The 138,715-nt window shown below is 39.4% G+C and overlaps 9 protein-coding genes across 17 annotated transcripts; 7 read left to right on the top strand and 2 right to left on the bottom strand.

The window, feature by feature from the left end:
* The first annotated feature begins 38,505 nt into the window (after positions 1 to 38,505).
* bdnf (brain-derived neurotrophic factor) lies at positions 38,506 to 52,215 on the top strand. Of its 8 annotated transcripts, XM_047362227.1 has the most exons (3): positions 38,816 to 39,358; positions 40,087 to 40,205; positions 51,167 to 52,215. In XM_047362227.1, the coding sequence occupies exon 3, from the start codon at positions 51,188 to 51,190 to the stop codon at positions 51,992 to 51,994; it is 807 nt and encodes a 268-aa protein (XP_047218183.1). In that variant the 5' UTR covers positions 38,816 to 39,358; positions 40,087 to 40,205; positions 51,167 to 51,187; the 3' UTR covers positions 51,995 to 52,215. The 8 variants fall into 8 exon arrangements, with proteins under 8 accessions (XP_047218186.1, XP_047218183.1, XP_047218180.1 ...); XM_047362230.1 differs by lacking the exons at positions 38,816 to 39,358; positions 40,087 to 40,205 and adding an exon at positions 38,506 to 38,660; XM_047362224.1 differs by lacking the exon at positions 40,087 to 40,205 and having other exon boundaries at positions 38,817 to 39,358.
* Positions 52,216 to 54,801: 2,586 nt separating this feature from the next.
* lin7c (lin-7 homolog C (C. elegans)) lies at positions 54,802 to 63,869 on the top strand. Its single transcript, XM_047363288.1, has 5 exons — positions 54,802 to 55,005; positions 57,204 to 57,322; positions 57,418 to 57,489; positions 57,607 to 57,816; positions 59,533 to 63,869. Exons 1-5 carry the CDS (start codon positions 54,969 to 54,971, stop codon positions 59,698 to 59,700), a joined length of 606 nt encoding a protein of 201 aa, XP_047219244.1. The 5' UTR covers positions 54,802 to 54,968; the 3' UTR covers positions 59,701 to 63,869.
* A 3,879-nt stretch (positions 63,870 to 67,748) lies between these two features.
* LOC124867059 (60S acidic ribosomal protein P2-like) lies at positions 67,749 to 70,208 on the top strand. The gene is made up of 5 exons (XM_047363271.1): positions 67,749 to 67,904; positions 69,103 to 69,226; positions 69,333 to 69,381; positions 69,714 to 69,809; positions 70,092 to 70,208. The coding sequence occupies exons 2-5, from the start codon at positions 69,104 to 69,106 to the stop codon at positions 70,169 to 70,171; spliced, it is 348 nt and encodes a 115-aa protein (XP_047219227.1). The 5' UTR covers positions 67,749 to 67,904; position 69,103; the 3' UTR covers positions 70,172 to 70,208.
* Positions 70,209 to 71,886: 1,678 nt separating this feature from the next.
* Positions 71,887 to 73,370, top strand: fth1a (ferritin, heavy polypeptide 1a). Its single transcript, XM_047363273.1, has 4 exons — positions 71,887 to 71,992; positions 72,362 to 72,508; positions 72,783 to 72,908; positions 72,997 to 73,370. Exons 1-4 carry the CDS (start codon positions 71,891 to 71,893, stop codon positions 73,153 to 73,155), a joined length of 534 nt encoding a protein of 177 aa, XP_047219229.1. The 5' UTR covers positions 71,887 to 71,890; the 3' UTR covers positions 73,156 to 73,370.
* Positions 73,371 to 75,341: 1,971 nt separating this feature from the next.
* mcee (methylmalonyl CoA epimerase) lies at positions 75,342 to 80,505 on the bottom strand. The gene is made up of 3 exons (XM_047363270.1): positions 80,370 to 80,505; positions 79,073 to 79,413; positions 75,342 to 77,063 (listed from the first exon to the last, which is right to left on the bottom strand). The coding sequence occupies exons 1-3, from the start codon at positions 80,395 to 80,397 to the stop codon at positions 76,911 to 76,913; spliced, it is 522 nt and encodes a 173-aa protein (XP_047219226.1). The 5' UTR covers positions 80,398 to 80,505; the 3' UTR covers positions 75,342 to 76,910.
* On the top strand, positions 80,396 to 84,911 carry mphosph10 (M-phase phosphoprotein 10 (U3 small nucleolar ribonucleoprotein)). Its single transcript, XM_047363266.1, has 11 exons — positions 80,396 to 80,577; positions 81,381 to 81,999; positions 82,076 to 82,233; positions 82,322 to 82,487; positions 82,936 to 83,077; positions 83,208 to 83,275; positions 83,368 to 83,505; positions 83,587 to 83,697; positions 83,888 to 83,995; positions 84,082 to 84,312; positions 84,624 to 84,911. Exons 1-11 carry the CDS (start codon positions 80,396 to 80,398, stop codon positions 84,771 to 84,773), a joined length of 2,073 nt encoding a protein of 690 aa, XP_047219222.1. The 3' UTR covers positions 84,774 to 84,911.
* A 1,239-nt stretch (positions 84,912 to 86,150) lies between these two features.
* Positions 86,151 to 92,834, top strand: ist1 (IST1 factor associated with ESCRT-III). 2 transcript variants are annotated; one of them, XM_047363269.1, is made up of 10 exons: positions 86,151 to 86,286; positions 86,793 to 86,893; positions 86,999 to 87,179; positions 87,254 to 87,341; positions 87,557 to 87,640; positions 87,726 to 87,836; positions 87,943 to 88,119; positions 88,911 to 89,009; positions 90,809 to 90,815; positions 91,064 to 92,834. In XM_047363269.1, exons 2-10 carry the CDS (start codon positions 86,806 to 86,808, stop codon positions 91,231 to 91,233), a joined length of 1,005 nt encoding a protein of 334 aa, XP_047219225.1. In that variant the 5' UTR covers positions 86,151 to 86,286; positions 86,793 to 86,805; the 3' UTR covers positions 91,234 to 92,834. The 2 variants fall into 2 exon arrangements, with proteins under 2 accessions (XP_047219225.1, XP_047219224.1); XM_047363268.1 differs by having other exon boundaries at positions 90,770 to 90,815.
* Positions 92,835 to 94,235: 1,401 nt separating this feature from the next.
* Positions 94,236 to 105,910, bottom strand: pkd1l3 (polycystic kidney disease 1-like 3). The gene is made up of 22 exons (XM_047363828.1): positions 105,791 to 105,910; positions 105,623 to 105,648; positions 105,506 to 105,539; positions 105,327 to 105,388; positions 105,156 to 105,218; positions 104,896 to 105,051; positions 104,714 to 104,817; positions 104,520 to 104,643; positions 104,322 to 104,444; positions 103,914 to 104,133; positions 103,652 to 103,833; positions 103,323 to 103,553; positions 103,058 to 103,159; positions 101,751 to 101,929; positions 101,460 to 101,606; positions 101,175 to 101,377; positions 99,140 to 99,327; positions 98,924 to 99,056; positions 98,189 to 98,384; positions 97,884 to 98,103; positions 96,814 to 96,898; positions 94,236 to 95,211 (listed from the first exon to the last, which is right to left on the bottom strand). The coding sequence occupies exons 1-22, from the start codon at positions 105,858 to 105,860 to the stop codon at positions 95,165 to 95,167; spliced, it is 2,895 nt and encodes a 964-aa protein (XP_047219784.1). The 5' UTR covers positions 105,861 to 105,910; the 3' UTR covers positions 94,236 to 95,164.
* Positions 105,911 to 109,894: 3,984 nt separating this feature from the next.
* On the top strand, positions 109,895 to 121,392 carry dhodh (dihydroorotate dehydrogenase). Its single transcript, XM_047362616.1, has 9 exons — positions 109,895 to 110,015; positions 114,114 to 114,326; positions 114,416 to 114,615; positions 114,909 to 114,991; positions 115,340 to 115,527; positions 118,696 to 118,809; positions 120,145 to 120,298; positions 120,383 to 120,542; positions 120,885 to 121,392. Exons 1-9 carry the CDS (start codon positions 109,998 to 110,000, stop codon positions 120,952 to 120,954), a joined length of 1,200 nt encoding a protein of 399 aa, XP_047218572.1. The 5' UTR covers positions 109,895 to 109,997; the 3' UTR covers positions 120,955 to 121,392.
* Positions 121,393 to 138,715: the final 17,323 nt, after the last annotated feature.

Here is a 138,715-nt window from a genome sequence, read left to right as displayed (position 1 = left end):
AGTTTTCATCAACTTATCAGACTAGGCCAGAAACACAAGTGGAGTTCTGCCATGTTCAGTAAATTCCAATCCAAACCAATATTATTTAAAACATTCTTATTTTGACATTAAGTGGTTGTTTATAATTAACTCTATAGTTAATAGGGAAAACTATGGTACATAGTTTTGCAGTACATGACGTGTACAGCAAAACGTGTTAAGCATATTCACAAAAAAAAACAACTTTGACTTGAATTTTAACATGGCAGATGCTCCTTTTTTTTTTTTGTTTTTGGTTTTTTTTCTCGCTTTTAATTTTCTTAATGCCCTCAACCATCTAAGGCCAACCACCCATCCCCACCCCAGAAGGAAACCTACACCCACCATTCGAACAACTCCTAGAGCACATAAGACATTGGACACCCAGGTTGACCCCGTCCCACCCCCACCCCCAGGCCCTCCACCCCCCCAGCAGAATGTGCTCCTTGAAGGAAGGAGCACCTGCAACGAGATGGGACCTACCCGCCAGTTTCGGAGGCCCTTATGCCCACTGATACACCAAAGGTCCCCGAGCCAGGGCCGGGCATGCACCAGCCCAAAACCCCGGCAACATACCCGCCAGGACCCTAGACCCCCAAGGCCCAGCCAGGACCCCAGCCCGGGGGGCGATACGCCCCAGGAACCCCGAGCCCCCAAGCCCACCCAGGAGCAGCACGGGCACCAGGCCAGTGACCTATGTCCGTCGACGAAGGCCCCCCAAAAGCTCCTTTTTGTTTTGCAAGTAGCTGGAAACAATTATTTATTTCGTATCAAAGTGAAGATGCTAAGACAAATATTGTATTGCAGGTAAGACATTGACTTGTAATAGAATCCCACTTGAAAAACTTTACTGTCCTGGAAGCTACAAGTTTAGCACTTCATTGCATTTTTCCCAATATGCTACCTAAAGTGCCTGGAACCTATTGGGTTTTTTGCTGTTTTGTATTTTAATAACTAGCGGCGCACCAACTTATTGCCAAGTGATAGACATTTTCAGGCATTACCCTTGATCAGCTCCGACTGGTGTTCATCAGGGCAAATGTAAAATCTGAATTATTTTCTCTACCAAAAACAAGCGTCAGTACTGAATAACCACTTTTAACAAATGGTATGCTTTTGTTTTTTTGATGCAGTCTGTTTTGAGTCTAGTAAAAATCAGACCAAGGTTAGAGATGCTTTGATGGATGCAGACATGAGAAATAGAAAAAACACTTTTCAATACCAGGGATTTGAATGAGGACATTGAAAAAAGGCTTTCAATCTTTCCCAGGTTCTAAATGTATTTAAATCCAACATCAAGGCAGTCCAGTGCTGCTAATCAAATGTCCTTGACAAAGCATTCGATCAGCAGCAATGGGACCTCCTCTTTAACAGCATGGGTTTTGCCACTTTTCTTCTCTGGTGCATACCAGTGTGTGAAAACAGTGGCAAGAAGGAGAGCCATTAGAAATCAATCTGTGTCACTTGCAAAAAGATCCAAAAGCTCATGTCAGGCTCTGCATGTACTCGTTAACATACTAAATGTTAAAGTTCTTGACAGTACAATAGTAAAAAGTCTGAACAAGTATGGTTTGTTTGTATGAATTTGGAGAAACCCTCTTCTCTCTAAAAACAAAATGCCAGTAAGACTAAGCATATTGGAATCTGAATGGAGCACAAGAAGTTTGAAACAGTGTCCTTTGTGAGTCTAAAGTAAAGATGTCTGACCATACAGCACAGTGCCATGATTGGTTGAAACCAAACGCAGAATGTCAGCACAACTACTGATAAGCACGGTAGTGGAGTGGTGATGATTTCAGCTTGTTTTGCAGCTGTCTGATATGGACACCTATGGGCTGACCATGAACCCTTCTATAAACCAAAGCATTCTATAGTCAAATAAGAAACTATCAGACAACTGGACCCAAAATTGATTTATATAATAGGACGATAATGCCAAATCTGCAAGGAAAATCTACTACACAACATGTTATAAAGGTCCATGCTATATCTAACACCTCCACCTGACTGAAATGCTTTGGAGGGACATACCTGCACACTTCAATCATCTCAGCAATGTCGTGAAGAAGAGTGGACCACAATTTCCCCACAATGGTGTGAGATGTTAAAAAAGGCCTTCCAGAAAATAACTACTTCAAATGACTGGATTTAAACCTGGTTCCATGAGATACTGAATGATTTGGTGTGCTTAATTTTTCTTTTTTCATGTTTCTTCTTTATTAAATAAAGAATCAGGACAGTCTAATGTGTGTTTTTGTACACTTCCAAATGTTTTAGAACCAGATACTTTATAAGGTTCTGGTGCATGAAATTGAGACTAACAGAGAGCACTTTCTTTTAACTATGACTGTAAGGTAAAGAAGAGCTTATAAAACAATATTTGTTTTTTTAATTACTCAACAACAGAAAAGACAAAAACAGCTGAATATAAAAAAAAAAAAATCCTAGAAATTGTCTTAAAAATCATAGTTCGTGCACTCCATTTAAGGAACACCACAGCATAGTTAATATGAATGTACTTGTGGTTCTTTAACGGGCTGTGTGGGACAGCCTCAAACAATAAAGACCGGGAACCGCTGCTGAACACCTCTTCTTATTTCAGCTGCATTTTAAAGTTATTTTGGGCTGTCTTTGTTGCATTTTTAGCCCGATCAAACGCGGTGAATCGCTTGGAACGAGCTCCTGTCAGGACTCTGTACTTAAAAGAAAACTCAAAAAGGAAAACAAAACAACAACAAAAATACCTCGTGGATCTATTATGAGAGTGGGACCTCATTGCTCTGTCTGGAGAGAACGAGACTTGTCACTTTGAATTCAGTCTTGCAACTTTCAGTGGCACAGCGTTCAGTGTGATCTTTATTTTTAGCTCAGGAGCTCAATGCATATATCAGCACTGTACTGCGCAAGCACTGACACCCTCTCATGCTCTCATTCACAAGAATCTCTTCATTGTGTGTGTGTGTGTGTGTGTGTGTGTGTGTGTGTGTGTGTGTGTGTGTGTGTGTCAGAGAGAGAGAGAGGGAGAAAGGGGAGGGAGTGTGTGCGCACACAGGGAGGAAGGTCCTGGCTAAAGTTTATTAACTTTCTCCCAGCCAATAGGGCGCAGTGTGTGTTTATCCTGCTGACCAATGGGACGGGTCGAGGGGTTGGAGGTGGGTGTTGCTTAGCAACTGCAGGTAGAATCTCAGATCATGTCGGACCCATTGTTTTATCTCGGCTCCCTGAGAGACATTGCATGCTATGTGTTGCCATTTGTTAGTTGAAAAAGAAAAACAACAACGAAAAGCACTCCAGTTGAAATGTGTTGCAAAGTTTCTCGCTCAATTTTTGTTTCTGTTAATTTTTTGGTTTTGTTGGAAAGATTAAAGTAACTTTAATGACACTTCAGACTAAATATGGTCCATTAATTCTAACTCTGTTTATGACACAGGGCAACATAACAATTCATTTGTTGTTGCTTTTTCAGGGTAGTTACCTCCATGCAGAGACAATCATGAGTAAGTGCAACCCAAACAAAGATGCTGGACATGTAAAAGAAACATTTAGAACCTGCTAAGATGCCATCACACACAAACCACTGATGCACAATTCCTTACTTGCTCTAACGCTGATTAAGGAAACCTTTGGAGCTGACCTAAATGAAACTCCTCGTGTTTTAATAAATCCAGCATCTGCAAACAGCTTTTTTCAGTTTGACAAATAAGAGCATACACTATGATCTCTCCCACGATGTTCCTCCTTTTCCCCACAGTGTTGCACGTCACAGCTGTGAACTTTTCATCCTCTGTCTAATTAGATGACCTGATATGATAAAGCAATACGTCAGAGGGGAACAAACTGGTGGAGTGTCGACAACTAGTACCCCGTGTTCCTTTTACAACTGCGGGCGTCACTTGTTGGTTCCTGTCTCGCCTCTGTTAGCCAGGAGTTGTTTGTGCACCTGGAAAAAGGTTACAATGTTTCATGTCATTGCACAGATGTTGAAAAATTACAATTTATGCTTAAAATACTGCATTCAGATTTGTTTGGCATGACCCAAAAGAGAACGAATTTTAGGTACATATTGGATGCATCGCAGATCTTTTCCTCGAGCTCCAAAGGGCAACAGAAAATAAAGTGAAAAAATGTCAATTCATAGAAGAGCTGCCTCTGCCTCACATCCTGTCCCATAATGCCCAATGCAAATATTTAAAAGAGGTTTATGGAAATCAAAGGGATCCACCCTGGTTTGGCATGTAAAACAGAGCCGTCAGGATTGTTGTCTGCACCACCAACATTTGTATCAGTAAATCCCCCCCCCACTCCGAGAGGTAAAGGAATAAAAACTATAAAACAAGATTAGCTCGGCTGTCCATCAACCTGCAGTGAGAGCACATACTCTAAGAGATACTTCAGTTCAAAAGGCAGTTTATAGTAGTGACTCTGGACAAGGTAAGCCCTCCTAGCTTCCAGCTTTGGATTTAAATAAGTGCTGACACAATTAGTTGATTAGTCAGAGTGCTTTGATTTTTATAAGCTGTGCGGGATTAATTTCTCACCTGGTTTTGGACATGTATAAAATGCATTGGTATGCTTGTTTATTGTAATTTTAAACTAAATACTTGATTTTCTAATTATTTTTTATATTCATATATTTAAGATGTGCACCCACCTTTGTCAGACGAAAGAAAAAATAACAGGTACTTCTGTAAGGTTGGCTGTTGGTTAAATAAACTTCATAAAAGAGTACACAGATCTCCATTCTGAGTGAACATCAGCAACTTGGTTGGCACAGATATGTCGCTGTAGGCTCATTCCCTAATTTATATTTTGTGCCTATAAACAAATTACTTCCTACCTGTGTACTTAAAGCATGGCACAAGACTCTGTTTTTCATGCTGCTGGTCATTTGGCCCTTTTACCATTTTGTATCTTAGCAGTTTTGGTTGTTTGGAACTCAATTTTTATGATACCAAATGCGGCTGTCTGGGACATTTTGTACCAACCATTTGTCGTTTTGTACTTGCCAGTGGGAACGTTTCATACCCCCATTTGAGAACTGATGATTTTAGGTAATTTTCCATGTTGGTTAAGTTATTGTAAGGAAATAGGACTCATAACACTCCAGCAGACACTGGGTGACAGGCGGGGTATACACTGTGGAAGAAAACCAGAGCACCCAGAGAGAAAAACTGAAGCAGAAAGAGCCCTGGCCAGGATTTGAACCCAGCACTCACTTCTTGCAAGCTAACACTGTGAACCACTATACCACCATTGAGCCCCAAACATGTCTTTTAGATTAATGTTCCAATGTTAACCAAAAACCTTGTTCCCAAATATGTTGGTGGCAATTACCATTTGGAGCTGCTGATCCTGGAGAAATATGACAGATTAGGACTTCTGGATAAATCAAAATAACTAAGAAACCTCATCCTTTGCAGACAATACCTAAAATAAAAAATACTTTAAATTCCCTTGGTCAGGAAAAATATGACAGAATGTTGGTAGAAAACGCTCCCCAGTAGATGACACCATGTCACACCCTAAAACATTCAATACTTAACCTAAATTGCAAAGGTACAATATGTCCAAGAGTTGAAATGAAAGCACCATCTCTGCTCAATTATTTATAAAATGTGGATCAGTTTTTGACATGCTTGGTTTTTACTGTCTTGGATGTGTTTCTTTAAGTCCACCCGCATCTGACTCTGCAATAAGTGTGGAGACAGATGTGGCTGCAAATACCTGGCTCCTGTTATCAATACACAGCTGATTGTTGACAGGGACTTGTGCAGGCGGTGATCGTGGGGGGATGGGTGAGATCTACAGTTTCCTTTACCAGGTAACGTATCCTGTTGTGAAACAACGTGACAGAAAATCAGTACATCTGATGTCTCAACAGTGTTTCTTTGCCCCTCTACATTCTCCTCCAGGAGCTCATCCAAAGCCCACCTCAAACGTAGCGCATGTAGTCGGCGGATGACTCATCCTCGGGAGAAAGGAGCTGTATGGTGCAGGTAGCCTTGCAAATAAACATTTCACGATTTGCAGTGTCTACTCTAGTACTTTGTTGAGTTAAAGTCAGATCTGACAGACTGCAAACGCAAACTCTGTTTTATTCTGCCTCTCCTGGGTTAAAATGCCCCTCTTGTGGTGACTTTTATCACTAAAACACTGAGACAACAGTTGGCAATCCACATTCTTTGTCATTTTGTTTACTGAAACAGAAAATTTGTCATCATTGCAGCAATTGCCATGGAGACAGGGTCAAGTACCAAACCAGCTGCTGTTAAACGCTGCAATCTCATTACCACAACTTCCAGTAATCCAGGAGTGGATGGGTGACTCCTCCTCTCGATGGATGGTTAGGGAGTATTCTCACATTCAAATAATCCTTGATTCCTGGTAGTGTTTTACACCTGATTCCCTTCTGAAAAATGGCTCCCTTCGTCTTAGTTTTCTCCTCAGCATCCTATGATTCTCTGAGTTTTTTGGGGGGTTTTTTCATGATGATTTGCAATTAAATGTTTGCCATTGTGGGCAGTTTTAAACTTTATTGTGGTGTAGCTATAGTGATGCATTGATGCTTTGTTGATTTAACTTGGATTTTATTAGTACATGAGGCAACATTTTATCTTGGTTGTTTAACTTTATGAGCTTTTTGGCCAGAAAGGACAAAACAGTATTTAGTATACATTACTTAAGAGTCCGTGCAGCTTACGACAAAAAATCACAGTAGAGCAAGGTTAAAAGTGCTTGGTCCTTTACAGATTTCTTCTGTTTTTGTTTTTTCGTCACACTTAAATGTTCAAGATCATCAAACTAAATTTAATAACAGCCAAAGATAACTTGAGTAAATACAAAGGGCAGTTTGTGTTCAAACTGACCCTAAGTGAAAATACAATTTTCCCGCCCTAGAATCAAGTAATCATTTGAGAATAACCTACTAGATAACATGAAATGGGCTGTAATCTCAAAACAGAGGTGAACATCCCCATGATACTGCCCTGACGACTCATCCAGGAGGTTACAAACAAACCCAGAACAACATTTTAAACTCTACACACCTTATTTGTCTCAGTTAAGATTAGACTGTATTCTAAACTTAACAGACATATTCTGTGTAATGATGAGACACAATCAGAACTATTTGGAAGTTATGCGTACCATTACATTTGGCTGAAAACCAATACAGTATTTCAGAAAAAGAACAACATGCAGAGAGTTCACTTGTTGGTACTCACAGCAGCCTTTGACACGTTCATTAATTCTGTTCTTTTGTCTGGATTAAACCACTATGTGGTTATGCACTGAAGTGGTTCAATTCCTATCTGACCTATAGATTTTCTCTGTCATGATTAATAATTTTACCTTTTCTAGTGCTCCTCTTTTATGTGGGGTCCCACAAGGCTCTATTCTTGGCTTTCTTCTATTTTTACTTTTTATTGGAGCTATTACACCTCAGCATCTGTTATCCTTCCACTGCTATGCAGATGATCTACAGATCTACATTCTCTGAAGCCAGATTGCAGTAATGCTTTCTATTCTCTAGTGCATGGCATTACTGCTTTAAAACAGTGATTGGGCCAAATTATTTTGTTTTTAAACAAACAAAAAACCTGAATGTATTTGATTTGGTGGCGACATCACTACAGATGTCAGTTTTTTGACTTTTTAATTTAAAGAACAGTGCTAAAAACATAGGGATAATATTTAATTTTACATTTAAAAATCAATTTCACTCAATGGTCAGGAAAAGCTTTTTTCAGCTGCATCTAATGGCCAAAGTTAAGCCTTTATTAAATTGTCCTGATCTGCAAAAGGTCATTCATGCTTTTCTTAGCTCCAGACTCTACTACTGTAATGCTTTCTATGTGTGTGTCTCACAGTCGAGCCTAAATCACCTTCAGCTTGTCCAGAATGTAGCCGCGCGTCTTTTAACTAACACCTCCATACGTGCGCCCATTAACCCTGTTTTATATTATTTAAAATGGCTTCCTGTTCATTTTAGTGTTTATTTAACATTTTTACTGTTCACTTTTAAATCTCTTAAAGGCTTTGCACCTGCTTATTTATCTCAACTTTTAAGTGTTTGTGTGCGTGGTAGGTCCTTCAGGTCTTCTGGTCAGGTTCTATTGGATGTTCCAAGGACTAAGGTTAAACGCTTTGGTGACCAAGCATTTTGGTGGTGGCACCCACGCTCTGGAACCTGCTTCCTTAGGACTGAACGGGGCCATTTAAAAGTAAATTAAAGATTCATTTGTTTAGAAAGGCTTTTAATATTCCGCAGCACATTTCTTTTCAACTGATTTATTGTGTTTTCTGTGATCTTTTTCAGTCTTTTTATGGTTTCATTGTTATATACTTTGGTGTCCTTATTTAAATTTTTTAAAGAGCAGTACAAATCAATGAATGAATGAAGATGGTGGTAGTGTGATGGTCTCAGGCTGCTTTGCTGCTTTTTAAAATGGACAACTTCTGTTTATTGATGGAACTATGACATCTGATCTTTACCAGAAAATCTTAAAGGCGAAAATCCACCCAACACCTTCCAAATTTGGACTCAAACCTAATTGAGATGTTGTGGCATGACCTTAAACAGACAGTTCATGTTAGACAAACCTCCATTGTGGCTGTAATAAAACAACTTAGCAATGAAGAATGGAACAGAACTCCACCACAGCGATGTAGAAGACTAACTTCCAGTTATCGTAAATGGTTGATGAATGTTGTTACTGCTAAAGGTTAACACAACCAAATACTAGGTCTAGAAGGAATTATTTTTACATAAAGAACCAGGTTGGTGTGGACGATTTGTTTCCTTTAACAAATGAAATCATTATTTGAAAACCGTTTTTTGTATTTACTCCAGTTATTTTTGTTCTGATATCAAAATTTGTTTGATTTAATCTTAAAACAGGTAGGGAACAAATAATACGCCTTGATTTTTTTTTCATCTTGAAGTGACTCTCATGCCCCATCGTACCTTTAAATCTTGCATCTATGGTAAATGGACTTAATTAAAATATTTTCTAGCCATACTGACCACTTAAATCACTTTACACATTCACCCTTTCACACTCACAAATGCGCACACATTCATGCACAGATACACACATTAGTAGGCAACTCAGAATTAAGTGCCTTGCCCAGGGGCAAATCAAAACATGACAGGAGGAAGCTGACATCGAACCTGCAACTTTCCAATTGCAAGAAAACAATTCTAGCCAGTGATCTATAGATACCTTATCACAGTTGTCTAATGCTTTGTAATGGCCAGAAAAATGTAATGTACCATTACAACATGACATATATTTTAAATATTTCAAGATTAACAGCAATCACACGTACACTTGCCCACAAAGACAAAAGACTAACTTTTTGACAGCAAGCTGTATGCCTCAAATGTAAAACTTTGGATTTGACTTTAGTTTGGTTTTTAAGTCACAGTCTGATACCTTTTTGGTGTGCTTCAGTCAAAAGTGGCCACTATAGAACTGACTGAAGTTTTAGTTAGATCCTTTTTTACGTTTTATTTTATGTTTATTTTAAGATAGAAATTCCTGTGATTTTGAGTCATGTGCACATTTTAGCAAGAGTGTAAGTGGGGTGTGAAGAGGTTATGTGATTTTCCACATTCCAATTTACAAGACACACATTGCTTTTTTTAACTAAACAAATTCATATTCAGAGGTTCCACTGTGTGTGAGCTAACAGGAAAATTATGGCCAATTTGCCAACAAACAAATCCCTGCTGATTTCACAGAACATGCCTTAAAGTAACATTGTGAGTAGAGTTGTTTTTTGAACACAAACAAAAAACAGCTAGTTCTGTATTTTATTTTATTTTTTTTAACGAAAGCTTAATTTAGCTACAAGCTTTGATAAATGAATATAATGCCTCTTTTCCATTTATGGTTCCAGCACCACACGGCTCCACTTCTCTCGATCTCGCTCTACTCCGCACGAAACCTGTTGTGTTTCCATTGACTCACTGATTGCTGGAGTTATGGCTTGAACCCCCACCTCTAGCTTGTCAGCGACCCTGACGTAGCGGTGTGATGTAGCGGTAGCGGTGGAGCATGCAACCCATATACAGAGGCTTCAGTCCTCAATGCAGCTGTCTTGGGTTAAAGTCCTGACCCTGGAGACCTGTACTGCATGTCTTCCCCTCTCTACACACTGCTTCCCATCTGCTTACTTGACAAAATAAAAGGCGACTCGTATCACAGAAAGAAAAAAATCTTTAATAAAATAGGCTGAGTGAAGTGGATCTGGCCTAAGTAGAGCCCTTGGATGAGGGGCGTAAGTGTTTGGGTGTTCCCCTCTCACATCCAAAGCTTCCCAATGTTCACAGTATGTTTCCATGTGTTTGTGTTGCTGTGTCACCATCCACATATTTGTTTATCCAGTAAAAAAGCAGCAAAGATTTAATGTCAAATCCAACTAATACTTAATGTACTGTAAATTCACAAAATATAGACAGGATTAAAAGAGGAACTTAATCAGGTAATCAGGTTGGTAATAAAATGCAGAGTTTACTTTCATGAAAAAATTCAGTTTTAGAGACATTTACTGTACTGGGTTCCTGTTCCAAAGTTCTGTAACGAGGGTGTCTAGGTGGACCTACCCCGCTCAAGCCTCCAGAACCTCATTAAGGGTTCTCCAGACTTCCTTGTCCCTCCAAGCCTTCAGGGTTACTTTATGGGTACCCGCTTCCTGAGCTTCTTCGTGGGTTCCTTTCACAAGTTCTGGCAAGAGATCAAATCTCCCAAGCCCTGGCCAGGACCCCGTCTTCGCCACCAGTCGCCAAGGTCTCTGAGTCATCGCCCACCTGAACTTTATGCCTGCACGGGAGGACCTCTGGCTTGCCAGCCTGAACCTTGGCTTTTGTTTTCTTGTTTCAAGCCCTCTTTCCATGGCCCCTCTGCCTGGCCAATTTAGCTTGTCTTTTGTTTTTCTGGACTCTTTAGGGGGGCCTCTGTCATGATTTGGAGTTATTTGAGTTTTGTTTTGGGTCTTGCCTCTGATCATGATTGTTTATGTTTTCCAGGTGGTGCTTTAGTTCATTCCTTTAGGTTTGGTCTTTTACTCATTTTGGTTATGGTACATTTTAGTTCTGTTATTTTCAGACTTATCCTTTGGTTTTTTGTCATTGTTTTTCTGTTTAGTTCCAGTCATGTTTGGATTTATCTCTCTGCCACTGCAATCAGCTTTATTCAGGCCACCTGTTTCATGCAGTCATTCTCACTGCTTTCATCTGTGCCATGCTCCATATATACTCTTCTGTTCTGTCCCCTCCTTGCTGAAGAATACTGTTTGCCTTGCCAAGCCAGTTCATGTTTGCTCATGCCAAGCCAAGACTGTCCATGTTCTCGACTGTTGCCATGTCAAACCTACCTATGCTCATGCCTGCATCTTTTATATCTTCCATGCTGCGAGGTTTCCTTTTTGGTTATTTATTAAAATCTTTTTTAACTAACCAAAATGCTCCTGGCTGCCGTTGGGTCCTACTCCTACCTTATTCCGGCTCTTAATGCACATCCCCACTGCTTGTCTGCTTGCGAAACAAGTCATGTATTCTGAAATAGGCCAATTTCCCCTTGTTAGGCTCTGACTGATGATCATGAGGTAGAATACTGAAAAATAATTTTTTCCCTTTTAGTTAAATAAATCAAACTGAAAACTCCCACTTCTTTGGTCTGTAATTGCATTTTAAAATCTTCTTTGATGCACTTTTACTACATATAGTTCCTTGAATTTTGTCATGCTGCAACCACAAACTTCAATTTTGGGGGACCCATAAAGAAACCCTGAAGGCTTGGTTCCATTGTGAGACCTTGAAGGAAACCTTGGAGGAACAAAAAACAGTGACCTTCAAGTCTAACCACAGATTCTCAACTGGATTAAGGTCCGAACTTTGACGAGGTCATTCCAAAACATTAAATGTTCGACTCAGACAAGTTACCCAGTCCCTGCTGTTGAAAAACATCTCCACAGCAAAATGCTGCCACCGCCATGTTTCACTGTGGTCATGGTGTTCTTAGTGTAATGGGATGTGTTGGGAATTCATCAGACATAGCATTTTCCTTGGTGGCCGAAAAGGGAAGTTTTAGTCCAATCTGACCAGAGCCACTTCCTCTATACATTTCAGGAGTTGCCCACATGCCTTTTGGCAAACTCAAAACATGCCTTTGTATTTTTTACACTAAGTAATGACTATTTTCTAGCCAGGCTTCCACAAAGCTCAGCTCTATGGCGTGTACAGCTCTCTGTGGTCCTACGGACAGTATCTGGAGCTCTGCAACTCATTTAGGGTGACCTTTGGTCTCTGTGCTGCCTCTCTGATTAATGCTCTCCTGTCAGTTTTGGTGGGCGGCCCTCTCTTGGATGGTTTGTTTTGGTACCATGTTGTCAGCTTTGAGGCAGCACCACTTTTAATATCATGCCACACATTTTTAATTGGATTTCGGTCTGAGCTTCAACTGAGCCATTCTAATACATAAATATGCTTTGTTCTAAACTATTGTTGCTCTCGCTGTATGCTTCAGATTGTTGTTCTGCCGGACGGTGACTCTTTCGTCAGTTTCAAGTGTTTTGCATCCTCTTATAGGTTTTCTTTCAGGATTACCCTGTATTTAACTCCATCAAACCTCCTTCACTGTCCATCCTGAAGAAAAGCATCCCCAGGGGGATGTGCTGTGTTAGTTATCTGCCTCAAACAGCATTTTATATGTAGGCCAGAAAGTTCAGATCTGACCAAACCAGTTTTTGCCATGGTGGCTGAGTCAATGTTGAACAGGATTTTTTTTTTATCTTTTTCTTTCAACAATAGCTTTTTTTCTGGTCTCTTCCATAAATCTTATACAATACCAATAAAATACATTGACTTTTGTGGTTGTAACATGGCAAAAAGTGGAAATGTCCAGAGAGTATGCATACTTTTATAGGGTGCTGTAAATGAAAATATTCTGTTGGATTCCAAACTATTACCTCTATCAAAGAACCCCACAGCACATTGACTTTATCTATACATGTTGTAGTCCTCAAAGAGATTTGGAATCAGTCAAAACCGCAATCATAAGGTCAGATCTCAAAGAAAACTAGAAATCAGTTTAAACAATTAAAAGCCTGATCGGTGGATCTCCTGCTGGTCTCCAGCCGATGGCAATAGTTATAATGGTTTCACAAGGACAAACTAGAAGGATAAATCCCAGCTCTTGTCTGTTTGCAATGTGCCAACATTCACTTTCACCAAACGTACAGGAATGGACTTTAACATACTCTTCCTAGAGGATCAAGTCAATTGTGACTGTGATCCCTTCTGGCAGGGGGAAACATTGCCTTGCAACCTGTAACACAATGTTAAGGTCTTCTCTGGGGGAATAAATGCCAAAGGGATGTAGACTGTCTGCAGGGGAAGAGTCAGAGCAAAACCAGAGAACCTTCATCTTCCCCAACATCCTTCTTTTTTATCTTATAAGTTAACTTTTTATTCTTGTCTAATTGGATTTGTTTCAAATAAAGTTGGAAACACAACCATGTTACACCTACACAGGTGTTTCCACTTGCTTCACTTGATTAGACCTCCTCTCAGGACTGTGTGGGTGTGTACAGGCTACCTAATTCACATCTGCATCACCATCCCCTTTAGGTTTGTTGCACTAGTTAGGGAAGCACCGGAGTGTGAATTACACTGAGACATTCAGGGAGGATGACTTTTCTGCAGGTTGTGATGCAACTCTCCTACAATAGAAGTAGTGTTTGATATCGTTCCTGTGTTTTAGCTGTTTTAACATGATGTGTATTAGTAGCAGATTACTATAAGGGATATTCAGCCTAACAGTCCATAGGATAAATACCCTATATTATTATTTGTAGTCAGATGTCAGCAACAAAGCATTCTACATATAAAGTGCGAACAAAACAGACCTTCATCATAAGACATTAACACATAGTCACAATGTTAGACATACACGTATACCTGACAACATCACACAGAGGAAGATGTTTCAACCATACAGGGTTTATAGTAGGTCTCTTCTTTACTACCAACAAATCTTTGAATCTTTAAAAAATGTCAGAACTTATCAGTTAATTCAATTTAAGAGTCATTTAATCTAAAAACAAAAAACAAAACAAATATTAAACCGAAATTTCAGAAATAAGCCATGTCTTCTCTTTTCCAGTGATTTAACACATAGATGCAATATTTTTTCCACCTTATTTTTCCACTGTTTATGAGCAGAGACTCTTACAAGTCAAATTTTCAAACAGGTTCGGGAGCTACAGCTACAGTGTTGTTTTTGTAGTATATAGATGTTTTAAATGCAAAGAGATTACAGATCTAGTTTATGTAAGAGATTTTAAAAACATTTTTAAGCTGTGTCTCTACCAGTTTTGCACATATAGTCCTAAGGTTTTGCCAATGCTTTGCAAAGTATCTTAAGCTCAGTCTGACTAGATGAAGGCTGTCTGTGAATATAAGATGTTCAAGTCTTGCCACAGTTTCTCAATTAGATTTAGATCTGGACTTTGACAGAGCAGAACATGATTTTGAAAAATTTTGAAACTTCTAACACATGAATTTACTTTCACCTAAACCATTTTATTTTTGCTCTGGCAGTGTGTTTAGGATTGCTGAACTTTTGCCCCTAATCTTAAGTCCTTTTCCTGCCTCTAACAGGCTTTCTCTCAGGCTTACCCTGGTCCATCCATCTGCAGCTCCTCCAGAGCTACCAAGACACCCTTTGGCTGTTTCTCTAATTAATGATTGTTGTGAGTGACACAAACCCAGGAGGGAGAGGCTAAAACCCAGCAGACACATTTGGACTAGTAGGTGTTCTACTGACCTTGCTCTGTACAGAGACCATTCCTGAGACCACATTTTAAAAGTATTGGTCTTTTTCCAATCTCAAACATGCTACACCTTTTTTCTTAAGACTATTCAAGACCACAGCTGCAACATCCCTTTTACTGCAACTTAGTGTAAAACTACTGGCTGCCTTGGAATACAACCAATTAAGTTTTTTATTTCTACACTGTCAACTATGCCCCTATACCGAGGAAGAGAAGATGCAAACATACGAATGTGCAAATATACAGATGTTTTTCTTTTTGTACATCATGCAGAGAGAAATAACACTGAGTGAGTTATGTCCTCCATCTGTCGCCTCCAGTCACTCTGCCTGGAAGTAATGTTGAGCCAGATGTTTAGCTGGATGTATGTGCTTCTGAGAATTGTTGGGTTTGTGTGTTTAACTTGCTAAAAACTTGTCAGATTTATTAAACTAGTGGCATGTAGTTGTCTGCTTACATACAAGTTTGGGTTCACAAAAATGCTGTGGCAGTGCACATAACTGAAAAAATTAGAGGCACCAGTGCAACCAATTATCCTGGAGCCCTGTGATATGTTAGTTTGCTGATAGGCTGCCACAGGCAGATTTTCTTTAAATGTTTGGAGAAACAACTACATTAGTAATATTGCAGCAATGGTCTTGAAATTGTTTCAAACAGCGTTGGTCTTGGTTTCGGATTTGGTCTTGCCTCCAGAGTCTTGTTCTTGTTTGCTCTTGGTCATGATTTGCTGGTGGTTAGTTGGTCACGACACTAATGGAAGAACTGCATATTCACAAGTAAAATACCTTTTGGGAAAAAGGTGTAAAAATGTATGCTTAAAGGAGAGAAGATGAGGCTCTCAAACCTAAGAACAGTGTACCAGCGGTCAAGCATGGTGGTGGCAGCATTCTGCTGTGGGACTGTTTTGTTTTGTGGGACAATAGGGTGTTCCAGCAGGACAATAATGCCAAACACATACAGGGGTTGGACAATGAAACTGAAACACCTGTCATTTTAGTGTGGGAGGTTTCATGGCTAAATTGGACCAGCCTGGTAGCCAGTCTTCATTGATTGCACATTGCACCAGTAAGAGCAGAGTGTGAAGGTTCAATTAGCAGGGTAAGAGCACAGTTTTGCTCAAAATATTGAAATGCACACAACATTATGGGTGACATGCCAGAGTTCAAAAGAGGACAAATTGTTGGTGCACGTCTTGCTGGCGCATCTGTGACCAAGACAGCAAGTCGTTGTGATGTATCAAGAGCCACGGTATCCAGGGTAATGTCAGCATACCACCAAGAAGGACGAACCACATCCAACAGGATTAACTGTGGATGCAAGAGGAAGCTGTCTGAAAGGGATGTTTGGGTGCTAACCCGAATTGTATCCAAAAAACATAAAACCACGGCTGCGCAAATCACGGCAGAATTAAATGTGCACCTCAACTCTTCTGTTTCCACCAGAACTGTCCGTCAGGAGCTCCACAGGGTCAATATACACGGCCGGGCTGCTATAGCCAAACCTTTGCACCAATACACACAGCAAGACTGGTGAAAGATTGGTTTGATGAACATGAAAGTGAAGTTGAACATCTCCCATGGCCTGCACAGTCACCAGATCTAAATATTATTGAGCCACTTTGGGGTGTTTTGGAGGAGCGAGTCAGGAAACGTTTTCCTCCACCAGTATCACGTAGTGACCTGGCCACTATCCTGCAAGAAGAATGGCTTAAAATCCCTCTGACCACTGTGCAGGACTTGTATATGTCATTCCCAAGACGAATTGATGCTGTATTGGCCGCAAAAGGAGGCCCTACACCATACTAATAAATTATTGTGGTCTAAAACCAGGTGTTTCAGTTTCATTGTCCAACCACTACCAGAGGTAGAAGTTTACCATTTCTACCAAGCAAATGATACGGTCAACTTCAGGCGAGTCAAAAATTACAATAAAAATGCTTTAATATGTATTAAGATGCCATAGGAACACAGTACAAACAAAGAAATTGCACACAATTGCAAGCAAATAGATTTTACCCACTCTTGTTCTCTACTCCATCAAAGCTGAAAACATGTTGCTACTGGAAACATCACACCACAAGTGTTACCTAAATTAGATTTATATTTATTTTCAAATAACTTCAGCTCAAAATTTCAGCTTTAAACACTATACGGAATCTGCTCAGTATTTAGCTGGAAACTAAATCTAAATGTCAGGGGCATTTCCAAGATAACTTGCTTTATCATATTTTTTAATATTAATGATAATTTGAGTTTTTGAATAATTTTCTTATACAGTTAAGATTTTTGTCTATCCTTGGTTCAATAGAAAGACAAAAACTGAAATTGATTGGAAGTGATCTATTTTTTCCTTCATTTGTTGTTTATTGTCACTAAACCTTTTCTTAAACTTGGGCCTTATCAATAGCTAAAGTCCACAAAATTGAACAATATACATTTCTAAATAATGTCATTAAGATCTACAGCAAAAAATGGATGTGTTTGTATCAAAGAGCAAAAAACAGGTTTAGTCTGTAACAAATCACTGTCAAAAGATACAAATTTATAAATTTGTTTTATGAAATTTATTTTTAAATTTTAAGTAAAAAAAGAAAACATCTCAGCTATGTCCCACAAAAGCTCAAGGTTTTGTCACCATTGAGTAGGTAGCTGAGTACGTAGTTTTAAATATAAAAAAGCCTGCAGCTTAGTTGGTTATTTTTACTGTTTTGTAGCCGCTTTGATTTGTGATGTTATGGTTATAAAAAGAAAAAGAAAAAGACTGATGTTCTTGGAAAACACATCCCTCCAAATTAAAACATTCAAGGATTTTATTAAATATATTCATTAATCCTGCCCTTATTATAAAAATTCAAGTTCTTTTTGGCTCAGGTCAAAACTATCTTGAATGTGAAAATGTCTCAATGTAATGATTACCACTGTGGTTCTGCAGTCAATTACAGTATACAAATGACTTTACACAGATCTGTATAAATGTGGTGAACCACCTCAACTTCATAAAATGTTCTTAAAATGTATGAAAATGGCAGCAAAACGTTTAAGAAAAACTTTGAAAGAAAATATTTCCAAAAGTTTTTTTTTTCCTTTTTTGTTTTAACTGATTGAACAGTTATGTTATGACCAAGTATGATTAAACAAAAAAAACTGAATTAGTTTCTCGTAAAAAAAATCCTGCTCAACCTAATACATTTATATTACTGACTGTGTAAATGTGAATAACCTAAAATGGTAAAATTGGTTGTAACTGAAATGTTGAAATGTCTTACCGATAGCTGTCACATTTTCTGTAACAAGTTAAATTTAAAGGACAAAGAGCGCACATTTTTAACTACAAACAGTTTTTATCATTATAATTTCCCAAAAAGTTACCATTTCATCACACTAAACTTGTGATTAACTTTTGCCTGAAGTCTTTGTATGGTTAGGTGCTCTCAGGACAAAATGATAAGTACCCACAGTATACCTCATCAGTATGGATTAGGGGTGTAACAGTACACAGAAATCATGGATCAGTATGTTTTTAGTTCACTTAAATCCAGGGAAACAAATCAAAAGCGACCATTATAGAACTGACTGGAGATTTTTGGTTTAATTCTGTGTGTGGATGGATGGATGGATAATAAATTAATATTGTAGTTGTTTTGATTTTTAGACAATCCTGTATGCAGATGTTCTTGAATGCACCATAAAAGGCAGCTGTTTGGAAATCCCTTCAGGTCAGAGGGGCTCCTCACCACAGTACCATTGAGTTGTCACATCTCATTTGCTGTGCAGCGTTTTGGACTGGTTGAATACTGCAGGCAGCTGGATTTGGACTTCAGCTTATTTTTCTCCAGAACCAGTGATATTTACATTCATCTTAACGTTGTTTCAGGTGACTAATTCAGTTAGGTGCAGAGCAAGCTACAGACGTTATTGCTGTTAAAAAACACTGACATAAAGTTTTATCCACAGTTCTTTCTCCACTGTAGCTGCATGAGATATCTTAAAGTTCCCACACAGCAGAGTTTAGTAATAGCTGGGAGTCCTCTCTGTTTTGTTTTGGTGTCACCACAAAACGTTGCATTGTGCACTTCGTTCTACATAGAAACATTCTGCATGTGTTCAGGTGTAAAACAACACTGCATTTGTTTGGTACATGTGCGTACCAAACCGACAGGGCTGTACCGGATATTTTTAGTACCGTTAAACCCCTAGTATTGTTTTTATTATGTTTTTTTATGTTTTTATTAGGTTTTTATTATGCTTGGCTGTACTCCAGTAACAATACCTATTAGCCATCAATAAACTGCATTTACAAATACTTAAACATTAAACAACTGTTTGATGTTTAATGGTTTTCTGCTGTAATCTTATGAAGCTAATTGTTATGTTGGAGACCATAATGCACATATTTAAGAAATAATATCCAACAAGTAATGACAAGTTTGCAATATTGCAGCCTGGTAGGTAGTTCGGTGGCTAGTCCTCATGTCGAGTTTGAATGGGGTCTCTCTGCGCATGTGGAAGTTTTCTCCAGGTACAGTAGTCTTCCACAGTCCCAAATTATACAGGTTATTTACTTCCATTACAGTTACCACTTTTCCTATCCCTCTTTTTGGTCAGAAAGATCTGCATCTTCTAACTATATTGCTCTTGGATGTTTTCAGAGGTGTGTCCAAGCAGGGATTGGGGAATTTGAACTCATACTGGACATAGTTTCTCTTGCACACCACTTGAGCCACACATCACAATGAATGTACCCCCAGTTAGAGTCTTAGACCAAGTAACTATGTGCTTTGCTATGGATAGATGTTAGATTTATGCAGTTATTGAGCCACTAAATTCAGGGTATATGTTCTGTCCTTCAAACCATAATGTAATCACTTGAGGATTTATTTTTTATTTTACCTCAAGGATGTTCTATGTTTTGAGCTGTAAAGTGACTCTGACTACGCCTCAGCCTCTGGTTTAATTTTTTTGATATTTTCAAGGAGTTCTTTAAAAGGAAATATAATAGTTTAGATGGAGTTTTTTGTAATAGCAGTATTAATCTCACTCAGCAATCAGCTCACAATTCCAGATGGGTGTCAGTTGGCTTGTAGGACATATGTGCAGATGGTTTGATTAATGGTTTGTGCCTTATCTCCACTTGTCCCTAACCTCCTGGAACTCTTTTCATTCAGGCTTTTGGTTGTGGCCAATTTAATATGTTTTCACCGGTAGAAAAAGAGGTTTCACATCGCTCACTGTGCTTTCTTGAGATCCACAAAAGACATATGGACCAGACTTCCATGACCCCCTCAGGAATATTGCATTGGTAAAGATCTGCTCCACTGCTCCATTGCAAGGATGAAAGTCAAACTACTCCTCCTGAATCTAGGGTTTGACTGTAGATTTAAGCCCTCTTTCCAATACCATGGAGTAAACTTCCCCAGGAAACCTGGGAAATGCGATTGCTCAACAATTTGGAACACAACGAACTGGGACCACCATCCTGGTCTGCATCTCCACGGGTGTTGTCTCAGTCCCGCACTCAGCACTGTAGACGTGTTTCAACAACGACAGCCACACACTGTCCAGAGCCTGCAGCATTTTGGGAAGTCTTTTCCACTCCTTGCACCATGTCACTGGGGAGATTTAACTACTTTGGCAACCTCTGCCATGATAATCATCGCCAGGGGCTTGGCATTGTCCACACAATTCTATTGCCTCTCTAAGAGAGGGTAAGAGAAATTCTAGCCCTTTTCCAGGGGTTCCAGAATTCAAAGCTATAAGTGGAGTCTAACCATGTTCAGCTTGTATTGCTCAGCCTCACACACTAGCTACAGCTCCTTACCCACCAATAATATTCCATGTTCCCACAGATAGACTAAGCCAGTAGAAATTAAGATGTCCAGGACCCCAGACTCTCTTACCACCCAGCTTGTATGGGACTCGAGTCAGATGTTCCTCCTTCCAGGTGTTGGACAACCACACTGACAGGAGTTTGTGTAGCTTCTTTGGTCTAAGCCTGGCCGAAACACCCCTACCAACACCATAGGGTGCCCCAGTCTCCCAAGTCCTGGCTAGATTCACTTCTTTCTGTGGTCTGCCAGAAGAAGGAAGTTATTTCCAGTTCAGACAATTATCAATGTGACCAAATCCTCACTCATTTGCTTTCTAAACGTTTTCCCCGAGCAAGTTTTCATTGAAAAGACAAAGCAAAGAATATGTTGACTTCCATCCACATAATATATAAATGGGGTTGAAAAATGAAAGGCGAAATTATCCGCCTAAAAATTTCTAACCAGCTTGATCTTAAATGTGTTTATTCAGGCAAGATTTTGAGAGGATATATGGGCTGAGAAAGTCAAATTTTCAACATGTTTTCTGGTGCATTAAAAGGGACAAATGTACTCATATTCCTACTCGTATTCATCGTCTTCCAATTATCCGGGACCGGGTCGCAGGGGCAGCAGACTCAGCAGAGTCAGCAGATGTCCCTCTCCCCAGACACCTCCTCCAGCTCCTCCGAGGGGAGCCCAAGGCGTTCCCAGGCCAGCCGAGAGACATAGTCCCTCCAGTGTGTCCTGTGCCATCCCCTGGGCCTCCTCCCGGTGGGATGTGCCTGGGACACCTCCTGAGGAAGGCGTCCAGGAGGCATCCGGTATAGATGCCCCAGCCACTTCAACTGGCTCCTCTTGATGAGGAGGAGCAGCGGCTCTACTCCGAGCCCCTCCCAGATGAAGCAGTCATTTCTGCAAAAGGATTCCCGACCAAGTATTGAGTGCATAACTGTACATGATTATTTGAAGGTTGACGTTTTTTGTATTAAAAACACTTTTCTTTTATTGGTCGGATGAAATATGCTAATTTTGTGAGATAGGAATTTTGGGTTTTCATGAGCTGTATGCCACAATCATCCGTATTAAGACAATAAAAGACCTGAAATATTTCAGTTAGTGTGCAATGAATCTAAAATATATGAATGTTAAATTTTCATCATTACATTATGGAAAATAATTAACTTTATCGCAATATGCTAATATTTTGAGAAGGACCTGTATGCGAACCGAACTAATAGCATGAAAGTACATGATTTTAATTTTCAACACAGTCCTCTCCATTACCATGGCGTAGGCCTTACCAGGGAGGCTGAGGAGTGTGATCCCCCTGTAGTTGGAACACACCCTCCGGTCACCCTTCTTATGAAGGGGGACCACCACCCCAGTCTGCCAGTCCAGAGGCACTGTCCCCGACCACAACGCAATGTTGAAGAGGCGTGTCAACCATGACAGCCCCACAACATCCAGAGACTTGAGGTACTCAGGGCGGATCTCATCCACCCCCGAAGCCCTGCCACCGCGGAGCTTTTTAACCACCTCGGTGACTTCAGCCTGGGTGATGAAAGAGTCCCGCCCCGAGTCCCCAGCCTCTGTTTCCACCAGGGAATGTGTGATGGCAGGATTGAGGAGATCCTCGAAGTACTCCTTCCACCGCCCGATAATGTCCTCAGTTTAGGTCAGCAGCTCCCCACCCCCACTGTAAACAGTGTTGGCGAAGCACTGCTGCCCCCCCCCTGAGGCGCCGGATGGTTTGCCATAATTGCTTCAAGGCCAACCGGTAGTCCTTCTCCATGGCCTCACCGAACTCCTCCCAGGCCCGAGTTTTTGCCTCTGCCACAGCCCGGGCCGCGGCACGCTTGGCCTCACGGTACCCATCAGCCGCCTCAGGAGTCCCACAAGCCAACCACAGCCAATAGGACTCCTTCTTCAGCTTGACAGCGTCCCTTACTGCCAGTGTCCACCACCGGGTTCTGGGATTGCCGCCGCGACAGGCACCGCAGACCTTACGGCCGCAGCTACGGGCAGCAGCATCGACAATAGATGTGGAGAACATGGTCCACTTGGACTCTATGTCTCCAACATCCCCCGGAATCTGGTCAAAGCTCCCTCGGAGGTGGGAGTTGAATACATCCCTGGTGGAGGGCTCCGCCAGACGTTCCCAGCAGACCCTCACTATGCGCTTGGGCCTGCCAAGTCTGTCCGGTTTTCTCCTCCTCCAGCGGATCCAACTCACCACCAGGTGGTGATCAGTGGACAGCTCAGCCTCTCTCTTCACTCGAGTGTCCAAAACATGCGGCCGAAGGTCTGATGATACGACAACAAAGTCGATCATTGACCTCCTGCCTAGGGTGTCCTGGTGCCAAGTGCACTGATAGACACCCTTATGTTTGAACATGGTGTTCATTATGGACAATCCGTGACTAGCACTGAAGTCCAATAACAAAGCACCACTCGGATTCAGATCGGGGAGATTCCTCCCGATCACGCCTCTCCAGGTGTCACTGTTGTTTCCCACCTGGGCGTTGAAGTCCCTCAGCAGAATAATGGAGTCCCCAGGAGGGGCACTATCCAGCACCCCTGACAGGGACGCCAAGAAGGCCGGGTACTCCGCACTACCGCTCAGCCCGTAGGCCGAAACGATAGTCAGAGACCTCTCCCCAACCCGAAGGCGCAGGGATGCGACCCTCTTATCCACTGGGGTAAACCCCAATGTGAGACGGCTGAGCTGGGGGGCAACAAGCAAACCCACCCCAGCCCGCCGCCTCTCCCCGTGGGCCACTCCAGACTAGAAGAGAGTCCAGGCCCTCTCGAGGAGATGGGTTTCATACCCCGCGCTGTGCGTGGAGGCGAGCCCAACTATTTCTAGTCGATATCTCTCGACCTCCCGCACAAGCTCAGGCTCCTTCCCCCCCGGCGAGGTGACATTCCACGTCCCTAGAGCCAGCCTAAGCATCCGGGGATCGGGCCGCCGAGGTCTTCACCTTCGTCCGCCGCCCAATCCTCTTTGCACCGATCCCTCACGGTTCCCCCTGCAGGTGGTGGGCCCACTGGAGGATGGCCTCGCGTCTCTCGTTCGAGCTTGGCACAGCCGGGTCCCGCGAGGATCAACCCGGCCACCAGGCGCTCTCCGGCAAGTCCCGACCCCAGGCCTGGCTCCAGGGTGGGACCCGGTCCGCCGTACCGGGCGACGTCACGTGCCTCGATCTACTAGTCCTCATGAAGGATTCTTGAACCGCTCTTTGTCTGACCCATCACCTAGAGCCTGTTTGCCATGGGAGACCCTACCAGGGCCATTTAAGCCCCAGACAACATAGCCTCTAGGATCATTCGAGCACTCAAACCCCTCCACCACGTTAAGGTGGCGGTTCAAGGAGGGAGGGACTAATCTAAGGCAGCCATACAAAAAGCTCATGAACGTCCATTGTTTGGAGGGTATGTTACTGTAAAAGCTAAGCAGACAATATTAGCTCAAAGCTGATGACTGTTTCATGATTCATTTACCATCTTTCATAAACGTTTTAACAAATGTTCCTACTGATAGTTTAAAACTTTAACTTCCAATTATGTTGACTTGAATGTGAGTATTCATGATAGTGCAATGTCAGCCTCGTGCAAACCTTTTCAAACCAAGTGTTTCCATGGATATAGGTCTAGCTGCATGTAGGCTGGATTTCTGCAGCTAGAGTTCAATTAAATTTCCTCCTGCCTACCTTTGGCTTTAGTTTTAAAACGTTAGCAAAAACGATGTATCTGCTTGCATCAAATGAGGACTATTGTGCTTAAAAACAAATCTCAAAGCATTGCCAATGTTTTACTTACCATTTCTCTTCCCACCTTCCGTACTTTTCCTCTGTCAAGTGCACGCAAAGGAGGCACACTTTACCGATGACGTGCAGAGGACGTCTCGGTCAAAAGAAAGGAAACTGTACTAACAGGCAGGCGCATCTCCGGGAGTGAAAATATGGCCCTCAGTCTTTGTCTATTTGACACACATAAACAAACAGTCATGCCTCTATATTTTCACATGCATTCTGTATGCACTAGCATCAGGTCTCTCTTTTTCACCCTTTCTTTCTATCTTGCGTGATTAAAAAACAATATCCAGCTTATAACTGCAAGTTAGGCAGACACCCACACTCATTTGCAGCAAAAGGCAAATGACCCTGGTGATGAGTCATTGCATTCAAGATTTTTATTTTTTATATATTCAACAGGCTGAAGTATTTTGAGGCAGGTTGAAGCTCTGGTTATCTCCTGAGCAAAAAAATCTAAATAAAAAAATGTAAATATGCATATTTATTTACGTAATAGAAAGTATCACTCCAAAGTTGGAACACACCTGCTCAATTGAAATGAAAACAATCAATGTCTTTTTCAACATTTTCGTCAACAGCATTTTAAAAATAAACAAGTAAGACTGAAGCGTAAAAGGAACAGCGTTTTTCTCTCATTTGAATCATCAGAAGACCTTTCTGATTTATTTTGTGACTCCTCTGCAAAGGTCCCCCACACACACTCCATGACAGCAACTTTTTCGTGTACATTCAAATCAGTAAGAAAGAAAAACAATTTTGCCGCTGTTTGAGGGTAATGACAGTGATTTATTTCACCAATACGGGAAAGGCGGAGGCAATGCATGTTTGAAGACATGGCAGGCAAAGCAGATAAATATGTCCTGTCAACAGAGAAATGTTTTTTTCTGTCTGACTATGGTTTATACAAGGCTCTTTGCAAAACAGAGAAGAAAAAAGACAAAAAAAACCCCACAGACTTATTTTGGACATTAGGCCTGAGGGTGCAAGTGTTATCTGGCTGCATCAAGTTTACTTTGTTTAAAAAAAGAAAGAATGGTGGAGCGTTTGGGTTGGAGGGGGGACTGTAACGGGAGTCTTTAACAAGGAGTAAAAGGGGCTGAAAGGATTTTTATCCAGTGATATTATATATCTGTCCTGCTCAGGACAGACAAAAGCACACAGCAAACCACCAGAGAGCAAAGCATGTCATCTGAATAGTATGTCTTCTTTGCAGTGTTGTACATCCAAAGGCTTTGTGCCGCCACATTTAGTCAGTAGAAGGCATAAAGGAGGCAGTTTGTTCGCCCCTGACAAGTGTGCTTTTATTTGCGGCGGCCCTTTGATGTATAGAGAAACTTTGGCTGGGATATCCCTCGCAGACAAATACACGAGAAATCCCACTCCTTTGTATTATCTTTAACAATTCCCTCACCATTCACTCCAAGGCTTTTATTCCTTTTAAGACCTGTATTTTAAACTTTCGGTCTACTGTCTGTCTGTCACCTGTAATACGGTATCTTGTCTGACTTTGGGGGATGGGAGTGTTGTATTTGGGTAGAGATGCTCAGACAGAGAGTAGAATGTTAATAAAAACAATCTGTAAGTTATTAAAACCTCACATTGGTTAAAGATAGGGCAAAAACAATGTGACAAAGGCGGAAAGCGAGATAATCTCAAAAAACCGGCGACATGTGAAGGTGCTCAAAATTTCCACTTAAATAATTTTAAAAATAAAAGGAATTTACCTAAGAGGAATGTTTTTCATGAAAATTGCCAAAAGACGAAAACTGCTGAATGATTCAGAAAATTTGGAAAAAGATTTGTTTACAAAGCCAAAGTCTGAAGACCAAAATTAAATGAATTTGATTTTCATGCCCTCAGGCTGCAATTAATTAAAAGTACTTTATTAAAAGGTGGAAATCAGGCAGTGGTTCTGAGAACATTCCTATAAAAAATTAATAATGGACATTTGATTGTGTTGCAAATGCAAATTATAGTGCTTAGAAAAGTATACAAATATACATCCCAAAATGCTTTAGGTTTTGACTTAATTTAACATGGACGAAGGTGGAGTAGAACTTTATCCTAAAAGCTGAGTGGGCAGTTAAAAATTCAATGTATCTCAGGCTTTTCATTGGCAGACAGCTGAAAATTCAGCTGCAAAGATTGTACAAGATGCATCGTGCATCGTGCATACAATGTATAAAAAGAAATATAAAACTTTTTTCACTATGTGACATTTAATCACACTAGACTATTCATGTTCAGTTTTTGTTTTTGCCATTTTCTATTAATATAACTGAATATTTTTGGGAAAATTTCTTATTTTACTTTCTTTTAACATTCTGAAGTTTCTAATATTTTTCCTCAGTATTTGATAGAATTTCAATTTAAACTGTATGACTTGGGCAGTTTTGAGATCCTTTCAAAGAGTTGACAGTTTTAATTAACAAAATAATACAGTTTCTCAGTTTCAAAATATTTAAATTTGATATCATGGGTCAATTCATTGTGGAAAGACGGATTCTTCATAAAATGAAGAACATTATGGAGAACCCTGAGCATCCTCTTCATGAGACTGTCCTACAACAACAGTCTTCCGTCAGAGGCTTCTTCAGATCTGCTGTAAGACGGAGCGCTACAGGAGATCCTTCCTGCTCACAGCCATCAGCATCTACAACGGTTCTTTGAGGAAACCTTCACAATATGAGCTACAACAACATTTAATTTCCCTTTGGGATTAATAAAGTATTTTTGAATTGAATTGAATTGAATTCACCTAAAATTATTATTAGTATTTTCTGTTTGCGTCTTCAATATACACAATATCTCTGCATTTGCTTTAACAACAGGAGTTTCATTATAAATGCACTAATATTTTTGTTTAATAAAAGTACAAATCTTCCTGTCCCTAGTAGAAACTGTAACAAGATAATGGTACACGAAAACACGAAGCGGTGCATTTGTTTAGCTGAAGAATCACTCTTTGGAATACATTTTATAAATCAATTTAAACACATTTGAGACTTTCCATCTTCATCAACTCTTGTCTTGATGTCTACATGAAGTTAAAATCAATCACCTTCTCTTGAGGGCCAATTATTTACTATAACCAGACCCCAGACTACTTATGTAATTTAGAAATAAAGGATTATATATATTGCATTATCTTCATCAGCATTGCTGTCATAAATGAAATATTTCAGTTGACTGCAGTAGAAAGGTTTTTAATTTTGAGATTTATTGTTTCCTAAGCAAAAATTAAGAAAACACCCTTGAAACAGGGCCAATTTAACTAATATTTTAGAGCTTTTGACCACATCCAGTGATCCTAATTAGTAGGCTTGAAGTGTTAAGGAGCCATCGGGACAACGGCTGTAGTTAGGCCTGTGACCTGATGCTTATCTTTTATATGGTTCATATATAAGATCATAAAACCTAAACCTTTCGATTTCAGGTTAAAACTAGACAAACATCAACAGAAAATAAAAATAAGTGAAAAAAAAAAGAAAAACATTTTAATACAAGCTGGAACCAATCGTCTCCTGTGGAAAATTCCTGTTACGTATTAAAAGAGAAAATAAAAATAATCCTCCAATAACCTGGAGTTTTACAGCATCCTTATTCTTTCTCAAGCTTGGTGACATGATGCAAATCGCTCTTTATTAAGAAACTTAAACAGTGTTTTGCATAATTTTTTACTATTTTGCCTTTTGATTTGTGTCCACGCTTATGGAAATATTTAGGAAGAAAGAAAGAAAGCAAGAAAGAAAGAAAGAAAAAAAAACATTAATTAACCACTCTGGAAGAAAATAGTGACATCAAAGTGTCTATTGTGAGCTTGCAAAATGAAGATTTAAATGTCAGTTAGTCAAGCGAGGAGGAAGATATCAGGATAAATGTATTCTGTGAGCAGTAGCTTGGAGACCTATATGAGCTGCACCCTACCTAGGGATTTAAAAGCTCTCTGTGGCAAACCAGGTCAGGCCGTAGCTCACAACTGTGGTGAAAAGCTGCTTATTATAAAATTCCAATAAAAAATATATATTTCTGGCACCATTCAGACAAATCTAATTCTGCTCCGGTTATAAGTAGTGTTGTTACTCTGATGCACACTGGCATGCATCAGCACCGCCACTTTTCCCAACAGCTGCATCACTAGGAAAGCTAGGTCACGCTATGTAAAGGCCAAACTCATGATTTTTGTGCATAATTTAAAGTTATAAACACCGAATATAAGTCTGAGGGATACTTAAGAAGAGAGAAAAAAGTGAGAAATTCAAAAGGGAGGAAGGTTCTTGAGGTTTGCCAGCATCCAACAACTGAAAAAAATCTTTTGATAAAACAATAAGACACCTTACTCTTACCCTGGATTTTGTTGTGTCACCTCTTAATCAATAAACTGGCTCCCAAAACCTGCTAAATAGCAGTAGTGAAAGGAATCAGCTCAAAGTCTCTATGATAGTTTACCAGTTTTACAGTAAGATGGCTCTCAAAATGTTTTTCCAATGACATCATTGGCCACTCAAATAAGTTAATCTACTGTTAAATTTCCCACAATAATGTTGTTTGACAAGTAACTTCAAGCTGGTGCTACAAATGCAGTGATTGGAAGGGTTAAAATACTGAGATACAATTAGACAGCAGCTGCAATCAAACATTCTTACAATAATTTGTCTCATAAATGACTTGGATAGTGAAAAACAAAATAGGTAATTGCTGCAGCTAACTATCTTATGTGAAATTTTGGGGGAACATTTAGAGAGAACTGTTGCTGATTTATTTAATGTTGTGAACTACAGGCATCTGCAGGCAATTTGTACTGACACAAGACACAAATTGTGAACTATGGTAAGGCACGTTTATTTAAATAACACATTTCAGTAGCAAGTACTGTACATGAAAAAAGTAAAAAGAAACATAATAGGAAAAGTACATTGCAGTGGCATAAAGAAAATTAAATAATTAAAGTGAATAAAAAATGAATAATTCAAAAAAATTAAATAAAATAAAACATTTATGATAAAATGACTGATAAGAAAATGAAAGGAAAGTTGGACTGAAAACTTTAATAATGTTTAGATAGCACAGTCAAAGGCCACTCTAAATAAATAAGTTTTTTATCGTGATTTAAAACAACTTAGAGTTTCAGTGCTTTTACAGTTTTCTGGGAGTCTATTGGTTCTGGTTCTGGTTCTGGTTCTGGTCCTGGTCCTGGGTATGCAGAGTAGATTTGAGCTGACCTGAGAGGTCTGGGTGGTTGATACACTGACAACAAGTCTGAAATGTATTTTGGTACTAACCCATACAGTGATTTAAAGACTAACAAAGGTATTTTAAAATCTATTCTTTGAGATACAGGGAGCCAGTGTAGAACATAGAACTGGTTCTCCACTTTCTTAGTTTTAGTGAGGACAGCAGAGTTCTGGATCAGCTGTAGCTGTCTGATCAACTTTTTAGGCAGACCTGAATACACTGCTGCAGTAATCAATTCTACTAAAGATGAACGCATGAATTCGTTTTTCAAGGTCTTCCTGAAACATTAGTTCTTTAATCCTGGAGATGTTCTTTAGGGGACAGAAGGCCAACCTTGTTACTGTCTTTTGTGCCTCTGAAGGTTTAAGTCTGAGTCCATCACTACACCAAGGTTTCGAGCCTGATTGTTGCTGTTGACCTCAACTCTGGACGTTGTGGATCATTGGGCGGAATCCTTCGAAGACCTTCTCAATCCCACTGGCACATCTTCCACTGAGGAAGCGGAGCCTGAGGAGCTTGGGGCGGCTCTCCAATCTCTGGTGGTGAGGTCACCGAGGTGATTAAAAAGCTCCTCGATGGTAAGGCCCCGGGGGTGGAGTTCCTTAAGGCTCTGGATGTTGTAGGGTTGTGTTGGCTAACGAGATTCTGCAGCATCGTGTGAACATTGGGGGCAGTTCCACTAGATTGGCAGACCAGGGTGGTGGTCCCAATATTCAAAAGGGGGGTGTTCCAACCATAGGGGAGTCACATTCTTAAGCCTCCCTGGTAAGGTCTATTCGGGGGTTCTGGAGAGGAGGGTCCGTCGGATAGTCGAAGCTCGGACTCAGGAAGAGCAGTGTGGGTTTCGTCCTGGCCGTGGAACACTAGACCAGCTCTACACCCTCAGCAGGGTCCTAGAGGGTGCATGGGAGTTTCTCCAACCAGTCTACATGTGCTTTGTGGACTGTGTGGAGAAGGTGTTTGACCGTGTCCCTCTGGGAATCCAGTGGGGGATGCTCCGGGTGTATGGGGTACCAGGCCCTTTGATACGGGCTGTTAGGTCCCTGTATGACCGATGTCAGAGCTTGGTCCGCATTGCCGGCAGTAGGTCAGACTAGGTTCCGGTGACGGTTGGACTCCGCCAAGGATGCCCCTTGTCACCGATTCTGTTCATAACTTTAATGGACAGAATTTCTAGGCGCAGCCAAGGTGTTGAGGGGATCTACTTTGGTGGCCTTAGGATTGCGCCTTTGCTTTTTACAGATTATGTGGTCCTATTGGCTTCATCAGCTCACGATCTACAGCTCTCACTGGAGCAGTTTGCAGCCTAGTGTGAAGCTGCCGGGATGGGAATCAGTACCTCCAAGTCCGAGGCCATGGTCTTGAGCCGGAAAAGGGTAGAGTGCCTTCTCCAGGTCGTGGGGGAGGTCCTGCCTCAAATGGAGGAGTTCAAGTATCTTGGGGTCTTGTTCACGAATGAGGGAAAAATGGAGCGGGAGATAGATAGACAGATTGGTGCTGCGTCAGCAGTGATGCGGCCGCTGTACCGGTTTGTCGTGGTAAAGAGAGAGCTGAGTCAAAAAGCTAAGCTCTTGATTTACCAGTCGTTATACGTTCCTACCTTCATCTATGGTCATGAGCTTTGGGTCAAAAACGAGATCATTGATACAAGCGGCCGAAATGAGTTTCCTTCACAGGGTGTCTGGGCTCTCCCTTAGAGATAGCGTGAGAAGCTCGGTCTTCCGGGAGGGACTCAGAGTAGAGCCGCTGCTTCTCCACAACGAGAGGAGCCCGTTGAGATGGCTCAGGCATCTGGTTAGGATGCCTCCTGGACACCTCCCTGGTGAGGTGTTCCGGGCAATGTATAGCTGTGTGTCATCTGCATAGTTATGATACCTTATGTTATTGTTTATTATAATCTGAGTTAGGGGGAGCATGTAGATATTGAACAGAAGTGACCCTAAAGTGGACCCTTGGGGAACGCCACATGCGATTTTTGTGGTCTCTGATGTAAAGTTACCTACTGACACAAAAAAGTCCCTGTCCTTCAAGTAGGATTTAAACCAATCGAGTGCTGTTCCAGAACGGCTGACCCAGTTTTCCAGGCCCTCTAATAAAATGGAGTGATCAGCAGTGCTGAATGCTGCAGTAAGGTCCAATAATACCAGTACTGTTGTTCTTCCACAGTCTGCATTTATACGGATGTCACTGAACACCTTGACAAGAGCAGTCTCTGTACTGTGGTGAGCTGGAAGCCTGACTGGAAGACATCAAAGCGGTTGGTCGTTGTTAGGAAGTTGTTTAACTGTTGAAACACAGCTTTTTCAATTCAAAACTACAAAAAGGTTTTTGTAGTTTCTTTGGTGAAATTGGGAAATTTTGCCAAAATCAGTTCTAGTTGGAGAAAACTTTGGTACTGGACTTGATATGGATGTGCTGACTGCCCCGCTGATCTTTTGGGTTTTTTCAGTGGAGTTAGCAAATTCGTTGCAGGCCCTGGTAGAGTGGAGTGCAGATGCTACAGTTAAGCTGGTTTGTTGAGCTGTCGACTGTGGCAAATAAGGCACGAGCATTATTAATGTTTTTGCTGATGATCTCAAGGAGGAAAGATTCTCTCGCATTTTTCAGCTGTAAGTTATATCTGTGGAGTCTCTCTTTATACATGTTATAGTGAACCTGGAGTCCAGTCTTTCGCCAGCTGCGTTCAGCTTTTCGACACTCCCTTTTTTCACTTCTGACTGGTGGAGCACGCTTCCACTGAAACTTTTTCTTCCCAGAAACAACCCCTTACTTTCATTGGAGCAACTGAATCAATGATGTTCAAGATTTGTGAATGAAAATTATCTACCAGCTTATCTACAGTGTTACAGGGCAAAGTGGTAAAACAAAGCATTTTGTTAACTTTAAACTTTATGCCCACAAACAACACTTATGGTTGCCTCAGTGATCTGGTTGCAGAATCATTGTTAGAGTTAGAGTGCCATTGCCGTAACACTGACTGTGTTGTGTCCTTGTTCCTCCGGCTTTGGTTGTTCCTTTCCTTGCAGCCAAGATTCCAGTATTTTCATGATCCTGGTGCAAAGTCCCCCTAGTGAATATACTGTTTTAGCAGGTTAGAAGAAATCCATCATCTGTTAATACTATTGCAAAGCTCACCCACATTTCCTCCATTAAGGACCCTTGGGGAAAAGCAAAATTATCACTCCTTCTTTTGTCTATGTTGCCAATAATCATCCATACATTCATTTGATATATTCCTATTACAGCTTTGTTGGGGTTTTTGTCAGGAAAACATTCCACTTTTTGTTAACAGCACTAGACATCCATGCTCTGCGGTACCAGACAGCATGTCATCATCCGTACGTGATTGGATTTCCATTTTAGAGGGGCATGGTATCAGGAGCTATTTTGTATTAAATATGTGACTTTCAAGTGTATTTATCTGCTTTGAAAAACAATAGAAAGGCTTGATTTATGTTTAATAAATATTTTTAGATTTTCTGACTACAAAACAGGGTAGTGTTTGCCCTTTAAATGTAAGGCTGTCCACACAACATAAGATGAAAAGCCAGCATCCTGACCTACTCTGTAGTTTCCTTTCTGGCCATTTGGGATTGTAGCAGCTTGGTGGAGCAGCACTTTGGCAGTGAGCATGGTGTTGCAGCTGAGGGATTTGAACCAACAGTATCCAAGTTAGGAGCCTCCACCTCCTGTGCAGCTATATTTTATATCACAGGGCCAGTAATACAGCTAAAACTCTTGACCCCTCCATTCCTGGGTGCCCATAAGTGCTTAAGCAGATAAAGATTATATTCATCACTCAAACATTTTAGTGTGGGTGTCAGAAAAAGGCTTTTACATAAAACATATTTTTTTCTAAAACAGTTTTGTTTTATTTCTGCATGATATGAATTTTGCAGGGATGTTGGCCTTAACTGACTTTATACTTTTAGTTTGCTTATGCTGGGTTTTAAATAATTTATTCTGCCTGGTGTTTAATGTGGAAACCTATACTGACTTTTTGATCATACACTACAGTGTCTTAAAATAGAAAGATACGTTTTCTTTTTCTTGCAAAAGTAAGAAGAAGTTCAGAGCTTGGGTGTCCAGTTCAGAAATCTATAGTTATGCTTTATCAGTTTGCTGGTTTTCAAAACAATCCCAAACTGTGAATCTCTGAGCTACGTCTACAGTGTGCACAGTCTGCACAACTGTGGAAAAACTTCCACACATCTGTAAGCTATAAGAAATAACCACAACTTTCTCTTTTTATTGTCACACTCAACTCTTTTGTTACATTCCAGGATGTCTGGCTTCTCGGGTAGAGGGATCATGCACAAAGGAATGAATCCAACGACGAAAACCGACAGCACAAATGCAGCCTCAATTGATTGTGTTGTTTCTCTTTTCCACCTAGAGTTCAGAAGACAAACCGGGAGGGAGGGACCAAGATGAAATGTGAACATCCGTGGCGACGTGTGTTACATGCATGTGCTGCACTGAAGGTCAGTGCTTCATGCCTCTCCTGTGCAGTATTTGGCTGAGCGTAAAGGAGCTATCATTTGCAGGCTTGCCGCGCATGCAAAATTTCAGGTCACTACCACTGGGAGCCAATAATGCCTTTGGCTAAGCAACAAGATGCAAATATATCTATTCAAATCCGCACCACTCCATGCACACCGGAGCTTCCACGAACACACACAAACACAATTTCGTCTCAGAACACCAGGCTGCAGAATTAAAATACAATGCATTTGTTTCAGTCATGAATAAGTCACGGTCCTGGGGCAATATTTGATCTGAGACAAGTTTGGATTTTTTTGTCCCTTTTTGCTCACATTAGTTATTGACCAGAAGAGTTTGTACAACAAATTTCAAATTATTTTAACTTTTGTGCTTACCCTCCTTGTTCCTGCAGTAGTTTGGCAGCCTCTCAAGCCCAATGGCAGGCCCCAAGATTGCACGTCTCGCTCAGGCAGCCATAAAGATCCTTGCAGACAGGCTGCATCCTCCTCTTCGGGCTGTTGTGCAGAGGGGAGGTTAGTCAGAGCTAGGAGATCAATGCCTTCATATCTCACACCCAAAGCTACAGATTTTTGCCCCCAGTGCTCTAAAGACAGAGTTTATATAGTCACCTGGTATTTAATGTGTACAAGATGGTGTGGAGAGGACAGATAACTCTGTGCCCAGTCACAAAAAAAAGAAGAAGAAAATAATAACGGATAGAACTCATCAGTGTCACAGCGGTCCCCTTTAGTGTAATTTCAGTCTGCTGAGCTGCTGGGGCAACCCAAATATCATTCACCCTGACACTGTCCGTGACACTATACATAGAACAGCAAAATTAGCACAAATCCAGCGCTCACCATCAGTGTGCAGTGTGGTGCCATTATTTATGGGCTGCATTACTTTCTGAGGACCTGAGCTCTGAGTCATCAGCCGAGCCTGATAATTAATTCCTCACTCCACAGAAATATTATGAAGCAGCTCCACAGAATGACAGATGTACGGAACCGAGCACAATGTCAACAGGGTGACTGCTCTAAGCTACTTTGACAGGACCATCCAGAAAGGCAAGGCCTCTTTATTATTTGTTTTTTTTTTACAACATTAGGCCTTCATCTGAATAGCTCACAATTTTTTATACTTGTTTGACCATCAAAAAAGAGTGAGAAAAGATGCTGGATTTGCTTCTGTGTGAGTTGGACTGTTTGTTGTCTTCCGTCTGCTCTTTGTTTGTCCCAGCGCTCAACTTCCTGTAGATACAAGAGGTAAAGTGTGTGTATGTGTGTGTGGGGAGGGGGGCATACTGACAGTAAGAGATAACCTGCTGCTATTTATAACAGCAGGTACTAGTAAGTGATGACGTGGGGGCACATGTTATCAATATTTATGGAGCAAAGATTAAGACAGAGTAATGATGCACGCAGCCCCGACTGGATCCATTCATGCTTAATAGTTGTCATTACGTCGAGGAGGAGGAAAGCACTTACACAGATTCAAAGTTTTAGTTCATTTTAATGATGATTCCAGAGACCCCATGAGGCCCAGATGTGATTAGCAGATGTAAACAGGGAGAATGTATGACTGCTGTGTTAAAGTGACTTAAACAATGTTTTTTTGTGACAAAAATAATTCATTTTTAGGCTTTCAGATGCAGATTGTTAGCAGAGATTGTGGATCCACCAAAGAAAATGCTTTCTCTGCTGTCCTACATATTTAGAACTAGATACGGTGCCTTGCAGAAATACTAATGATCCAATGCCAAACATTAACGTATTCTATATATGAGGTTTTTATGCAATAGTTCAACAGAAAATAGTACATCACTGCAAAGAGGAAGAAAAACAATAGGTGGTTTAAACTTTTTTTTTTTTTTTACAAATTAATATCTGAAAAGTGTGATAGACTGGATAGATAATATCCGTAAACACCAATTTTCAAATCTTTCTGCATAGTGTATATAGGTCTGGACTTTGACTAGCCCATTCGAGCACATGAATATACTTTGATCTAAACTACTGCATTGTAGCTCTGGCTGGATGTTTAGGGTCATTGATCTGCTGGAAGGTGAATCTCCACTGAAGTTTACAATTTTCTGCAGCCTCCAACATGTTTTCTTTTTCAAGAGTACCTTTTATTTTGCATCCATCTTTCCCCTTACTCACCAGCTTCCTTGTCCCTGATGAAAAAGATATCCCCATGCAGGATGTCACTACCACCATGTGTCTCAGTGGAGATGGTGAGTTCAAGTTGACAGGCTGTTTCATTCTGTTCCTAGGCTGATTCTGTTTTGGTCTCACATGAAGGGAGCACCTTCCTCCACATGTTTGCTGTGTCTCCTACATGGCGTTGTGAGAAAATACAAATGGGACTTCTCATAAATTTCTTCAGCAATGGCTTTCTTCCTGACACTAATCCTAAAATCCAGATGTCTGGGGGGCATATCTAAAAGGTCCAATGTGTGATCTGTCAACTGAGTTGTAAATCTCTGTAGCTCCACCATAGTTACCATTAGCCTCCTGACTGTTTCTCTAATTAATGCTCTTCCTGCCTACCATGTCAGTATAGGTAGATTCCCATATCTTGGTAGGTTGGAGTTGTGTCATATGCTTTATATTTTCAGATAATGGATTTAACAGTGTCTGGACCATGATGTCCTGCTTTGAACCTACCCACAACTTTGTCCCTGACCGGTCCGCTGTGTTCTTTGGTCTTCATTATGCTGTTTGATTACTGATGTTTTCTAACAAACCCCTGTGAAGGAAGGCCTTCACAAAACAGTTGATTTTTTTCTGAGTTTAGATTAAAGGTTGGACCTGTTTAATAATCAGATGACCTATGAAGGCAAAGGTTTCAATGAATTATTTTTAGGTCTATCAGAATAAAAGAGTACAAACAGACAGAATTTTCAGATTTTTGAAAACCATGTAGCATTTTCTTCCCACTTCACACTTTTGTGCTACTTGTTGTTGCCATGTCAAAATATTTAGTTGTAACCAAATGTGAAAATGTTCAAGAAGCATGTCCTGCTCCCTCTGGTAAAATATTGTCCACCGAAACATTTAAAAAGTTCTGAAACTGAGATAAAATAATAAAACAGGTGAAGTGTCTAGTTTCCCATTGGAGGCAAATGCCATGCAAGTCATATGCAGCCCAGGGGATGAAGTGATTGATCTGTGACCTCGTGCTCAGCCATAAGATGATCATTATGGTGAAGAGTGCGGGGGAGGGCATGGATAGTGCAGAAGAAACGAGCATGAGTCAGTAACAATGTCTGCTAAAAAAAAAAAAAAGAAAGAAAAAAGCTGTGGGAGCAGAGGAAGTGCTAACAACATCACAAGTAGGAGCAAGTCAAGTTACCACGTCAGAAAAAAGCAAAAAGGCCTGAGAGTAGGATGATAGTAGGAGCCTGAGATGGTGGTGACGAGAAACATGCATCCTTATCATTGCATCGTATGAGGTGAGGAAAGCGGTCCACACTCAGTGTGTTACTTCTCTCTTATTTTATGTCTCCATCCTTTGATGAGTAGTCCCCCACTAACCCCCCATGTGTGAAAAGCCTACAAGGAGTGACTTCAAGGATAATAGGCTGTGTCACTCCTGTGTCCAACACTTGTTGCAGACAAGGTGGACAAAAATCTTCATATTCTATAACAGGAGATTATCACAAATCAAAAAATATCATGCTAATTTTATCTGATTATGCCATCTTGTGTCTTTGAGGCAGACATGTATTGAAACAAATATTTGGTTTTGCCCAGAATCACCTTTATTTTCCTATAGCAAATTCTGCCACGGATACTGGTGGAAACGAGTTGAGTCAAATATTGTGAAAAGGTAATGTAAAGGCAGGTTTTGAGCCTTTTCAGTCCTCACAGTTTTAAAAAACAAAACAAAAAAAGTGGGTGCCGGAGTGACACATCTGAGCGATTTCTGGTTACCTGGAGCTTTTGATGATCCGTGGGAGAAAGTCCACTACCATTTTGGTGTCATTGTCTCCTGGCAGAAGCAACACCCACATGCAGGTTCCCAATAGCGCAACACCCAGTGCTGCGTGATTTCCATAGACGATAACTAGAGTAATTTATATCAGAAGTATGACACTTATCATACACACGCACAAAAGTTTGGGATGCTGACAAGGAGTCAGGCAAATATCACCTATTACTCATGTTACTTAGTACATTTGGGGCTTCACTTGCGAGCACTGCGCCTCGTCACTGCATAACAATCAGATGGCTGCGTGTTGGCAGTGCAACTGATGGAATTTTACTGAAAACAGATTTCGCCTTTGAACTTCCACATATCCCTGATCGAAAAGTGTCATACCTGATTTTTAAACGTCGTGGCCGGCTCTCCTCTGGGTTATTTTTTTCTGAGGGACGTGGATTAACTTTTGGATTTTTTCCCATATTTGTCCGAAGGAAGGGAAAAAATACGCATAATTCTCCGCAGAAATCGTCAGTGTAAGTATTTGAGACAGAGACGGTGGGGTTGGAGAAAAAAAGAAAGGGGTGGGGGGGGTTGTGCCTTTGAGCAGCAACAAGTTCCTCAAGAACTTGAGACGCAGACATAGGGGCGCTATAAATGCGTGTTTGTTTTGTGAAGGCGACCCTGCTGCGCATTGTCCGTGTTAGAAAAGATCTAAATGTCCACTGCGTATGCGTAATAGGCCCGTGGCCCTTCGCCAAAAAGGGAGTTTACAGTCTGTAAAACAAACAGGCGAATAAGTCAGAAGTTTTATGTCCGTCACTGCTCATCGGTGCTTTAAAAGCACTCGTCGAGCAGTAAGCCCGGAAAAAACTACAGTCTCCCCCATAAAACTTGTGCCGCCGTCGCACATTTCAATCACGTAAGACCCCTAATGGCGTTGTCCGGGCGAGGGTGTTACGTATATCTGTACAAGCTTTTCTGACAAGCCGGGCGGCTTGTTGTTATTTGTGTTAACTGTAGAGCCACCAAGGTGTTGCCTGAGAGAGTTTAAGCACGCCGGTATTGCGAAGGGTTATTAGATTCATAAGTCAGCGAAGTGGTGGGCGATCTACTGAGCACAGCAGAAGTTCTCCTATGATGACTTCAAACAAGACACATTACCTACCAGCATCTGTTGGAGTGAGTGGATATTAAGGCACTTCTATCTCCAGGACAGCGTAGGGGAAAAATGGTGAGTAGCAATGGAAACACAGCAGTAGCAGATGATGATGGTGGTGATCAGGGGATGATTGCAAGTAAATAGTCGTGCTTGGTGTTTAGTCTAGCAGCGCATTGCTGGAAGGGCTGGACTCGGGGGCTACTTGACAAACTCAGCATCGAGAACCCATGTCTGTTGAGGCTGGTGTTGACAGAGCTTGTGTGAAAGAGACTGTGTGGCATTTCTCCGCTCAGGACATGCCGGTTCAGTGAAAAAGGGGTAAGGAAATATTAGATTGGGTCTGCGTGCAATGTGTGGATGTGATCTGGGCTGCGTGTTGGCACTGATGGGGCTTTATGTTTAATGCATGGATGTATGTTCTTTTTGAGTGCGCCGAGATAAATAAGCAACATGTGCTACTTAACTGTGACACTTGTCATATGCCAGGAGGTGAGGGGAAATATCCGGCTCGGCGTCAGAAATGTGGCGCTAAGGGGTGCTTTTGCACTGAAGTAAACCGGTGTTTGTCATAATAGGTGCTGTAATCTGGAAGGAAATGTCCGACCAATATGTGATCAAATATTAACAGGACTGGTTTGGCAAGGGGTGGGAAAATACACGTGACAAGAAGAAGCAGTTTTTTTTTTTTTTGTTTGTTTAAAAAAAGGAGAGAAAAGCTGTTTAAAGTGGGCACTCAAAACAAAAACTATATTATCTTTTCTTGGCCCCTCATAGTTACGCTGGCTGTGCTATGCTTTCAGCACGTTGGACAGAGACACCGGAGTCGTGCATGGACTAACACGCCGAGTGGACGCCAACTCTCTTTCTCTCTTTTCCCAACCCCCCTTTGCCAAACCTGGGATTGTTTTTTCAACTTTTGGTAAGCTCATTCTCAAGGATCCTTTGGTCTGTAAATGGGAAAATAAACGGGATTCTAAAGAGAGAGAAATGTAATAAATAAATAAATAAATAAATAAAAGCAAGGGAGAAAAGAAAGAAACGCTTGCTATTTTTTTCTTTTTTAAAAAGAGATCGTAACTGTATTTTTTGTAGCGCACTGTCAAAGTTGAAATGTTAGGGGCGTCTGGTCTTTTGCACAGCACATTCTCGGTACCTATAAGCCCCCCCACACTGCGTTAAACTTTGGGACATGCAAGTCTTGGTCGCGGAGATCTAACCACGCACATAGTGGTTGTCAGCCCCCTTGTAAAGGTAAGAGCACAATACATTGCTTTCATGTCAGTCTTTATTTATTTCTTCGTTATTCCTGTCGTCTTTGCGGGCTTCATCTCAAATTAAACTCCGGCTTAAAATAAACTACAGCATGCAGCCCTTCGCCTTGCCTTGGCTTGGCTGTGTTAGTAATTGTGGACATGCAGTGACCGAAATAACTCCGAAAATAAGACACGATCCAGGTGACTGAACAAACAAATGAATGAATAAATAATCTCTTATTATTCTCTCTACAAATGGACATTAATTTAAAAACGATCGATGCGAGCAGGGTGGAGGGGAAAAAAAGCAAAAAGGTGGTGGTGGTGGTGGTGTGTGTGTGTGTGTTTAAACTGGGGCTGGTTTTCGTGCAGAAAGGGAGCTTTTCGAAGCGTTTCTGGAGTTCCCGAACACTGCCTGCTGCAACATTATTTGCGTAATCGTTGCGTTGTGCCTAATCATCCTCCCAATATGGGACTTAAGACGCTGCAGTGATCCTTCCAGCACGAAGTGGAGTCAAGATGCAGGTGCATTTCATTCTAACATCTATCTGTGCTTATTGTTCTTGTTTAGTCTGCTGCGTTCATGTTTCGCCTTCATATCAAACCCTCTGGATTTTGTTATCAACCAAAAATAGCCCTACTCTTTACCCCCCCAGTCACCCCCCCTTCCTTTCCCTCCATGCCCCCCCCCTCCTCCCGTCATCGCCATCAAATCACTTGTGTTTTTACTACGACCGCTCCACAGTTTCATTCATAAGGTGCTTTTCACTTCACCTGCTACCCTACCCTCCTCTCTCTTTTGTCCGTTCACGGCTCTATGTCGACCTGTCAAACGCCGGTTGCACCAGTGAGTAATATTTAAAAAAATGAATAAAAGAAAGTGGAAGTGTAGATAAAGAGATGAGGGGCAATAAAGGATAAAATTATGCGTTATTTGCGAGGTTTCGCTGTTTTACTGCACAGAGAGAAATTGGCACGTTGTTTTTATTAATATTTTCCAGTGTGAAAATTACAATGAAGATGGGCGTGGTCAGAGAGGATCCGCTGACAGATGTTATGGCTGAATGTGATGCTAAGAGATAAGAGGGCTTGATGTGGAATATTTCAGGAAGCGGACGTTTTCTTTCCTCTTTATTTTCGTTTCTCTTTTTTATTTCCTTAAAAAACGCTTCTCGAGACTATTAAAAATCAGATGCACATAAAAACTGCTTTGGGGTTTTTATTCCTTTCTCTCTCTCTCTCTTGGGCGACTTGTAGCCTTAAAAAATCGTCTTGCACAGCAGCTGTGGATATTGCCTATCACACCCACCCCCCGTCCCTCGCTCCACTACCACTCTTCACACCCCTCCCTCTTTCTCTCTCCCTATCTCTTTCTCAGTCATCTTTTTTCTTCGGGTCAAAGATTTAAGATTTCACATCCAACACGAAGCAATTGCATGGCAAAAACAACAGCAAGAGGAGAAAAGCCCTCCATCACCATCACCTAAAGCCCAGCGGTAGTCCTGTTTTATTCAAAACTCCTCGTTCCAGGATGCGCCTTTATATAAATATGAGCGCGTCCAGTAAAATCCTAATTGCATTTAAATTATGGGAATTTTCCGTCGGCGTTTTCGGTATTTTCGTCTTGTCTTTTTCACCCAGCAATGCAATTAACGCGCGAAGATCGATTTCTGCACTCTGACGCCTTTTTGATACTGAAACCAAAAATAAATCATATTACTTATGAAACTGTCCGACACTCATAAAGGCGCTCATTTAATCAAAATGCGTCGCATAGCTCAGATTACCATTAAAATCAGGTCTTAAAACTATGGCACTTTAAATAAATCTCCGGCCTTTTTTATTCGCAGCTGAATCCTGTTTTATTAATATTAACATTGCATCGGATTTCTCTGCTTTGTTTTGAAATCTAATATTTCCTCAGCATATTTCCCGGCCATAGCAGTATTTTTATTTTAATACCCCCCCTGTTTCAACTGAGACGTGGGATTATGGTGTGGGCGTGGGCGTGTTGGGTGGAGGAGGAGGGATGAGCGGAGGCGGGTAAGGAGGGGTCTGTGGGGTGGCACGACACACTTTGTATGTATGAAGGTTTTTTTATAGCACTTTTCTGCAATGTACGTCAGCGGATCAGTCCATAAAAGGGCCTGCGTGAGCTTGTGTGCGGGCGTGCTCCCGCGTGCGCTCGCGCCTGCGTGCGTGCGTCTCCGCGTGTGTTATCTTTACCGAGAATCTCCCCTCTCTCTCCCTCCCTGTGCACTCTCAGCTCTGCAGAGTTGGGGTGGGCGTCAATAACAAACCTGATGGTAAATTTCATTGCGAAAAAAATATAAAATTATAAATCTGGGTGTCTCTCGGTAAGCCTGGGAAAAAATGCGATGCGCAAAAATAAAAACTTTACAATATCTTTGGTAAATTGTTTCCTCTAGCTACTGTTTTCCCTGCTTTAATGTTTGTTTGTTTTTTACCAGTTAATGCAAATGTGGGCCTTATTGTGTCTTCTTTCCGCTGAAATCAGTTTGGTGCAAAATGTGGGCTTGAATTGAAATATGATCCGCACATTTTGATAAAAGCTGGAACGTGACAACCCACGTTGCCGCAACGTTTTCATTCATGAAATGCCAGCCCTTTAATCCGGGCTGATGTCTCGTGCAAATAATAAATAGGATATTGATTATTTTAGGCGGAAATTTCGGCTCTCGGCTTAGCGGACGTTACGATATATTTAGAGCTAAAATTAATCATCTTGATCGTTATGGAGATGTAGGCAGCACCGCCCGCCGCGCCGCCGCTGCCGCGCCGCCACCGCGGTCGCTGCTGCTTCTGCTTTAGTCACGGCACCACCATCTTCATCATCACCAGCACCTCCGTCCAATTAACAGACTTGCTCAAACAAGTTCTGGCAGGGACTTTGCATCTTTAATTATCGTCGTTCAGTGGCGTGATTGTGGGTTTCACAGAGACAAAAAAAAACCCACGATAAGTTATTAATACACAGTGGATATATAATTCGCGTCGGAGCACTGCGGGACAACAAGGATTCAAGATGCTGTGTGCGTTAATGTGTGTGTGTGTGTGTGAGAGAGAGAGAGAGAGAGAGAGAGAGAGAGAGGTCGGTGCAGCATTTGGATTCAAGCAACTTCTGCAAAAAAAATGAGTATTGAAGTTTATTCAGCTTAATTTAAAACTGTGAAAAGAAAAATTAACAGACAATATCAAATTGGAACACAAGCATAGTTTTCTATCTGTGCTCATAATATATATCTTTGCACTGTGAGTTTTCATTCATGAAAACCTTGTTGGTAGAGAAGGGACAGACAGGATTTAACAGGATGGAAGTAATGTAGCCCTCCATGATGGTGTGTGTGTGTGTGTGTGTGTGTGTGTGTGTGTGTGTGTGTGTGTGTGTGTGTGTGTGTGTGTGTGTGTGTGTGTGTGTTTCAGGTGGGGTATATCTGAGGCTTAGAAAACTAGTCTGCTGTGGCTGCCTCATGATTACATTAAAGGTTATTGTCATCACAGGAGGGATGACATTAGCTCCTGACTCCAGCATCCGTTTAAAGGACCCAGTTGACTGGGTTTGTCAACCTCCCCTCAAAATCTCCTCCAGCTCCAGTTCTCAACTCGCTTGACGTCACCCAGCCTCTTACAAAATGTTTCCCCAGTTGATGTGTTTGCTCCTTGAGCAGGAATGCAATTCCACTTTGATCAAAATACCCTCGTCGCCTCCCTTTATCCCCAGTGAAAATGACATTTCACAAAATGTCAATTTCCATGTAACACAGCTCTTCCCCTCCACCCCTTGCAGAAGGAGGCATAATTCTACTTGTTAAGCGAAGCTTTCAGTGGCACAGACATGGCAGCTTCTCGTCACCATTGGCAAGAGGAACCTTGAAAGGTTGTACAGGCGTGTGGTGTTGGCAGGTCCTTTTTTTAGCGAGGTACGAAGCTGGAACCTTGTTCCTAAGACCTGCTATGACTGAAGATCTCGTTCCAAGAACTGAGAGCAGAGAAAATCATTAATCTTAAGAAGTCCTACACCTCATTTGAAGTGAAGGTATGGTTAAACTGGTTTCCTGATTACAGGTTTCTGTATGATCAGTCAAGAAGAAGCTCATGGTTCATTTTCTTCATTCAGAAATACCAGCCTGAACCCCCTCTTGAAAACCACCTTCAGTTGTGCTGTAGTGGCAAAAAGGAAAGAGAGACCATGTTGTTGTTTTTGCTCCTCTAATGAGATGCCAAGTGATTTATTTATGAATTACTTGTTTGGAACAGCCCTCTTGTGCAGAGTGCATTTTTCCCTTTTCTGTAATATCCTCTTTGGAGTCATGTCGCTCAGTGATTGCTGATGCAACTCTTTGTCATCCAGAGTTTGCCCTCACCTCCTGTGTGCCTTCAGGGAGGGCTATATCTATCCTGGCATGTCCCCGGGTGTGTTGGAGGTGGGAGTGACTCATTAAGCAGGTGTGAGCATCCACTCCCATACTACTGCATGCCAAACAAGAGATTCGTGCAGGGAAGAATCATGATGGAAATACAGCAAAGTATCACAATAAATCTTTGCACTGGATGTGGGCCAAGCCAGGGACATAACGGGCTGCTATCTCCCCATTATGCTTGCTCTTGTGTTCATCTGAGGTGGAGTTCATCACCCCAATAGAAAGATTGGGCCTCCACTGACATCTGTATGTAAACCCAGTTGATGAAGGTATTTAACTGCTCCCAGTCTGTTTCAGATGTTGGGAAATATTAATGAAGCAGAGCTGTTTTGAAGCTTTCTTTAGCTTCAACTTTGGCCAGCCTGCTGCAGAGCACCTGCAATAGATGTTTTGAGGTGTCTCTCTTTTAAGACAAAGAGGAATTTACCTGGTGTTTTTTTTTTTATATATATATATTTTCAAATAACATGAATGATAGGAATAACTCAGATTATTGAATGCTCTGACAAAATGATCAACATAAATTGGTTTAGATGGCAAAAAAACGTCCAAAACCATAACTAAATAGTTTAACTCTTTACCAAATCTCCCCACTTTGTGCAGATGACAACATAAAATGCTTATTTTAACCATCTGGGTATCTAATTTTACTCAAATAGGGCATCTTTAAATGGCAACACAGTATATCACGACTTTGGTGGAGACGCGCAGTTACGCAGAACCTCCAGAACACTATGCCTCCGCCGTAGGCTGAGTCTAAAAAAAGGAAAAAGAAAAACAAGCGCAATGAAAAAATACGGAAGAGGAGAGGCTTCGGTGCTGCTTTTTAATCCACCCAGACATTATGGCGTGGATGCAGGCTGCACGGCTTGCGGGCAAACAAAAGCGCGTCATGCACGCTGGAAGCGCATTAACAGCTTCGCCTGTGGGCTGTTTAGACAGCAGTTCTGCGGCGACCAGTCAGCCAGCGGCAGGTCACATGGTGCAGCGTCATTGTGTAGTAAAGTTACAGTAGTTTCAAAGAGACTCCTCATTTCAGCTCCAGAGGTCTCCTCATCCCCGTTGCTGCTGCCGCTGCTTCTGCTTGCGTCTTCGGCATGCTACAACTTCACTTTCAGACGATCTCCGCAAACGAGCCGCGCAGCCATGGGAGTGCATTACCTCAGCCGAGCAATTTCCACCATCAATAATTTAATCTACTTGCTCCAAAGCTGAAGAGATATCCCGAAGCTTGATTTTTCCTGTCGGGAGAGTTGCAGAGAGGAAAATACCGCTCAAGTAAATTACTGAGGGAGTTGTTCAAAACATCCCAGATGACACCACTGTCCTGTTGAATGGTCTGTTTTACGACTGGGCACTAAAAGGTAGGCTGTGGGTTTTGTTTTAGTTCTTTGCTTTGCCAGAATTAGTTTGAAATACTTTGGATGTGTTTGAGGTATAAAGGGCAGACATATGTGAGGTGGGATGGGGAAGGGAGGGGGGCTCTAAAAGTAGCTCGATCAAGTCCAGGTATCCTGCGAGCAGACAGTGACGCGGCCCGAGAGGGGATATGTGTAACCTTATCCTGCCGTTCATTAATAAAAAACGCACTTATTATGTTGATTGGGTTTCCAGCGGAGAGCACAGGCTAATGAGATGCAATCTCATGCAGAAAACAGCAGTTTTATTCCATTAATAAAGCAGACTATTATACTAAACTGCGTGTGCGTAAAGCCTTCCAAGTATTTTGCATTTTACTGCCGTTTACTCTCTTAAAAAGCTCAAGAAAGTCTGTATTTGTTTGTTTCTGCTTATTACCAGCAGTCCACTGTGGACTGAAATGAATCATTTAAAGCGGTTTTATATCGTTGTTTCTGTGGAGGAAAAAAGGAGGGGGGGAAAAAAAAGGAAAACTTTGATTGACTCATTAAGACTTTATAGGACACCCGAGATCCAAAACGCTTAGCTGCGGCCAACTTTAACTGTTGGCTTCAGTGTGGTGTGCTGGTACTAACTTCACGACATAAACTACAAAGAAACCCTATAAAATGTTGGAAAACAATAGGCCGCATTGGTGACAACTTCGTGGGAAAAAGAAATTGCGGCTGGAGACGAATGTAAGATTAATTCAGGAAATAGAGATGCAAATAAAATCTATCTATCTATCTATCTATCTATCTATCTATCTATCTATCTATCTATCTATCTATCTATCTATCTATCTATCTATCTATCTATCTATCTATCTATCTATCTATCTATCTATCTATCTATCTATCTATCTATCTATCTATCTATCTATCTATCTATCTATCTATCTATCTATCTATCTATCTATCTATCTATCTATCTATCTATCTATCTATCTATCTATCTTAGGTAAGAGAAAAGGCGCAAGAACAGAAGCTCTGATTATTTCACGGTCTCACATGCCATCTAGTGTGAGAATATAAGAACTGCCGCTGTCTTAATTCTGAGCTAAAGGCTTCCTGGACTTGTTTCAGTGGTTGGGTTTCACTGTTCAAGGGTTAAAATGAATTATAGATTGTTTCTATTACAAAGCCTTAACATGAAGCTATGTGCATTAACACATAAACTGGATCAATTGATTATGCGAGAGTCAGCTTAAAAATAAAGGGATAAAAAGTGTGGGATGGGGGAGGCGACTAATTTGGGTAATATAAATCACTAAGTGTGTTAGATTCTTTTTTATTTCTGTGGAAGGAACCAGGTATGATCCGTGGCGATGCTCATCTATTACCAAACGTGCTCTAAAGCTTGCATCGGGTTGAAAACAGATCTCGGGGAAAGCAAACGTGCACATGTGTCAGCCATTACTGCAGACAACTCAATTAAGTCTAAATGGCTTTTTAAGTGCTGCATTGTGGCACACAAGGGGGTTCTTGGGTGATAATATTTGCAGTTTTCTTCGGAAAAACTTGGAGGATTTGGAGTCATGGGGCTGTGCACGTTGAGCATGACAAAACACACTTCTGCGTAAATAGTTCTGGCCGCTATAGTTCTGGAGGAATTAAAGAAAGACAGATGCCCATGAGGGAGCTGCTGTGGGAGCCAAAGAGTCGATGCTGCGCACATTTCTATTCAAACACACAGGGCACACTTCGGCCTTTCATCTCCACTGCTGGTGTTTATGTTGCTTTGTAATGGCTTTTAAGGTATCATGCATGCAGTTAGCAGAGATGAAGCCATAAAGTGTGCTGACAAGAGGGAACGCTACTGAATGTGCAATAATACTGCAGTTTACTAGTCCTTTCATGCTTTGGAGAAACTTTTCAGCGACTGTCAAAGGAGGCATTTATCACTAATCCCCACCTGGCATGGAGAATGAACGCGAGGGTAAGTTACACGTCCTGGCCATACAGCCACACTCTCTCTCTCTCTCTCTGCGAGCAGATGAACAGGTGGTCATCTGGAGATGTCAAAGCTAAACACTCACCTGCTCCCATTGTTCGGAGTGTGGTGCCATAGATAAAGGCGTGTTTGAGCAGCAGTTATTGCAGGCCATTATTTCGCCTTTGCTCTAAGTTATTAGCGCAGTACTCATATTTAGATGGCCAGAGCCTTTAGATGAAACTTGAATTCATTGTGTGCTTACCTGGATTTCATTTTAAAACTGTGTTTTAATCAATCTGAGTTGGGGGAGGTTACACTTTACTCAGGGAGCTGCCCTCTAAAGGCCTTGTTTTTAATTCCTGTCTAGTTGGATTACTCATCCTCATTGTGTTAACACTGAATTATTGTATTTGTCACATTTAGCCTCTTTTGCAGATACAAGGCGCAGATTCTCCGCCGGTCCCACAGCAATTAAATGATTCATTGGCTTTATCGGGCTTTAACAGGATGTTGAATGGGAGCCTAAGCCATATTGATTGTCCTGATGGAAACAGGAAATCACAGAGATAGAAATAAAATCATCTGTGGTTCCTGGTGTGAGGATACCCAGGGGAAAGGCAGGCAATTGTGCACCGTTGAGTGGCATTACCCCCAGCAACCTCCTCCCCTCCATCTTCTCCCCTATGGAGACCTGGAAGAGACGTCATCCGTGGTTGTTATGCTGCGAAATGACGCTGGCACTCTCTCCACCACCCTACCCTACCCTGCCCCACCCGCCCCTGCTACTGCAACATTACTCCTGTGGTCTCTTACGGAAGATGCAGCACTCCTTGTCTGCACCATTTCCAGCATGAAGTTTGACGCCTGACAGTAATCAGCGCTTGCTTTCATTTCCCCTCATGTGGACGTGGAACCACTCGAGCACAATGCTGATAATAATATCAGCCTAAATGCATCCTACAGATTAAAGCTTGTGACTGGCCTCGATCCCGTAAACCTACATGGTTCTCTGTGCTGGGAAATCTTTGCAGAATATCCTCATCATTTCAACCAGAATATCTCTTTCAATGATGAGCGAGACTTATTATCCCCGGTGATAATTTGATAATAGACTCTTCATCCGTAGCCTTTGCTCTCACTGTTGTTTCAGTTGCTAAGAGGAAAAATACCCTCATACTTACACGCACGCACACACACAGACACACACACACGGAGTAAAGCCCGCCCCTCCCCATGCCCCCCCTCACCAACACACACACACTCATACACTCTGGAAGAGCGCGTCACTGAGCTCGGGGAATGAGTGGCTCATTAAGAAGAAGGATGTGATATTCTGAATAGAGACTGTGAGACTCCCAGCACGTCTATTTTTAGCAGCGATATCTCTATGGCACTCACCGTGGTGTCGGTTAATTGCAGCCACAGCCCCAGATACCAATTAAGGAAGAAACGAATGCTTTTAAGGTGGGGATGTGTTTTTTCTTCTTCTTACTGGAAAGGACCTTGTGTCCATCCTTAGTGGATTCGGTGAGTGTGTTTGCTCGCCCTGTTTTGGCCGTGTCAGGTTTGGGACATGCGGAGTAAAGTCAAAGCATTAGCCAGGCTATTTTTAAATGAATCCAAGTGGAAACCAAAATCTAGATTTTTTTTTTTATAAATCTTTATGGTTGCTTTAATGTCTCTGGCTGTCGGATGTTCACCACCTTATTGATTTGCTGTGAGCCTTAGAGCTTCTCGAAGGTAAGGGACGCAAACTTGCTCAGGCGGTTCAATAATTAAGGATGTGTGTTCAGCATTTTCTCCTCATCTAGATCCCCATGGTGGCACGCTGGCTACAATGTGACTCCAGGGGGAGGTTGGTATACAACAGGGGTCTCAAACTCCAGCCCTCAAGGGCTGTTGTCCTGCAATTTTTAGATGTCTCCCTGGTCTTTCAGTATGCAGTCACATTCTGCAGAGTGCTGCTAATGACTTAATTATTTGATATATGTGGGTTAAAATATGAAACATGTCTAAAGGTTGTAGAACACTGGCCCTCGAGGGCTGGAGTTTGAGACCCCTGGTATATGGGAATTTGTCCCTTTTGGATCCCGCTCCTTTAAAAAAAAAACAGACCCCAGGTTCCTCATTCATGACCACAAGGTTTGGTGTCAGACTGGTCTTGCTCTGCAGACCAGTTTGTAGTGCAAACAGTATAGCAGTGCAGCGGCAATGTCTGCCAAAGCTGAGATAAACACAATATTTGCTGCTTTGCTCAGTCAGTTTGCAGATGCTGGATATGTAAGAGGTTCCTGAGGTGTCAATGCTGGTGAATTCACTCCAACAACCAAAGATACACACGATGTGAGCTTCTAAAACAAGACACCTAGTGATGCAGAGATGGGTGAATGATAGCTGGGGCCATTATAAAACCACACGTGCCTGCACACTCCTCGCTGTACTGTGTAACACACCCCTTCATGAATAATAGCAAGCCTGTAAGGATGTTTCAAGCATCTATTTGTGCACTCTAATCTTTAGTAATAAGCAGTCTCTCTCTCACGCTCTCATCTCTCTGATGCTCAGCACAGCTTTGCTGCTTTTGCTGCCAACAAATTGAAATCTAAGCCAGTCCTCACATAGATTTACAGTTTGCAAACAGTTTGAAAGCACTGATGACATGGTGCTATTATCAGTTTGATAAAAACATGTTGTAGTAATTAAAAAGCTCTTTCTTTTTGGCATGTAAACAAAGAGTTGTGGGTGTAAAAAAAAGGCTGAAGTGATGCGGTAATAATCAGGAAGCGGCTAACTTTGGTAAAAATGCTCTTTGACTAACCGTGTTCTCTTCCCTCTTTATGTTCTCTCTCCAGTTCCACCAGGTTAGAAGAGTGATGACCATCCTGTTCCTTACTATGGTTATTTCATACTTCAGTTGCATGAGAGCTGCGCCCCTGAGAGATGCCCCGGGCATGCGGGGCCATCGGACGGAAGGCTACTTGGGCGCCGCTGCGACGGGCCCCCAAAGGCATGGGACTCCACAGAGTGGTGGGCCAGGCCAGCGTGAGGAGCTCCCCTCACTCACAGACACGTTTGAGCAAGTGATAGAGGAGCTGCTGGAGGTGGAGGGCGAGGCAGCACAGCTGGGACAGGGGGCCGACAAAAGCCAGGGAGGTGGGGGCCTGTCACCTGTGGCCGCCGCTGAGGCCAAGGATGTTGACCTGTACAACTCACGGGTGATGATCAGCAACCAAGTGCCTTTAGAGCCGCCGTTGCTCTTTCTCCTGGAGGAATACAAAAACTATCTGGACGCCGCGAACATGTCCATGAGGGTGCGGCGGCACTCTGACCCCTCGCGGCGCGGAGAGCTCAGTGTGTGTGACAGTATTAGCCAATGGGTGACAGCTGTGGATAAAAAGACGGCGATAGACATGTCTGGGCAGACAGTAACCGTCATGGAGAAGGTCCCTGTCCCCAATGGCCAACTGAAGCAATACTTTTATGAGACCAAATGCAACCCCATGGGGTACACAAAGGACGGCTGCAGAGGAATAGACAAGCGGCATTATAACTCCCAATGCAGGACAACCCAGTCCTACGTGCGAGCGCTCACCATGGATAGCAAAAAGAAGATTGGCTGGCGGTTTATAAGGATAGACACTTCATGTGTATGCACATTGACCATTAAAAGAGGGAGATAGTGTATAAAATGTATAGATTTTATTGAAGAGTTTAAAAAAAGAGAATAAAGAGAAAATATCTATTTGTATATATACATAACAGGGTAAATTATTCCGTCAAATGAAAATTTTATGGACTGCATGTAAAAAAAGATGAAGTTTATACAGTAAAAGTGATACTAAGTATATTTATTGAACATATTCATGACCTTGTAAACAATTAAAAAAAATCTGATCAGTCATTTGCGCCCAGTTTAAATTACTATATCACATTAAGTGAGACATTGTGATCTGTTTACGTTGCCAAGAATTAGAAAATGAAGGAAAAAAACAAAACACGGGCAAGGAATGAGAGAGGACAGTTCCATCTTCAAAAGCTTGCATGCTGCTTTCAATTGTGAATTTAGAAATTCTCCACTTTCAAAGAAAAAAAGTTTTAAAAAAAAAGGATATGATGCTGACCAAAAAAAAAAAATCATTCAATTCACATATCCAGCAGAAAATGATTTCCTCTCAAGTAAAATGATCTGTTTACTGTTCTAAACTTCTCAAGGTAATGTTGGAAGTACATACTATGTCAAGGTGCTGTTGTCAAAGCTTTGCTGTTTATTTTTTTATCCCCACCCGAGGAAAAGATATATTTAAAGAGTATATCTATATGTACATAGATATATATATATATCTATATAGATATAGATATGTATAAAAGAGAAAGCTATTCATTGACATGTTTCTGGGTTAATATTCATTTTGTATGTTGTGAAGTTGTTTGCAATATTAAACTGAAATATTTGAAGAAATAAAAATGACTATAGGCAACTGAAAAAACACAAGCAATGTGAATACAGTTTCAACTGTACATTTTTAGGCAGGTTAACCTTATTTACAAAGCAAATAGACAACTGAAAAGAGAGGTCAGTGCATTACATCACAAAAAATGTATGTTTTGGACATATAAAAAGGTTGAAATCATCAACACTAAAAACATATTTTAAGAAACTACTTCAGAGGGTTTTTTTCAAGCTGCAGGAAGATAATCTTAGAATAATGGAGTAAGTAAGAAAACACAACATTTGGTGACAAATGAAGCAAATGATCTTCCAACAAAGTAATGCAACACAATTGAAATTCCTCTTCATACTTTTTTAATATGTTTTTTTTTCCTATTGATCACTTTACTTGCGAGTGAGGAAACTTCACGACAATAAGACTTTAACATCAGGAGAAACGTGCCTACATCTTCAAGTACAGACTAGTACAAGTAGTCTTTGAGTACACATTGGGCATGCCTGAGGTCGACAGTGATAGATTCAGCCACCCATACATTTGTGTACAATATAGATATACACCCAGGATTTTGTTATGAGTGAAAGGTAATCCCATTTTTGAATCATCTTTAAAAGAACAGTCGTCACAGATCTTATCCAGCTCTACACTCACTATGAGCAGAAGGAAAAGCCATCCTCGACATCTGGGAGACTACTGCAACATCCCCTCCAGCAGAAACAACTCACAGCATAACATGGCACGTTTAAATGTCACAGTTCAAGGTTGTACTGGAACAGAGGTAGACTGTATTTATCCCCTACGCGAAACATTTTGCAAAGAGCGTATTTTTTGTTTTATACAGATCCCTACACTTAATATTTTCTCTCCATCTGAAAGATGAGTGTTGCTGCTGAACACTCATCTTTCAGATGAAAGATGAGTAGGATCTTGGTAGGATCCTTCGGTGATACCAGATGAAAGAAAGTTTGCACCCCCAAAAAATTTGCTTATCACCATGGCCACAAAGCCACTGCGATGCAGGAAGAAAAGCCATCTGCTCTCACGAAATTTCACCTTAAGATGAAGCTGGGGCACATTTCCTTAAATTCATGTACAAACACATCCTCAGCAAAAAATGGAACAATGATTCTAACACTGGGATTCTTTCTCGATAAGGTAGGTGCTCCAGTTCCCAGGAGTATGAACCTCAGGCTGTTTTGTTGCAACAATTTACAAGTGAAAGAAAACTGCCATGTTCTAATTCCACACGTCTTACTGACGCCAGTCGGCAGAATGAAGCCCATGTTTGCGGACAGAAACATAATATTATATGAAGGTAGCACTGAACTTTTTTTTACATTATGATGTGGTGTTTTTTTCAGCTAAGGTTGTAGATGAATAAATGAAAACAGTCTCAAAGATGAACAAGAAATATAGCTGCTGCACAATTGTTTTGTTGTTTAGGGACTGAGCACATTCCCCAATCACCAATGTTACAGCACTCTTTTATGAACGGTCCGAAGCAGTTTGTGTTTCATCACTAGATAGGGTGTGGTCAGAAATGAATCATGCTCCAAAGTTGCAGCCTACAGAGAGCAGTGCAGCTGCAACAGCACTTCTGATGGACTAGAATCTAAAGCAATGCTACAATTAACCACAAGAGGGCAGTAAAGACTCTCATATTCCTCTGTGACGGTTGAGTTTTCCTTCTGAGTGTTCCGTTTTAATAGAACAAAATCTAATGTTTAACTTTATTCAGATTCAGCCTGGACATACAACGTTACAATAAGTTCCAAACATGAATCATGATTACAAAGACTACATGAGTAAGATGGAAGGATGAAAAGGAAGGACAAATATTTGGGCAACAAAGATGGATTTAGGTTCCTCATGCTTGGTTTCAAAAACTGTTACTCGAATATAAATTGCTAATTTATCTAATGAACAACTAAACATACGTCTGAACATAAAAACGACCCCAAAAATGAAAGTCATCTTATGAATAACCCAAGAAAAAACATCCGTTTTTCACTAGGCTATCCTCTGTCCGAGGTTTACTTGAACGCACCACAACACTGGCAGCTAGCCTAGCCGTGCCAATTGAGCTAATCTGATTTATCGTCTCAGTTAAGTGCAGGAAACGTTTGCCAGGATTACCAAATTTAGTTTTCCTTATATTCCCTAAGGCGCCATATCACTCTAAGACCGTCCAAATTCTGTTTAGAGAATGGCATCTCTTGGGGAGCCGGTGCGATTGGAAAGAGGTAACAATAATTAGCTAGCTAGCTTTAGTTATACGAGGAAAAACATTGACCTAGCTTAGCTAGCAATTGCTTGAATAAAACTAGAATTGCTTTCGGATTCATGTTGTGTTGTTGGGTGGCATACACTGCATTAAACATGTCTTATGAACCATTCAAGTTGATTTATTTGGCCAAGCGATAATAAATACGGCGTTATATTGTTTTATTCATACTCGCTAACTAGCTAATATTGACCAAAGACAGTGATAGACCAACCCAACTGGTCTGGTGAAGTTATGTAGAAATTTAGTCTTACTAATCAAAATGTGCTCATCGTTACTAGCAGAAAGAAAATAAAACAGAGTTATAAAGGTCCTGATCAATTTGTAACCAATTAACATTAGTAATAGCTTATTACGCGTTTAAAATGTCAATTATTTATTTATTTTATCACACCAAACTTGAACACTTTAGACGTGCCTCACAGAAATGAGATAAAGTAAAGGCGAACGGATTAAAAATGAGTCTTTACGGTAAACTGTTTGTTGTTGCTGTTTTCAGGCCTTTTTTGAGGGACGTTTTTTAGGAAATAGTTGTTGTTCTCGGCACTGATGACCGGAGGATGCCTTACAAGCCAACAATATTTTAGCTCTATATATAAATGTTATAAACTGAGCCAGGCCAGTGATTTAAGTAATACTGTAAAATTATTAATTTTCTTTGTGTGCCAAAGCAATTTAACCTCTTGAAAACAGAAGAATGCAACACTTTAATGTCCTGTTTTGACAGGAAACCTTTAATTTTCAGAATGTTTTATAACAAGTTCACCACAACCATAGTTTTTTTATCTGTGTGTTTTTGGGGTTTTTTTTTTTTACAAGAAATGACAGGAGTTGTTGCCAATTACTCAATTCGAAATAGTTGAAGTAGCAAATAACAAAAACTTATCTGAAGATCTATACAACATTCATAGGCTGCAGTGAGATTCGAACAGTATCACGGTACCATAGTGGCTTGGTAATTAACTAGAGCTGCTCAGTATATCAAGTGTACTATTATATTTTAAAAATGTGCATGTAAATAATTTGTCCGGTTGGATGGACTTTCAATACTATTGATGCACAAACCTAATCTCACGTAAAGTGTTGGGGAAATTTGGATCATGGAAAACAAAAAGAAGAGTGAGAAATGTGGGTTAATCACTGTATCATCCCCATTAACAACACATGTATCTCAATTATCTGACTTTCTAACATGATTTTCAGCCCTAGTATTAATGCAAAAAAATGTAGAATATGACTCAGTTTCTTTTATTTAAAACCCATTGGCAACATATATTTCTGCTACTGCTAAAATAATGTAACGTAATGCACTTGTTTGCTGTTTAAATCTCTAGATAGTAACAGAAGTATAACTGCTAACTTCAGCTGGTTAGTAGGTCAGGTCCCTCTGGCATGCTATTGGAAAGAATTAGGAAAAAAATCACTTTTCTTTGTATCCGTTAATAGGATGATGTAATATAGATCAATGACCATATAGTACAGATTTAAATAAATGGCTTTACCTTGGAAATTTGGCTAGGAGTGTGATAAGATTAGTAAACCATCTATGTTGTCCTCCTGGAATGATGCCTAATTTTATCATTCAGAAAACATTTTCAGGCATTTTAAAACCATTCCCAGTTACAGGACTCCAGCAATATAAAATAGATTCACTCATAAATTTGTTGTAAAACTGATCAATGAGCAGGACAAGTAAAAACCAGGTCATACATTTTATTATGGACGCCAAGATTTAAAAAAGGCAAAACTCTTCCAATTTATGTGATTTAGTCCAATCTCATGTATTGCAATTTGCAGCATTTCATCTGATTTCATAATAAGCTTAGTTTTATTGTTGTATAAGTCAGACAAAATACAGACTTTTAAAATTATTTAAGCAAGAATGCATGGTTTTAATTTCCATATTTCTTTTATAATGAAGTTTGGTTTGAAATCAGGAGGCGACTCAAAAGAGTTATAGCCTGAACCAATGCAGTGCAGGTTCAAATGTAGTCACGTATTACTTCAAAATATTTCAGTTTTAATTAAAGTTGACATAATTAAAAAATGAAACGTCACCAAATAATGACAAAACCATGGCTTAGTGTTCAGTTGGACCTTATAGTGTCATTTGTGAATATTAAACTGTGATGGAGCTGTGTATGTTCTGGTTGACAGATATCAAACGTGCTATTGAGCTGCTCGATAAGCTGCAGAGGACGGGGGAAGTTCCTCCTCAGAAGCTGCAGGCACTGCAGAGGGTCTTGCAGAGTGAATTCTGCAACGCTGTCAGAGAAGTGAGACACTTTAAAAGCTGGACTGTGCAGTCCCTTCTCTATACTGGTGCAAGACATTGTTTTAATTATTTGGTGTTATTTTTATGCATCTTTAGGTTTATGAGCATGTGTACGAAACTGTGGACATTAACAGCAGTCCTGAGGTCAGAGCCAACGCCACAGCTAAGGTAAACCTCAGGCTACTCTCTGCACAACAATCTTTCATTCCTATGGTAGCAGTTCACATTTTGCATTGCGTGCCAAATATTTCCAAATGCTAAATGAGTCCGATTGCTTATTTTTAGGCAACCGTGGCAGCTTTTGCTGCAAGTGAGGGACACTCGCATCCACGTGTGGTGGAACTGCCCAAGACGGAAGAAGGCCTGGGATTTAACATAATGGGCGGAAAGGAGCAAAACTCACCCATTTACATCTCACGGATCATCCCGGGAGGCATCGCTGACCGCCACGGAGGCCTGAAAAGAGGCGACCAGCTTCTTTCTGTTAATGGGGTGGTACGTTCAGAGAATTATTATAGGAAGTTGGAAGCTTTAGCCTGACACACACCTCGGTTTGCATGTAGAGAATTTTGCGGACAGTTGATGTTATTCAGATAGAAATAGAATTACTGTACAGTTATTAAAAATGGCATACTCATCTTAAATAAAATGTTCAAATGAGTAGGGTGATTTGAAAAGTTATAAAAAGAACATTTGTAATTGTCCATGAGAAGGCAGCAATACACTATTTACAAAAAAAAAAAAAAATGGAAAAACTATTAGTAACAGCAGGGGTGTAAACACTTATTGAGTTTGTTGGGAGCAGTAATGGTCATAAACAGATGCTAGGAGGAAGGACCTCCTTTGTGCACCTACGTTGCAGCAGTTTGTCACTGAAGGAGCTCTCCAGTTCTGCAGCAGCTTCATGCATGGGGTGGGAGACATTGTCCAACAGTGATATTTTTGCTAGAGTCCTTCTGTCTCCCACCACCTGCACTGGGTCGAGGGGGAACCCTAGGACACTGCTGGACGTCCGGATTAGCTTATCTAAACGCTTTTTCTCAGTTGTTGATTAGCAGTTGGTCCAACACAAAACACTGTAGAAGATGGCCGATGCCACCACCGAGTCAAAAAAGGCCTTAAAGAGCTCAACCAGTACTCCAAAACATCTTAGTCTCCTTAGCAGGTAGAGTCTGCTCTGAACCTTCCGTTAAAGAGCATCAGTTTTCATTTGTCCAGTTTATTGTTCAGGTAAATATCCAGGTATCTATAAGAGTCCACTGGGTTTCCGCCTGCAGAAATCCACAACCAGCTCCTTAGTATCCTAACCTCTAGTACAGCTGTGTGCAAGAGGAGCCAAACTGTTTTAAGGTTTTGCTTACATACAATGTTAATACAGTGTGAATTGCCTCAATGTCATCAGTGCCAGTTGCAGCTAAGGTACTTTATTTTCTGTAACGATCATCGCAGACTTCAGAAACTTCAACGTACCTTAAGTAACTTGGATACCGCGTCTCACCTCAGCAGTCCATTCCCTTGACTCCTTAGCCCAGGTAAGACATTTTTGATATGGTCTTTTGTTCAAGCTTTACCCCAGGATTGCCACAGTTGTAGCCCGTGTCCTGGATATGTCAGTTTCCTGTGGCCCCTAAAGCCATAATTGCAGCTGCAGTCCTTGTGCATCCCACCCGACTCTTCAACTCTTGAATGATTTTGCTTCACAGTCCTCTTAAGTCTGCAGTTATCCAAGTTTTTTGTGAACTTCTTTCTACCACATCTTTTTCCTTCCACTAAACTTTCAGGTAAAATGCTTGAATCCAGGACTCCGTGAGCAGCCATCTTATTTCTTTACCTTTTGTACTCACCTTTTGGATTGAGAAAGACAGCAGTTGATTGTGTTGGCCATAACATAACAGTTCTGTTTAAAAAAACATTTTTTATTAATCTTCATTAAAATATAAGCCATAATCATCAAAATAATATATTTTGATGATTATGAATATTATGATATTTTATGATATATATAATGTGAGTAATAAATATAATAGGAGTTTTACTTTTTGAATTGCATTTCAGAAATGTAACAATATTCTAATTTGCGCCTGCCCTTAGCTTCTTTCTAATGAAATAAATAATTCGTAACATAGTAGATTCAGTGAGGTAGTCTTTGTCTTTTCCTTCTAAAAACACAGATTCCAGGTTGTGAAATGGGTGTATTTTCTGTTTCCTCAGAGCGTGGAGGGAGAGCACCATGAGAAAGCTGTGGAACTCCTCAAAGCAGCTCAGGGCACAGTGAAGCTGGTTGTAAGGTACACCCCCAAAGTCCTCGAGGAAATGGAGTCACGTTTTGAGAAAATGAGGTCGGCAAAGCGCCGACAACAGAACAACTATCCGCAGTAGGAGTTTTTTCCGGCTTCCTGCTCGGCTCCCAGTGGTGTCCCGTTTTAGTTATTTTGGTTACCTACTCTAGTCTCTCTTTTATCCCCCCCACTCCACTCCCTTCACACACAAGAAAAGGAAAAAACACTTGACTAATTTTAGTTATTTCTACCATGCTGTATATTGTGCTTCTAATCTCAGTAGCATTTCAATATTCACCACTGTTACTGTACTTGACACTAAAACTCTAGATATACTAGAATGATTATGATTGTCTTTGACTTGACAATTTGAATGCAGATTTGGGAGTTATTTAGAAGTAAACTGTGTGACAGAAAAGGTTTTTTTTGTTTGTTTTATCACAGCCACTACCAAGTGCCTCAGGGCAAACATATTTATGTAATGTGCTGTGGAAACTAACCTGGTTTTATTTGAACATTTTAGAGTTAAGTGCTGGTGATTAAACGCTTGTGGCAGGAATTACAACAACAAAGTATGTTTCTTTTTTGACAAAAAGATATGTAAATCATTTAAGTGAGCAAACTTTAAACTTATTTAGTGGGATTTCACAGACATGTCAGCAATACAAAGGCTTGGGAGTTAAGATAGAAATGATGTTTGGTTAAACAAAAAACCCAAAACAACAGATAATCACAGTAATGTCAAGGCTTGGGTTTTCTAACATCATACTGTACAATAACAAGCCCAGTAGGGATTTAATGGAGTCTCAGCAGGACTAGAATGAGCTGGTGCCACCACAGAGCCTCACATTATGACATTTCTCAGAGTTTGACACCGTCAGAAGCACACACTCTGCAGTCGGCCTGAGCCGAGACTATTTTCCACTCATCTCATCATGATACATATGTCTGTTAAGTTATTTTCTCAGTTCTACATCATTTTGGTAGTTGTTCCTGTGGGAACGCCTCGCTCTTTTCAGGTTTCACTCTTCATGTTATAGTTTGAGATTTCATAACTAACTACTATGAACCTCTTCCGTCCCATCTTTACTACAAAGCAACATAATACTACCACCACTATGCTTGACACTAGATTAAGTCTCCCATACAACTGATCTTTGTATTACTGTAAAACACAGTACCGTTCCTTTGTCTGATGTGATCAGCTGCAAACTTTGCTGGAGCTTGAAGATGCTTAAATTTGATGACAGACGTTTCTTTATTTGGCGGCAGTCTGATGTAAAACTGTAGACGGTGACACCAGTGGTCCAGCGGCTTCTAGCTTAGAGCAGACATGTTATTTAGTGATTTCTGCCAGTCTAAGCAATTTTTCTACTGACCTAGTAGCATTTCTTATGGATGATCCCATTTTTTTGGATTATGACCTTAAGGTCTGCCGTTGTTCATAAATGAATGTAGAGATTTGTTCCCTTTCTTGGATCTGTGTGGCGGTAGAGTCGCTGCAATTTTAGTTTCTTCCTGTGGATTTTAAAACAAACGTGAACATCTCAATTTACATTAACTTGATTTTGACAGTTAATAACAAATAAAAAAATTAACATTTTAAATAATTATTTATCTTTATAATGATGCTCTCAGAAACAGCAGGAAGGTTCAGGGATTCCCACGATGAATTAAAAATGTATCGATAAATAATTGTCTTAAAACTGACTTTGCCTCGTTTCTTACATGCATGCTTTCTATTTCCAAAGAAACGCAAAATCCTTAAATGTTTCTTTTATGCAATAAGGTCCATAATGTCGCTCTAATCTCTCATATAATGGAGACTCCATTTACATATATGTCACTGCATGTACATTAACAATTTGTATTCCTGAAGTCTTTGCATCTTTGGATCCTGGGGGAAAAAAATCATTTGTTGAAATGTTTTATGTTGGGAATTATTTGAGTTAGTAAAACTTCTCCTTGTTAACTAGAACAGCATAAGTGAGATGAGTAATTTCTTGCTTTTCAAGTGAAGGAAAAACAAAAGTTAATTTTGAGATTAAAACTGTCTTAAAACGTACCTTTATTTCTAAAGGTACGTTTGATGTTCTATGTGTAGAGCATGTTTTAGCTGCCGAAGCCATACAGTTGTCTCAGGATTGATGTGCTGCATCACTGGGGCACTAGAGCAACAATAGCTCTGATCAATGAAGGATATCAATGATGGGTAAAGTGGCTTTAACAGCTATTTTGGAGAGAAACATTTTCAGTGAAGAAGTAGTTTTAAGGGTTTTATTTCCCCAAAATACACAAAAATCAAGTTAAATAAAGCTGTCATTTTTAGCATGTTCTCACATAACAGACATGACATAAAGCCAGTGTAAATACAGTCAGTTTTTGCAAGCAATGCATGAAGGTAAAGTTTGGTGTTATATTTTTGTGGCATTTCAGACTTTAACAAAATCTCTTTACACCAAATTAGACATCTCCCACTGAAATATTCCATTCGTTTTTGAATAATTTCAAGGTAGATGTTATAGAGTAGTATGCTGATATGGTGTCATGTTTTCATGAAGAGGATGTTAACATTTAAAGTTGCATAAATAATACATTCTGAGCAAACAGGGCAGCTTTATTTAATGGCTACGCTCTTGGATTACACTAATGTTTAGGGGGGAGAAAGCCTAATTGTTGGGCAAAATGTAAGAATAGAACAGGCTTAATGCAAATCAATTATCTATGCAAAGTCATTTTACAAACTAAAAACAAAACCATTGGTGCAAAACAAGCAAACAACATTGTATGACGGAATGTTACTAACAATTGCAGTAAACATGATGCTAAAGGTGTACTGTGATACATGAGTTACACAGCTTTACTACAACAACATGCTGATCAGTGTCTAAATACATACTTAAACTATGAAACTTAAAGCCTAATGGGTGATTGTCATAAGGTTTAAGGGAGCAAGCAGCAACATATTGCGTAATTGCCTTCTACTGAGCACTATTTAGCATTGTGAGGTAAAGATATAAACAGGAAGGAGTGTTAAAGTGTTTGCCTACATCTGTCTGCTGGTGTAACTTATAGTCCAAGATGATCAGAAGCAGTTTCATTTGTGGGCTGCAAGTAGCAAATCAGTACAAAAATGTGCTTATAAATGGGTACAGCTTTACAGTAAAACTGCCCTTATAAAATATTCCTATACAGTTAAACCTGTTATTAATTAGGACTTTATAAATAGTCTGTAAGCCGGTATGTGGAGCTATTCATACATTAATGTGGATTCATTATTTGGTGAGAAACAGATCCTTTTTGCCTCCTGTCTTGCCTTTAAATAATTTCCTATGGCAGTTTTATAATTACAAATGGCTCACTAATTATTATTCATAAGTGGAGTTTTATTAGAAAGCGGTACCCATTAATTGGTGGATATATTGAAAATGACCATTTCAATGTCTTCATATCTACTTAGAACAGTTTGTCGTTTTCTAAGTCATATATGACACCTTTTTAATGCTAAATAGAGGGATTGCATATTATTCTTATGTCAAAACGTAGATATTAAGACCTTATTTTGTAGCTTATTTATAGTTTACTTTTGAGTTGAATGTAAATAAAAGTCTTAACTTAGAAAAACCTTTGTTCCTTAATTCTGTTAAATCCAACAGTAGCTTGCTTAGTTTCATCTTCACACACACGTTAATATCAGAAAGGAAACATAATAAGACATAATGACACTGCATAGTCACAGATCCTCTGAATGTCCATGGCCATTGTCTGAGTTCAACTTTTTACAGGGTTTCCTTGTCTGTAAATCTAAATGATCAATAGAATATTTTTTTATAACGGTTTTCTTTTGATAACTTTTCTCAAGTTTTATAAATGGTTTTCCTAAAAAACAAAGAAAAAAAAACAGAAGATACCAGGAACTGGTACTTCCATTTTGACTGTATACCAGGGCAATATCAGCTCAGCCTTTCCAGAAGGAAGCTCTGAATCACAAAGAATATATGGTCCAATATTGGTGCTTCTTTTCTGAGATCTGAAATAATTGTTCTTTATCACACTAAGACCAAATTTAAAACATTTGTTCAAATTGTTGATAATGTTTTAAGATCTTTTGGTCTAATCTGATTTAATACTAATAAGATCAGTAAATGGTGTTGTGTTATTTTGTGTTGTTTGGTTTTGTTTTGGTATTTGCCGTTACATTGATGTGGAATGTGAATATAGTTGTATCAGAAACTCAATAAAGTGTGCTTACATTTATGAACCTTCAAATGATTTGTATTTATTTTCAGAGAGATCCTACTTTTCACCGCAACTCATGCTTTTAAGTTTAAAATTTTCACTTCATAAGTGAATAAAATGATCAGCCATCTTCACGTCAGTATGGTTAGGTCACTGATGAAGTTGTGAAAGAGTCCATCTTAAATATTAAATTAACTAGCAGACTGATTGGCTATAAGGATGAACAGAGGGGCTTGAACCAATATGTTCTTATGCTACCAATGATTACTTGCAAAAAACTGTGCAGCCATCATTGCTTTGAATCAAAATAGTTTCATGTGCAAGGAAGCTGCTTCTAAGGTTATTGCAACTAAAAGAACAGTTTAGTAGATCATCAAGATGCAGTGAAGAACCTTTATAAAACCCAGAAGTGTTTCTTCTCAGAGAAGTTCATGACAGAATTACAGAGGTTGGACAATGAAACTGAAACACCTGGTTTTAGACCACAATAATTTATTAGTATGATGTAGGGCCTCCTTTTGCGGGCAATACAGCGTCAATTCGTCTTGGGAATGACATATACAAGTCCTGCACAGTGGTCAGAGGGATTTTAAGCCATTCTTCTTGCAGGATAGTGGCCAGGTCACTACGTGATACTGGTGGAGGAAAACGTTTCCTGACTCGCTCCTCCAAAACACCCCAAAGTGGCTCAATAATATTTAGATCTGGTGACTGTGCAGGCCATGGGAGATGTTCAACTTCACTTTCATGTTCATCAAACCAATCTTTCACCAGTCTTGCTGTGTGTATTGGTTCATTGTCATCCTGATACACGGCACCACCTTCAGGATACAATGTTTGAACCATTGGATGCACATGGTCCTCAAGAATGGTTCGGTAGTCCTTGGCAGTGACGCGCCCATCTAGCACAAGTATTGGGCCAAGGGAATGCCATGATATGGCAGCCCAAACCATCACTGATCCACCCCCATGCTTCACTCTGGGCATGCAACAGTCTGGATGGTACGCTTCTTTGGGGCTTCTCCACACCGTAACTCTCCCGGATGTGGGGAAAACAGTAAAGGTGGACTCATCAGAGAACAATACATGTTTCACATTGTCCACAGCCCAAGATTTGCACTCCTTGCACCATTGAAACCAACGTTTGGCATTGGCATGAGTGACCAAAGGTTTGGCTATAGCAGCCCGGCCGTGTATATTGAGCCTGTGGAGCTCCTGACGGACAGTTCTGGTGGAAACAGGAGAGTTGAGGTGCACATTTAATTCTGCCGTGATTTGGGCAGCCGTGGTTTTATGTTTTTTGGATACAATCCGGGTTAGCACCCGAACATCCCTTTCAGACAGCTTCTTCTTGCGTCCACAGTGAATCCTGTTGGACGTGGTTCGACCTTCTTGGTGGTATGCTGACATTACCCTGGATACCGTGGCTCTTGATACATCACAAAGACTTGCTGTCTTGGTCACAGATGCACCAGCAAGATGTGCACCAACAATTTGTCCTCTTTTGAACTCTGGTATGTCACCCATAATGTTGTGTGCATTTCAATATTTTGAGCAAAACTGTGCTCTTACCCTGCTAATTGAACCTTCACACTCTGCTCTTACTGGTGCAATGTGCAATCAATGAAGACTGGCTACCAGGCTGGTCCAATTTATCCATGAAACCTCCCACACTAAAATGACAGGTGTTTCAGTTTCATTGTCCAACCCCTGTATGTTGCCACTAGTCCAGAGCTTGCTAAACATTGACAGGAGATGTATATGGGTGCATCTGCACCCATAATGAGGCAAATACTTATTGACAGCTGGCTTTGTGGCCATAATGGTAGCAAAAAGAGCTCATTTTGTTCGAGGCAAAATTTAGATGCCATAGGAATTACAAGGATGGACAGCAGAAGACCGGTGCTATTATATTTTATCTAATGAATGCTCCTGGTTGCTTGGGACAGCTGGAAAATTATTGGTCTCAAAAAAAAAAATCCTGCCTAACACCAATAGTGACACATCCTGTTACACTGCATGTACCAGAGATGTTCCCATAAAGTGAATGGGTTTTCTAACCTGGAACACTGCCACAAATAAAAAGTGGGATCAGATGTCCTCCAAGAGAAACTTCTTCTAGTAATCCATGCACTATTTGACCATGATCTGTGTATTTTCCAGAATGATGGAGCCCCCTGACATTGAAGGATAAACAGAATCCAACAAACTGTGATAGACCCCAAACAGTAATGGGTAACCAGCCGCAAAGATTCAACACAGAGGTTGATGTCTAGCACATTGTATCATTATGGAAAAGTTAAGAAGAAAAATAATACATATCATACATGTTGACTCTTCACATAAATGTATTTGCAAATAAAACGTATGCTCTTGTTCCTTAAACGTAAAAAAACCAAAATGTTAAGGCCAAAAACACATCTGGGTCACTGGCAGAAGGTTTAATCATGACTAAAAAAAAAACTTTGGCATTGTTCAAACAAATTGAGGCAGCATGATAGTAAGATTTCCTAACTATTTTTACTATTTATTTATATTGGACAGACCTCTTTTTAAAAACCACACCAGACTTTTGCTTACTAGGTGTGAGTAAAAATCAAGGATATATGCTCCATAAACACAAAGACTGATTAACATTGGTGGCATGTGTTTGACTGTAAATAATCTCAAAGCATTAACTCTGTGAGTGGGAATGTCTAAAGAAGCAGTTTCGCCCTGATGAAACTATAGGTACTATGTTTCTAAGACTGATCTCCGAACAGAAGCTTAGCAGCAGATCTGAGCTGTATGTCTGCAGCAATGTGCAACAAGTGCAGCCGGTTGTTCACACTAAAGAGCACTGCACAACTGATGTTTACAGTGCTCACTCCCTCTGTTGCAGTCTGTATTCTGTTTCAGCTTTACCTGTTCCTTTCTGGTGACCAAAACCAATCATAACCCAGAACAAACATAGCAGCATAGGCAATTTGAAGAAGAAGAGGTCGGCCAGATCAGCAGCAGTGCTAATGAGCTGCAAAAACAAAGCATTGATTTTAATTAACTTAACATTTCAAGACATTCATATGATGAGAAAAGATAACATGTGCATGGTCTTAAGAGAGAGGGCACTCTGAAGAAGGTAGTTGGCCCAAGTGTTACTTTTGCAGTGTTACGCCTGGTTTTTTTTTAGTTATTAAACAGGTTCCCAAATGATAAAATATGTGATGTGATTGCCTAAAATACAAAGCAGGAGGCACAGCTCAAGTTATTGGTTGCTGTAGATATAGTGACAACGATCTCTGAGGGTCATTTTTGTGTGACCTTAAAAATCCCACCTTGAATGATCCGATGAGGGTTCTTGACTGTTACTTTTGTTTAATGTTTAACAGATGTTTAGGAAGAATGTCCTGAGAAGTAAAGTTTTCTAAGATAAAAAAAAAACAAAAAAACATGACGCTAGAAACCTATAAAGAAAAACGTTTTCAGTCATAGATTCAAAGAAACTATGGATTTATTATTTCTCAAAAATATAATCAGTATGTCTAATAAAAAAAATTCCTCGGGATCTTGGAATTTGCAGTTGAAGGCTGCACGGTGGCGCAGTTGGTAGCACTGTTGCCTTGCAGCAAGAAGGTCCTGGGTTCGATTCCCGTCTTTCTGCATGGAGCTTGCATGTTCTCCCCGTGCATGCGTGGGTTCTCCGGCTTCCTCCCACAGTTCAAAGACATGCTTGTTAATTGGTCACTCTAAATTGCCCTTGTTTGTGTGTTGCCCTGCGATGGACTGGCGGCCTGTCCAGGCTGTACCCCGCTTCCCACCTATAGACTGCTGGATATAGGCACCATCTTCCCCGCGACCCACTATGGAATAAGCGGTATAGAAAATGACTGACTGACTGAGATCCTAGCTGAGTATCAGTAGAGAAACTGCCAGGATCCTCCGGCGCTGCAGGGTTTCTTGGAGGATCTTATTTACTTTCCATCACTCACGAAGAAGAAAGACCTTTTCCGCCTTCCTCCAGTGACGTAACGTCCTTTCTGTCTGTGCCACCCTCGTAGTGAACACGCGTTTTCCTTCTTAGCTCAAGTGAGTGTCTTTTTTTTTGACTAGAAAACGCAGCATTCTCTGCGAAAATAGCCCCGATATGTAAATAAAACAGTAACCTTCCAGCCCCGACAGCTTTAAGTGTTTAACCGCGGCGTTTCCACCCGATTTAATGTATTTTTCTGCGAGCTAATCTGATGTCCGGCTAGCTTACTGCAGCGGGAGGGAAACGCATGCTTTGTAATGGGTTTAATACTAAAATATGTTTTAATTCAGTCAGTATTTCAGTTTGGTTTGTCATTGATGGGCTCGTTTAAACACATCTGATATGATTTAAAGCTGGTTTCGTTGACACACACTGAAGTCACCCAGGATGGAAAGTTAAATATCTGTGTTTACAGTTAGTGGGTTTAATAATTGCAAGTAGGATCGTATATGTAGTTCCTTTCTATTTTTGTGAGTAAGCGATGTGAATTAGTGGTAAATTAGAGCATAGGTTCATCAAAGATAGGCTCGGGACCCCATCGGGGGTCGCGTAAAGCCGTGTAGTTGGCCTCTGGATCCGTTTGTTTTTCCAGCCCTGGTCCTCAAGGCACACATAGATGTTCCTCTGCTTTAACACACCTGATTCAGATAATTGCAGTCATCTGAGAATCATCAATTAAACCCGGATGTGTTGAAGCAGAGAAACATCTGAAACGGGTAAGGCTTGAGGACCAGGATTGAGAAACTCTGCTCTAGATCAGGATGGACACATCTTCAGATATCCATGATTATTTCTGTCCTCAAGAGCCGGTGTCCTGCGACTGTTAAGACGTATCCCTGGTTCAACACCCCTTAATCAGATGACTGAATTATCTCCTCAGTATGCATTCTCCAGAGTCCTTCTTGGGTTTATTGGTGGTTGGCAAACGACTATTAGGTGCATTGTTGCCACCAAATAGGTGTGGGTCATCTCCAGAGACCTAAAAAGATTTCTAACAGCATATGCCCCCATAATATATAGATGGAAATGTTCCAATTGAATGTATAAATAAATGACTTATTCCCCTGAAATCTTCACAGTTTTGTTCAGATTGAAATCTGAAGCTGATTTAGATTATTCCTTACATTTAGATTGTTATAATACAAGTCCTTTTCTGTTTCCCTCATTAAGTAAGGGGTTGCTGTCTTTGGAAAATGTAAATCTAGCCAAGAAAATAATAAAGTAGACCACTATAAATGACTGCCTGCGTTTCAGGATGCGTTACGTCGCTGCTTACCTGCTTGCCGCCCTGGGGGGCAATGTTAACCCGGAGGCCAAGGACATTAAGAAGATCCTGGACAGCGTTGGCATCGAGGCTGATGACACCCGTCTGAGCAAGGTACAGAGCCACTGCTTTTCTTTTTCCTCCCAGTAACAGTGAATGTGTTTTCACCAGCAGCTGGGAACATCTTGAGATATTCATGGTTATTTTTTGTTTCTAACAGGTCGTCTCAGAACTCAAAGGGAAGAATGTAAATGAGGTGATTGCCACTGGTACGTTTGCCATCTTAAAATCATTTCTTTGTTTAATTATGTCTGTGTTTGGTTAGGTTGCATGCTAGGATGTATCAAATATAATTACTCAAACTGTGCTTTTAATTTTTCTGAAGTCAGTTCAAATGTGGCTGTGACTAGTTCTGATGTTTGGTGTTGTGAAGAGAAAAAAAAAATAGATGCAGGATGAATAAAACAAAAATAAAAAAAAGTAACAAACAATCTACTGTCTGTGAAAATGTTGGCTAAAACCCAGTTTAGGACATGTTTTTGATCTTGTTTTTACTGTGTTTCATGCTTTGTATATTTTCTCCCAACTCTTCTTTCTTCAGGTTACAGCAAGCTAGCTAGCGTGCCAGCAGGTGGTGCTGTCGCCGTTGCCAGCTCTGCAGCTGCTGGCTCAGGTGGAGCTGCAGCTCCTGCTGCAGGTCAGGATTTTACCTCTGCACCTCATTTGTCACAATTGTTAACACTTAGCACAAGTGCTATTAAATATAACAACGGCATGCTCCCATATTTTATTACATTTGAATAACCCAGAAATATGTTTTAACCTTATGAAGTTGACCTGGTGTGTACAAATCATATAGGCAATATATTCGATGCACACGATTTTTACTATGTTGTAGTGAAGTAATATTTTGACCACTTTTAGAAAAAAATGAGTTTGGTATATCTTGAAAGTAAAAGTGTTTTATTTGGTTTTGCAGCTGTCGAAGAGAAGAAGGAGGAGAAGAAAGAAGAGTCTGAGGAGTCTGATGACGACATGGGATTTGGTCTCTTTGACTAAACTTTAAGTCATAAATAAAGTTTGTGAAAACTGAAAATATTTGTCTTAAGTTGTGAAATGTTCTTAGAAGTGACTTTAAGTAACCTTATCTCAGACTTGGTGTGCATCTGCTTCTTTTATTGCCATCGTAACCCCAATGCCTTGAGAGGTGTTTCTCAGCTGTACCAGAGGAAGGTAAACAGCCTTCTTCAGCCATTTCAGGACCAACGATAATCTATGGTGTGTTAGTTGTCACTGCAACAGTATTCAGTTTTGGAATTTTATTTAATTTCTTTCTCTACAATTTAGACTCCTTTACCTAACCTGTATCATCTGGCTGTATTTACATGGTTGCATCTAACCATACATTTGTATGCATAAAAAGATTTTATCAAGACAAATATTTCACAATAATTCATTTAGTCAGGTACTTGTACGTCACGACATTGTAGTTACTTAATCCTAAAAAATTAGAAATGTGTTAACGCCGTCGTTACACAAACAGAGGTCATCTGAGCAGTCTCACTTGCTCCAAAATGAGTCATCGGAAATGTGAAATTTGCTTGTTCATCATTGGTTCTCACAAAGTTTACACCTTGTTTTAATTCCATTTTCACTCTGAAATAGCTTTGATTCCGAAAGTTTAAAAAAAATAGAGACGTAGCAGATAGAGATCTAAAAAACTGCACCGTGACGCTCAAATAATTGTAAGAAATACCTGATTATATTTGTTTTCAAAAACTTTCGCATTTAAGGTCAAATGTTTTAAGCAAAATATACTTTTAGGAATTGGACACCATATATTTGTATCTTTAAGCATGAAAATATAATATTATAGTTAAATGTTTTAATGTTTAAACTAGTGAAAATACATTTTAAATGTGATATTAAATACATCTAAATGGCAAAGCAAGTTATATTTTCCCGTGGGTTTGTCTGTTTTAGAAAAATGTGGTATTTGAGCCGTGATTGTTGATAAAAATTAGTATAAAAAAAACATCAAGAGTGAATTGATTTCGGTTACGTGGTTACGGACAGGCCCCGCCCCCTTCTAGTTGTGACGTCCCCCTCTAAAAGCTTTATTTACCGTCGTTCCGCACGTAACGCTTACAGTTGATCCTCGTTAGTGGACGGTGAAGGTTACCTGCTTCAACAGTGCTTGAACGGCAACCTTTTACTGTCTTAAAACGCCGCAATATTCAAATAAGTGCTTTTACTCAGCTCAGAACCTTTGGCCTAACTAGCTAAATTATCCTCCACCACCGTGTTGCTTGAGAGCCATCCGTTTTGCTAACAACGCAGCTAGACAAAGAGCGGCGACCTCCTCAAACGACGACCGAAATCTGGTAAGAAGAGATGTGTGCTATGTATTTTCCATGCTGTATGCTGACGATGTTGTTAATGTAAGTCGGAAAATGTTCGCCGTATTTGCGGTACTCCTGTGGGATTTGGCGCATTAGCGCTTTATGGGCTCACAGTGGTTCATGACGCACAAACAGTCTGGCTTGTTTTCCATGCGGCTCCTATTTTGTTTTATTTATTTATTTTTTGCCATTGGTGGGATTTTTTTCAAATGTATATTACGCTTTTAATGGCCGGAGTCCAGTTGTTCACAACTTAACTACTTTCAAAACGTATCTAAAACGCTAAAGTTGCGTCACATACGTGCGTTTTTCCAATTTCGTGTAACTTTTCCATGTTCACTTCATTATTATAGTTGGACTCTTGTGTTTCAGAACCATGACGTCCCAAGTGAGACACAACTACCATCAGGACTGCGAGGCTGCCATCAACAGGCAGATCAACCTGGAGCTGTATGCCTCCTACGTCTACATGTCCATGGTGAGGAGAGACGAGCTGAGGGGGAAGTAAAAGCAGCTGCAGTGAACAAACCCCTGGAACTCTATGTGGAACACGTGTTTTAAAATATGGGGAACTGCCTGAAAGAGGAACTATATTTATAGTCCAGTTGGTTTGTTTTTTTTCTTTCACTTTGCTCGGGGAGAACTGCAGGTTTTATACTGCATACGTTTGAAGTGTGAAGGACGTACAGGAGTACAGGAATTTGAGACTTGTGTGACTTGCTGATTTTTACCAAACGTTAAAGGTCTACTTGAAATTATGTGCTGTGAAGATTTGTATCAATTTGACTTGGCTTTTGTTTCCTATAATTGTGTACAATTTAATCAAACAACCCTAATCTTTTCTCAGAGTTACTACTTTGACCGGGATGATCAGGCATTGCACAACTTTTCCAAGTTCTTCCATCATCAGTCACATGAGGAGCGTGAGCATGCTGAAAAGCTAATGAAACTGCAGAACCAGAGAGGAGGGAGGATCTTTCTGCAGGACATCAAGGTATAAAGCGGTGTAATAAAGATGTATTTTTATTTTATTTTTTAAGATGTTTACTTACTTGTTTTGAAGTGTCAAGCAAGTTTTAGGAGTGGTCAAGATACTGAGGGTGTGAGCGTAATGTTCTGCTTATCTATCGTGGCCACTCATGCCAACCCCTTCAACTTGAAGTAATGTGTTAAACTGCAAGCAGACTTTGAGGAGAGGGACTCATCTAGATCGGTTTGACCCGGTTTCCTGCATAGTGTCTCACTGCTCTGCTTCTTTGTCTTGATAGAAGCCGGATAGGGATGAGTGGGGCAGTGGTGTCGAGGCTCTCGACAGTGCCCTGCAGCTTGAGAAGAGCGTGAACCAGTCACTGCTGGACTTGCACAAGCTCTGCTCCACTCACAATGACCCACATGTGAGTATTTTAAACGTGAAATTGAATTGGGACAGCCCCTCAATGGTTGGACTATTATGAATAAATATTTTCTAATCTCGTCTTCCAGCTGTGCGATTTCATCGAGACTCATTACCTTGATGAGCAGGTGAAGTCCATCAAAGAGCTGGGAGACTGGGTGAGCAACCTGCGCCGCATGGGAGCTCCTCAGAACGGCATGGCAGAGTACCTGTTTGACAAACACACTCTCGGCAAAGAGAGCAGCTAAATCCATCCAGAATTTATTTAAAGGCTTTTGTCATTGACATGTGTAGCTTGCTTCTAGAAATGTCAAAATATGCATGTAATTGGTCATTATATTAACATTGTTGCTTAACAGTCATTGACATGTTCTGGATTTGTAGATGTAGTTGCTGCTTGTTTGCTATCTCGTTTTAGACAAAGTGTTAACGGAACAAATAAATCCAACCCTCTAGATTCTCATTTGCCTGGTTTCTTTTATTCAGTGTTGCATGTTGGTGATTCTTAACTTGAATGTAATAAACTTTTCTTACTGCAGAGAAGGTCAACTTTAACAGATGTCCTAAAATTAAAAAAAGATGTTTCTAGATTTGTCTGGAAATTTAATGATTTTGCATAATCTCAGTCTGAAGTATGCACAAATATGGGGTTTGGAGGACTCAAAGCTGTTGGTGTGTAATAACTATTTACTTGAGAGCTTCAAATCTCAAGTACAGACCATACATCTCAAATGGGCAACTTGCTGCAAAACTAATAACCATCTAACACTGGTCTTAAGTGCTAAAGTCTAGTTTGGATAATTGCTTCAAAAGCTCACCTTTTACACTTGAACACATAGTTAACGCTAAGCCAAACGGAAGAACTCTGCCTTGAGTTACTGAAATTTCAGCTGCAAGGATTAGTTGGCTCGTTTCTAAGGTGCTACACTATATCATTAAAATCCAGAGCAAAGTACTGCAAAAAACATAACTTAATAAATGTTCATGCTCCCTGTACCAGGAAATACCAGCTCGTCCAAAGTGCTAACAGATTCACTTTTTCAGCTTTCCACACTGCAGTCATGGTGTTGCAGGTTAAATGTCATGATTGGCTCTACTTTTCCAATTTTTCTTTAAAACAAACTTAGTGCTGCTTTAGCCCTGTTATATTTGCCTGGTTTCCCGAAATCTTCAGTATCACAGAAGCCCGAAAAGCCGACTTTCTGTGTAAACAGTTTTGTCCGCCTTTTACAAGGTCATTCGCTGTTTGACATTGATTGCACTTTAGGGAGTCGGCTTTTCGGAGGCCCTTTGCCGTTGTGTGCTATAGTTTGCAGATTGTAACATGACTCTTAAATGGGTTTTTAAGTGTCTGATCATGTAGCTTCAAGGTGACATTTGCTTTTAACACTTTGTTCAGTCTTAAGATGTTTATGACTTCATCTGTTTTAACTCTACATGTACTTTTTTTTTTTTTTTGATCACCTGACAATTATTTCTAAACATTTCTCCCACAATGTTCTGCAAGTTGAAAGTCTTTAAGGGACTTAACCCAGGAAAACTTTTTTTTTTATAGGAAAGGTTTGAGGGTTAGCATGAGTCACCAGACATTTGCTATTTTGCAATCTGATATCTTGTGTTCCTGCTTTCCTCCAGAATCTTATACTGCCCTCTCTAGTGGCAGTTAAACAAACTGGTAGCATGGCTGCAAATGCTGAATACACATGCCTATATATTAAAGGTGCAGTGTACCAAAAAACCTGGGGAAAAACATTGATCAACCTGGTTGAAATGAGGAATGTGTGACTTATCTTAAAAAAAAAAAAAAGTTGACAAAATTTACACACTTCAAACTTATATTAAATGGAGAATTGTACTTAAATTGGTGAAATAATTTTTTTTCTTGTAGTTTGCACATATAAACAATACTCACCCTGGAGTAGTATTCAGTAAAAACACAAATAAACTCCTGCACACTGTTAAATCTTGAGAGTTCCTCCCAAATATAGTGGTTCTAAATTTCTGTCATTTAGATGTTATTCAATGCCTTTACATAAAAACTAGGACAAAGGTTTTCTAAAAAGAAAATGGCAAAAAAAAAAAAATCAGAACATTAACGGTCAACTTATTGAATGGACCTTATCTTGGACCTTCATAAGCACACCCACACAATGCACTGCCATTGTAGGCTTGTATATGTTGGGAAACCTACAATAAAACAGGCTCAGTCAGCATAAAACGCAGTGGACAGAACTAAAACTCATGGTGCATTTTTATGGCACACTACATAACTTAAAGATTAAGAGATTTACAGGATTTAAATTTTGGCTTCAAACTAAATGTGAATTACTCCTGACTGTATATTAATGCACCTTTTTATATTCCTGTTGGCATGTTCAAGGAACATGTTTACTCTACATAGGGTTGTCTTCATTATGTCCTCACATGTAAATAATACATTTCTTGGTTTTTATTTACACTTTCTTGCAGTCAGGAAAAAACCTTGGATCTCCATTTTTGGTCTTTTTGGTTTTCTTGTAAATGCCTCTAATGATCACTGTTCACATCGGTCAGGCGTTTCATTGATACATATAAAACAAACATGACTGAAGAGTTTTTTTATGTACTTTAAGGTGGCCAGAGTTTGGAAGGACTTCTAATTAGTAATCCATGGCTCTCTGTATGCTTGGCGTGTAATAATGACATGTCACAGACACCCATTTCATTTAGACCCTTCCCACTATGTTAAATGAAGCGCAGTGAAAAGGATAATGAGTAGGTCAAGGAAAAAAACAGGCTGTTAGGGAATTACCATTTCTGTCCTATCAACACAAATGTTAAGCATGTGACATCTGCTTAGTTCACTAGGACTTCAATTGGAACTGTGACCTTTAGTCAGATGAGAGTAAGATTTAACAGCATACACTCCAGGTGTGTTTGATATGTGACCACTGTTAAGTACGATGGAGGATCTGTGATGCTGTGGGCCTGTTCCTCTTACAAAGGGCATGAGTACCTTATAAGAGTGCATGAGAACATAAACTCCCTGAAATACCAGGAGGTTTCATATAAAACTTGTGGCATACACCAGAAAACTGAACTGGGTCTTTGAGTAGGTTAATGATCCAAAACATTAAGCCACATCATTAGAGAAAAGGAGCAGCAGACAAAGATCCTTCTTCCCTGGTCATCAAAGTGCACAGTTATAAATCCTGAAGAAACCCTGTGAAGTGAATTGGATAAATGAGAAGAAAAGAACCAGGACTGTGCAAAGAGGAACAGTTAAAGATCATTTTCTTTGTGTGCTCCAACCTTGTGAAATGTTACAAATGACTTTAGTGTTTTCTAAATAAAAACTAAACTTTCTTAACAGGTTATTTTCACCCATTGATCAAATGTATTCAGTTTAAAGGTTGGATTTTCTTCAAATGTGGATTATAAGATTATGTCACTACAACATAATGGAAATTTATTTTGTGGCTTTTTCCACATCTTTATCAGGATGGGTCAATAAATGGGTCTGACACTACATTATGAGGGGTTCTGATTTGAATTTCAGCTATTTTCCTTTTCAAATTCTTTTGCACTGGCTGTATGCGGTTATTGGATGCTATTGGTCAGATATATTTAGAACCATGTTTGCCTGATGATCTGCAACAGGAATGCTGCTCGATAAATTTCCCCAGGATGTTGCTGTTTTCCTGACATGATCCGTCCTTCGGCTGCACATTTGTTTCAAGTTACAGCTGGGAGAAAAACAATGTGCTCTTTTAGATTAAGATTTCAAACTCTTATTCAAAAATAATAATAAGAGCAGTTAGTGGCTGTTCCCCTTTATGAAAACTGTCAAAACATCCCCTATTATAACTGATTCAGAAACAAAAACAGAAAAAAACTGTTTCTGAAATGAGAAGTGCTGCAAAGAACAATCAAGACTGTTATCACTGTGTTATCAAACAAAATGGCAGAAGAATAATGTAGATGTACATGGAGAGCGCCAACAGTTCATGCGAAGCAGCGAGTTTCATGCTTCTTCCAGCTCCACCAGCACACCGTCACAGTCTTTGGGATGAAGGAACATGACCGGTTTCCCATGAGCACCTATCCGAGGCTCTGCCGACAGGGTTCTGATGTTCTTTGATTTCAGGTCGGCCACCGCAGCGTTAATGTCGTCCACCTGCAGACGGGATGAAAACTCTGTTAATCATTCATCTGCAGTTGGTTTATCGTCCACTTTACCCGACTGAACCATAAGCTGAGACAACAGTCGGCACACAGTCCACTCTGTGAATCACCTCCACTTCTGCGCAGTGCAGTTTTTTTTTGTGTTTTTTTTTGAGAAATACTTGGAAAACATGAACAAAACTTAGCTTCCAGAAAAATGTTGGGTTTGAATTTAAGTTGCTATGATGTTTAGAATTCAACCTAGCATTAATAAGTTGTCAAACACAAACCTTCAACTCACAGCAAGATGTACCGCAATCACATTGTTTGATGTCTGCGTTTTTTAATTATAAAATACATAATAGAAATACAGAGCTAAGGGGAAAAAATAAACATATAACTTTGCTAATCAGCAATTTCCACTGGAATTTCTTCTATTTCCCAGATAATAATGAAATAGTCACAAAGCTTCAGCCCACATGAACCTGATCATCATTGTGATAAACCCAATGAAATAATAATCATATTAAAATAAATGGCAACATTAAACAACTCAAGGTTAACATTTTTACTCATCAGACCAAGTAAAAGCAAAATATTCATTATGAAAAACAAAACTCTTATGTAATTAGATGAAACAAGGCTCTTTTGGTAAAGAAAATGGTCTATATATTCATTAATAGGCTGTGCTTGGAATGATGACCATTTTACACTAAAATCCCCTCATTCCGGAGGAGGCTGGAAATATGATTTAAGTAGAAAATTGAAGAAACACGTTTTTTCTTCAACTGCCCTGATGTCTGTAATCATTTTCAAATGGCTGTTTTCAACTGATAGCAGTGTCTTCTGATTGTATGGTTTGAGGAACCTCCCACGAGAATGTGTTATTTGTCATAGTGTTTACTCCCTAAGCGTGGCACATAGAGCTGCAGAGCGGTGTAGTTATCAGCATTGTGGCCTTGCAGCAGGAAGGCCCTGGGTTCCACTCACCAGGTCCTTTCTATGTGGAGTTTGCATGTTCTCCCTGTACATACCAGGCTTCTTACTGGGTTTTCCAGCTTTTTCCCACCATCCATAAACAGGCATGTTGGGTTAATTGGTGATTTTAAATTGACTTTATTTCAGTCTGTATGTGTGTGTGTGCGTGTGCATAGTTGTCTTGATAATCTTATGGGATGATCTGGGTGTACCCTGTCTCTTGTTTAATGACCGCTGAAGATAGGCACCAGTAAATACAATGAAAAAGCTCTTTTTTTAAACCAAGAAAAATTTAATTAAATGCAGATTGGTGTATTCTTTTCAGGAATGCCAGGTGGCATGAGCCTTCAAAATATAATACTGAGGGATAGTTATAAACCTCACCTTATTTTTTCACACATCCAATAGACTTGTTATCCAGGCTTTCTGGGGGTGATTTAAGGTATTTTTTATTTTCCCTAAATTTAACCATATTTTCTGTCCACTCCTCTCATCAGGTCATAACAGCAAATTGTGCAGTTGCTGTTAAACAAAATGAGCGTTGTGGGCATATAGGGGACAAAGGAAAAGTTGTTATACTTAAAAGCTATCTACAACAGATGAAATCTCTTACTTTAGGAAACCAGGATAAAACGGCAGCAAAGATCTAACACAGGACCTATAGATACAGCTAAATAAATTTGAGCAAATTTGTCTTTGAAACAGCCTGCTGTGATAAAGTGCTTTGATTTAAAATTGGTTCTTTGCTGAATTGTCTTTAGTGCAGAAAGACTAGTTCATCCTCTTAGAAACCTTTTTATGCCTGAATGATTTAAGGATCTGTGTCCTGAAAACATAAAACACCTGTTTCAAAATAAGAACTCAAATTAAAAGGAATAAAAAAGCAGCCCTAGTCCCAAGAAAATGTCCCTAGAACTACTAATGAATGGCACTTTAAAATATTAGAAAAAAAAACTATGATCTGTATTATTAGATTTGTAAATGTTAATCAAACTTTAAATGTGTGCTATGCTTAAAACCAATAGATTAATTGTTTAGTCACACCTCAATACAAATGTGGTGCATCCCTCCTGACTTGTTTTTCTGTAAGAACCCAGAGATGGGGCTCTTCTCCCCGAGAGGATGGAGCAGCTCCAGCTTAGTGTTCCCCAGCTCCACAAACACAGTGTAGACGCCGTGCTCCGGCAGGGGGACCTTCTCGCTCACAGTGGCACCGAGCACGTCTCGATACAGAGCCGTGGCCTTCTCCATGTCAGGGACGGCGATGGCTATGTGGTTCAGCTTCCCCAGCTTCCACAGGGATCCAGGAACGCCGTGTTGAAGGGGGGCTGTTGTCGAATGTGCCCTCAGAAGGGTGACACGGGAACATCTGGAAATGCCTGCAACTGAACAAACAGATTGTTATGATGAGAGCTGGTACAGCCATGTCAAAATATTTTTTATGAAGTTAGTTTAAGAAGTGGCTTCCATGGCTTTGAGGACGTGTCATTTTCTTTTACTATGTTCAGGTGAAATCAAAGTCATGGTTCGAGATTCCAAGATCCTTGCCTTTAAAAACGTACACGTTGGAAAGAGCTCAGTTAATTTGACTCAGCTTCTTGAACAATATCTGCCTTGGTTATGTCGCCATGTACTTATATTTATGTGTTTTTAATCCCTTTGTTTTTTTTACCTAATATTGTCATATATTTTGAATTATGTGTGAACTTTTTTGTGGTAATTTTATTGTGATGATTCTTTATTGCCTTACTTTGTAAATAATTTTAAATGAGATTACATTTGAATGTTGTATAAAAATAAAACTGAACTGAGACTGAAGTTTGCCCCCATTTTCTTCCAGAGTTAAGAGCTTTTCTACAGCAGCTTCTTGCAGATCAGCATAGGCTTAATCACAGAATAAACTCGTGTCTTTAAAACCCTTTTAAATAACAGTCGTCACTATAGTTGTAAATACTGTTTTCATTTAATCCAGAAGCATTTAGCAAACTGTGGATTTTGTTCCCGAAATATAATATAAAAATTTGGATTAGAGGAATATCTGGCCCCACAAAAAAAAACAAAAACAAAAAACGTTTATCCTTGGACGTATAAAACGAGGTGAATATGTTTATCTGTACATTCGCATTAAAGTCAGTAAACGTTAATTCTGGGTGCCTTCATTAAAATGCATCCAATGAAAATAGAAATCTCTTCAACAACGATGCAAACAGAAGCTTCAGTAAGACAAACTACTGATGTAAACTACTTGACTGTATTTCTGTCCCAATTGATAATAATGAAGGTGGAAGAAATCACAGAGTGCAGTAGTTGGTGTTTGAGAGTAATCGACGTAAACACAAACCTGCAACCTTCAGCACAGCGGACGCCATGTTCGTACCTCGGAACCAATCCGCTACATCGGAAGAGTTTCCCTTAGAGCCTGTTTACCTGCGACACTCCGACGGTCACACATGTGAGGGAGTCATGGCTAACGGAGAAATCAGGAGAGTGTTGGAGGACTGTGTCAAGATAATAAACGACAACACGGCGCAGCCGGAGAACTTCCTGAGGCAAGTAGCGTGTGTCGGTGAAACAGCTGCTGAATGTTGTTCCGCAATAAAAAGCAAAGGTTCACCCAGCTAACGCTCGGCTAAAGCTAACTGCTGTAAGTGTAGCATTAGCAAGTAGTAATGTAGATATATATTGCGTGTTATAGCACAACAATAAAAAGTAGAATAAACTAAAAACATACAAGAAATAGCAGTTAAATAATCCCAGTACTACAAAATATTGCAATGGCAATAGTAATCACAAATATGCGATGACGATTTCAGCAGCAATACATCCCTGTTTTCGTCTTTCCTCTCTTTGTCATCTGTGCTTCCATCACTCTGTGACCTTTCGCGTTTAGGGTAATGCTTTGGTAAGTTCATCTGCTGGTGTAAGAGTGTGTCCAACTGTTTTAATATTACATTTGAATGAAAACAACAAGTTCATAGCACTTGGAATATATTAGCCAACAATTAATGCGCTCTAAACAGTCCTTTTTCATATGAATACTGCAGACACTGATATTGGTATAATGATATACTCGCAAAATATTGTGCAGCTGTAAATATTGTATATGTTTTTAGTTTTATGTTGCAAAGGTGGTGTAGATTTCAGTCTTTCTGTACCTGTGTAGTTTTTGCATTTTACAGGTGAACGCATTGCAGTACACTTCTGGTTTTCAAGTTTTTTCCCCCTATATTTTGTGTTGGAAATCACAAACCTGCAGTCACTTTCATTGGTATCAAAAAAGCACATTTAAAAATAAACCTTCAAACATTATTTCTAGATTTGCCAGATTTAAAATTTGTTTTCACCTTCTCAGCCTTCAAGATGGACCTGCAGCAGAATTTACTTCCCTCACCAAGACTCTGTATGACCTCCAGAAATCTCAGGAGCCTGCAGGTTATAAGGGCAGCCCGCTGGCTCAGTTGGTTGTGGACAACTTTGACGAGGAGCAGATTTGGCAGGAGCTGGAGCTGCAGAACGATGCTGTGATGAAGCATTTTAAAAATGCCATAGATGAGGCTGTAATTAACACCCTAACTCTGCTGTCAGAGGAAGAAGAGGTGGAGGAGAATGAAGAGACAGATGATGAAAGCGACACTGAACAACCTCCTAAACTCCGAAACAAAAAGGCAGCGGTGGTGGAGAGTGACTCCGAGGAAGACTCTGACATAGATTTTGATGTGGATGCTCTTGAGAAGCAGAGGAAGCAGAGCGTGACGACTGACCTCAGAGGGAAAGTTGTTCCCTCTGAGGTCGACGATAAATTTTTCAAACTGTCAGAGATGGAGTCGTTTCTTGATGAGATGGAAAAACGTGAGGGAAAGGAAGACGAGGGTGGAGATGATATTGACTACTTTCAGGACCTTCCATCTGATGAGGATGATGATTTGGACTTGGATAAGTTGTTGTCCTCCAAGAGAAAAAAGAAAAACACAGTATGTAAATCACACATTACTGCCAGCCACCATAACACAGGAGACAAAAATGTGATTTTTTTTTTTATGTTAACAGGCAAAGAGCTCCAGGAATCTCAAGTACACAGACTTCTTTGATGCTGTGGACAATGAAGCAGCTAAAACCAATAGAGAGCATGATGAGATGGAGGACAGCCAGGAAGAAGGTGAAGAAGATGATTATGAGGATGATGATGAAGAGGAGGATGATGATGAGTAAGTGTGATCAGAGTCACGTGGTGTTTAAACGATATGTCACAGATGTTCATTAGGTTAATAGAAGCATGTCTGTGCTCTCTGGTAGGGATGAGAGAGGAAGTCCGACTAAAGCATCTCAAAAGAAGGTGACCTTTGACCTGTCTGGTGAAGAGGACAGCGAGGGGGAGGACATAGAGGAGATTTTTGGAGGAAAAGCTCCAAGCTCGGAAAAGTCCGAAGTAAAATCTTCATATGAGAAGCGACAGGAAAAGGTAATAAAGTTTCAGATGTTGCTGATTTGATTTGTTACTTATTCTGACATCTACTTCTGATACCACAGATTGGACTTTTAAAATGAAGCAAAATGAAAACTTTAGTTTTGAAATGTTGAGTCATGGATATGATTATGTCGAGTTTTACCTTATTTGTTTGTTACTGTTTCGATAACCTGTGATGACACTTTTTTTGATGATTCCTTGGACCGAAAATGTTTCATCGGTCGTTGAGTTCATTTCTAGGCATGAACAAAATACATTTTTCGTTTCTCTATATAGCAACAATTCATGACGTTGTCTCAAGGGCACCTTACAAAAAAGAGGAAAGATAAAGTCAATTCGATCAAATTGTACAGACAGAGTCCAAGTCATATTTTCTGAAGAATATGTGGAAGATGGTCCCCTGTAGTTCACCAGTTGTGATTACTGGTCTCGCTCTTTGCAGATGTCCCAGAAGATCCAGGAGCTGGAGAACTCATCTCTTGCAGAGAAGCCGTGGCAGCTTTCCGGAGAGGTGACAGCGCAGACCCGTCCAGAGAACAGCATGCTGGAGGAAGACGTGGAGTTTGAGCAGGCATCAAGAATGGGTGAGCATGCATTCACATTCTTTTGGATATATACATCTTTAATCAATAAATCTATGTTACTGTCATTTGATATTGCAGTTTATTTAGCAAGTCTTTCAGACCATCTATATAACCCTGACTTGTTTTTCAGCCCCTGCTATCACAGAGGAGACCACCCTGCTGCTTGAAGACGTCATAAAACAGAGAATTAAAGACCAGGTCTGCCATTAAAACTTCTGTTTAACCTGTTTTTTTTATTTTTATTATTGATCTATTATTTAACCTGTGATTTTATCTTGTTTTCATGTAAGGCATTTGATGATGTGGAGCGTAAAGAGAAGCCTAAGGAGGAGGTTTTTGAATACAAGAAGAGGCTGACCCTGGACCATGAGAAGAGCAAGAAAAGTCTTGCAGAAATCTATGAGCAAGAATACATCAAACAGACTCAGGTTTGACTTTAAGCTTGTTCACAATTTTGCTCCATCACATACAAACCACACAGCATCCATTTTATTATCCTCTTATTTCAGCATAAGACTGAGGAAGAGGAGAACCCAGCTCATGTAGAAATTCAAAAACTTATGGACACGCTCTTCCTAAAGCTGGATGCTCTTTCCAACTTCCACTTCACACCAAAACCAGTGAGTTTTTCTTCTGATATCTGTACTAAATAGATGCCAAATAATGTATTTAATTATAAATCAATTTATTTAAATAAAAAACTAAAAAGAAATAATAAAGTGAAAATGTAATATTTTGTGTGATAAATGTAAAGGCTAGCAGGACAGTGCAGATGATGATAACCCCATCCATGTTTACTGTCTTGAACAGCCTGTTCCAGAGGTCAAGGTGGTGTCAAACCTCCCATCCATTACTATGGAGGAGGTAGCTCCAGTCAGCACTAGTGATGCTACTCTGCTCGCACCAGAAGAAGTCAAGGTTTGCCAACTTCGATCCATTTACAAACTCTATGGTGATATCCGTTTTTCAGTTGCACGTCTTACAGCCATTTCGATTTATTAAAGGAGAAGAACAAGGCCGGAGACATGCTGGGTGATACTGAGAAGACAACGACCGACAAGAAGCGCGAGAGACGGCAAAAGAAGAAAGTGAAGGGTCTGAAGATTAAGGAGAAGGAGAAGAGACAAAAACTTAAAGAGGCCAGCAAAACTGGGGAGATCAAAAAGCCATCAAAGGCTGAGGTCACCGAAAACCTGAAGAAACTCACAAAGGGAGGCAAAGCTACAATACTAAAGGTTGAGTGCTTTATTTGACTACACACATCAGTTTCTCCGAGTTGTAGCTTTAAATGTGAACACTGCTCATATCTTTAAAGACTGTAATATTTTTCAAATTTTGCCACACTTACAGATAGAGCAGTAGCCACAGAAACAGTGTTGTATCCATTAATTTCCTGCATATCACAGTTTGGGTATCTATTTTTAGCATTTGTACAGTTAGCTTACTTGCCTTCTTTTTATGCCAGATTGAACACGTCATTAACCCTTAAATAGCACTGTGTTTCTGAAGTGACTTAATATTCTAATATTTTATCCTTTGCTTTCAGGATGAAGGAAAGGACAAGGCTCTGCGGTCTTCTCAGGCCTTCTTCTCTCACCTGCAGGACCAGGTCAGAAGTCAGATCAAAAGTGCAAAGAAGCAGTCTTCAAAGAAGAAGAAACAAAAGGATATTTCTGTCAGCAAACTAAAGCTGTAATGACTGTGCTGGTTTGTTTTTGATGAGCAACTTTTTGATGTACAGATTCTTTTTTTTTTTTTCATAAAACAGCTGCAATGTATTAAACCTGAAAGTCTGTGTAAATTGTTTCCATTTTTATTAAAACATATACAGTGATTGCATGTGTTTGTGTTTATTCACAAGAAAACGTTATGCTTTATTATATATATCTTAATGGTTATGGTGCTGCAGTAGGAATCGGTAAGGGCCTTTGTTTGAGTTGCCTGCCTGTGTCAGTCTGTCAGATTCTCAAGTTCAGGTGATTTATTTTTATTGTCTGTCACTTGGCGTTTTTATCCTATCCCCTCAGGATCAGTTAAGAAATTAAAAATCTTAGTGTGCCCAACCCCTGCATCGACAGAAAAATGCATCAGGCCTTTTATGTGCAGATCAACAGTCATGTCACATTCAAAGACAGACAGACTTTTTGCCTTCGCTATTAGGGGATAATGAAAGCAGGAATGCCTGACAGAAACTGACATAAAAGCCAGATTTTCTCTGCATATTTTGACTTTTTTACTGAAAAATATTAAAACTATATGCATACTGCTGATGTTTATAGCACCGTGTTTCAAAGATCTTAAGATCTGGTTTATTCTAAAAAAAAAATACAACAGTGAATCTGAAGTTTTATTAATCCTCTGCAATTTGTGGCCTGCATTTGCACTAGCTGGTTTCTCTACGTATACACACAATAAACAGTATTTAATTAAGCTCCATTTAAACTATGAAAAATTTGGCTTGAAAAGAAATTTGGACATTGTTAAATGTAAATAAGACATTTTACAATAATAAGCTGTATATGAATAGAATTATTTGACTAAACGTTATAGAACATAAATATTATTGAAATATTAGTTTAATTATAAATGTGTAAATACAGTAGTTACCAATAGAGAATATTTACATAACTTTTTTGGAATTCCAGGCCGACGTCCAGAACTGCTGAAAGCAAATGCTCGTGAACGGAAAAAGTGATGTCATTTGTCCTGAGAGAAATGACGTAGAGATATCCTAAATGGTTATGGGAGATAGGAAGATTCTTATTTTGGATAGCTAAAACGTTCATTTTGACAGTGAAGCGTTGAATCACAGATGATGGTTTTTAAAACGTTGGTTCTTAAAAACAGTCAATTAAACCTAAAATTATTTTTAGATACCTTTACCTAGTTTCGCCAAAGTCACTTTACAGCAATAGAGACTTGAAATATAATTTAAAAGTATTTTTTCATTTAACTTTTATTTTTCAATTCTGACATCTCATTGTGTCATTTTGACTACGAAGAGATGCTGTAAATGGTATCTAAAAAAAAAGTAACGCAAGATTATATATTATATGTCACTACGGACTGCCATATCCGGTCCCCGCCTCTGTGGTAAAATCCCCATGACGTGAAAGCAGACCATCACGGAAGTGAATTAGGCGACGAAACAGGGACAGAAACCCAAATAAGTTGCGTGTCTTGCTTGACTGATAGTTACTGATTTCCAGGTGAGTCTTTTCTCAGTTTGTGTAGGATACGTAGCTTCAAAAACATACAATTCTCTAAGGTATTACAGTTTGTTTGCTTCAGTTTGTTTTTGTTTTGAAAGCGTTTAGCAAAAGCTAGTAGTTGGAAGCTATCCATGCTAACACTGAGCATTAACAAGCTGAACACTTGAAAACAGTCAGGTTTGAGTTGAACGTTAACTGCTATAATTTTACAATAAATCGATAAAGACAACAAACAAATATGATAGGTTAACACTGAAGGCATCACAGTTGTACCTTGTTAGCTTGTGTTAAGCTAAAGCTAACTGACTTTAGTTTAGCATAAACATGGCGAATACTTTCACTTGTCAGCGTGATTTCAATGTTTAATTTCCGCTGTTTACATGCGTGTTTCATTTGTTTGGGGGGGTCAATCTGCGCGGTCATCATGCTCACATGATGAGGTGAGTCACTGCATCAGATGTTTCCGTGCGTTTTCTGATCACCTCATACTCCTCTGCTCACAGACACACTGTCGTCATGTTGGGAGGAGGATTCAAAGGAGAGAGGCTAAGAGTTAACCTCCGGCTGGTCATAAACCGGCTTAAGCTCCTAGAGAAGAAGAAAAGTGAGTGGCTGAATGTTGGCAAATAAATTTGATTTTATTTTTTCCTTGTTCATCCCAATATTGATAATCAGTTTTTTAAATCATTTTCACAAATTTCAAATGAAGCTGAGCTCGCCCAGAAAGCAAGGAAGGAGATTGCAGATTACCTGTCCTCTGGAAAGGATGAGCGGGCCCGGATTCGAGTTGAGCACATCATCAGAGAGGACTACATGGTTGAAGCCATGGAAATCCTTGAGCTTTACTGTGACTTGCTGCTCACTCGCTTCGGCCTCATTCAGTCCATGAAGTGAGTACTGAAACAAACTGGTGTGTTTCTAACAACCTGTCACAATGCTCACCCACTTATTTTGTTCCTGCCAGGGAACTAGATCCAGGCTTGCAAGAGGCAGTGTCCACAATGATCTGGGCAGCACCGCGCCTCCAGTCAGAGGTGAATGAACTGAAGATCGTAAGTGCTGTTTAAAAAAAAAAAATCTTTTTAATTTCTCACCCAATTTATTTATCTATATTAAAAATGTCTAAACTTTAGAGAGCAAAGTCAAATTAAAGTCAAATTCCTTATTTGTGTGCATAAACTTGGCCAATAAGGCTACTTCTGATAGGACTTATAGCTGGCAATGTTATCAATAAGCAAGTCAGTCACAACAGTCGTGCTTCCTTCAGGTGTCCGAACAGCTATGTGCAAAATACAGCAAGGAGTATGGCAAGATGTGCAGGACAAACCAGATTGGAACAGTCAACGACAGGGTAAGCAATATTTTTCCGGTGACTTGCTGAACGTTTAGTTAAGAATGCGTGTCTTTTGTCAAGTAACCATCTGATATGTTTACAGTTGATGCACAAACTGAGTGTGGAGGCACCTCCCAAGATTTTGGTGGAGCGTTATCTGATAGAGATTGCCAAGAACTATAACGTGCCATATGAGCCTGACGCCATGGTCCATGTATGCTGTTGTTTTGTTTTTCTTTTCTTTTAAAGATTTCCTTTTGACTATTTATGAAGGATGATGTCATGACTTTTGTTTTTTTACTCACACTGTCTCTGGATAGCCTGAAGTGTGTCCTGGAGAGGAGGCAGACCTCATTGATGTTGATGCAGACAGGAAGAATGGAGGTGGAGGTGGTGGAGGTGGTTTCTCTGCTCCTCCTGCTACAGCTATGCATATGCCCATGCCCATGCCCATGCCCATGCCAACAGCTTTTAACTATCCACCTCCAAAAGGAGCCGTAAGGATTTTTTAAAATAATCTTTTAACCTTTTTTCTGTGAGTTGCACATTTAAAGGGTTCCTAAGCAGCCTTAAAAAGTATGAAATTCACTTTCAGCCATTTCCAAGTCTGAATGAGTAAAAAAAAAAAGATGGGATATGGAAAACCATTTGCATTCCCAGTATTCTTTAATGTGTTCCATATTTTAAAGTATAAAATTAAATTTTCTAAAAACGATTATTTAACTTATTATCATTAGCTTATCTCATAAAGCACCCAAAATGTACTAAGAAATTAATTAATTTATTTAATACATTTCTACATGCACACCGGTTCTGAAATTCTAGCATAAAGTCTAAATGCTGCTACAGTAAGTCATAAAGTCTAAATTAACAGCGCAGACAAAGCAATGCTGAGCTGAAGATTCTTATAAAACAGTTGGGGCTGGAGTTTCATGCCATTTTCTCTCAGTCAGTAACTAATGTTTCACACATTTAGAGTTTAGGTTCACTGAGACAAAATTAGACTCTCTCCTCATAATGTAAGACTGAAAAATTGTAATTAGACAGGCTTTTTTTTTTTTTTTATTGATCATATTGCACTAAATCGAATAATTAAAAAAAGATCTTTAAGTCTGCTTGGATACACCAAATCATGTAAAAATCTCTTTGTAAAGTGTTTTCAAAAGCCTTTTTGTCTGACCAGACCATCTGTTTTTATATAAGAATATTACAAAATATCCATGTAAGTGTGTAAAGATATGGATTGAAATTACCCAACATTTTCCCAATTATTTTTCTTTTCTTTCAGGAACCTTTTAACCCTTCAGTTGGAACCTACAACTTCCAGCCCCCAGTGGTAGGAGGGCCGCCCCCTCAGCTGCCTTCTTCTCCCCCTACATACGAGTCTGTAAGTGACTGAGCCCTTCACATGAATGCCTCCCCACCCCCACCCTCTGTCCCCACAGATGGACAGACGGACAGGATAGAGCAGCACTCAGGGAAGGACAGTTCATTCAGCTTGTTTACAGTTTTGCCTGCCTCTTTCTGCATTGGGCCTGCTTCATTCACATTTGTAGAGTTATCTAATGGGAGGCTAGCACCGTCCTTGTCCTCTTTAATTGTTTACTAAATATATTTAACTAACAGCTATGTTCTAAAAAGAAATTGAAGTGCAGACTCAACATAGTGACTCAACCTATTTCTCTAATTTGAGATATATGTAGATCAGTAGAAATTGATGCTTATAACATGTCGAGGACGCTGCAGAACAACTTGAGGTTCCCTCATAGTACTTGATTCCACAGACGTCGAAGCGTACCTGAGGCGGATTCAAAGCAGACGTCCACCGAACATGTCCACGCATAGCTCAGTTTTTACAACCACGAGCACAGTGTCACACAATAAACTGCTGGTCAGGAACAAGTCTTCACCTCAGAATTTGTAATATGTGACGCATTACTCCGAGCGACCAGTCATGAGGTTGCACAGTGTCACTGCCACTCTCTGCACCACACTGACAGGTTTCCCTTTTACTTCCTTAGTCTGGTTTAGTGGCTTTATATACCACCTTATTTTCTATTTATTTATTTATTTCAAAGCTACAAAGCAGATTAGCTCTGCCTTGGTGTGTGATGACGCCATGGCAGAAAGTATGGGAAATGTAGGAATTTTTCACCAGAAATGTAGGAAATTGGTACGCCCGACTATGAAACCTTAAACGTCAGTGCGCCTGATTCGATGGGAAACTTAAGCTTGTATTTAACGCACTGAAAGCAATTGAGATGTCGGCATGAGGATCGCTACACAGAACTCAGCCCTGTGGTGGATTTGCCCTCATGAAATCTCTAAACGTGTCTTTCACATTGCTCAGGTGAATACTTGCCTTTGATTCTGTAATCCGCGGGTGTTTGTGGTTGCATGTTTAATGTGGAAATATGGTCTGAAAAGGGCTCAAGACACGTAAGAAAGACAGAATTATGAAATAGACCAAAAAACGTTTCGTTATCAGATATATATATATATATATGTATATTTTTTAGATGGAGGATACTTTCTACTCACATTTGTCGCAAAGCAGATTGATGACGCGGGTGTCACATATTTTAAACATGGTGTTATGTGAGCCATAACGTTTCATTGTAAGAGTGACTTGGTATTCTGCTGTGGCATGGCCAGTCACTTGATCCCTACCAGATGGGGCCTGATTGTGTTTCATCCAAACACAAACCGAACAAAGAAAGAACAACTGAAAACTGCTTCATTAATGACCTGAAAACTTCACGTAGCTTTTTAGAGGGGACCCTTTAAAAAAAAATGAAGTCTGCATCTCAATTGCTTTTCAGTTGTTTGTAAAAGAACCATTTTGACCAGTCACTATGCATATATGTTCCACAACCTGTTTGCTATCTTGGATAGCTTCTGCTTTGACTAACATGAGATGATCAGTTGTTCTGAGCGTTGCTGAGGGTGTCTGAGGTATTGAACAGAGAAGTAAGGGTGCCTCCTTTCTAACATCTGCTCTGAAGGGTGATGGTTTCTCAAACAAACAGTGCACCAAAGTTTTTCATGTTTATTTTTTTTTTATTCTTGCCTTTTGCACTAACAAAGTTTTATCTACAGTTGAATAATGACAATAAGATCTGTAACACATTTTTCTTGCCGTTTTAGATCGATGACTTCACTGTCAAACCTTCTGTTCCTTCTCAGACTTTAGGTGAGTTTCATCTGTAACTTCTGCAGATGTGGGTATTATACACAACTCCACCCCCAAATAATGTCTAATAAAACTTCCTTCTGTTTTCAAATGTTGGCGAATCATATTTTTTTTTATGTAACTCCAGTACTGTCTGTATGATTATTTAAAATGTCAGTAATGTTGTTCTGCTTCCTCACCCCTGATGTGTTTTGGCTGTTATAGAGTAAAAAAAAAAAAATGAATGAACTGTGCGTACTTCCCTTCAGGCCCTACTCCTGCGCCTCGTCACTCGTTTGACCACAACAACCTACCAGAACTTCCTTCCGTTCCCGACACGCTCCCCACCTCCACCCTTGGTGGACACACCACCAACTCAGACGACATCGACTTTGACGATTTGACACGGCGGTTCGAGGAGCTGAAAAAGAAGACCTAATCTGTGACACAGTTGGTCTGTGTATCTTCTCTCACAGGCCTGTGTCATCACGTACACAAGCCAGGAAATGGGGAAAATTTTGAATCAGATTTGGGTAGTTCTTCTCCCCCCTTTAACCCTTATAAAGTCATTTTACATAGATTTTAAACATATACATATATTCTTACCTTTTCACTACATTACAATTATGGGTGCCGAGCCCTTTTCACAAGTTTCCATTTAAGGTCACACTGTTCCCAAGTCGCCTGCGCAATTAAGCTATTTAATCAAATCTAGATTTAATTTTTTGTTTTTCCATACGATTTGGGGTTGATTAATATTAACAGTCCACGCCTTGGTTCTAATTTGTGCATGTTGATGCCGCTATGATCTTTGGCACTGTGTCTCTTTGTCATTTCTCAAAGAAGTCAAACAAGCTCGACCGGTTGTTCCACTAGGAAAACAGACGGAGATTTGCACTTAATGAACCCATCATATCTTCTCATACTTGTTGTTGATGTTCCAGCTCTCAGCAGTTTCATGAAGCAATCGAACACAGACAGAAATCTCCAGTGTGCTGTGCAGTCAGTGTAGTTGTATGACTGCTGAACTGATTTGTTTTAAACCTGCACCGTTCACTGAGCTACTTTAATGTCAGAGAAAGTGTGTGAGAGGCCTCGAGGGAAAGCAGGCAGTGAAATGTTAAAATCTACATGTTAACTGATCTGGCTCTGTCCAAAAAAAGTGTATAAAAGTCTCTTCTATAGAACATTTACATTATTATAGATGATTGATTGCGCAAGTGATTTTCCGTTACACCTAAAGACATCTGGCTTCAGGGCTTTGTTCATTATTTGAAGAATCTGGTTTATAATTACTGCCTCCGAAAACATTTTTCTTTTTTCCCCATTTGAATGTCAGTTTTACAAAATACTTTTACTTACTAACACTCCTTTCAGATACAACAGAAATGATCGGATCTAGTGTTTGATCCCAGAAGTAATCATTTTATGTTTGCAAGGGTCTTATACTGTATGTGCACCGCTGCATTTGCCTTAGCTGTTGTCTCTCATCCGAGGCCTTGCCAGTCTGTGGAACGATCAAGCACTTGTAACCCATCAAGACTGGACTCATGTTACCTCTGTTTAGTGTCAGTTTGTTGTTTGCTTTTATGTAACAAATTATTTCCCTCTTAAATTATGAGGTAAAGTTTCGCTTTGGATAAGTAACAATCAGCTCTGTTTTTAGGTAAAAGGAAAAAAACAGAGGGTTTTATTTTTGTTCAGACATGACGCATTGCTGTAACCTGACCACACCCAGCTCTGCTTTCATGACAAATGGACGGCGGCCTTGTGAACGGTGATTCAGCAGTTTCTGGAAACACAAGGAGTGGCTTTCAGTCTGGATTGTAAACACTGTTTATTCTGATGTTTTCCATGTTTTGTAGGATGTAAAATGAGATTGACACTACAAAACTGTGATCTGCTCCCTCTTTGTTTCTAAATGTTGGACTTTCTGTCATTCTTTTTCTTTAGACACAAAAATGTGTCAAGTTGAAAGAGATTAATTGTTTTTTTCACACTATGCTAACATAACAATTTAATAAAAGAACTGGAGCAATGTTTGGGTTTATTTTCTAGATTTTTGCCGTTTTCAATGGCTGTAATATGTAGTGGTGTCCACTAGGGGTCCGTGGCGGGTTTTTAAACAACGCTAAATGATGCCGTCCAATGGTCCCATGATCTTCAAGTGCATTTCAACAAATTAATCTGTTAACAAAAAGTTATTTTAGAGTGAAATTTGTTTAATTTCTGTTTTATTTAGGTGATCATGAAAACCCCAAATTCATTCAGTCAAAAATTTGAGTTTTAGACCAATTTCAAAAGCAAGTATATATACAGGGGTTGGACAATGAAACTGAAACACCTGTCATTTTAGTGTGGGAGGTTTCATGGCTAAATTGGACCAGCCTGGTACCCAGTCTTCATTGATTGCACATTGCACCAGTAAGAGCAGAGTGTGAAGGTTCAATTAGCAGGGTAAGAGCACAGTTTTGCTCAAAATATTGAAATGCACACAACATTATGGGTGACATACCAGAGTTCAAAAGACGATAAATTGTTGGTGCACGTCTTGCTGGCGCATCTGTGACCAAGACAGCAAGTCTTTGTGATGTATCAAGAGCCACGGTATCCAGGGTAATGTCAGCATACCACCAAGAAGGATGGACCACATCCAACAGGATTAACTGTGGATGCAAGAGGAAGCTGTCTGAAAGGGATGTTCGGGTGCTAACCCGGATTGTATCCAAAAAACATAAAACCACAGCTGCCCAAATCACGGCAGAATTAAATGTGCACCTCAACTCTCCTGTTTCCACCAGAACTGGCCGTCGGGAGCTCCACAGGGTCAATATACACGGCCGGGCTGCTATAGCCAAACCTTTGCACCAATACACACAGCAAGACTGGTGAAAGATTGGTTTGATGAACATGAAAGTGAAGTTGAACATCTCCCATGGCCTGCACAGTCACCAGATCTAAATATTATTGAGCCACTTTGGGGTGTTTTGGAGGAGCGAGTCAGGAAACGTTTTCCTCCACCAGTATCACGTAGTGACCTGGCCACTATCCTGCAAGAAGAATGGCTTAAAATCCCTCTGACCACTGTGCAGGACTTGTATATGTCATTCACAAGATGAATTGATGCTGTATTGGCCGCAAAAGGAGGCCCTACACCATACTGATAAATTATTGTGGTCTAAAACCAGGTGTTTCAGTTTCATTGTCCAACCTCTGTATATAGTAAAGCCATTTAGTGGCTTACACAATGATGGGTAGGACTGCATGAATGGAAAATTGTATGTTTACTATAATCACTAAACATGATCTACATTTTATAATTATTTTACATATTAATTCTTCAATTAAGTCTTCTTGCGATGGAGTCACCTGTCCATGATGGAGTGAGTTACTGTAAAAAAACATAAATAATAATAATAGTGATGGATGGCTCCTCCAAAATTGAGCAGAAATAAATTTATTTAAATTCACACATCCAATATTAGTCAATAAAAAGGAAGAAAAGGAACTTTGTGATCATGCTAAAATCACAAACTAACAGAATATTAAAATGATTACAAGAGAGACGTGTTTCCAAACTAAAAACAAAGACAAAAACGTAGTTACGCCTGCCATATAAATCATTCAGAGAGGGCAAACTGAATCTTACAGAAGAACCCACCAATGATACAAAAAGTGCAACATCCCCTTTTCAGCATGTATTCCATGGGTGGAAGTGAAATAAAAAATGTGATCAATTATCCATCAGTTCCCATATGTGCAATTACATAAGCGTACCCTCGCCCTGTCCACAGTGTACTTTCATTTAAAGTAACTCACTTTGATGCATGCTGACAGAAACAGGATTTTCTAAAATTTTTATTTTTGCTTACTGAGCATTTTTTTGCCAAAATGATGGATTTATAAAGTTTTACATTTCCAAACTAAAATAAGACAAATGTTTAATTTAAAAGTTTTTTTTTACACAATTTAAAACAATTTTGCAACAGATCAGCTTCAATTATGTAAAACTATGTTAAAATATACTCTGTAATATATAGATTCTGTAAACAAGCTACTATTTTATTACTTTATTCATTATGTTTATAGGATTGAAAAGGTTTCACCTCTAGAAACTAATGACAGAGCTGTGACAAGCCTTGAGCATCATTTGTTTCCATCAATAAAGATACATAATTATCAACATCTTTACATATGTAATCAGTCATTTCATTACCCATTAACTGTGTCTCCCCACTAAAGAAAGATTCTGTACATATGCCAACATCAGAACGTGTTTTTTAACGTTTCTAGAGTAGCATGTGTTGAAGAAAAGCAGGCGTGATGATGGTTCATGCAGAACACGGCCTGTCTGGTAAAGTGTTGCATCCTCACAGCACATCTCTGCCGGTGTACCGCCTGCATCTGTCTTGTTGCTCTGTGAAACAGAGAGGACACCACCTCAGCTCTCATAACACTTCAGCTCTCTAAGGAACCAAGTGTGCACTGATAATACTTAACAGGGGGAAATCATTTGATGTGAATTGGGTCGCTCAATAAAAGTTGCGCAACATTTTTATTTCATTTCTTTTCAGTGTGATAGGCACATTTATGTAAGAGCTCTCTGCAGTCAGCCTAAAATGAAATGTCAAGGCAACCCCTGGCTGCTTTATGAAACATGAATAAATTATTTGTAAGTCAAATTACATTTAGAAGGTATCTCATGTTGGTTCAAAGCCAATTCGTCCATCACAAGATTTCTATTTCAGTTTTGGTTACATAAAGTATTATATATTTTATGAAAACATCATCTCTGAAGTGAAAAGCCGAACACAAAAATACTCTATGTGAGAGCGCCAAATATAGAGGGGGCAGAGGGGCTATACGGTCCCACCTACTGGAGAAGACATGCCACTCAGACTTCACACTGAGACATTAACCAGGATAATGTAGATGTAGATAAATGTAGATAAATTTGTTTCAAAAAACGTTATTTAAATCCACTTTATATATTAGGTCCAGAACTGAATTTTAATTAAACAAAGCTTGACTGAGCTGGAAATAAAGGGGCTGGTTTGTCTTAGTGGCTTTGCTAATTTTGAAGTTCTTCAACTGAATTGGACTACCCTTTGTTGTGAATTAATCCAAACTAACTAAGCTGATAAATGGAAAAATTGTTTTTCCAACCAAAACAGAAGAAACACTACTTTCAGATAATCACTAGGACTTTTTAAAGGAGCTTTTTTAATTTATTTTAAGAAATTCTAAGTATTTTGAGTCCCTTCTGACCAGATGTGGTACAGTTGCCTAAGGATGCTTTACAGTTGCAACAGTTTCCCTCCAGATGTGGAAACACAGCATATCAACCTGAACTAAAACAGTAAAGATGCTAAAAACATTTTCTCTGCTCACCAGCAGTTACTCTTACATGCAAGACATAATTAAGTGCATGAATAATGTTAGTACTATAAATAAATATGCTTTATTTTATATTTCGATAGAATGATTAACAGATAAAAAATCAGGGTGGTACGACAGATCGACATTAATGTTGATATTGGCCAATGTTAGTCCATTTTAGCATATCGGTATTGGTCTAATAAGTAAAACTTGACCAATATTAATAACAGATGTTTATTTCCATCTTGTTGCTGTTTGTGTATGTGTTTTGGGAGATGTTTGGTCATGTGACAGTGATAGAGATGCAGTGCAGGATTGCTGGAGATTGTTTAAGAGAAGCAGAAAAGCAATGTCTCAAAAGGGTAGGGAAATATATATAATATCGGTAAATGTCTGTTATCAACCATAATAGCTATATTACCATATCGGTGCATCCCTACAAAAATCATACAAACCAATTGCACACGGCACAAAGCAACATCACAGGGAGGAGATGAACACTAAAAACTAGTGTAACTACAGTAACTACAGCCATCTTACATCACGCAAGAAAACAGCACTCGGACACTACAGTTTTATCCACTATATTTTCTTAAAAGCCACAAAAACTGAGAAAATCCTACATTAATGTTCATCTTACCTAACAGCACCTGTGCTGCTTCTTCAGTCTCCTCCACAGCCACAGGTTTCAGCAGGAGGGCGAAGAACACAGCAACACCTATCACCTGGGAACAAAAACATGTCAGTAAGATCTTTCAGAAACATTCTGCTCACAGAAAGAAAAACACTGGAAAAACACTTTGCTACATTCTCACACTACTCTCCAATTTTGTATTATTTGCTGTTATTTCAGCTTTTAACTTTGTTCTCTCTTTTCTCTTCCTAGAAGCTACACCTGGTCTGGCTCTGTGTCTGCCTGTGACACCTTTCTGGAGAGGGGAATCGTCCGAGCTTCTGCTGGCAACAACTTAATGCTCACCCTCTACCGATGATCCACATAGCCCTGTCTTTTAGTGTTTAACCCTTTCTCTCTCCTAGACATGTCGATTGACTGAGCTTAACTGTGACTAACTCTATATGCTCTCTTTCAGACTCTAACCTTGAAAACTGGCTCAGAGTTTATCTGTTCTTTCTTTCAAGGTGAAACGACTAAAGGAGCTACATCCATTAACATTTACTTTTCCTTCCCATAGAAAGTACTCCTGGATCAGTGCGTCTTTGTTCTCTTTGTGTCTCTGCTCTGTTCTCTCAAACACCCAGTCGGTTGTGGCTGATGGCCGCTCACACTGATTCTGGTTCTGCTGGAGGTTTCTTCCTGTTAAAAGGGAGTTTTTCCTCTCCACTGTCGCTACATGCATGCTCAGTATGAGGGATTGCTGTAAAGTCAACGCCAGTGACTGTCCACTGTCTCTACATGCTCATCCAGGAGGAGTGAATGCTGCAAGTCACTGATTGGATGCAATCTGCTGGGTTTCCTTAGACAGAAAAACGTTTTATCCAATTTGAATAAATAACTAACTTTGACTGCACTGTTCAATGGTTAGGATTAATTGGAATGTATGAACCTGACTGTTGTGAAGTGTCTTGAGACAACATGTGTTGTGAATTGGCGCTATATAAATAAAACTGAACTGAAAACTGAATCCAGGCTATATGTGTTAAATAAGTGCAACATCTTGGAACTAGAACGTTTTTTTGAATAAGACCCACCTTCAGAGGCTGCAGTATGAAGATGCTCTCAAAAAGGGACAGGCCCAAAGACAAGGCCCACTTAATGGATTTCTCTTTGCCGTACTGAAAGCCATACAACAGGGTGAAGTACGTGGATATCCCACTGATGGAGACCAACAGGAACCAGCCAATGAATACACACCACCAGGGCAGCTTGAAACCTGTTGGTGTCTTTTTCTTCTTCCTCACAGGTTGTGGGCTGTTCAAAAAAAAGAAAAAAAGAAAAGATAATGAATGACAGAAAACAGGAAAGAACTTGTAAACAGATGCGTGAGTGGGCTGACCAGTTGGCCAGGTGACTGCTGAAGACCATCTCAGCCTTACGGACCAGCAGGTTGGTGGTATTGAGAACCTGCTGGTACTCATCCTGACTTGAGAAGTTCTTTGCATCCAGTTTTTCCAGGTTCATGAGGAGGTGGCACAGAGCTGCCAGGAGGAACTTGCTACAGTAGACCCAGTGATTGTCGCTCTCACTCTCACCTGTGGAGGGTTTATATAAGTACCAACTTGTAATTACAATTCTCTCTGAGGCATGTCTGTGCTAAGGCATTTTGTTTTAAAAAATATTACTGTAATTATATATATATAAATATATCATTTATTCTAACCAGTTACAGTTAGATGAAACATAAAAGTGTTCCTGATCCTTATTTGGTTAAAACCAACATAAAACATGTATTTGCTTAATTTTTCAAACATTTTATGCATGATTACATTTTTTAAGCCAAAATAACAAATGGGGCTGGAAGCAGGATGTATTCTGCTTTGTTTGCTTGGTACTGGCCATAATATATATTTATAACCTTGGATGTCTAATTTATTCCTAAACATCAATGCATTTTTAAATAGTTTTATTTATTTTCTTGCTGCAGATAGAATTTTTTTTTCCTTGTCTGTCTTTCTGAAAAGCTGATCTCATTTTTATTTAAAAGCATATGTATTTCTGTACATTTTCAACCTTTTCTGACATCGGATGTGTTATATTGCTAAAAATATTTCTGCCAAATTACAAAAAGTACCTTGTATATACTGGATAAGCATGTGAAGCCTGTTCAAAGCTGGTAAGAGGTCATAGGAAGCCTCTAGCCTGAGTATCTCGGACATCTTGTTCCTGGGATTCATGCTCACCAGAGAAATTACCTGCTCGGTTTCCTACAGTAAAACAAAATTAAATATATGCATTTAACTGACTTTAACAATAAGGTGAAGTCTGATCTTGACAACACAAAACTCACCTTCAGAATAGTTGGTATGGTGACAGAGGGAGGTTTGAATATCTCATCAGGGTCGTCTTTTTTGGATTTTGAAACAATGCGAGGTCGGATGCTTCGGAAAATGGTTATGATGAGGATATTTATTGGGAACATGAGGAGACCACTCTGCACACCAACCATGACATCCTGCCAACTCATCTGTAAGGACCCTGGAGCAAAATATACACACCGATAAATATAAACAACATACTTACCTGTGAGATTCTTGCTATTTTGGGACTTTGTTTTATTTGGTAATTTGCAAGGATCATGTGTTGGGCTCCTCTAGGTTCCATTGTCGAGTCATCTAATCTGTTTTAAATGTGTATTTTAGAACTTCTTTGTTTATATCATACCACTGTTTAAATGCTGATGTTTTTAATTTATTTATTGTCTTCACTTATTTTTTCTTTTAATGTACCAGTTTTCAGTAAAACACTTTGAATTGTCTTGTTTATGAATAGGGCTTTCCACATAAACTTATCTTGCCATGGCAAATTAAAATAATCAGTACCAATATTTTGAAACGTGACAACTTAAAATCAGATTATACTATAAAAAGACACTGATGGATGTCTTGTACTGCTATATTGAGATTTTCCATTTTATCAGATGAACAGTGTGAATTTTACATGAAGTGAAATCCTCCATCTATGTTTTTATTTACTATAAAGAAGTCTGCAAGAGAACGTGCATCAAGAAATACAATTCTAAACCACAAAATACTATAAGTATCCCATATATTTTAACTGTGAGCAAACAATATAAAACCTATTTGCACATTTTGGTTTCTTCTAACCAACTTTTCAGTCAATTCCACTAGCTTTAGATACACAGAGATGAGGCTTGTCTAGTTTATAAACTTTGGCTCCTAAAAGACAAACAGAAAGCATAAATAAGACTGTTGGAAGTTGTCTATTGTCGCCTTCCTAAAATAATGTAATGTTTGGTTAAAAAAAGGATTTTTTTGCCTAAATCATCTCTTCATTATTCTAGCCACCTCTTGTCAAATTGCCTAAATCTTCAGTTGAGTAGGTCATACAAATTCATGCCTGTTGTATAATGGTCTATGTCAACAGTGTGACTTAGGTAGTTTTACAGGCTTTACAAAATGGCGACTGCTTCAGGAAAACCCAAAATCTACTCAGCCACTGAAGCTATTTTCATATTTCAGGGCTCCTCCCCTGTTGGTAATTGATAAGGATTACCACATTATAGGCTAGGCATTAAATATTGTATAGATATTTAGTGTTTTAATTCTGTCTTTCAGTCAGCACTTTTGTCCACAAAGTAGCTACATTAATGAAGCTAGCATTTAGCAAAGAGTGAAAGTGCAACAGAACCTGTGGCTGTAACAACGTTTTTTGCCAACTCTTTTCGTTCTTTTAAAAGATTACTTCATCAACTGTTTTTTTCTTTTAATTATGATCTAATTGAGAAAGATATGTAGCTTAATTAAGAGGACCATAAGAAATGGCTATGTCAACACTCATCTGTTGTTATTACCTTTTTGGGTGAAATTGTTAATAATTATTACCGTATATATATTTTGTGACTAAATTAAAAATATAGTGCGCCACTGGAAAGAAACAGGACACGAAACATCCATTAAAGGCTTCTTTTTTTCTTGTTATTGCTGATGGGCAAACACTGTGTTTGACATATTTAAAAAAATTATTTTAAAACACCAACAAATGCCTTTTCAAGTGCTGTTTGTGCAAACCTTGCTGTAGATCTTATTTCTGTCCCTTATTGTGGTCTTGCTGCAGCTTATCTCTATTAAACATTTTCATTGTTCAAATGCTTAATTTGTTTAAGCAAAGGTATTAGAAATACCACTGCATGCCATGAGAAAGCAGACTAAAATAATTTGAAATGCACATGCTTGTCATATCAGGGACCTTAGGTTGTAGTTTCCATTTAGTTTTCAAAAGTCTCTTAAAGAGTATTTTTCCTTAGGGCATAAAACTTTGCTCCTCAGACCATTAAGCTAAATAGATAAAAGCTCTGCAGCCACCTAGTGAGAAGAGCACAGGAGAATTTGGATCTACAGGAATGTTCCAGAAGGCGATGTTGATGGCCATGGTGCACAGGAGCAGGCTCATGCAGCAAGAAACCCTCTGAGCTCGTGTGAAGGGGCTGCGAGAGGGAGGATCCACGATGGACACCCAGATGTGTTCATCCCTAAAACCGGTCGATGTTCGGCTCTGGAAAATGTTCCTGACCAAAGAAAACACAGTTAAACATGGCTTTTGCAAGAGCAAAGGAAGATGCTTTCAGTGTAAGGAACACAGATTCTGACCTGAAGCTGGCAATCTCATTGCTTTTGGCAGCATTGAAAGTTTTCTTGGTCATGCCATCTCCTTGGTCAGAACTCAGCCAGCAGTTACAGAAGAAGTGCCAAACATTTTTTGTTTGAAGGTCCTGTATGGTCACTTTGCTAACATACCTTACATGAGACAAAAAAATCATTAAATACTGATTTCTAGGCAAAGTGTTTGAAATAGCTACTAGAAACAGTTTTTTAAAAATTATTACTTTAGTACAAATAAGACAGAAAGATTTATTGTTTATAAAGCTCTGTCCGTGTTACCATGATGGGTGACCTCCCGAGTTGTCATGCTGCAGGCGAAGGTTTTTCAGTTCTCCCAGTGGGAAGGGCGTGCACAAAAGGAATATATCGAAAGATCCTCTCTCAAACACCGGCTTGTCTGGATCGGTGAGGGTGTGTATGGTACTCTCTGTTTCTGTGCCAATCAGGTTCACAGTGACCTGCAGGACAGCAATCGGAACTGATGCAGTAGCACTGAGGTGACACGTCAATGTCAAACGTGATGCATACCTAAAGAACCACACCAGCTCAGCCAGTATGTAGTAAGAACCTTAACCAAACCATATAAGGCCTCGCAAATTGATTTGACTAGCAATATTTATTCTCGGGACAATTAGTAGGTTAATTTGTGGCACAGTCATTTACTGTGGTGTATCTTTGTGTCAATGAGGGGGTTAAAATAAAAAATGGCAATTTCAGTTTCTCTAATCTGATTATGCTGGTTAGGTAACTCAAACAAGAGTAACAATAGATAAATATATAGATAAATAGATTCAAAATCAATACTAGTATGTGTGGAAAAGCCTTGAAATTGACTTAAATGATTGTTATGCAGACTTTCTGGCCCCAGATGGCCCATTTTGTCTGCTGTAAATATGGGAAAGTTTAGGCAAGTATGTTTTTTTTGCAGCATTTTACTGTTTATAAAGATGGAGACGCATCTACCTCGCTTGAATAGCAGGTTCGCTTGTCTTTCACATTTTAAAGTTAAGATAAACGGACCCTGGTGTTACACCAAAGAGAACAGAGACGCAGGAGTTCACTGATTACTAATTAAAAGTCTCTCGACACCAAAACAACTAACTTCCATTACAATTTTTTTTCAGTTACATTTATTTGACATGACTTCATGGGGTGTCAATAATGGGCCTCCATTGAATTTCTTAAAAATAATTATTTACTCATTGGGGAATTGCTTTCTCAACTAAATTAAGTTCTTAATGTTCCCTGTCTGTGTGTCACTACAATGGACTGACTGGAGTTCAAAAGTATTACAATAAGAGTATCGTAATCACTGACTTGCCGATTTCCCTATAAAACAATGAAATGCCTCAGTTTTAAAATTTGCAGTGCTTTTGTGACCTTGTAGAAAAAGAATAGAATTTAGATTAATTTAAAATCCCTCAGTCATTTTTTTATTTATGTTTCATGAACTGTATATCTGGTGACATTTTTTGGAAACGTATATCTAAGTGTTGTCTGTGATGGAGTCTGTACAAATTGTTTATATTCATCTTTTTAAATAACAAAGTAAATCATATTTCTGTCTGTAAACTGAAATGTTTTACATTAGCAGAAGTGCCGGCGCCTCTGCGATGTCCCGTCTGGATCCCAATCAGGTACTTGTACTGAGCTCCTGGGTGATTGTCCTCCAGCAGAGTTATCTTCCTCTGATAAACATAAAAAATAGGTCGTAGTGAATACAGTTACATGTATAAGTAGAAAGACTTAATTCTTGTGATATGAAAGTATTTATTCCAAATTAAATTCTTTAATTTTGAACATTCAAAATATATAGTTAAAAGCACACTCATTTATTGACAGATGTCTGACCTTAGAGCTCGCTCTGCGGTCAGCATAACAGGCCCACAGCAGTGTGAATAGATAAAGACCATAGAAAGCACACAATAAGGCCAAAACCACGTAGTTCTCGTTCACTGTGGCAAACAGCTCTGCTGTGCGAGATACATCAACATAGTTTGGCATCACAAAGAAGGAGCTCCCAAAGAGAGTCAGGTGGTTACACAGACAATGTGTCATCTCTGGAGTGCTTTTCCCCCCTACCTGCATGACAGAAACATGCATCACGGCTTAGTAGGCTATGCATCAAATGCTGAAACAAAAATATGAATGCACATGAAGATCCAAAATGGTGTGTATACCCTGCAACCCTCTTTACTCCATTCCAGTTTCACAGTGTCCCAGTAAAGGCACTTGCTAATGTATGTGGTGATGGTCAGCGTCACCTCTGTTTCCAATGTGAAATTTACAAGTCTGGTGTCCACATACCAAACCCCTGGGGTGTTCTGTAACATCTCTGGTGTTATCAACCAGCGATAGTCCTCTGAAGCCAAAATATGTCAGTCTGTCATCAAATTTCAACCACAAAGAGCAAAGGTTGGTGCAAATGCTAGAGATGTTTACCTGTGTGGCTCAAAATGGTTGTGTTGTAGAAATGTGTGGAGTTGGGAGGTGATCCGTAAGACAAGTAAACAGCCAGTGACACATTGATGCTGGGTTTGGCATTAAATAAGATGGTCATCTCAGGGTCAGAGACATTAAGCTGAGATACTGACTTTTTGTCTTTAGTCAACACAACGGAGGTGCTGGTCAGAGCTGAATTATTGGGGCGGAGCAAAAAGATCTGAGGAAACCAGAGGCAGAAAAGGCATTCTCATGATAAGAAGCATATAAAATAAATAAATATTATTACTTGTATTATTCTGTACGTGATCAGACAGGTGGGTCTGTATGCAATGCACAGTTCGTGAGATTAAAACATGCAAACGTGCTCTTCAATTACAGGAAATTTATTTTTTCAGAATGGCCTACCTCAATCATTTCTGTCAGATTATCCAGCTTAATCTCAGATTTTCCATCACTGAGTAAAATGCTGCAAACATTTCCTGTTATATTGTCCGTAGAAGGGTAGGGATTGCTTGAGAATGTAGCCATCTAAAAATAAGACAGAGTCTCTGTTACAGATACCAGGAAAGAGAAAAAACATGCGTGATGGTGATTCAAACAGACCTGTGCGACAACAGAGTCGTACTTTCCAATCCTTGATTCCATTGCTGAGAACGAGGGTAGCTTAACTATCCCCCCATCTTCTTCTGAACCCAGCACTGCTTTGTTGAGGTTCGTAGGTTTGTAGCTGATTGAAGAAAAATCTGATTTTAGCTATTTAGATAAGACAAAAGTAGGAAAAGGGAGACGATACTTACACGCTTGTATAGACGGTGCCCGATGGTGACTTGTTGACTGTTGTTGTGTTGACCCCAAGCAGAGAAGCTATTTTAATGATCTGAAATACCTTGTCAAACAAACCCTGGTAAAAAGAGAAATTGATAAACATCTGACTTAACACAATATCTTTATGTTTATTAGTGACAGCAAACAAACATACTTTATTTGTGTTGTGTTGAAAACCACATTTTTCTAATGACAGACTTAAGATGGCTTTGCTACACTTGATGATGGAGTCGATGGTGTCAGGGTTTGCTAAAGCAAAAGTACGGTCCAGTTGTTGGGTGCCTATTAACAAAATATCAATAAAACTGTCCTGTAAGAAGAAAGAAAGAGAAAGCTTGACACACTAGAAGACAGTGAGAAGATGAAACAAGGTATTTATTATGAAAAACAATTGTAGTTAAGAAAAACTCCTACCCTGTCTGTATCACTAGGCCCTCCTGCAGTTGTTTCCATGACAGTCAGTTGTGTTTGTGCATGCTACCTCAGAAACACAGCATATGCTATGATGTTATACTATGGAAATATTTAAACTCAAAAATTCAATTACTTTCTTCATTTAGTGTTTATAAAAGAGTCTTGCCTCACCTTCAGTAGAACATCAATGCTGTTGACACTTTGACGCATTTCAGGTAAATCCCTTTTGGTCCCTGAAATAAAAAGGAATTTATTTATTTGTCAGCCAGATGTGGAAATAACACATAGTTGTTTCCACATCGGACATAGTTCAGCCTACCAATAAGATGTAATAGAAGAACCTAACTTACGAGATCTAACTGTAACTCTGGAGTTTTCTGTATGCTGAAGAGAAAACATGAGCAAAACAAACACATTAAAATTGATCCTCACAGATTTTTACCTCTAGTGAAAGATATATCTCTTACCTCTAAACTTGATGGAGACATTATAGCTTTAAGAAAAATGTATGCGTGTTAGCATTTAAATACAATGTCAAGCAACACATAGGTGATAAATACTTTCTAATTCTGATTTAAGCATAAAATGAAAGGCTGCGGAGATAAGGTAACACTTGGCTGGGAGCCTCCACATACTATGCCTGCAGAGAAATCCTCGTCTTTTGCTGCAGTTGGATGTTAGGAGCTGAAAAGGATTGAGCTTCATGTATGTGCACAGTTCCTTTAAAGATTCCTCCTTTTCTGTTTTTAAACCCTTGAGACCTGATAACAGTCACAAAATGTTGTACATTAGGAACTGAACTTTTTACTCTATGCTTTTCACAAAATCATGTTTGGATGAATGAGATCTTTATTTGTAACAGTTAAACAACAAATTTAATGTGAAAAAAGAATAATAATCTTATTCAGTTCAAAATGAGTAGGAAGAAGCAAATGCTCATTAAATCCTTCCCTCATTAACTCACTGTTAAATGAGAGTGGGGACCACAGACCACTTCTCAAATATAGAGGGCCAAAAGGGCCAAAATTAAATTAATTAATATATCATATAATAAAAAAAAAAAATGTGAATGTCCCATGAAATAAATGTACCTTAACCTCGGGGTCATAGCAAACTTGGAAGAAGCTGTCTTGACTTGCTGTGTGAAGCAGCCAATCAGATGTCACGGTCTGTTGAGAAGCTGCCCTAATCCCGCGCTCTGAGTTTGATGGGTGAAATTGAAAGTTTAAACTATTTCATGATGACACTGCTGCATGGGAGCCATGAAATAAATATAAAGTGAAATAATCTTATTCATTTTTAAAATAATAGATTTTTTAAAAATGACATTTTTATTTAATCATTTAAAGGTATACTTAATTATTCAATAGGATATTTAATAATTTTGTTGTGCATTTCACAATTTAATGGTATATTTATTTAATGATGTATTAGAAAATAAATAGATTATTTAGTTATGTAATAGGACATTTAATAGTACATTTATTTGTTTCATGGGACATCCACGTTGATTTATTTCATGATATTTTTTATTTTAGTTTGTCCCTTTTGGTCCTCCATACTGAGCTAATCCACTAGAGGGCAGAATACAAGCATAAGGTTCAGTACAGTATGTTTGTTAAAGTTTTGGAGATCTCAGGACTACGTGTTTCAAAATTAATATAGTTTAGCTTAACATTATACTTTTGGTAGATTTAGAATTAAAGAAGTCATTAAATTTCACCAACATGTTTCTTCTGACTACAAGACAACATTAATGCTTTGCTGTTGAGGGAGCTAAATATTAGGACCATGGCAAAGAGGCCTTCCAATCAAAGAAAATTTTGAGCTCATCACCAAAGATAAATTATTTAAAACAAAGTGGAAACATTCAAAAAGCAGCACAGCAATTATAAGAAGGGTTTGATTGTTACAGTGGCAAATAAGATTCCTCAATTTATTGTTAAAATATGTGAATACGTTTTGACATGCATATTTTCTTGATAAAATCTAAACAACAATGGATCAACATTTTTTTAAAGATACTCTTTTCATTATTTTGATATATATGTAATATTTATGTGTGTCTCATTTCATGCCACAAACGTTTTGAATAAAAATAACTTTAAATCTAAATCTGCCGGGGGTCTGGATAATTTTGGGTTTAATTGAATGTTTGGAGTTATGGGATTAAGTAAAAACACATGTGCACAAACAAAGATTTTGCATAAAGTTAGGCTTTGGAACACTTATCTGAACAACCAATGAGTTACTGTCACCAGGCACAGACCAACAATTTAAACCCTGAAGCACTTTGGCCAACATTAGTTGGGATTTAAATGAGCGGTACCAAGTAATTTAGGCCATGGGTCAATTCGTCACCTCACTAGTTCATACCACCATTTTGTAACAGTGCATTGCCATTTTATCCCAACCTACTTCAGTTTCGTAAACAAACTAGTTCATAGCTATGTACATTATCATTGGGTGGTAGGTTTATTCAGTTGGTAGTTAATTATTTCCTTGAACTCTGAAGAAAATAATGAGAAAATCACACCATATCTATAATTTAATTTAGTTGTATATTTCACCCTGTTTCTATTGACTGTGGGTCTGATGCAAGTTTGTGCCAGTCGACTAGTATGAAATATGAGAGATTACGACTCCTGATCAAACCAAAAGAAGTTTGGATGGTGTGTCCCATCTGTAGATATTATTTATTGAGATCACAGAACTAAATTTCCTCACAGTAAGATATATACAGGAGCCAATTGGTTGTTAAAACAGGTGCAAAACATCTCCAAGCAGAGTTTTGGGTAATTTACACTTGGTTGATCTGCATAAAACTGCAAATATAATGTTAAAGAAGTTAAATGCCCAACATCCTAAATGTAATATGAAAATTAACACTGAAAGGAGAAGCGAATCAGTTAAATAGTATCCAAATTTTATATTAGGTTAAAGCACACATTTTCAAACCTCTGTAATGTCTTTCAATTGTCTGTTTTTGTCTGTATCATTTGCAGAATCTTATGTGCTCATTTTGTGAAAGCCATCCCTCCAAACACGCATTGACATCTTTATTATTACTGTTTCATCTTGACAAGTCATAATACTTATGTAGCCTCAAGATTGTTATGCTCTTTTGTTCTATAAAAAATAACCTACACAAAAAGACCTTAGATTTCAGGCTTGGCCAGTCTATTTGATCAACCCTAAAGATTTTTCAAGTACATTTATAAATGTATGCAATCTTAATCTGCACATCTTCCACTATTCACTTTTCAAACACATTTATGAGTAGTTTAGATGAAACTTAAAGTCATCTCTACTATTTGTTACCTGGGACTGTTTCAGCAACTTCAGAATAAGGTAAGATAGTAAATTGGCTTGTTGCATTTTGCTCAGTTTATATAAAAGTTGGTTTCTTTTTCATTAAGTTACAAATTATGTTATAAGGACCTTTTTTCCCTGCAGCGAAAACGTATTCAAAAATATTTAAATTAAGATGTTAAAGCCTTGATGATGAAAATTCAAATGAAACCCTGACATGCCTTTACCAAAAGAAAAGACAGCCACCTCCTTTATTGTATCCATGATCTCTATTACTATTTTACTATGTTTTAATTAATATTAAATTCCCTAGGTTTAAATATTTTTTGGGTGTGCTCCTTGTTTTTTTTTTTTTTTTTACAAAACACCAATTTGGCTTCATCTATGCTAAATTTATAACGACACTGTAGAGTCTGTGGAGCCAGACTCAACAGTCTATAAAGTTGAATTTAGATTTGAAAGTTTCAACCTGGTAAAGATCAAATTATTTATATATTATACCTTGTAATTAATTTTAATTTGACCATAATTATAGTTTATCATTTTCTTTTTTTACAGAATTTACCAACAATGTGTAAACCAACTTGAAGAGCCGATTTTCGGAGCCATATATATGCGAAGGCCAGACTAAATAAGGGGACATTTTTTTCACTTATGCAGTGGAAATAAACTACAGACAAGCAAAATTATTTTACTCACCTGGGAAGGGATCCCTGTGATGAGCTTGGACCCCTTTTTCAACCCACCAGGTGAAGCTGCTGGTGTTTTTCTCTCTGGTAATGTCGCTCAGGAACATATGGATTGGCCTATTCAGCACATCCAGCAGCTTCCATCCTCTTTCCTCACAGCTGTTTCTCGCTTGGTACCAAGTTTTCAACTCCTCCACAAACTCCAAGCAGACATTTCTCCAAACGAACTCGCATGTTGCTGTCAGGTTGTCGCCCGGGCAGGTGTCACACTTTTTGGTTAAAGACAGGCATCCAGCTGAGATCCATAACAAGATAAAAGCTTGGAATAACATGTCTACTGTTGTGCTGCTGGCACTGTGGCTGGACCTTCTACTGAGCCAGATGCCTTCAATCATTTGTATGAAAATGAGAGAACTTCCTCCAGGAAAAGAAAACCTCTGCATATGTTCTAAATACTTTAGGAAAATCAGTGCAGCCACTCAAACAAGATGCAAAGTGAAGGAGTCTCTTGACGCCACTCAAGGTGACTCAGGTTTTCTTTCCTTTAGCAGACCACTAATATTTTCTGAACTAAATTTATGACTTTATAATACATTTATTGTATATTAGTGCGGTATGTATCACATTGATAACTCTCATGAATAAAAAAAACAATTTTTTGTACTTTAATTACATAAATATGCCTCTCCTTTCATGTGGAAGACCTCAGTAACTTGATTGGATCAAGATTGTAGGCTTGTGACGTAAGCATCGCGAGAAGATGTGGAGGAAGCGCGAGCGTTTGTGTAACATGCAGGAAATACAATCCCGTGTCCTTTGATGCTGTGACACAGCTGCGTGCATGGCGGGACGATGGAAGGTAAATTTAAACAATGTAGCAAAACTTGGTTTTTCATTGAATTAGATGTTCCTGAAGTAAACACGTGTTTCCGTTTACTCGCTCTGTCTGTTTGCTCTAAAACAGCAGGCATGCAGTAAACACACTGCTTTATTTCGCCTATAAAAACAAGTTACACAGGTTTATTTAGAAGCTCTGATTTAGTAGGATAGTGGGTCAAATATAAATTTCTAATGTCAAAGACTAAGCAAAGCTCTCAGCTATTGCTTTGAGAAAAAAAAAAATGGCATTCTGGACTTTATTTAGCTCCCTTTGTCAGTCATCGTTATGGCAACCAGCACCTTCCTTGAAAGGTTATTCTTCTAAAGTCAACACCTTTTTAAATCGTTCTCTATCTATTACATCTCACGAGGCACATTAAAAACTAAAAAGTATGCAAAGCTTAACAATATGTGCAGTTTGTCCTTCTTAAAGCGACTGCAGATTGTATTAGTGAGATATACACTGCTCAAAAAAATAAAGGGAACACTTAAACAACACAATATAACTCCAAGTAAATTAAACTTCTGTGAAATCAAACTGTCCACTTAGGAAGCAACACTGATTGACAATTAATTTCACATGTTGTTCAAATGAAATAGACAACAGGGGGAAATCTTTGGCGATTAGCAAGACACACTCAATAAAGGAGTGGTTCTGCAGGTGGGGACCACAGACCACTTCTCAGTACCAATGCTTTCTGGCTGATGTTTTGGTCACTTTTAAATGTTGGTGGTGCTTTCACACTCGTGGTAGCATGAGACGGACTCTACAACCCACACAAGTGGCTCAGGTAGTGCAGCTCCTCCAGGATGGCACATCAATGCCAGCCGTGGCAAGAAGGTTTGCTGTGTCTGTCAGCGTAGTGTCCAGAGTCTGGAGGCGCTACCAGGAGACAGGCCAGTACACCAGGAGACGTGGAGGAGGCCGTAGGAGGGGAACAACCCAGCAGCAGGACCACTACCTCCGCCTTTGTGCAAGGAGGAACAGGAGGAGCTCTGCCAGAGCTCTGCAAAATGACCTCCAGCAGGCCACAAATGCGCATGTGTCTGCACAAACGGTTAGAAACCGACTCCATGAGGATGGTATGAGGGCCTGACGTCCACAAATGGGGGTTGTGCTCACAGCCCAACACCGTGCAGGACGCTTGGCATTTGCTAGAGAACACCAGGATTGACAAATTTGCCACTGGCGCCCTGTGCTCTTCATAGATGAAAGCAGGTTCACACTGATCACATGTGACAGAGGGGACACAGTATGGAGACACCGTGGAGAGAGATCTGGTGCCTGCAACATCCTTCAACATGACCAGTTTGGCAGTGGGTCAGTAATGGTGTGGGTTGGCATTTCTTTGGAGGGCCGCGCCAGAAGTAACCTGACTGCCATTAGGTACCAAGATGAGATCCTCAGACCCCTTGTGAGACCATATGCTGGTGCGGTTGGCCCTGGGTTCCTCCTAATGCAGGACAATGCTAGACCTCATGTGACTGGAGTGTCTCAGCAGTTCCTGCAAGATGAAGACATTGAAGCTATGGACTGGCCCGCCCGTTCCCCAGAACTGAATCCGATTGAGCACATCTGGGACATCATGTCGCGCTCCATCCACCAACGTCACGTTGCACCACAGACTGTCCAGGACTTGGCGGATGCTTTAGTCCAGGTCTGGGAGGAGATCCCTCAGGAGACCATCAGCCGTCTCATCAGGAGCATGCCCAGGCGTTGTAGGGAGGTCATACAGGAACGTGGAGGCCACTCACAATACTGAGCCTCATTTTGACTTGTTTTAAGGACATTATATCAACGTTGGATCAGCCTGTTGTGTGTTTTTCCACTTTAATTTTGTGTGTGACTCCAAATCCAGGCGTCCATTGGTTAAGAAATTTGATTTCCATTGATGATTTTTGTCTGACTTTGTTCTGTACAAAGTTGAATGTGCTGACAACAAAGTATTCAATGAGAATATTTCATTCATTCAGATCTAGGATGTGTTAGTGTTCTCTTTATTTTTTTGAGCAGTGTACATAGGTTCAGCTTGAAATGTAATAACAAAATAAAATGTCTGGGCTGCACTTTTGTTTTTAATTTTAAAGTGTCGTTGGTCGATAGCTCTCCAGGCTTAAAGTTCTTCAAAGGATTTCCTTGGACTTTATTTATTTAAAAAAAAAAGAGATTAGAGATGCACCAATCAATCAGGTAGAGCTTGCCAGAGCGTTTTTCCCCCTGCTCTGCTCCGATTGCTGATTAGCGGGTCAAATACTGAAACATCAGATATCCCCCAAATCCATTAAATGCCTTAAAACTGAGAACGAATTTTTAAATTGGGCTGTGGTGATATTTGATACAGATTGTTTTATTTTATTTTATTTTTTACATTGCTTTGAAGTTGATTTATTATATAGAAACTCCAGTGTACGAGTTGTCCGTGAAAGCACCACTGAAGGATTTCTTGTAGGGAATCCTGCCAACATGTCTGCTGCTGTCCAGCATTTTAGATTGGTTGAATGATACTACAGGCAGCAAGATTTGGACCTTAGCTGATTTTTCTTCAGTACCAGTTGTGTTTACATTTGTCTTGAAGTTGTTTTTGATAACCAATTTAGTCAAGTATTGAAAAATGCTGACAAACCTTCTTTCTCCATCCTCACTGAAAAATAAACTTTGACTTTCATTAAATAGCAGACTTTCGTGATAGCTGGGACTCCATGTGTATAGCTTTAAAACAACGCTGTATTCGATCAGTACCTGTGCGTGCCGAACCAAACATTTCCGGTACTTATTTGTGTACTGTTACACCCCTAGGTATGTATGGAAGAGGTTAAATCGTTCAAATGAAAGCAAGATCACATATCTAGCATTTCAAAAGGTTTATTCTGAGGTAATTAATGTAAATTCCCAAATTTACATTGAAACCGTAAAACGTTGTGACCCCGAAACTGTCTAAAAGACACAATTTGTTTACTTTCTTTAGGTGAATCTATATATTATAAATGTGCTGGTCCTTGAGGAAAGTCAAGCAGGCTTTTGTTAGGCCAGATGTTCAGACCTCTGCTGCTGCTGTCTTCTATATACAAACAATTTCTTTTCCTACAATTTACTAATGGAGATTTTCAAAACTCCAACCCATTGGCACTTCTTATTAAAATTATTTTAACAAATTCTGTTTTGCAATAATTCATTTATTTTGCATGCAGTGTTTTTTCAAACCCAGTGATGAGTTTTGTTAAGCAATCATGGCTTTAGTAATGCCTAAAATAATTGTGATTATGATTGTTTTTTTGTTTTTTATATAATCAGTCTGCCGATTAGTCAATTTGTTATATTGACAATTGTGGTTTGATATGCGTTGTACCTGCAGTTTTTCCAGTTTAGTAAATGTAGCACAACCTAGGGTATTTTATAAAATAACAGTTTAAACTTAGAAAACATAATATCCATTTGTCCAACTTAACCATCAGTTATTGAGAGAATAAAATTGGAAACCTCCCTGGGCTAGCTACATTGCAGGTCATTTTATTTTCCTTAAGCATACTTCAGATTTATCTTTTTCTCAAGAGTAGGTTCTAATTAATTTCTGTACTCAGAAAACTCCTGCTATGTCCTACAAATTGGGCATGCACTAACAAAACAAAGCTAAGCATTCAGTCAGATATATTCCAATCAGAAGATGTGTGAATGATGTATATTATACAGATGTACTTGATGTATCGAAAGGACAAAAACACAGTATGAATATACTGCAGTGTAAAGTCTCCTTAATGATCAAAAAGATCAGAAACTGCTATAGTGTATTCTAGCATTCTGAAAAACTGAATATCCGCGTAAATCTGGCGATTTCTCAATCTAACTAAATTGTTAGTTTAAACATGGGTTAGAAGTAAAGGTCAGTGACCTTTGTTTTAGAGCAGACACTTCAAAATGTTGTTCAATGACAGACACTGGCCATGCAGTTTGACGTATCAGTTTGCTTGTCTCAGTTCAATGCAGAAAACGGATCACTGCAAACATGAGGATTTTTGTAAAATAATTACAAACAGTTTAAACTGAGCTGTTTGAATTCGTTTTTCATGGTTTCATCAACAGAAACAGCTCAAAGAGGCAGTGAAGGTCATCAGCTCAGGCAGCATTTTGTTTGCTTCCTACCTCACTGTGGTTGGAGATGAGCGCTTCTACGGCAGCCAGCTGATGCCTCTGCTGCAGAGGCTTGTGGGTCCAGAAACGGCACATGTGTTTGCGGTGAAGATGATTGGACTGGGTCTGGTTCCTCTGAACCGCTACAAAGACCCTACATCACTGGTAAGCAAGTCGGAGTGATGTCTCCTCTGTAAACTGGGCTCTTCCCAGGGTGACTAAACATTGTTGTGTGTTCCGGTGTGTATCTACAGGAAGTGAATGTACTTGGACTGAAGTTCAAAAACCCTGTTGGGATTGCGGCAGGCTTTGACAAGCACGGCGAGGCTGTGGATGGCTTGTTCAAACTGGGTTTTGGTTTTGTTGAAGTGGGCACGATCACTCCAAAACCTCAGGAGGGGAATCCTAAACCCCGTGTGTTTCGACTCCCTGCAGATCAGGCAATTATTAACAGGTATGTTTGGAAAAAGTGGACACTACGTCCTTTAGTGTATTTGATCCTCCCGTATAAAATATATACAGGCCTATAGAGACCTGCTATCTATTCTTTGATTTGAGCTTAGCAGATTTCAGCGACGCCCGTGCTATAAAGATTTTAAAATGAAATCATCTAATTCTGTTATTAATTAAACAATATGCATGAGATTATTTCATGCAACAATCTAAATTAATGTGGTTTTACAGTAAGTCTGTAAGTAAGACACTTTAAGTAATTACTGTTTTGTGCGTTTTCTGTGGTTTGTCAAGGTACGGATTCAACAGCTGTGGTTTAGCAAAAGTCCACACAAGGCTGCAGGCCAGAGGAGAAACGCAGCAAGAGCAGCGTAACAGTGAGTGGTTTCATGGTCTTTAGGTTACTGCATATTATTTAAACCTGTGGAAACGCGAACACATCATAGCTGACAAACATTTTATTGTCACAAGATGCTGTGCTTTTAATCACTGGATTGTGTTGGAGGAGGTTAAGCACATATTTCAGAGAAGATTCAACTTTCCATTTCACTTTAATCCTTGCTGTGTTTAAATGTTCCTGACCTCCCCTTGTCCCACGTTTTATTTCTCGCAGCTCATTTAACACATCAGCACCCGTTGAGTCATGCGTACAATGATCCAAGCTGTGTTTGTGTTTACCTGAACCTTCCTCTCTGCATGTCTGCATGTGCTTCTTTTGTTTACAGCTGGCCTTCCCCTGGGCATCAACCTGGGGAAGAACAAGCTTTCCCAGGATGCAGCTGCAGATTACTCTGAGGGGGTGAGAGCTCTGGGCCCGCTTGCTGACTACCTAGTGGTCAACGTCAGCAGCCCTAATACGCCAGGTCTGCGAGATCTGCAGGGAAAGGCTGAACTCCGCCAGCTATTACGTACGGTAGGTCCTGCTGGATGTTTAGTAGATTCAAGCCTTCATGGCCAGTAGAAAAAAACTCAAGGATTACTAGGTAGATAATAACTGAAGCACATTTCCAGAATAGTTACTAATTTATGAACTGTCGCTGTCTTGTGTATGAAAGTACTCTTAAAAATGGAGCTTTCTCCACATATAAAGTCTGATTGGGTGCAATATCTGGAAAAGGATTTACATTTTAATGGTCATGAATTCATGCTGTGCTTGTGAATAATGAATTCATTTTTGACAAGCAAAACATGTCAATAATTATATATGTATGCCTATACCAGATTTAGATTTTAGTGGCTGAGGTGCTAAATAAAGTGGTGCAGACAGCATGATGACAAAAAAGATGGTTCCATCACAGTATTTCCATTCAACAGTGATATCATAATTTCATGTTTTCCTAATATTGTGCAGCTCTATTTAAAAGCTGTGGACCTTGTTAATTAATGACACTAAAATTTTGTGTAGTTTTGCCTCCATTTGTAAACAGCCTCCTGATTTTATAATATATCATTTTGTTTGTTGGCGAATGTGGAAAATCATTTCTAAACCGCAGAAAGGCCAGATGTCTCTCGCAATGTGATCAAAACAAGATCACAATCCTGATCTTTAAATGTAATGTCATGTATAAATGTTTGACTTTCTGCTAAAAGTGCAGTGCATCCGGAAAATATTCACAGCCCTGCACTTTTTCCACATTTAGTTATGTTACAGCCTTGTTCCAAAAGGTATCAAATGAATTTATTTTCCTCAATACCCCATTATGACAATGTGAAAGAGGTTTGTTTGAGATTGTTTCAAATTTTTACAAATCGAAATCTAAAGGCTCAGTTGCAGTCACGCTTCGGGGTGTCCCACAGGACTTTGCTGACACCACGCGAACCAGAACAAGCGCTGAAGCCGTTTATAATTCTCGCCGCTGTTGCTGCAGTATTCTTCGAAAACACAGGGGACAATATGCTAGATAACCAGTGGAATTGTAGTAAAAGAGAACTTCACGTAACAACAAAAATGGCTGTGTGCACTATCGAAAACATTTGTAATCAACGAGATTCTGTTTCTTGCAACGTTTCTGATTTATAAGAGTAAAGCAATGAAGCGGAAACCGCTTTTTGACCTCTTTGTAAAGAATCTAAAACTGTACCTAGATACAACAAACAGTAACAGTAAAAAAGCTTTTTAATGCATACGATCTAACTTTGTATCTCGCATTTCTCTTACCTTTTATTGTTTGCTGTTATGTTACTCTCTTTCTTCTGTTCATGAAGAAGTGACAACCAGTTGCCGTGACATCGCGTGGGGCCCTCGCACAGGGGCGGAGAGGGCACGATTTCTGTTCAATGCGTCAAGTATAAACATAGCTTAAGAAACCGCATTTACCCAAGTATTCACAGCCTTTGCTATGAAGCTCAAAATTTAGCTGAGGTGCATTATGTTTCCACTGATCATCCATGAGATGTTTCTACAGCTTAAATGGAGTCCACCTGTGGTAAATTCAGTTGATTCACATGAATAAACTGAATTTACCTCTCTATATAAGATCCCACAGTTGACAGTGCATGTCGGAGTGCAAACACCATGCAAGTCAAAGGAATTATCTGTGGACTTCCGTGACAGGATTGTCTTGATGCACAAATCTGGAGTTTGAGACAGGCACCTACAGGACTCTCATACCATAACAAACAAAATTCTCTGGTCTGATGACACAAAGATTGAACTCTTTGGTGTGAATGCCAGGCGTCATGTTTGGAGGAAACCAGGCTCATCACGAGGCCAATACCATCCCTACAGTCAAGCATGGTGGTGGCAGCATCATGCTATGGGGATGTTTTTCAGCAGCAGGAACTGGCAGACTAGTCAGCATGGAGGGAAAGATGAATGCAGCAATGTACAGAAACATCCTGAATGAAAACCTGCTCCAGAGCTCTCTTGACCTAAATTGGGGCGACGGTTCATTTTTCAGCAGGACAGCGACCCAAAGCTCAAAGCCAAGATGTCCAAGGCGTGGCTTCAGAACCACTCTGTGAATGTCCTGGAGTGCCTTTTTAGAAGACCTAAAAATAGGTCTGCTACGTTTGTGGCATCATATGACATGAGGCTGTAATTGCTGCCAACGGTGGATCGACAATTACTGTGAATACTTACATAAATGAGCTTTCCTAGTTGTCTATTTGTAATAAATTGACAATAATCCCAAACAAACTTCTTTCACATTGTAAGATTAATTTGATACCATTTATAATAAGGCTGTAACAACAAAATGTGGAAAAAGTGCAGCGTTGTGAATACTTTGCGGATGCATTGTACATATAAATAGTGGCTGTTAATGTTAGGAGAAACATTTCTTACATTTCTTAAATAAAGAAGTCACCCCCCTTTCGATATGTGGAAAGGGTTGATGCAGGACTGATGGCCAGTAGTTCTGATTTTTAGCAAATATCAGAAGAATATTGATCTGCTTTCAAACATGTTAATATAAGGACAATTTCAGAAACGGCAGTAGTATAGATTTGAAAGCGCAGTCATTACATCGCGTTACCTTGACGTCCGTAGCCATTTGCAGTGCGGCGCTTTGACATAATCTTAATTGTAATCGGCATCTTTTTTTTTTTGTTGAAATGCTTGACAGCAATGCAGAATTGATTCTGTTTCCTGCATGTTGATTTCACTGAGTATGTGCAGCTTCAGTAAAGATGTGAGGTGCAAACACTGTTTTCCTTACAGCTAAAGGACAATCAAGGGCAGGGTTTAATGAATGCCGCTCTGCAGTGACATGTGTGAAAAAAGCCCTTTGGCCAATGACCTCAATGTATGCTTGTTGGTGGTTTTTATTAATACTGATTTAAAAAGGCAAAAAAAGTATCTTTGAAAGCAGATCAGCATTTTCCATCAACCATAATGCATAGTTATAGAAACTAGAAAGCTAGAAATTCCCAAAAATGATTAGTTTGTGCTCAATAAGGGTATCTTTTTTCAGTTCTGATTGTGATTGAACAAACAGTTGATTTTTGTTTAGAAACAACTTAAGGATTGTTTTTCAGAAACTGATATTTTAATTCTTCATGTTCTGATGGTTTTCCATCTTTGAGAGAAGTTATTTGAGCTCTCTCTGACTCTCCCCACAACCTCATACTCTCTGCTCAGGTGTTGAAGGAGCGTGATGCTCTGCAGGAAGAACGCAAACCCCCAGTCCTGGTTAAGATCGCTCCTGACCTTTCTGCCCAGGACAAACAGGACATTGCTGATGTTGTTACTGAGGTTTGGATATTTATACGACAATCAATGAAGCCATGTTATTGCGCTTGCTATATGCATATATGCAAATAATGAGTCTGTAGAGGTTTAATCTGATAAACTATTCAGTTGTATAAAATCAGTTTTTTTTTTTTTTTACTATTGTGCATTTCTGTGCTCTCACAATAATAAAGAACGTGGAGTTTAACAGGTCTTATCCTTCTCAGATCTTCCAGTCTTTAAAGTCAGGTGTTCCTATGCAAACTGCACACACCCTTTGCAAAGCTGCAGCCACTTTCTTAAGGGTATGAGGCTATTTACAGTAACAAAGGAAAAAAATGGTCATGATTTGAATTCAATAAATTAATATGAAAAGCTTCTGCTGCTTTTATACACACTTGGGGGTGGTCAAATAATGAAGTGCATTTAATTGGCTGTTACTTTGTTTGATCTTACGGCAGCAGCTATGGTGTATTTAGTTTGTCTAATATCTACATGTGTACATGATCGGCTATTCTAAATCATTATGGACCAAAGCCTTTTGTCTGGCATACAACGAAAGCCCAGTGGTAAACATGAATGAGATACAATACATCTCTAAAGGAAGTGCTTTAACTTTGTTGTATTTGGAAAAAAAAATGCTTGAAGACATTGATGCAGCCAAGGATGCTTGAACATAAGATAAAAAGAGCAGTCAAATGTTCCCTTTTAAATTACATATTCACAAAACACTGCATAAAAGCCGTCTCTGTGGAGAACTGTCTGTACATTAAGGAAAAAGTAAGTGAATCCACATTAAGATGAATTGAAAGACAAATTTGACAATATTTTAAAGGGGTTTAAAATGTCTTGTTGCAAAGCTTTTGTAAAGGAATAGAAATGAGACTTTAACTTCACTTTAAGTACTCGGCAATAATAGAATGGAGGCCTTCTTATGCAACATCATGTAAAACATGTGAGAAGTATTTGAAAGGGCAGAATATTTAAATATTCTAGTATTCGGTGTCAGCACAGTCAAAGAAATAAAGATGAGCACATAATCAAATAAACACACTAAACAAAATGTTTCAAGGTAAATGTGTGTAAATCATTAAATAAATCAGAAATGCCAAATAGAAAGTGTTTTTTTTTTTTTTTAAGATTCTGCAGATTCTGATCCAAAATAATTTAGAGCAACTCTTGATGAAAGAAACAGCTTACCCAGTTTAAAATGGTGTGATTAGGTTTATGGGTTAATGTCACTAAAATCGTTTTAGAGCACAGTTTACTTCTTGTTTCTGTAGCAATGCTTCTGTGGATGCTGGAACACAGGCCACTCACTTCCTGTCCTCGTTTCTCTGTGCACTCCTGTGTTTGCAGTTGGGAGTGGATGGTTTGATGGTGTCTAACACCACTGTGTCCAGGCCAGAGGTGCTTCAAGATCCACACAAGTCTGAGGCTGGAGGGTTGAGTGGCCAGCCCCTCAAAGACCTCTCCACCAAGACTGTCAGCGAAATGTACGACCTAACCAAAGGTTGCTGTCTGCATCTTTTTCTCCATTTCGTTCCCTTTTACAGTAATGAGAGCACCCATGAAATAAAGATTTGTTTGGTTTTAGGTAAGGTACCGATTGTTGGAATTGGCGGTGTGGCCAGTGGCCAGGATGCAATGGATAAGATCCGAGCTGGTGCCTCACTTGTTCAGCTCTATACTGCTTTGACCTATCAGGGTCCACCTGTGGTGACGAAGGTAAAGCGAGAACTGGAACAACTTCTTAAGTGAGTATAAATGTGCAAGGAGATTATTACAAAGCACCAAAAAGGAAATTACCATGCCATTACCACCAAGGATTATATGGTTTAGCATAAATGCACTGAAAAAGAAAATGAGTACTGAATAAAATGAACGACTAAGTCGTCAGTTAGCTTACCTAACCTTCTTACCCGCTCTTATGTATGTGCCTGTCTATTAGTTGAGACCTCAGTAGTTATAGCAATGCTAGAGTAACTTGACCTGTACACATGTGATCATTCTTAAAACGACTCTTTAGTTATTTCAAATAATAAGGAGACTTTCTGAACTAATGTGCTAATGATTGATTTTTTTGTGTGTTTGCATAGAGATCAAGGTTTCAGCTGTGTGTCTGAGGCTGTTGGAGCAGATCACAGGCAAGGAGAGAGAAAATCTTAGCACATAACTCCCAAGGCTCTGCTGCACGTGTAGCCGCCACCTCCTCCATCAACATATGCATCATCTTTCTGTAATAAACAGAATAATTTGGATGATTTTTCCTTAGTCCACTCTGATTTCCACAGTGGCAAATAAATGATCTGTTTTAGTATATAGATTCTCATTTTCAATAAATTACATTAATACCATAACAATATATTTTTCTATTTTTTTGTTTTGTTTTTTTACAGTATTAAGAAGCTAATCAATAACCTGATTACAGCAGGTCATGTTTTGTTACAGTGTAACAGCAGTTTGTGTTTTTAAAGTGCATGAAAACACCAAAGTGCATTTTTAATGGTTGAAATGTGTTTGCTATGTTTGTGTAAAGAACATAATTTGCCATACTGGTGTAAAACCTTAAAATCTTATTGAATTATTAAATACAATTAAAACAAACTCATTTTTTCTTTTTTCTTATCGTCAGTTATTATAACTTTCAAAGAGTGAACATTTTGACAGATGGAAATACTTTGCACATATGCAAATGTCAAGAGGGTCGTACGCCAAGGAAAATATTTGCAACATACAAGAACCTGGTTGTGTGAGAATCATAAAAGAAAAACATAACGGATACATTTTAAGATAAACCTTATATTTTTATTTGTAAGAGCCCTGAAGAGAAACATCTTCTGATGAAAAGCATCTGAAGCAGCAGTGAATGTTCAGGAATTCTGATTGAAAGATTGTTGAGATGACTTTGCCCTGTACCTGCAGCAACAAAGGAAGATCTTTCAACACAGCAGCGTAGTATAGCCAGGCAATTGGAGCAGATGGCCGCTTTTAGAAATATTTTTGGCTTTTCATCACTTATTAACACATTCAAGTGCTCACAAAGTTCCCAGAATAGGTCGTATTTATTAGTTATTTTCTGTGAAGATGGCAATACTGTGAGGCATCAGCTGTGAGCTGCTCTTTTATCTCCTGAGGCGAAGTCCTGACTGTCTCATCCCATATGTGGTGTCAGAAGAGGTGGGGAAGGGCTCCCGGACAAGCAAAACTTTTTTAAACTGATTGCCACTTGGACAACGTCTGTCATTGCTTGGAGGCAGTTGTGATTGCACAGCTTCTGTCCATATATAACTATACATACACACACACACACACACACACACACATATATATATATATATATATATATATATTTTTTTTTTTTCTAACACTTTCTCAGCCCTGGTCCTTCATGTTTTAGCTGTGTTTGTGGGCCTGCACACCTGATTCAAATAAATGCATTACCTCATCAGCGTGCCATCAAGTGCTGCAGAATCCTGTTCATCACCCATTAATTTAAATCAGGTGTGTGGCTGTTATGAAACACCTTAAATAAGCTCCAGCATGAACCCCAATTTACACCAAAGTATTCTAGTATCAGATCTGAAGCTGTCATCAAATTAGCTAATCAACAGGACAATGGTCCCAAAACAACAACTCTACAACAGAATGGCTGAGAAAGAAAAAAGAAATCAATTCAATACACCACTGAAAGTCCAGACCTCAACCTGATTGAAATGTTGAGGTGGGACCTTACGAGAGCTGTGCAGAAACAAATGTCTGCAAACACAAATGAAATAAAGTACTGTTGTAAAGACAACTGGGCCAAAAATTCATCCACAGTGACATGCCTGAATGATAAAATCATAAAGAAATCACTACCTGACGTCATGACGCTGAAGATGGTTCAACATGGTAGTGAATCAAACTGTGCTTAGTTTTACCGATGACAGTTTGGGAAAGTTTTCTTTCCCATTACTGTATATGCTTTTGCTGTGGGCATTACATTACTACAGGTTTTTCATCATATTTGAAAACTGATCAAATATAAATACCCATTCCAACCTTCAACTATACAAAATCCACTCATTCACACGTATTCCGTAAAGAAATATGAAGGAAAAACTACATTTAAGCCCGCAAATCTTTAGTATTTTCAGCATATGGTGTTTGCATACATAAGGAATCCAGGCAATATGACTAATCTAAAAACTTTCAGAGACCTTGAATGACTTTTGCTGCAGCTTGAGGTCAGCATTGGGTAGACATGACATTTGATATTAAAATATTACAACAGACCAATAAAAAAATACATTTCTAATACAGACAGATGCACTTAATGAAGAATATTTTAAATAGCTGCTTGATGGTTGTTTTTTTGTAAAGATTAAAGGTTTAATTTGACTCTAATTTATTGAATATGACTGCATATAGATATACATCTCTCTCTCTCTTTCTATATATATATATATATATATATATATATATATGTACAATTTGGAAGAAGACAGAGGCAGTGAAAGTGCTGTTTTTTGGTTGCCTGGCTTTGGAAGCATTATATTTTGCAATGAACAAGCATTGGAAAAATCTGAGCTTTCAACCTAACGCTGCTTTCACGTTGATGCAGCATCATTCTGTGGGGAAAGCTTATCTCAAACAACAGAAGCATGAAAAAAAAACAGCAGACATTCTCAAGAGGAAATCTGCACTTCACTGCCAAACAATGCAGCCTTGTTCTCAAAGTTGTAATAAACCATGAAAACCCTGCAGGAGCCGGTGGTGTGAAGCTCACATATAACTGTTTCTTCAGAAATGTAGTGACCAGTTGAAAACTCGTCCCTCTTCATCCAAATTCATTACTTATGTCTTTTTATCTTAACTGAAAACACATGCAAGCCTTTTGAAGGTTTAGATACAACTCTACACTTTGCATAATTTAACTTGGACTGATCTTCTAAAAGGAAAATTGTCCCTTCACAGTTCGCCTTGCTGCAGTTGCTCAGTTTGGACTCTCCCACATAACTTTTTTTCAAGAACTTTAGATCATAGGAGTTTAAGCACAGTTCAAATCGGCTTATAATGCCAATCTATAAAAATTTTAAATGAGTTAAAAAAATCTAAAGCTTTTAAGGGCTTTATCTTCTATGTTTCAGACAGAAAAACATCAGAGAAGATGTCTGGGGCGGCGTATACCATTCAGAGAGTGTCACTTCCCACAATTCTTTGCAGACAATTCTTTTCAGAGGGAGTTAGAGCAGCTTATACAGTGACTTACATAACTCTTCATATCACTTGAACTTAAGTGGAGCACAGCGTATTGTTCTACATTGTAAGTATGGTGGATTTTTTGTGGCACTGTCTTTGTTTTTCTTGCCAGGTCCTTAGAAATATCTCCTACCATGCTTCCTTTATCTGCAGACATGTTCAAATTAAGGTTAAAATGAATAGTTTTTGAAATATGACAGAAGGTACAGTATTTATGACTGTTTGAACTTACTCTGCATCCCGGTTTCAGTTACACAATTAACCTTACGTGTGCAGGAAATATACTGTATTTTCCCCTTAGCCTGAGAAGATGGGTGTTATTTAAGAGAAGAGTGGTATAATAAACAACCGAAAGCCAAAACATTTTTCATATGTTCATTTGTGGGAGACTCAATCCCAAAGTTGTTCGATTTCAGCTTCTTTCTATCCCCAGTTGTTTACCTATCTATGCATCGGTGTATGAATGTGTGTGTGTTTGTGAGTGTGATTAGATGAATGTGGCTCCAGTGTAAACACTTTGAGTGTTTTTGCATTTAGTTAGACCAAACTATGGTGGCATGCATGCCACTGTGTTATTGTTGTCCACCGTAATTCTTTACGCCTTTAATCAGCTTGCACTGTTCCCCATGAATCATTCGTTTTAGACGTTTTAATCTAGATATGTAGTCATAAAAACAAAAGTTGGATCTTGTGTATCATTATCCCTGTAGGTCAGCATACAGGTCCTTCTCAAAAAATTAGCATATTGTGATAAAGTTAATTATTTTCCATAATGTCATGATGAAAATTTAACATTCATATATTTTAGATTCATTGCACACTAACTGAAATATTTCAGGTCTTTTATTGTCTTAATACGGATGATTTTGGCATACAGCTCATGAAAACCCCAAATTCCTATCTCACAAAATTAGCATATCATTAAAAGGGTCTCTGAATGAGCTGTGAACCTAATCATCTGAATCAACGAGTTAACTCTAAACACCTGCAAAAGACTCCTGAGGCCTTTAAAACTCCCAGCCTGGTTCATCACTCAAAACCCCAATCATGGGTAAGACTGCCGACCTGACTGCTGTCCAGAAGGCCACTATTGACACCCTCAAGCAAGAGGGTAAGACACAGAAAGAAATTTCTGAACGAATAGGCTGTTCTCAGAGTGCTGTATCAAGTCACCTCAGTGGGAAGTCTGTGGGAAGGAAAAAGTGTGGCAGAAAACACTGCACAACGAGAAGAGGTGACCGGACCCTGAGGAAGATTGTGGAGAAGGGCCGATTCCAGACCTTGGGGGACCTGCGGAAGCAGTGGACTGAGTCTGGAGTAGAAACATCCAGAGCCACCGTGCACAGGCGTATGCAGGAAATGGGCTACAGGTGCCGCATTCCCCAGACCTGGGCTACAGAGAAGCAGCACTGGACTGTTGCTCAGTGGTCCAAAGTACTTTTTTCGGATGAAAGCAAATTCTGCATGTCATTCGGAAATCAAGGTGCCAGAGTCTGGAGGAAGACTGGGGAGAAGGAAATGCCAAAATGCCAGAAGTCCAGTGTCAAGTACCCACAGTCAGTGATGGTCTGGGGTGCCGTGTCAGCTGCTGGTGTTGGTCCACTGTGTTTTATCAAGGGCAGGGTCAATGCAGCTAGCTATCAGGAGATTTTGGAGCACTTCATGCTTCCATCTGCTGAAAAGCTTTATGGAGATGAAGATTTCATTTTTCAGCACAACCTGGCACCTGCTCACAGTGCCAAAACCACTGGTAAATGGTTTACTGACCATGGTATCACTGTGCTCAATTGGCCTGCCAACTCTCCTGACCTGAACCCCATAGAGAATCTGTGGGATATTGTGAAGAGAACGTTGAGAGATTCAAGACCCAACACTCTGGATGAGCTAAAGGCTGCTATCGAAGCATCCTGGGCCTCCATAAGACCTCAGCAGTGCCACAGGCTGATTGCCTCCATGCCACGCCGCATTGAAGCAGTCATTTCTGCCAAAGGATTCCCGACCAAGTATTGAGTGCATAACTGTACATGATTATTTGAAGGTTGACGTTTTTTGTATTAAAAACACTTTTCTTTCATTGGTCGGATGAAATATGCTAATTTTGTGAGATAGGAATTTTGGGTTTTCATGAGCTGTATGCCAAAATCATCCGTATTAAGACAATAAAAGACCTGAAATATTTCAGTTAGTGTGCAATGAATCTAAAATATATGAATGTTAAATTTTCTTCATGACATTATAGAAAATAATGAACTTTATCACAATATGCTAATTTTTTTGAGAAGGACCTGTAGTATCAGGCAATTAATTACATTTCAGACCGCAATGAGGCAGACTTTCTGAGTATTTACTGAGAAATGGCATCAGAAAGATCCTTCATGGTACACAAAGCCCATTAGCACTTGATTCTCACCATATACTTTAAATCAACAATCAATTATTTTTTATAGCTGATTTTTTTATTAACATCAACCATCAGGTATCAAAGAGTTGATTTGCAAATCAGAAACAAATTCAACTTACATATAAATGGACAGTAAAACAGATGTAAAGCTGACTGGATTATGCAACAGGGAGTGTGGCAGGTGCAGTGTGAGGTGTTTTACTTGCCTGGAGGTACAGGGGTAACATCTGTGAGCCTGTCAGCTCAGGTCATCAGATCAGCATTAATATTCTTCCTCAATCCTGAGGGTGATCTAATGATGTTTGGATGTCTGTTTAAAATAGTTTTTGGTCAGAAGTTAATTTAGTAAGTACTGCAAGAGATAGCTTAAAACAACAAAAAGATAATTGAATAATGTTTATCGACCTAAGCAACCAAACCGAGAAAACAAAATGTATGAACTCTCTATGAAATCTCTTTTGAAATGGAACATTTTCTAATATTTAAACAGTTTTCAAAAAAGATTTTTAAAATGCTACATTTTTTAGGAAAAAATGCTAGGAAAAAAATGTTCAGGTTTGCCTTTTTAGAGGCTGCAGTTTTACTGATCAATATCACAGCAATGAGGCACAATTAAACCACATTGCATCCGCTCAACCAGATCGGGAAAATAATAAATTGGCTGCCATAAGATTTCTAAATATAACAGCTTGTGTGATCTGTGTCAATATGATCATTTCGGGTTTCATATTGTTATAGTCTTCTTGTAATAAATGGGCAATTTTCTTTCCAAATCTTGATGCTTGTACATTGTAGATCATTTAAAAGTGGAGACATTTCCAGTTTGGCAAAAAAGTGAGGGATAAGAAGGAAGAAGAGACTGTGAGATTTGAGGAATAAAGAATGATAGATTTGTTCTGCCAGTTTGGTAGGATTGAAGATAAATGATGGGCAGAATGATCGTGTGTGGATTTCCTCATAGACCTGTTGAGACCATGGCACTCAAGGCGGAGAGACATTATTATTTTTATCTTAATTGCACAAGATACAGTTTATCCACACAAATGCTGTGATCGTTTTAAAATTTTAAATCTGCACCATATGTCTGTCAGAGTTTAAAACCCAGATGTGTCCGACTGAAATCAAATTGCAGGAATTTCAAATTTGAGTGAGTGATGTATTGCAATAAATGAGTTTACTTTTCAAATTAATCCTTTGTGCACACCTTAAACCGTCTAGGGAGGATGAAGATGATGAAAACGAATTGAACACATTTACAATAAATGATGTATTATAACACAGAGACTTGTTTCCACATTAGGGTTTTTAATCACAATAAGAGGAAACACCCAAATAACACCCAGGCACACGGAGAACATAAAAACGTTTTGAAAACCATTTTAAATAAATTGTGTTCAAAGCAAAACACTTTGACACACTAATTCAAAAAGTTAACTTTTATGATATTTTACATCATGAGATCAAAAAAGAAACTTGTAAGATGGAGGTATACTGATTATGTTTTATGATTTATCATTAATATAATCCAAAACCTGTACATAGACAGCATTCTGACACTGATCGGACTATACAGGTCCTTCTCAAAATTTTAGCATATTGTGATAAAGTTCATTATTTTCCATAATGTCATGATGAAAATTTAACATTCATATATTTTAGATTTATTGCACACTAACTGAAATATTTCAGGTCTTTTATTGTCTTAATACGGATGATTTTGGCATACAGCTCATGAAAACCCAAAATTCCTATCTCACAAAATTAGCATATTTCATCCGACCAATAAAAGAAAAGTGTTTTTAATACAAAAAACGTCAACCTTCAAATAATCATGTACAGTTATGCACTCAATACTTGGTCGGGAATCCTTTGGCAGAAATGACTGCTTCAATGCGGCGTGGCATGGAGGCAATCAGCCTGTGGCACTGCTGAGGTCTTATGGAGGCCCAGGATGCTTCGATAGCGGCCTTTAGCTCATCCAGAGTGTTAGGTCTTGAGTCTCTCAACGTTCTCTTCACAATATCCCACAGATTCTCTATGGGGTTCAGGTCAGGAGAGTTGGCAGGCCAATTGAGCACAGTGATACCATGGTCAGTAAACCATTTACCAGTGGTTTTGGCACTGTGAGCAGGTGCCAGGTCGTGCTGAAAAATGAAATCTTCATCTCCATAAAGCTTTTCAGCAGATGGAAGCATGAAGTGCTCCAAAATCTCCTGATAGCTAGCTGCATTGACCCTGCCCTTGATAAAACACAGTGGACCAACACCAGCAGCTGACACGGCACCCCAGACCATCACTGACTGTGGGTACTTGACACTGGACTTCTGGCATTTTGGCATTTCCTTCTCCCCAGTCTTCCTCCAGACTGTGGCACCTTGATTTCCGAATGACATGCAGAATTTGCTTTCATCTTAAAAAAGTACTTTGGACCACTGAGCAACAGTCCAGTGCTGCTTCTCTGTAGCCCAGGTCAGGCGCTTCTGCCGCTGTTTCTGGTTCAAAAGTGGCTTGACCTGGGGAATGCGGCACCTGTAGCCCATTTCCTGCACACGCCTGTGCACGGTGGCTCTGGATGTTTCTACTCCAGACTCAGTCACTGCTTCCTCAGGTCCCCCAAGGTCTGGAATCGGCCCTTCTCCACAATCTTCCTCAGGGTCCGGTCACCTCTTCTCGTTGTGCAGCGTTTTCTGCCACACTTTTTCCTTCCCACAGACTTCCCACTGAGGTGCCTTGATACAGCACTCTGGGAACAGCCTATTCATTCAGAAATTTCTTTCTGTGTCTTACCCTCTTGCTTAAGGGTGTCAATAATGGCCTTCTGGACAGCAGTCAGGTCGGCAGTCTTACCCATGATTGGGGTTTTGAGTGATGAACCAGGCTGGGAGTTTTAAAGGCCTCAGGAATCTTTTGCAGGTGTTTAGAGTTAACCCGTTGATTCAGATGATTAGGTTCATAGCTCGTTTAGACCCTTTTAATGATATGCTAATTTTGTGAGATAGGAATTTTGGGTTTTCATGAGCTGTATGCCAAAATCATCCGTATTAAGACAATAAAAGACCTGAAATATTTCAGTTAGTGTGCAATGAATCTAAAATATATGAATGTTAAATTTTCATCATGACATTATGGAAAATAATGAACTTTATCACAATATGCTAATATTTTGAGAAGGACCTGTATGACCCCTTCTCTTTTCCAATGGTTATAATCAGTTAGACAGAGAGAGGTATCCCGATCGTTGTGGATTTTAGTATAACAATGTCCATCAGTGAGCTCTAGATGGACAAACTTTATCAGTTTATTATTTTACTTAGTGCCCTTACACGTGGCCCATTCTGGGGTGGCCGGGGTCTGGCACTCAGTGGTTTGGTCTGGCCTCCCTGGTGGCCCCGCGCTCTTCCGGACCCTTTGTGGGGTGCCTTGAGACAACATTGTTGTAAATAAGCACTATATAAATAAATAAACTGAAACTGGAACTATCTCTGTAGTTATGCTGCTATAGGCTTAGGCTGCTGGAGGAGATAATGACCACCTTCACCCTCTTCGCTACATTCTCACACAACTCTCCAATTTTGCATTAGTTGCTGTTATTTCAGTTTTTAACTTTATGTTCTCTCTCTTTTCTCTTCCTAGAAGCTACACCTGGCCAGGCTCTGTGTCTACCTGTGACACCTTTCTGGAGAGGGGCATCGTCCAAGCTTCTGGTGGCAACAACTTAATGCTCACCTTCTACGGATGATCCACTGGGCCCTGTCTTTCAGTGTTTAACCCTTTCTCTCTCCTAGATATAGCAATTGACTGAGCTTTTACTGTAACTATGTGCTTTCTTTCAGACTCTATCCTTGAAAACTGGCTCAAAGTTTGCTGTTCTTTCTTTCTAGATGAAACGACCAAAGGAGCTACATCCACTAACATTTACTTTTCCTTCCCATAGAAAGTACTCCTGGATCAGTGCTTCTGTATTCTTTTGTGTCTCTGCTCTGTTCTCTCAAACCCCCAGTCGGTCGTGGCAGATGGCCGCACACACTGAGCCTGGTTCTGCTGGAGGTTTTTCCTCTCCACTGTCGCTACATGCATGCTCAGTATGAGGGATTGCTGCAAAGTCAACGCCAGTAACTGTCCACTGTCTCTACATACTCATCCGGGAGGAGGGAATGCTGCAAATCTCTGACTCGATGCAATCTGCTGGGTTTCCTTAGATAGAAAAACGTTTTGTCCAATTTTAATAAATAACTAACTCTGACTGCACTGTTCAATAATTAGGATTAATAGGAATGTATGTACCTGACTGTTGTGAAGTCCCTTGAGACAACATGTGTTGTGAATTGGCGCTATATAAATAAACTGAATTGAATTGAATTAAAATATTCCTAGAGTAGAAATTGTGGTTATACTTGCCCTAAACTTTTACATTCACTGTATGTCAGTCCATTTTAGTATAAATATTTTATCATTCAAAAGAAGTATTTGTGCTTTTAAAAATGAAAAGCAAACTGGTGAAATGACAGAGAACCACATTGTTTCTGTTTTTTAAACCAGTCCTTCTAATTTAAATGTTTGATATTAATATAACTATAAATATGTTAAAAATGTATTTCATTTTCTAATTATACTCAGGCATATTTTCCAATTAACATTCTGCAGCTGTTTTACTCAGAGGCCATTGTGTCCTAAAATGAATCAGATGTTCCCACTAAATTCCTATATTTCTTATGTAAATGCTAAGTAGTTTCTTGTTGAGTTGTTTTACAATTTGCTTAGCAAAATAAAAACTTGCTTCGGGAAGAAAATTATAAATAAGTCCCTCCCCTACGCTTGCAAAGGTGTTTTTCACATTCAGATTATTTGTGGATCTTCATCTGATGCTGTCTAGTAAAGATAAGAATGATATATTTCATTATACTGAATCAACCACATTGGTGATAAGCCCCATAGTAAGCACCAACATGAACACACCCTCCTTATCTTTTATACATCGTTACATTCAACACAAACAAAAGTCGCAGCACCAGGATGACAGATTTAAAGTAGGGACAGTAGCTTTTTTAAACCAAAGAAGGAAAGGTTTTCTGTTTGAACTGAGATTGTGGTAAACATTTCTAATAATCATGTAAGACAAACTTTAGATGTATACAGAAGAGGGAATCTGCAGTTTCAGGTCATAATTCAATGTCAGCAAATCCACATAGAGATGTGAGTACACCTAAATGTTTAGTGTAAATCACTTCTCCTATGCAAAAATCCTAAACCTGATGCAGAGCTGTGTGTCCTCAGTGCAGGTTAATTGAAAGCTACAGAGGAGAGTCCATCTGCAGATGGTTGTTATGGAAGTGGAGTGAAGCCTCGGGCTAAAGGAAGTCACAGGTGTGATGGAGGCAGGCGGAGTCATAAACCGCACACCACCCTGCCAAAACTCATTAGCAGTGACGGGCGGGTGCGCACACATACACAATTAAAACGAGACGAGTGCAGCAGCATTGACCAAAAAGTATCTTTTAAAAAGTTTCAGCATTTTAAGAAACAAACAAACTTTGATTAGAAAGATTCCCTCAGCAAAAATGTAGTTAAAATTGTAATTTCACATGTTTTGTGTCATTGAGGTTTATATCAATATAAATCTAATTTAGGTGTCAATTACTACTGAAAACGTTTTTCCAAACATTATTTTTCTTCTTAAACAAATTTCTATAAACACCTCTTAAATATTTTAAAAGGCTGTCAATATGCTGCTTTCAAAATCTGAATGATTGTAATCCACCATTGAACCATTAAATAAAATTTTACAAGATAAAGACAGAATTCCTACAATTAGTCAGAATTTGATAAAAGTCAATATTCATTAACAGAAATCTGGATATTGGATTTTAGTAACATATATTGCTTTTTAAAGTTTTAGTTTCACCTTGACTATTTGGACGATACTATATTGCTTCTTTGTTCAAATTATGGTCTGTGTGATTCATAAAAATACGTAAATAGGTAAAAGTATTAAGAACCTCCTGGAGAAGTTTCTGACAAAATGCTGTTTTGTGTATTATATTATAAATATTATATATTATAAATATTATATTTTGTCCTATGGTTCCATAATTCCTACATCTGATAAAGTGAGCATCTCACTCTTAGCCATGCAGTAACGCCATATGAGACTTCAGCACAACTTATCCCAAGATAAGGGATAAGGAAAGGCATCAGTGATAAGTGTCCTTCAGCCCTTGAAGTGGCTGCTTTTAGAATATAAAGGCCACTACTACATGCAACTGTAACTCATGAATAAAACTCAAACACCTCAGTGATTTAGACTAAAGAGCTTGCTGATGTGATTTTATTCTAAGAGCATTGCTGATCTCTACGAAGAAAGGAAGAACATACATTTTGATGATTTTAAATTGTTTCATTTTGCTAGATACAATAAACATGTTCATATAATTTGTTGTTCTTGACTTTCGGGGCTGTCACTGTGACACCTTTCACAAACACAGTAAACTACAGTAATAAATATTAAAGCAGAAACCTCTTAGGATGAGGACAGGATGCAGTGATGGAAACACTCAAGTTAAGTGCAACATAGGGTTGATCGTAGAGACTTTGGGTGAAGTGTGCAAATATGTATGTATTTATAGCAGACAACATCAGTTGAGACTCCAGGTAGATCTGACAGTACTTCCTCAACCTGGGAGACAATGCAAGGCAGGTGGCCTTACTTGGGTCACTAGTAAGGCATTTAGCAACCAACTAATCTGGTTTTACACTAAATTATGACATCAAGAGAGTTCTCTGTAGCAGGCAAGATATTAGCTCTTAGTAACCTTTAAACACAACCTCAATTCAAACATCTTCAAATATCTCCCTAAGGGTGATACATATTGTGCCTATATATTTTCTGTGGTGGTTCCCATAGCAGATAGCATAAAACAGTATAATTAGAGCTGAAAAAAGGCATCACATGTTGTTGGACTAAAGCAAGCCTGGGCCCCTCACAGCCATCTCTGTCTTTTTCCTTTCCTCTGTTGAGCCAAAAACAGATATCAGCCACAGGTGGTTTCTGTGCTTTATCGGTTCTGACACACATCTCTTGCCTTAAGAGCTTAGAGAGACAATTAAAAATTCATAAGGACAACTAAATGAGAGGGGATAAAAAAAACAAATAGGACAAACAGCAGTGCATAACCTTGTTGAAGCTCCAAAGTTCTCTGACCTAACAACTACAATGCCTCTTGCTGGAGGCTTCATTGTGCCTCTGTAGTTGTGAAATGAGTAAAACAGCACATTGTGTCTAAAAAACAACAACAACATAGCAGATGCCTTGAAATAATACAATAGAGGAAGAAACATTTAATACATGTTAACCAGAAATGTTCATTTAAGCACCTGAAATTCACAACTGCTTAGGTCTTCAGCTAGTATTAGTTCAGCTCCACGATGCAACTGGTTAAACCATTTCAGTCTCACCCAGTATCACCAGAGATTTGCCAACATTTAAATGATTCTGACTAACAAATTACCACTTATTTGTTTACTTGCAAATCAGTGTTTTTTTGCTGTTTGACTACAGCAAATATTACCCACACTACAAGATAAATTTGCACTATTAATATTTCAAGCTGGAACTACTGTAGGACTGTAGGGCTAAAAATAGGGTATTTAATTCATATTTTTTCTAACCTGCCCTCCATGTGGTTATATGGTGGCATCCTTGTTGCAGAAGCACTACCAGTATGAAAAGTACAATGCTAATGTGTGTTAGTGAGTTGTATGAGACTGTCTAAGGGTTGGAGTCTGACATTTCTTTATCCTGCCTACGATTTCACAAATGGAAATATCCATACTGTTTTTGTAGTCTGATTCACTAGCTGTCAGCTCATCAATGGCTTCACATATTTGAGGATCCTTTAATATAGAACTCAGACAACATGCGGGGTAAAAGTCAAGAATTTATTAAACAAAAAAGGGTCATACACTGCACAGCAGACAAAGTATTCAGGTGGAAGATTCTATCCACTTCATCATAGTAGACACTGAAGCTTGAGTTGGTCCAGTACAAATTCAAAAGCTACTTATTGTCACACGTAGGTTAGAGAAATGTGAAACCTTAGATAGAGTGCGCACACAGGACCAGAGTTTGCATACTGATAATAAATAATGTTCTGAGAAACAAAACACTGTGTTGCTAACTACAAGTTACGATAAAAAAAAAAACATGTATGTCAACTACACTTGTTACACTGAAATACATGGTTACATTTTTTGATGCTTAAAGGTACTCCGTGTTTTGCATGTTTTCTGCCGGTTATGTCTTATCTGAAATCAACATTGGAAAAGGAAAAAATATATTTTTGAAATATTTTATTCTTATGGCATAGTTTCTGATTTTTACACATTGATGAGTTTGTACTATGTATGTGTTATTAATTAAACATTACTCTTAATCCTTTACAGGGTGGCAAATTATCAGTAAGGAAATCCACAGCTCTCCAGTGAGTCCTCAGTTAGCCTCCCGCATGCCTCCATGTTGCTGCCAAAGAAAATCTCCATATTCCCAGGGGATTTTTCACTGATGAACAATGCTTGCTTTATTACTTATTATTTCAAAAGAACATCTCGTGGGCTGGAATTATTTTATTTAATTGCTTTTGTGTTTATTTGTGTACCAAACAGAAGTCTTGTATGCAACAGAAAGCTATGTCTTTGTTTAGATTAGTTTAAAGGTTTAAAAAAAAAAACTTGATTTTATTTTGGGCAACCACAGTAAATCTGTTTATAATTTTCTTACAATTGCTGGACTTTTAGAGTGAAAGCCTAAATATCTTCACTTATTCTCTGTGTATAATTTAAAGTGAAGCTAAATTAAATCGACAAATACCTAAAAGCAGAATGTTTAATGTTTCATTTTGCTTTAGAACAGTTATGTTTGAAAGTAATCACTAAACAAATTTCCACATCAAAGCAGCAAACACTTCTACCACAATAAGATAGCAACATCTGGGATGTGGTATTGTCCCATCTGCTCCTCCAGGCAAATTGTGTTGTCCCAGCAGTTTTCATAAAACCATTGTCCCCTTTTCTCTCTGCTCTGTTTTTATTTGTCTAACCAGCAGCTGTTCCCTTCATTGTCTGGGTCATGCCGATATTATGTTATCTTTCTAAAAAAATGAAAATCATCTTGCTGTGGTAAACGCTTTTATCAGGTGTTTTTAAATAATACATACAGTACATACAGTGAACAAAAAAACAATGGTCAGATGCAAACGTGTAAAGTACAGTATATGCTCAATATTGTGATGGCTCACACTAATAATATATTTTACGTTTTGAACAGTAGGTGTTGCTTCATAGAAAATCTGCAACCAGTATGAGAAGAATAGTCGTTTTTAAATTTCCTGTAATATTACTCAATAACTATTTTTCTGCTGTTATATTCAGCTGCCTGTAAAAGTGAATGTTCTTGTAGACTTTACCATGTTACCCTTTCTGTTGAGCAGGCTCCATGATATGGAAAAATTTACTTTTATTCTGGAATATGCTACATACAGGTCCTTCTCAAAATATTAGCATATTGTGATAAAGTTCATTATTTTCCATAATGTAATGATGAAAATTTAACATTCATATATTTTAGATTCATTGCACACTAACTGAAATATTTCAGGTCTTTTATTGTCTTAATACGGATGATTGTGGCATACAGCTCATGAAAACCCAAAATTCCTATCTCACAAAATTAGCATATTTCATCCGACCAATAAAAGAAAAGTGTTTTTAATACAAAAAACGTCAACCTTCAAATAATCATGTACAGTTATGCACTCAATACTTGGTCAGGAATCCTTTTGCAGAAATGACTGCTTCAATGCGGCGTGGCATGGAGGCAATTAGCCTGTGGCACTGCTGAGGACTTATGGAGGCCCAGGATGCTTCGATAGCGGCCTTTAGCTCATCCAGAGTGTTGGGTCTTGAGTCTCTCAACGTTCTCTTCACAATATCCCACAGATTCTCTATGGGGTTCAGGTCAGGAGAGTTGGCAGGCCAATTGAGCACAGTGATACCATGGTCAGTAAACCATTTACCAGTGGTTTTGGCACTGTGAGCAAGTGCCAGGGCGTGCTGAAAAATGAAATCTTCATCTCCATAAAGCTTTTCAGCAGATGGAAGCATGAAGTGCTCCAAAATGTCCTGATAGCTAGCTGCATTGACCCTGCCCTTGATAAAACACAGTGGACCAACACCAGCAGCTGACACGGCACCCCAGACCATCACTGACTGTGGGTACTTGACACTGGACTTCTGGCATTTTGGCATTTCCTTCTCCCCAGTCTTCCTCCAGACTCTGGCACCTTGATTTCCGAATGACATGCAGAATTTGCTTTCATCTGAAAAAAGTACTTTGGACCACTGAGCAACAGTCCAGTGCTGCTTCTCTGTAGCCCAGGGCAGGCGCTTCTGCCGCTGTTTCTGGTTCAAAAATGGCTTGACCTGGGGAATGCGGCACCTGTAGCCCATTTCCTGCACACGCCTGTGCACGGTGGCTCTGGATGTTTCTACTTCAGACTCAATCCGCTGCTTCCGCAGGTCCCCCAAGGTCTGGAATCGGCCCTTCTCCACAATCTTCCTCAGGGTCCGGTCGCCTCTTCTCGTTGTGCAGCGTTTTCTGCCACACTTTTTCCTTCCCACAGACGTCCCACTGAGGTGCCTTGATACAGCACTCTGGGAACAGCCTATTCATTCAGAAATTTCTTTCTGTGTCTTACCCTCTTGCTTGAGGTGTCAATAGTGGCCTTCTGGACAGCAGTCAGGTCGGCAGTCTTACCCATGATTGGGGTTTTGAGTGATGAACCAGACTGTGAGTTTTAAAGGCCTCAGGAATCTTTTGCAAGTGTTTAGAGTTAACTCGTTGATTCAGATGATTAGGTTCATAGCTCGTTTAGAGACCCTTTTAATGATATGCTAATTTTGTGAGATAGGAATTTTGGGTTTTCATGAACTGTATGCCAAAATCATCCGTATTAAGACAATAAAAGACCTGAAATATTTCAGTTAGTGTGCAATGAATCTAAAATATATGAATGTTAAATTTTCATCATTACATTATGGAAAATAATGAACTTTATCACAATATGCTAATATTTTGAGAAGGACCTGTATATACTTGCTACTGATAACTATTTCACAAAACACCTCTTCAAAAATCTAGATAAAGTACCAAAATTTACATCTTGTACAGAAATCGTCCTCCAACAGAGCTGCACTGAAAGACTGTAACACCTGAGCGGACTTCGAGGCTCTTGGTTGTAGCCAGTGTATGCTAATGTGAATGTATTATCCATACCATGTGTTGTGTCAATGTTGCTGTCACATCTGAGTTTCATCTGCTTTTTCTGTTTTTAATTATTTATAGGAATGGCTTTTTTGTGGGTGGTTGAAAAGCCTGTCAAGATACATAAGCTTCTTTTTTTCTTTTAGCAGCATTTACAGAACTGCATTTTACGGCCTAATAATTATGCTAATGTATTTTCTTTTAAAGTTCAGGGGAAAGCCTGTTCCCACTGTGGACCTCTGTAGTGTCTTGGGGTTTGCCAGGTCATACGTTTTCTGAGACTAGAACATCATGTCAGCTGATGCATAGTCTAAACTGATGGCCAATAAAAATGTTTTTCATTATAAAGGTACTGTACCAGAAGTATTGCATGATGGATAAAAGCAAAGAGCTCTCCTAAAACCTTGAAGGCCTTATTTTTGCAAAACACACTGATGATATTGGTGACAGACATATTACTAAACCTCTAAATGTCTTGTTGAGCACAGCTGGAAAAAGAATGATTACAAGAGTTGTCCAAGAGCCAAGGACTACTTGCACAACTTGCTGAAAGTTTCAGAAAGACATACAACTAACAGGAACAGTTTGTCTAAAAAACATATGTAAAGACTAGTCTCTAGACCTGCTCATTGTGAAAGACTCCACTGAAGAAGGAAAGGCATGCTGAAGCTCTTTTATCCAAATGTTGTCCAAATGTTGCTGAACATTTGGACAAGCAATTGAAGGAGTGGGAGAGTAAAGTCAATACTGTACCGAACTGCACATCAACCCAATAACCACCCACAACAGTGAACCTTAGAGGTGGGAACATAATGGCATCGAGCTGTTATTCAGCATATGGTAATGGCAGACTTCACATAATTGAAAGAAGGAAGAATGGAGAAATGTACCAGCACGTAGCAAACATTTATAAGATAAAAGAAGGATGGATTTTTTTAGGAAGACAATAATCCCAAACACACAGCCAATGA

Source organism: Girardinichthys multiradiatus, chromosome 4 (genome assembly GCF_021462225.1).
Source record: "Girardinichthys multiradiatus isolate DD_20200921_A chromosome 4, DD_fGirMul_XY1, whole genome shotgun sequence".
NCBI lineage: Eukaryota > Metazoa > Chordata > Actinopteri > Cyprinodontiformes > Goodeidae > Girardinichthys > Girardinichthys multiradiatus.
The sequence above is the reverse complement of the archived record's forward strand: the minus strand, read 5'-3'. Positions and strand labels throughout refer to the sequence as shown.

What these genes read in the sequence shown, in the direction of transcription:
- lin7c (XM_047363288.1), top strand. Translation starts at nt 54,969, where the DNA reads ATGGCATCTCTTGGGGAGCCGGTGCGATTGGAAAGAG. An exon ending in GCCGGTGCGATTGGAAAGAG is followed by an intron (nt 55,006 to 57,203) that starts GTAACAATAATT and finishes TCTGGTTGACAG; the next exon opens with ATATCAAACGTGCTATTGAG. An exon ending in TTCTTTCTGTTAATGGGGTG is followed by an intron (nt 57,817 to 59,532) that starts GTACGTTCAGAG and finishes CTGTTTCCTCAG; the next exon opens with AGCGTGGAGGGAGAGCACCA.
- LOC124867059 (XM_047363271.1), top strand. Translation starts at nt 69,104, where the DNA reads ATGCGTTACGTCGCTGCTTACCTGCTTGCCGCCCTGGGGGGCAATGTT. An exon ending in ATGACACCCGTCTGAGCAAG is followed by an intron (nt 69,227 to 69,332) that starts GTACAGAGCCAC and finishes TGTTTCTAACAG; the next exon opens with GTCGTCTCAGAACTCAAAGG. An exon ending in AAATGAGGTGATTGCCACTG is followed by an intron (nt 69,382 to 69,713) that starts GTACGTTTGCCA and finishes TTCTTTCTTCAG; the next exon opens with GTTACAGCAAGCTAGCTAGC.
- fth1a (XM_047363273.1), top strand. Translation starts at nt 71,891, where the DNA reads ATGACGTCCCAAGTGAGACACAACTACCATCAGGACTGCGAGGCTGCC. An exon ending in CCTACGTCTACATGTCCATG is followed by an intron (nt 71,993 to 72,361) that starts GTGAGGAGAGAC and finishes ATCTTTTCTCAG; the next exon opens with AGTTACTACTTTGACCGGGA. An exon ending in TCTTTCTGCAGGACATCAAG is followed by an intron (nt 72,509 to 72,782) that starts GTATAAAGCGGT and finishes TTGTCTTGATAG; the next exon opens with AAGCCGGATAGGGATGAGTG.
- mphosph10 (XM_047363266.1), top strand. Translation starts at nt 80,396, where the DNA reads ATGTTCGTACCTCGGAACCAATCCGCTACATCGGAAGAGTTTCCCTTA. An exon ending in CAGCCGGAGAACTTCCTGAG is followed by an intron (nt 80,578 to 81,380) that starts GCAAGTAGCGTG and finishes TCACCTTCTCAG; the next exon opens with CCTTCAAGATGGACCTGCAG. An exon ending in AATACATCAAACAGACTCAG is followed by an intron (nt 83,506 to 83,586) that starts GTTTGACTTTAA and finishes CTCTTATTTCAG; the next exon opens with CATAAGACTGAGGAAGAGGA.
- mcee (XM_047363270.1), bottom strand. Translation starts at nt 80,397, where the DNA reads ATGGCGTCCGCTGTGCTGAAGGTTGCAG. An exon ending in CGCTGTGCTGAAGGTTGCAG is followed by an intron (nt 79,414 to 80,369) that starts GTTTGTGTTTAC and finishes CTGTTTGTTCAG; the next exon opens with TTGCAGGCATTTCCAGATGT. An exon ending in TGCACCACATTTGTATTGAG is followed by an intron (nt 77,064 to 79,072) that starts GTGTGACTAAAC and finishes TCCCGTCTGCAG; the next exon opens with GTGGACGACATTAACGCTGC.
- ist1 (XM_047363268.1), top strand. Translation starts at nt 86,806, where the DNA reads ATGTTGGGAGGAGGATTCAAAGGAGAGAGGCTAAGAGTTAACCTCCGG. An exon ending in GCTCCTAGAGAAGAAGAAAA is followed by an intron (nt 86,894 to 86,998) that starts GTGAGTGGCTGA and finishes TTTCAAATGAAG; the next exon opens with CTGAGCTCGCCCAGAAAGCA. An exon ending in AGCCTGACGCCATGGTCCAT is followed by an intron (nt 87,837 to 87,942) that starts GTATGCTGTTGT and finishes GTCTCTGGATAG; the next exon opens with CCTGAAGTGTGTCCTGGAGA.
- pkd1l3 (XM_047363828.1), bottom strand. Translation starts at nt 105,860, where the DNA reads ATGAAGCTCAATCCTTTTCAGCTCCTAACATCCAACTGCAGCAAAAGA. An exon ending in GCGCCGGCACTTCTGCTAAT is followed by an intron (nt 101,930 to 103,057) that starts GTAAAACATTTC and finishes GCTGTCCTGCAG; the next exon opens with GTCACTGTGAACCTGATTGG. An exon ending in TCCTGTGCTCTTCTCACTAG is followed by an intron (nt 99,328 to 101,174) that starts GTGGCTGCAGAG and finishes ATTTTGCTCCAG; the next exon opens with GGTCCTTACAGATGAGTTGG.
- dhodh (XM_047362616.1), top strand. An exon ending in TCCGCCAGCTATTACGTACG is followed by an intron (nt 115,528 to 118,695) that starts GTAGGTCCTGCT and finishes CTCTCTGCTCAG; the next exon opens with GTGTTGAAGGAGCGTGATGC. An exon ending in TTGCTGATGTTGTTACTGAG is followed by an intron (nt 118,810 to 120,144) that starts GTTTGGATATTT and finishes CTGTGTTTGCAG; the next exon opens with TTGGGAGTGGATGGTTTGAT.